The sequence below is a fragment of the Mobula birostris genome, chromosome 13 (genome assembly GCF_030028105.1).
Source record: "Mobula birostris isolate sMobBir1 chromosome 13, sMobBir1.hap1, whole genome shotgun sequence".
In the NCBI taxonomy this organism is placed as follows: domain Eukaryota; kingdom Metazoa; phylum Chordata; class Chondrichthyes; order Myliobatiformes; family Myliobatidae; genus Mobula; species Mobula birostris.
In genome coordinates this window covers 107,535,026-107,679,204 of record NC_092382.1, presented here as the reverse complement: position 1 = coordinate 107,679,204, position 144,179 = coordinate 107,535,026, and the positions used below count along the sequence as shown (strand labels likewise).

Below are 144,179 nucleotides of genomic sequence, written 5' to 3'. Positions count from 1 at the left end.
AAATTTCCCTAAAAGTGGCGTCACAGGTAGATAGGGTCGTAAAGAGAGCTTTTGGTGCATTGGCCTTTACTAATCAAAGTATTGAGTGTAAGAGCTGGAATGTTATGCTGAGGTTGTATAAGGTATTGGTGAGGCCGAATCTTGAGTATTATGTTCAGTTTTGGTCACCAAATTACAGGAAGGATATAAATAATGTTAAAAGAGTGCAGAGAAGGTTTACAAGGATGTTGCCGGCACTTGAGAAACTCAGTTACAGAGAAAGGTTGAATAGGTTAGGACTTTATTCCCTGGAGCGTAGAAGAATGAGGGGAGATTTGATAGAGGTATATAAAATTATGATGGGTATAGATAGAGTGAATGCAAGCCGGCTTTTTCCACTGAGGCAGGGGGAGAAAAAAAACAGAGGACATGGGTTAAGGGTGAGGGGGGAAAAGTTTAAAGGGAGCATTGGTGGGGCTTCTTCACACAGAGAGTGGTGGGAGTATCGAATGACCTGCCAGACGAGGTGGTATATGTGGGTTCTTTTTAACATTAAGAATAAATTGGACGGATACATGAATGGGGGTTATATGGAGGGATATATCCCGTGTGCAGCTCAGTGGGACTAGACAGAAAATGGTTCGGCACAGCCAAGAAGGGTCAAAAGGCCTGTTACTGTGCTGTCGTTTTTCTATGGTTTCTGTGGTTTCTTTGTAAGATAAGGAAAGGAGGAACTGCCGAGAAAATTCTAAACACCGGTGAGCGCTGTAGGTAAGCTTTTGGGGGAAGTAAGTGAGTGCGCGGCGTAACAGTGTTAAACCCAGCAGTGAGCGATCATTGTGTATCGAGTGTGTGTACAAAGAAACTTTGTGTTGTCTTAACTGAAATTTAAATCCTAAACAGGTAAAACAGGAAGTGCGAGCAGTCGATAGCGCTGATCCTGCGAAGAAACCGAAGAGTTCAGGAGGTAACAGGAAGCCTTTGAACACTCAACTACAGGTAGGTAAAGAAAAAGACCGACAAAAAAAAAGATGAGAAAGATAAAACGGCACCGCCAGCAAATAGGAGACTCCTTTGTCCCGCCGGGATCTCCGGTGGATATGGTAATCAGAGAGACCGGAGATGATAGCTAGACGGTGACATACAGCAGTGATTTGTATGAGTGGTCACATGGGGATTGGCTGCCTGGGGGATGTTTCAATTTGAGACCAATCCAGTACTGGGAGGACGCCACCCTAAGTGGGGACGGCGACCCAAATTAGGATCCTAATTACATGCTAAGTCGTTTTAAACGACGGAAGTTGGTGGCTAAAAGACACCAACCTCCAACGAGAAATGAGATACAGCAGCCTGAAACAGAGAAGACTGAGGCTGGAGCGAAAGCTGTCACGGGACTTAATCCCCAACTCTCCATACCGGCAAGTGACCCATTGGCACCCAGCACTGAAATAGACTATTAAATAATGACTCTGACTGCCTTCGGAAGACCCGCACCACTCCTTACAAACCCCCATACCAAATGTTCAGGCATCTGACACCCCCAGCGGAGCAGACATCACTGTAACGAGAGAAGGGTCTCAGGAAAGTGTCCACAATCAGTATCCAGGTCCTGCCTTATCCCCATAAACTTTGATTCCGCTATCTTTAAGAGCTCTATCCATCTCTTTCTTGAGAGCATCCAGAGACTTGGCCTCCAAAGCCTTCTGGGGCAGAGCATTCCATATATCCACCACTCTCTGGGTGAAAATGTTTTCCTCAACTCCGTTCTAAATGGCCTACCCCTTATTCTGAAACTGTGGCCTCTGGTTCTGGACTCACCCATCAGCGGGAAAATGCTTCCTGCCTCCAGCGTGTCCAATCCCTGAATAATCTTTTATGTTTCAATGAGATCCGCTCTCATCATTCTAAATTCCAGTGTATACTCGCCCAGTCGTTCTAATCTTTCACATAGAGGGATAGTTTAAGTGAAGCGGCCAGTGCGTGAGTGGGCCAGTGAAGGAGTGGAACTTTGAGGCTTTGACTCGAGAGATTCTGGCAGATTTGGCAGTTGGTCTGTGCAATCAAGTCAATCAAGATTTGAATAGATCAGCAGAAAGCCGTTGATTAGTCAATCAAGATTTGAATAACTCAGACTCAGCAGAAAGCAGCTGATTGGGCAGTCGAATGCAGGTGACCAAACATTTTGAAAAGCTAAAACAGATAAATAGAGGGTTAGCTCACGTGAAGCGGTCAGTGGAAAGCGGCCAGTGCGTGAGTAGGCCAGTGAAGGAGTGGAGCTATGAGGCTTTGACTCGAGAGGCTTCGACGAGAAGAGACGGAAGACGAGCTTGTTCCCAGTTAGTTTTTACAATGTCTCCTGAGACAGTGATGTGCCGCTCATGTGAGATGTGGCAGTCTTGGGGGAACTCCTCTCTCCCGCAGAGTCACATCTGCCAGAAGTGCATACGGCTGGGCGATCTGGAAGACCGTATAAGGAATCTGGAGCAGCAGCTGGATAACCCTCGACTCATAAGGGAGAATGAGGCAGTCATAGATGAGATCTACCAGGAGGTAGTCACACCTAGGCTGTCGGAAGCAGGTCGTTGGGTGACATTCAGAGGGGGGAAAGCGAAGGTGAGCAGACAAGTAGTGCAGAACACCCATGTAGCCATTCCCCTGAATAATAAGTTTACCGTCCTGGATACTGTTGGCGGGGACGACCGATCAGGTGTCAGCCACGGTTGCAGGGCCTCCGGCACTGAGTCTGACCCTGTGGTGCAGAAAGGTGGGACGGAGAAGAGGAGAGCTGTCGTCATTGGAGACTCTTTTGTCAGGGGAGCAGACAGGAGATTTTGTGGACGTGAGAAGGACATCCGCATGGTTTGTTGCCTCCCGGGTGCCAGGGTCCGGGATGTCTCTGATCGGGTGCACGACATCCTGGTACAAGAGAGAAAGCAACCAGAAGTCGTGATACATGTTGGGACCAACGACATAGGCAGGAAGAAGGATGAGGTTCTGAAGTGTGAGTTTCGGGAACTAGGCAGAAGGCTGAAGAACAGGACCTCAAGGGTGGCCTTCTCAGGATTGTTACAAGCGCTACGTGACAGTGATGGTAAGAATTGGAGGAGGTGGCAGTTGAATGCGTGGCTGAGGAGTTGGTACAGGGAGCAGGATTTTAGATTTTTGGATCATTGGGATCTCTTCTGGGGAAGGTGGGACCTGTACAGATTGGATGGGTTGCACCTGAACTCGAAGGGGAGCAATATCCTTGCAGGTAGGTTTGCTAGCATGGTTCGGGAGGATTTAAACTAATTTGCGAGGGGGATAGGACCCAGAGCGATAGAGCAGTGAAAAAAGTGCATGGAGTAAAGCCAGATCTAACATATAGAGAGGCTTTGAGGAAAGAAGCAGAATAAACGGTGTAAAGACAGTAAGGTAGAAGGGCTGAAATGTGTGTACCTCAATGCAAGAAGCATCAGGAACAAAGGTGATGAACTGAGGGCTTGGATACATACATGGAATTATGATGTAGTGGCCATTACAGAGACATGTCTGGCACCATGGCAGGAATGGATTCGCAATATTCCTGGATTTCAGTGTTTTAAAATGGATAGGGAGGGCGGAAAAAGGGGAGGAGGGGTGGCATTACTGGTCAGGGATACTATTACAGTTACAGAAAGTGTGGGTATTGTAGGAGGATCCTCTTTTGAGTCAATATGGGTGGAAGTCAGGGACAAGAAAGGAGTAGTTACTCTGTTGGGGGTGTTCTACAGGCCCGCTGGTAGCAGCAGAGATACAGAGGAGCAGATTGGGAGGCAGATTTTGGAAAGGTGCAAAAATAACAGGGTTGTTATCATGGGTGACTTTAACTGCCCTAATCTTGATTGGCACCTGATTAGTTCGAACGGTTTTGATGGGGCAGAGTTTGTTAAGGGTGCCCAGGACGGATTCCTGTCACAGTATGTGGACAGGCCGACCAGGGGGAATGCCATACTAGATGTAATATTAAGTAATGAACTGGGTCAGGTCACAGATGTCTCACTGGTTGAGCATCTGGGGAACAGTGACCACCGCTCCCTGGCCTTCAGCGTCATCATGGAAAAGGATAGAATTAAAGAGGACAGGAACATTTTTAATTGGGAAAAGGCACATTATGAGGCTATAAGGATAGAACTTGGGGGTGTGAATTGGGATGATGTTTTTGCAGGGAAATGTATTATGGACATGTGGTCGATGTTTAGAGATCTCTTGCGGGATGTTAAGGATAAATTTGTCCCGGTCAGGAAGATAAATAATGGTAGGGTGAAGGAACCATGGGTGACAAGTGAGGTGGAAAATCTAGTCAGGTGGAAGAAGGCAGCATACATGAGGTTTAGGAAGGAAGGATCAGATGGGTCTATTGAGGAATATAGGGAAGCAAGAAAGGAGCTTAAGAAGGGGCTGAGAAGAGCAAGAAGGGGGCAAGAGAAGGCCTTGGCAAGTAGGGTAAAGGAAAACCCCAAGGCATTCTTCCATTATGTGTAGAAAAAAAGGATGACAGGAGTGAAGGTAGGACTGATTAGAGATAAAGGTGGGAAGATGTGCCTGGAGGCTGTGGAAGTGAGCGAGGTCCTCAATGAATACTTCTCTTCGGTATTCACCAATGAGAGGGAACTTGATGATAGTGAGGACAATATGAGTGAAGTTGTTGTTCTGGAGGATGTTGATATTAAGGGAGAGGAGGTGTTGGAGTTGTTAAAATACATTAGGACAGGTAAGTCCCCGGAGCCTGACGGAATATTGCCCAGGCTGCTCCACAAGGGGAGAGAAGAGATTGCTGAGGTCTGGCAAGGATCTTTATGTCCTCGTTGTCCACGGGAATGGTACCGGAGGATTGGAGGGAGGCGAATGTTGTCCCCTTGCTCAAAAAAGGTACTAGGGATAGTCCGGGTAATTATAGACCAGTGAGTCTTACGTCTGTGGTGGGAAAACTGTTGGAAAAGATTCTTAGAGATAGGATCTATAAGCATTTACAGAATCATGGTCTGATCAGGGACAATCAGCATGGCTTTCTGAAGGGCAGATCGTGTCTAACAAGCCTGATAGAGTCCCTTGAGGAGGTGACCAGGCATATGGATGATGGTAGTGCAGTCGATGTGATCCATATGTATTTTACTGAGGCATTTGACAAGGTTCCACACGGTAGGCTTATTCAGAAAGTCAGAAGGCATGGGATCCAGGGAAGTTTGGCCAGGTGGATTCAGAATTGGCTTGCCTGTAGAAGACAGAGGGAGGTGTGGCTAGTGGTGTCCCACAAGGATCTGTTGTGGGATATCTACTTTTCGTGATTTTTATTAACGACCTGGATGTGCGGGTAAAACGGTGGGGTAGCAAGTTTGCAGACGACACAAAGGTTGGTGGTGTTGTAGATAGTGTAGAGGATTGTCAAAGATTGCAGAGAGACATTGATAGGACGCAAAAGTTGCAGATGGACTTCAACCCAGAGAAGTGTGAGGTGGTACAATTTGGAAGGGCAAACTCCAAGGCAGAGTGCAAAGTAAATGACAAGATACTTGGTAGTGTGGAGGAGCAGAGGGATCTCGGGGTACATGTCCACAGATTCCTGAAAGTTGCCTCACAGGTGGATACGGTAGTTAAGAAAGCTTATGGGGTGTTAGCTTTCCTAAGTCGAGGGATAGAGTTTAAGAGTCGCGATGTAATGATGCAGCTGTATAAAACTCTGGTTAGGCCACACTTGGAGTACTGTGTCCAGTTCTGGTTACCTCTCTATAGGAAGGATGTGGAAGCATTGGAAAGGGTGCAGAGGAAATTTACCAGGATGCTGCCTGGTTTAGAATGTATGCATTATGATCCGAGATTAACGGAGCTAGGGCTTTACTCTTTGGAGAGGAGGAGGATGAGAGGAGACATGATAGAGGTGTAAAATATAATAAGAGGAATAGATAGAGTGGATAGCCAGCGCCTCTTCCCTAGGGCACCACTGCTCAATACTAGAGGACATGGCTTTGAGGTAAGGAGTGGGAAGTTCAAGGGGGATATTAAAAGAAGTTTTTTACTCAGAGAATGGTTCGTGCGTGGAATGCATTGGCTGAGTCAGTGGTGGAGGCAGAGACACGAGTGAAGTTGAAGAGACTACTGGACAGGTATATGGAGGAAATTAAGGTGGGGGCTTATATGGCAGGCAGGGTTTGAGGGTCGGCACAACATTGTGGGCCGAAGGGCCTGTACTGTGTTGTACTATTCTATGTTCTATGTTCTATATGCCAGTCCCGCCATCTCGAGAATTAACCTTGTGAACCTACGCTGCATTCCTTCAATAGCAAGAATGTACTTCCTCAAATTTGGAGACCAGAACTGAACACAATACTCCAAGTGTGGTCTCACCAGGGCCGTGTACAGCTGCAGAAGGACATCTTTGCTCCTATACTCAATTTCCCTTGTTATGAAGGCCATCATGCCCTTAGCTTTCTTCACTGCCTGTTGTGCCTGCATGCTTACTTTCAGTGACTGATGTACAAGAACACCTAGATCTCGTTGTACTTCCCTTTTTCAGAACGTCACTCTATTTAGAGAATAGTCTGGTGGTTCTTACCACCAAAGTGGATAACCCCACATTTATCTACATTAAACTGCATCTGCTATGCATCCGCCCGCTGACTCAGTCTGTTCAAGTCACCCTGCATTCCCATAACAACCTCCTCACATTTCACACAGCCACACAGCTTTGTGCCACTTGAAAATTTGGTAATGTTACTTTTAATCCCTTCATCTAAATTATTAATGTATATTGTAAGCAGCTGCGGTACCAGCACTGGACCCCGCAGTACCCAACTGTTCACGGTCTGCCATTCCAAACGAGACCCGTTATCGCTGCTCTTTGTTTCCTGTCAACAAGTCAATTGTCAGTCCATCTCAGTATTCTGCCCCAAATACCATGTGCCCTAATTTTGCCCACTAATCTCCTATGTGGGACTATATGAAAGGATTTCTGAAAGTCCAGGTGCACTATATCCACTGGCTGTCCCTTGTCCATTTTCATAGTGTATACTCAAAAAATTACCCGATTCAAGCACGATTTCCCCTTCGTAAATCCATTAGTACAGGGACTGAAGGAAATCTTGGCGTTCCAGTAGAAATTGCATATCCCCTAACAATCTCAGTATTCTGGTATAGTGGAAAGAGCAAACGGGAAAATAAAAGCGGCTTTGACAAATATTTGTCAGCAAAACGGTCTCGGGCGGCCAGAAGCAATGCCCTCAATAATGTACACGATGTGAAATTGGAAGGATAGAAATACAGGGCTTACTCCTCATTAAATATTGATGGGGCGGCCGATGACAGCAGGAACTAAGCCTCCCATGACCACAGAAAAAGTAGTACCAATATGCAATGATAAGAAAGTACTGAAATACGCACAAGCATTGCGTCAGGGGGCAGGGAAATTGTATGAGAGGGTCCGGCAAGCCCAGGCACCTTTAGCTGAAGGTAACAGGCATCTGTTAACAGGGCAGACAGAATAAATGTGAGATAGGTGGATAAAGACTCTTTCTCTCCCGGGCCGATGACGACCCATACAGTGTTAAGGTGACCGAGAAACCTGACTGAACACATGCCAGCAGGCGCAGATTGCACCACGACAAGGACGATATGAAACACCGAACAGGTCACATCTTCCCCGAGAGAGAGGGGAACGGCTCTGAGAACGAAGAGCAAAGTGTAACTGAGAGACCGGGACATAAATTTATTTTAACCTGCACCTCATGTTACATACATGGTGACTGATTATTAACAAAATATATGCTCAATAGAGGACTCACATGCAAGGAGTAGTGGTGATAGTCATATTGGGGTTGGGACTGATTGATTACCTAACAGCGTCGGCGGGCAAATACAAAGAAAGAGGAAAGTGGAGAAGAAGTATTAGCCTAAGAAGGAGGGATCTGTCCGTTAGTAGGGAAAGAATGTTGCACCTGTATCCCCGATGACTCTGAAAATATAACTGATCAGCACATAAAAGTGAAGATAGAGGAGATTAGAAAGATAGGGAAACAGTTCAAGAATTTTGGTCCGGTGAAAAAGCAGTGGGAGATAATAAAGGGTTGGTTTTCTGGCTGGGGAAGCTGGGTAACGCATTGGAATCGTTATAGTGGCGATGATATGTGTTTTGGGGTGCTGTGTATGCTCAGCACTGCAATTCAGCTGTTACCAATAAATGAAAAAGAGCCTTGTCTGGCCCTCAAGGTGTCCCTATGGTACCCCGAATGATGAAAGCCAGCAAGGAACATTGGTGGGGAGAAGAGCTGTTCCCAGGCAAGGAGAGACCCTTCTCCTTATGAGGAGGAGGAGAAATTACCCCAGTAAAAAGTGTTAATCTAGAAGATTAACAAGGAGGGAACTGTGGAAGAAAATATCGAGGCCTTGCATTGCAATGGGCATTGGGGGCTAATGATTTGTCTTAAAATGTGCATTCGATGACCACAATCATTTGTCTGTAACTAATGTACTATGTGTGACTGAAATGTGCCTCGCAACTGAGATATAAATATAACTGCATCTGTACCTCTTTGTTCTGAGAATTTCTAAGTGTCTACGTTCGAGCCAGCTGGCCTAATATGTGTTTTGAGAAGTAACACTTAAGTAAAATGTGTTTCAGCTGAATAACATATTTTTGCTACTTCCCTATTCTGTAGCATTCTCTGAAAATGCTCGACAAATGTTCAAATAAGGAATTATCTGGTCATACAATGTCCTGAGTCCCGTGACCTTTACTTCAGTAAAAAAAAAAAATCCAACTAAGTGTCTCTTGTCACGTACAATTGATGTATAAATATGACTGAGTTTTCTTGTTTGAGGGAGCTCCAGGATCCCGCTTTTTGGTTCTAGGCTCCCCATGATGTCATGTGACAAATAAAGAAATTTCCACGGAACTATCCCTCCAGGTCCGAGTATTCCTTTTCCGCGACAATTTCTCAACATAGTATTTCATCTGCCATTTGTTTGCCCACTCTCCAGAACTGACCATGTCCCTCTGTACCTTTTCCGTTTCTTCAACACTTCCTGCTCCTCCAACTATCTTGGTGTCATCCGTAAAATAGGCACAACTCCGAGATTATTACCAGCACACACATATAGCCATATAACCATATATCAAATACAGCACGGAAAGAGGCCATATCGGCCCTTCTAGTCCGTATCGAACGCTTATTCTCACCTAGTCCCACCAACATGCACTCAGCCCATAACACTCCATACCTTTCCTGTCCATATATCTATCCATTTTAATCTTTAAATGACAATACCGAACCTGCCTCTACCACTTGTACTGGAAGCTCGTTCCACACAGCCACAACTCTCTGAGTAAAGAAGTTTCCCCTCGTGCTAGCCCTAAACCTTTGCCCCATAAATCTCAACTCATGTTCTCCTGTTTGATTCCCCCCTGCTCCCTTACACAACCCTTCTATTGTGACATTACATGAACTTTTAACATCATTTAATTCCCCGCTCCACTATCTGGTCTGGCACTCTGTTTTCCATCCCCCTGCAAATCTAGTTTAAACCATCCCCAATAGCAGTAACAAACCACCCTGCAAGGATATTGGGTCCCATTGTAGTTTCGGTGTAACCCGTCTTCTTGTACAGGTCCCACCTGCCCCAGAAGAGGTCCCAATGATACTGAACTCTGAAACTCCGCCCCCTACGCTAGTACCTCAGCCACGTGTTAATCCGCCACAGCATCCTATTCTTTCCTTCACTGTCACGTGGCACATGTAGCAATCCTGAGATTAACACCCTTCAGGTCCCGCATTTTAACTTCCTACCAAGCTCTCTATACTCACTCTTCAGGACCTCCTCTCTCTTTCTTCCTACGTCATTGTGTACTATGACATCTGACTGTTCACCCTCCTACTTTAGAATACTCTGCAAGCGATCAGAGACATCCCTGACCCTGGCACCCCGGAGGCAGCAAACCATCCGGGAGTTTCTGTCACGACCACAGAACCTCCTGTCTGTACCTATATCTATCGTGTGCTCTATCACTACCGCTCCCCTCTTTTTCCACCCTCCCTTCTGTACTGCGGAACCAGACTCGGTGCCAGAGATCCGGTACCCACAGCTTGTCTCAGGTAAGTCTTCCCCCGCAACAGTATTGAACTCGGTATACATGTTGTATGAATTTCATCCAATTCTGCTCTACCGTCCCTCCATCTAGATTAATTTTCCATTCGACTTGGGCCGTTCCTCTCTCATACCACTGTAATTTCCTTTGTTCCACTGAAATATTCATACACCTGGCAGCAGCTTCTCCTTTTCAAATTTGAAACTGAACTCAATCGCCTCAGGTTCATTACACAGTACCCAATCCAAAACAGCTGATCCCCTGGTGGGCGTATGGACAATTTGCTCCAAAAATCCATCCCTTGGGCATTCTATAAGCTCCCTATCCTGAGATCCAGTACCTTCCTGACTTTCCCAATCCACTTTCATATTAAAATCCCCCATACTTATCTTGACAATTTCCTTCTGACACGCCTTTCGTATTTTCAGCTGTAACTGGTAGTCCACATCCCTGCTGTATTTTGAAGGCCTGTGTATAACTGCTATTAGTGTCTTTTTACCCTTTCCATTTCTTAACTTCACAAAGAAGTTGATAAGCAGGACCTCAAAGGTAGTAATCTGGGGATTACTGTCTGTGCCACCTGACAGTCAGCATAGGAATAGAATGACGTGGAGGATAAATGAGTGGCTGAGGGATTGGAGCAGGCGGCAGGGAGTTAGACTTCTGGATCACTGGAAGCTCTTGTGCAACAGGTTGGACATGTACAAAAACGAGGGGTTGCACTTGAATCCGAGAGGACCAACCTCCTGTCGGAAAGGTTTGCTAAGGTATTGGGGAGAGTTTAAACTAGAATTGCGGGAGGTTGAGAACCAAACTGAATTGACGGAGGATAGAGAGATTGGCTCACAAACAGAGAAAGCTTAGAGACAGTGCGAAAGGGAGGATAGGCAGATGATAGAGAAAGAACTCGCTCTGGTCGATGGCTTGAGATGTATCTAAATTAACGCGAGGAGCGCAGGAGTGTAGAGCATGGATCAGCACTTGGAACTACAATATTGTGGCAATGACAGAGACTTGGATGGTGCAGGGGCATAAACTGCTACTTCAGGTGCCAGGCTGTAGATGTTTCAGGAAGGACATGGAACGGGGTGGGTGGTGGCACTGTTCATCAGAGATAGTGTAATGGCTGCAGAAAAGGAGGAAGTCATTGAAGGGTTTTCTACGGAATCTCTGTGAGTGGAAGTTAGGAATAGGAAGGGATCAATAACTATAAAGGGTGTGTTTATATACCACCCACTATTAACAGGGACATCGAGGAGCAGATACGGAGACAGATTCTGGAAAAGAGTAATAATAGCAGGGTTGTTGTGGTGGAAGATTTTAGTAACCCAAAATAATGATTGGCATATCCCTGGAGTGAGGGGTTTACATGGGGCAGAGTTTGTTAGGTGTGTTCAGGAGGGTTTGTTGACATTATATGTACATAGGCCCACAATAGCAGAGGCTGTACTTTATCTGATATTGGGAAATGAACCTGGCCAGTTGTCAGGTCTCTCAGTGGGAGAGCATTTCCGAGATAGTGATCACAATTCTATCTCCTTTACCACAACATTGGAGAGGGATAGGAGCAGACAAATTTGGGAAATGTTTAAATAGAGTAAGGGGAATTGTGAGGCTTTCGGGCAGGAATTTGGAAGACAAATTGGAAACAGGTGTTCTCGGGGATACGTACGGAATAAATGTGGCAAATGTTCAGGAGATGGCTGTTTCGGGCTCTGAATGGGTAAATTCCAATGAGACATGGAAAGAATGGTAAGGTACAAGTTCCGTGGTGTACAAAGGCTGCTGTAAATCTAGTCAAGAAGAAAAGAGGAGCTGATGAAAGGTTCAAAAAACTTTGCATTTTTTTTAATGATCTCTATGAGGATGTGAAGGGATGAGTTAGCAAATTTGCTGATGACACAATGGTTAGGGGGGTTATGGATAGCGTAAAGGTCTGACAGAGGTTACTGAGGGATATTGATCGAATGCAAATCTGGACTGAGAAATGGCAGATGGAGATCAAACCAGATAAGTGTGAGCTGGCTCATTTTGGTAGGTCAAATATGATGGCAGACTGTATCAGTAATGGCAAGACTCTTGGCAGTGCGGAGGATCAGAGGGATCTTGAGGTCCGAGTCTATAGGACACTCGAAGCTGCCTGGCAGGTGGACTCTGTGGTTAAGAAGGCATACGGTGCATTGGCCTTCATCATTAGTGGCATTGGGTTTAGGAGCCAAGAGATAATATTGCAGCTGTTTAGGGCCTCGGTCTATCGTACTTTGAGTACTGTTCTCAGTTCTCGTTGCCTCACTACAGGAAGGACGTGGAAACCATAGAAAGGGTGCATAGATTTACAAGGCTGTTGTCTGGACTGGGTAGAATACCTTATGAGAATAGGTTGAGTGAACTTGGCCTTTTCTCCTTGGAGCGACGGAGGACGAGTGTTGACCAGATAGAAGAACTCAGGACAATGAGAGGCATTGATCGTGTGGATAGTCAGATGCTTTTCCACAAGGCTGAAATGGCTGGCTCGACAGGCCACAATTTAGAGGTGTTTGGAAACAGGTACAGAGGAGATGTCAGAGGTAAGTTTGTTTTTAATGCAGAGTGTGGTGAGTGCGTGGAATCGTCTCCCGCCGGTGGTAGTGGAGGCGGAAACGATAGTTATTTTTTTGTTTTGTTTTGTTTTTTAAGTGAGTTCTGGATGGCTACATGAGACTTTGAAAACTGATGTACAACGGCTGTAATAAATCTAGTCAAGAAGAAAATAAATCCTTATGAATGGTTTCGAGAACTAGACAATGTTTGACATCTAGAAAATTATAAGGCTAAACTTAAACATGGACAAGGATAGATCTGGTCCTAGGGTTGATTTTCTTAACTGGAAGAAGGCCAAATTTGAAGAAATGAGAAAGGATCTAAAAAGCATGGATTGGGACAGATTGTTCTCTGGCAAGGATGTGATCAGTAGGTGGGAAGCCTTCAAAGGAGGCATTTTGAGAGTGCAGAATTTGTATGTTCCTTTCAGGATTAAAGGAAAAGTGAATAGGAATAAGGAACCTTGGTTCTCAAGGGATATTGCAACTCTGATAAAGAAGAAGAGGGAGTTGTATGACATGTATAAGAAGCAGGGAGTAAACAAGGTGCTTGAGGAGTATAAGAAGTGCAGGAAAATACTTAAGAAAGAAATCAGGAGGGCTAAAAGAAGACATGAGGTTGCCTTGGCAGTAAAAACTGAAGGATAATCCAAAGAGCTTTTACAGGTATATTAAGAGCAAAGGGATTGTAAGGGATAAAATTGGTCCTCTTGAACATCAGAATGGTCGGCTATGTGCGGAACCAAAAGAAATGGGGGAGACCTTAAATAGTTTTATTTTATTTATTTATTTATTTATTTGCGTCTGTATTTACTAAGGAAACTGGCATTAAGTCTATAGAATTAAAGGAAACAAATAGTGAGATCATGGAAACTGTACAGATCGAAAAGGAGCAGGTCCTTGCTGTCTTGAGGAATATTAAAGTTGGTAAATCCCCGGGACCTGACAGAGTGTTCCCTTGGACCCTGAAGGAGACCAGTGTTGAAATTGCAGGGGCCCTGGCAGAAATATTTAAAATGTCGCTGTCTACAGGTGAAGTGCCGGAGGATTGGAGAGTGGCTCATGTTGCTCCGTTGTTTATAAAAGGACCGAAAAGTAATCTGGGAAATTATAGGCCGGTAAATTTGACGGTGGTAGTGTGTAAGTTACTGGAGGGAGTACCAAGAGACAGAATCTACAAGCATTTGGATAAACAGGGAGTGATTAGGGAGAGTCAACATGGCTTTGTGCGTGGTAGGTCATGTTTGACCAATCTATTGGAGTTTTTTCGAGGAGGTTACCAGGAAAGTGGATGAAGGGAAGGCAGTGGATATTGTCTACATGGACTTCAGTAAGGCCTTTGACAAGGTCTCGCATGGGAGGTTAGTTAGGACAATTCAGTCGCTGGGTATACATGGAGAGTTGGTAAATTGGATTAGACATTGACTCAATGGAAGAAGCCACAGAGTGGTAGTAGAGAATTGCTTCTTCGAGTGGAGGCTTGTGACTAGTGGTGTGCCACAGGGATCAGTGCTGAGTCCATTGTTATTTGTCATCTATCTCAATAATCTGGATGATAATGTGGTAAATTGGATCAGCAAGTTTGCTGACGATACAAAGATTGGAGGTGTAGTAGACTGTGAGGAAGGTTTTCAGAGCCTGCAAAGGGACTTCGACAGACTGTAAAAATGGGCTGAAAATAGCAGATGGAGTTTAATACAGACAAGTGTGAGGTATTGCATGTTGGAAGGACAAACCAAGGTAGATCATATAGGGTTAATGGTAAGGCACGGAGGAGTGCAGTGGAACAGAGGGATCTGGGAATACAGATACAAAATTCCCTAAAAGTGGCGTCACAGGTAGATGGGGTCGTAAAGAGAGCTGTTGGTACATTGGCCTTTATTAGTCAAGGTATTGAGTATAAAAGCTGGAATGTTATCATGAGGCTGTATAAGGCACTGGTGAGGCCGAATCTGGAGTATTGTAAACAACAGGAATTCTGCAGATGATGGAAATTCAAGCAACGCACATCAAAGTTGCTGGTCAACGCAGCAGGCCAGGCAGCATCTCTAGGAAGAGGTGCAGTCAACGTTTCAGGCCGAGACCATGTGCAGGTCAGTGGGTACTACTGCAGTTTTACAAGGCCTTGGGGAGGCAACACCTGGAGTATTGTGTGAAGTTTTGGTCCCCTAGTCTGAGGAAATACATCCTTACCATAGAGAGAGTACAAAGAAGGTTGACCAGATTGATTCCTGGGATGACAGGACTTTCAGATGATGAAAGACTGTATCGAGTGGTCTAATACTGACTGGAATTTAGAAGATTGAGGCGGGGGGTCTTATTGAAACGTATAAAATTCTAAAGGGATTGGACAGGCTAGATGCAGGAAGATTGTTCCCGATGTTGAGCAAGTCCAGAACAAGGCGTCGCAGTTTAAGGATAAAGGGGAATCCTTTTCGGACCGATATGAGGGAAAATTTCTTCACAGGGAGAGTGGTGAATCTGCTGATTCCTCTGTTACAAGAAACAGTTGAGGCCAGTTGTTTAGCTATATTTAAGAGGGAATTAGATATGGCCATTCTGGGTAAAGGGATCACGGGGTATGGAGAAAAGCCAGGGACAGGGTTCTGAGTTCGATGATCAACCATGATTGTACTGAATGGCGGTGCAGGCTCGATGGGCCGAATGGCCTACTCCTGCACCTATTTTCTATGTTTCCATGTTTCTAGCGCTCGGTAATGTTAGAGATCCAGATGATTATAAGGCTAATAGGAAGGAGCTTAAGAAGGAAAATAGGAGAGCCAGAAAGGGCCGTGCGAAGGCCTTGGCGGGCAGGATTAAGAAAAGCCCCAAGACATTCTACAAATATGTGAAGAGCAGGAGTATAAGAAGTGAAAATAGGGCCTGTCAATTGTGACAGTCGGAAAGTATGTATGGAACCGGAGGAAATAGCAGAGGTACTTAATAAATACTTTTCTTCAGTATTCACTGTGGGAACGGATCTTGGTGATTGTAGTGATGACTTGAAGCAGACTGAAAAGCTTGAGCATGGAGGTATTAAGAAAGAGGATGTGCTGGAGCTTTTGGAAAACATTAATTTGGATAAATCGCCGGGACCGGATGAGATAGGAGCTTAGAAACAGAAAACCAACAGCACAATACAGGTCCCTAAAGTTTTGCCGAACATGTCCCCACCGTAGAAATTGCCAGGCTTACCCACACTAGACAGCCCATTCCACGCACTCACCACTCCCTGAGTAGAAAACATGCCCCTGACATTTCCTCTGTAGCTACTCCCCAGCACCCTAAACCTGTGTCCTCTTGTGGCAACCATTTCAGCCCTGGGTAAAAGCCTCTGACTATCCAGACGATCAATGCTTCTCATCACCTTATACATCTCTGTCCAGGCACCTGTCATCCTCCGTCGCTCCAAGGAGAAAAGACCGAGTTCACTCAACCTATTCTCATAAGGCATGCTCCCCAATCCAGGCAACATCCTTGTAAATCTCTGCACCCCTTCTGTGGTTTCTATATCCTTCCTGTAGAGAGATGACCAGAAATGAGCCCAGTACTCCAAGTGGGGTCTGACCAGAGTCCTATATAGCTAGAACATTATCTCTCGGCTCCTATATTCAATTCCACGATTGTTGAAGGCCAATCCACCGTACGCCTCCTTAACCACAGAGTCAACCTGAGCAGCTGCTTTGAATGTCCGACGGACTCGGACCCCAAGATCTCTTTGATCCTCCACACAACCAAGACTCTTACAAACAATGCTATATCCTGCCGTGATGTTTGACCTGCCAAAATAAACCATCACACACTTATGTGGGGTAAACTCCATCTGCCACTTTTCAGCACAGTTTGGCATCCTATCAATGTCCGGTTGTAACCTCTGACAGCAATCTACAGTATCCTCAACACCTCCAAACTTTGTGTCATCAACAAACTTACTAACTCACCCATCCACTCCCTCATCCAGGTCATTTATAAAAATAACGAAGAGTAAGACAATAGACAATAGACAATAGAAAATAGGTGCAGGAGTCCGCCATTCATCCCTTCGTGCTAGCACCTACATTCACTCTGATCATGGCTAATCGGTCAGGATCTGTAAGGATCCCAGAACAGATCCATGAGGCACTTCACTGGTTACCGACCTCCATGCAGAATATGATACAACCACTCTTTGCCTCCTGTGGGCAAGCCCGTTCTGGATCCACAAAGCGATGTCCCCTTGGATCCATCGCTGATCAGATTGAACACCCTTATTTAAACGGCCCTGCAAATTGACTTTGTACATATGCCTGCTAAACGGAGGTTTAGGTATATATTGGTAATAGTGGACATGTTTTTCAGATGGGAGAAGGGCTATCCAACTAGGAGGAATGATGTAAGAACTGTGGTGAACATATTTATGAAAGACATTATACCTAGGTTTGGAATTCCCCTAGGGTAAATAGCGACAGGGGAACCCGTTTTACAAATAAATTAGCCCTGGGACTGAAGGAAGACTTGGGGTTCCATTAGAAATTGCAAATCCCCTACCAGCCTCAGCCCTCAGGTATGGTGGAAAGAGGAAACGGGGAAATAAAAGCGACTTTGACAAATTATTGTCAGCAAAACGGTCTCGGACGGCAAGAGGCAATGCCCTTAGTAATGTACACGATGTGAAATCAGAAGGATAGAAATACAGGACTTACCCCTCATTAAATATTGATGGGGCTGCCTATGACAGCAGGAAATGAGCCTCCCATGACAACAGAAAAAAGTAGTGCTAATATACAATGATAGGAAAACACTGAAATACGCACAAGCATTGCGTCAGGGGGCAGGGAAATTGTATCAGAGGGTCCAGTTAACCCAGGCACCTTTAACTGAAGGTAACATGCATCCATTAAGCCGGTAGACGGAATAAATGAGAGATCGGTAAATAAAGACTCTTTCTCACCCAGGCGGATGAAGACCCATACAGCCGTTAAGGTGAAGGAGAGACCTGACTGAACACATGTCAGCAGGCGCAGGTTGCACTACGACAGGGAGGAAATAAAATACCGAACAGGTCAAATCTTCCCAGAGAGAGAGAGAGGAACGGCTCTGAGAACCAAGAACAAAGTGTTAGTGAGAGACCGGGACATAAATTTATTTTAACCTGCACCTCATGTTATATACATGGTGACAGATTATTAACAAAATATACGCTCAATAGAGGACTCATATGAAGGAAGTAGTGGCGATAATCATATTGGGGGTGGGATTGATTGATTACCTAACAGCGTGGGAAGCAAATACAAAGAAACAGGAAAGTGGAGAAGAAGTATTAGCCTAAGAAGGAGGGGTCTGTGCGTTAGTAGGGAACTAATGTTGCACCTGTATCCCCGATGCCTCTGAAAATATAACTGATCAGCACATAAAGGTGAAGATAGAGGACATTAGGAAGATAAAGAAACTGTTCAAGAATTTTGGTCCGGGGAAAAATTGGTGGGAGATAATAAAGGGTTGGTTTTCTGGCTGGCGAGGCTGGGTAACGCATGGAATAGTTGCAGTCGCGATGATATGTGTTTAGGGTGTTGTGTATGTGCAGCATTGCAATTCTGCTGTTATCATTTAATGAAGGTAGCCTTGTCTGGCCCTCAGAAGGTCTCTATGGTACCCCAAAGGATGAAAGGACAGCAAGGAACATTGGTGGGGTGCAGAGCTGTACCCAGGGAAGGAGAGTCTCTTCCCCTTCTGAGCTCCCTGATGAGGAGGAGGATGCAGTACCCCAGTAAGGAGTGTTAATCTAGAAGATTAACAAGGAGGGAACAGTGGAAGAAAATATCAAGACCTTGCATTGTATTGGGCATTGGGGGCTAATGATTTGTTTTAAAATGTGCATTCAAAGTCCACAATAGTTTAACTGTAACTAATGTACTCTGTGTAACTGAACTGTGCCCTGCAACCGAGTTATAAAAATAACTGCATCTGTACTTTTTTTTCTGAGAATTTTCATATGTCTGCGGTTGAGTCAGCTGGGCTCATATGTTTTTTGAGAACTAACACTTAAGGAAAATGTGTTGCTGCTCAAGAACATATTTTTGTTACTTCCCTGTTCTGTAGCATTCTCTGGAAATGCTCGACGAAGGTTCAAATAAGGAATTATCTGGTCGTACAATGTCCTGAGGCACGTGACCTTTACTTCAGTAAACAAAAATCCAACTATGTGTCTCTCGTCACGTCCCACTGATGTATGAATATGACTGAGTTTCCTTGTTTGAGGGAGCTCCAGGATCCCGCTTTTCGGTTCTAGGCTCCCCATGATATCATGTGACGAATAAAGAATATTCTACGGCCCTCTCCCTCCGGGTCCGAGTATTCCTTTTCCGCGACAATGTCTCAACATACTATCTCATCTGCCATTTCTTTGCCCACTCTCCAGAACTGACCATGTCCCTCTATAACTTTTCCGTTTCTTCAACACTTCCTGCTCCTCCACCTATCTTGGTGTCATCCGTAAAAGAGACACACCTCCGAAGATTATTACCACCACACACATGTAGCCATATAACCATATATCAATTACAGCAAGGAAAGAGGCCATATCGGTCCTTCTAGTCCGTATCGAACGCTTACTCTCACCTAGTCCCACCAACATGCACTCAGCCCATAACACTCCATACGTTTCCTGTCCATATACCTGTCCAATTGTTCTTTAAATGACAATATCGAACTTGCCTAGACCACTTCTACTGGAAGCTCGTTCCACAGAGCCACCACCCTCTGAGTAAAGAAGTCCCCCCACCCCCGTGTTTGCCGTGAACTTTTGCACCCTAACTCTCAAGTCATGTCCGCTTGTTTGAATCTCCCCTACAATCCTACTGAAACCTTCTATTTGTGACTTTGTACGAACTTTTAACATCATTTATTTTCACCCCCGCTCCACTATCCGCTCTGGCACTCTGGTTCCCATACCTCTGCAAATCAGGTTTAAACCCTCCCCAACAGCACTAACAAACCTCCCTGCAAGGATATTGGTCCCCTTGCAGTTCAGGTGTAACCCATCTCTCTTGTACAGGTCCCTCCTGCCCGAGAAGATGTCCCACTGTTACTGAAATCTGAAACTCTGCCCCTTACACCAGTTCCTCAGCCACGTGTTAATCCGCCAGAGCATCCGTTACCACCCCTGAGGTCCTGCTTTTTAACTTCCTACCAAGCTCTCTATACTCACTCTTCAGGACCTTCTGACTCTTTCTTCCTACGTCATTGGTACCGATGTGCACCATGACTTCTGGCTGTTCACCCTCCCACTTTAGAATGCTGTGCAAGCGATCAGAGACATCCCTGACCCTGGCACCCAGGAGGCAGCAAATTATCCGGGAATTTCTGTCACGACAACAGAATCTCTTTTCTGTACGGCTATCTATCGTGTGCCCTATCACTACCGCTCTCATCTTTTTCCACCCTCCCTTCTGCACTGCAGAACCAGACTCAGTGCCAGAGATCCGGCTGCCTCAGCGTGTCCCAGGTCAGTCAAACACCGCAACAGTATCCAAATCGGTATAGAACATAGAACATAGAATAGTACAGCACAGTACAGGCCCTTCGGCCCACAATGTTGTGCCTACCCTCAAACCCTGCCTCCCATGTAAGCCCCCACCTTAGATTCCTCCATATACCTGTCTAGTAGTCTCTTAAACTTCACTAGTGTATCTGCCTCCACCACTGACTCAGGCAGTGGATTCCACGCACCAACCACTCTCTGAGTAAAAAACCTTCCTCTAATATCCCCCTTCAACTTCCCACCCCTTACCTTAATGCCATGTCCTCTTGTATTGAGCAGCGGTGCCCTGGGGAAGAGGCGCTGGCTATCCACTCTATCTATTCCTCTTAATATCTTGTACACCTCTATCAGGTCACCTCTCATCCTCCTTCTCTCCAAAGAGTAAAGCCCTAGCTCCCTTAATCTCTGATCATAATGCATACTCTCTAAACCAGGCAGCATCCTAGTAAATCTCCTCTGTACCCTATCCAATGCTTCCACATCCTTCCTATAGTGAGGTGACCAGAACTGGACACAGTACTCCAAGTGTGGCCTAACCAGAGTTTTATAGAGCTGCATCATTACATCGCGACTTTTAAACTCTATCCCTCGACTTATGAAAGTTAACACCCCATAAGCTTTCTTAACTGCCCTATCCAACTGTAAGGCAACTTTCAGGGATCTGTGGACATGTACCCCGAGATCCCTCTGCTCCTCCACACTACCAAGTATACTTGTTGTGGGAATTTCATCCATTCTGCTCTACCGTCCATCCATCTAGTTTACTTTTCAAATCGACTTCGGACAGTTCCTCTCTCATGCCACTGTAATTTCCTCTGTTCCTCTGAAATATTGACACACCTGACACCAAATTCTGCTTTTCAAATTTGAAACTGAACTTAATCGCCTCAGGTTCATTAGACAGCAGCCAATCTAAAACAGCTGATCCTCTGATGGGATTATGGACAAGTTGATCCAAAAAGCCATCCCGTGGGCATTCTATAAACTGCCTCTCCTGTGATCCAGTACCTTCCTGACTTTCCCAATCCACTTTCATATTGAAATCCCTCATAAATACCCTGACAATTCCGTTCCACACGCTTTCTTTCTATTCCTAGCTGTAACGTGGAGTCCACATCCCGGCTGCTGTTTGGAGGCCCGTATATAACTTCTATTAGTGTCTTTTTACCCTTGCCATTTCTTAACTTCACAAAGAAGTTGAGAAACAGGACCTCAAAGCTAGTAATGTCGGGATTACTCCCTGCACCACGTGACAGTGAGTATAGGAATAAAATGAGGTGGAGAATAACTGAGTGGCTGAGGGATTGGAGCTGGGGGCAGTGATTTATACTTCCGGATCACTGGAACTTCTTCTGGGGCAGGTGTTAACTGCACAAAAATGAAGGGTTGCACTTGAATCCGAGGGGGCCCAATATTCTGCGGAAAGGTTTGCTAAGACTATTGGGGAGAGTTTAAACTAGAATTGCTGGAGGTTGAGAACCAAACTGAAGTGATTCAGGAAACAAATGTTTGCTCACAAACAGAGAAAACATGGGGAAAATGCTAAATGGAGGATAGGCAGATGATAGAGAAGGGACGCACTCTGACCAATGGGTTGAGATGTGTCAAAATTAATGCGAGGTGCATTGTGAATAAAGCGGAGGAGATTAGAGCAAGGATCAGAACTCGTAACTACAATGTTGTGGCCATTGCAGAGAGTTGGATGGTGCAGGAGCAGGAATGGCTACTTCAGGTGCCAGGTTGTATATGTTTCAGGAAGGACAGGGAGCGAGGCAAAATAGTTCAGTGCGTGGCACTGTTGATCAGAGATAGGGTAACGGCTGCAGATTAGGAGGAAGTCATGGAGGGATTGTCTACGGAATCTGTGTGAGTGGAAGTTATGAATAGGAAGGGATCAATAACTCTAATGGGTGTTTTTTTTTTTATCTACCACCCAATATTAACAGGGACATCGAGGAGAAGATACGGAGATGGATTCTGGAAAGGAGCAATAATAGCAGGGTTGTTGTGGTAGGAGATTTGAATTGCCCAAAACGATGATTGACATATCCCTGGAGTGAGGGGTTTAGATGGGGTACGGTTTGTTAGGTGTGTTCAGTAGTGTTTCTTGACATAATATGTACATAGGCCTACAATAGGAGAGGCTGTACTTTATCTGATATTGGGAAATTAACCTGGCCAGGTGTCAGGTCTCTCAGTGGGACAGCATTTCCGAGATAGTGATCACAATTCTATCTCCTTTACCACAGCATTGGAGAGGGATAGGAACAGACAAATTTGGGAAATGTTTAATTAGAGTAAGAGAAATATGAGGCTTTCAGGCAGGAATTTTGAAGATAAGTTGGAAACAGGTGATCTCGGGGAAACGTACGGAAGAAAGTTGGCAAATGTTCAGGGCATATTTGCGTGGGGTTCTGAGTACGTACGTTCCAATGAGACATGGAAAGAATGGTGAGGTACTAGTTCCGTGGTGTACAAAGGCTGTTGTAAATCTAGTCAAGAAGAAAAGAGGAGCTTACGAAAGGTTCAAAAAACTTTGTAATATTTTTATAAATGACCACTATGTGGAAGTGGAGGGATGAGTTAGCAAATTTGCTGATGACACAAAGGTTGGAGGTGTTCTGGATAGCGTGGAGGTCTGTCGGAGGTTACTGTGGGATATTGATCGGATGCAAAACTGGACTGAGAAATGGCAGATGGAGTTCAAAGCAGGTAAGTGTGAGGTGGCTAATTTCGGTCGGTCAAATATGATGGCAGAATATATCACTAATGGCAAGACTCTTGGCAGTGTGGAGGATCAGAGGGATCTGGGGTCCGAGTCCAAAGGACACTCAAAGCTGCTACGCAGGTTGACTCTGTGGTTAAGAAGGCATACGGTGCATTGGCCTTCATTATTAGTGGCACTGAGTTTAGGAGCCGAAGGTAATGTTGCAACTATGTAGGGCCTTGGTCAACCGTACTTGGAATACTGTGCTCAGTTCTCGTCACCTTACGACAGGAAGGACGTGGAAACCACAGAAAGGGTGCAGAGATTAACAAGGATGTTGTCTGGACTTTTCTTCATGGAGCGACGGAGGACGAGGGTTGACCTGATAGAGGAACTCAGGTTAATGAGAGGCATTGATCGTGTGGATAATCAGAAGCTTTTCCACAGGGATGAAATGGCTAGCACGACAGGGCACAGTTTAGAGGTGTTTGGAAACAGGAACAGAGGAGATTTTAGAGGTAAGTTTGTTTTTAATGCAGAGTGTGGTGAGTGCGTGGAATGGTCTCCCGGTGGCGATAGTGGAAGCGGAAACGATAGGGTTTTACTTAAGTGAGTTCTGGATAGCTACATGGGACTTTGAAAACTGGTGTACAAAGGCTGTAATAAATCTAGTCAAGAAGAAAATAAATGCTTATAAATGTTTTCGCGAGCTAGATAATGTTAGACATCGAGAAAATTATAAGGCTAAAAGGAAGAAGCTTAAGAAGGAAATTAGGAGAGCCAGAAAGGAAGATGAGAAGGCCTTGGCGGGCAGGATTAAAGAAGCGGTCCCAACACAGAACCTTTGTGGAACACCACTAGTCGCCGGCCGCTGACCAGGAAACCCCTCCCTTTATTCCCACTCTTTTCCTCCTGCCAGTCAGCCAATCTGCTCTCTTACCAGTAACACCATGGGTCCCTGTCTTGTTAAGCGGCCTCATGTGCGGCACACTATCAGAAGACTCTTTAGATTCTGGACTAGTTCCTGACGATTGGAGGGTGACTAATGTAACCCCCTCTTTTTAAAAAAAGGAGGGAGAGAGAAACCGGGGAATTTTAGAACGGTTACCCTAACATCGGTGGTGGGGAAAATGCTAGAGTCATTTATCAAAGATGTGATAACAGCATATTTGGAAAGTGGAGAAATCATCGGACAAAGTCAGCATGGATTTGTAAAAGGAAAATCATGTCTGAAGAATTTGATAGAATTTTTTGAGGATGTAATTAGTAGAGTAGATAGAGGAGAACTAGTGACTGTGGCGTATTTGGATTTGCGCATGCTTTTGACAAGGTCCCACACAGGAGATTAGTGGGTAAACTTAAGCACACGGTATTGGGCGTATGGTATTGATGGAGATAGAGTATTGGTTGGCAGACAGGAAGCAAAGACTGGGAATAAACGGGACTTTTCAGAATGGCGGGCACTGAGTAGTGGGGAACCGCAAGGCTCAGTGCTGGGACCCCAGTTGCTTACAGTATGTATTAATGACTTAGACGAGAGAATTAAATGCAGAATCTCCAAGTTTGCGGATGACACGAAGCTGGGCGGCAGTGTTTGCTGTGAGGAGAATGCTAACGGGATGCAAGGTGACTTGGACAGGTTACATGAGTGGGAAAATGCATGGCAGCTGTGATTTAATGTGGATAAATGTGAAGTTATCCAATTTGGTGGCAAAAACAGGAAAGCCGTTTATTAAATGAATGGTGACCGATTAGGAAAAGGGGAGGTGCAACGAGACCTGGTGTCATTATACACCAGTCATTGAAAGTGGGCATGCAGGTACCGCAGGCGGTGAAAAAGGCGAATGGTATGCTGGCATTCATAGCAAGACAATTCGAGTACAGGAGCAGGGAGGTACTACTGCAGTTGTACAAGGCCTTGGTGAGACCACACCTGGAGTATTGTGTGAAGTTTTGGTCCCCTAATCTGAGGAAAGACATTCTTGCCATAGAGGGAGTACAAAGAAAGTTCACCAGATTGATTCCTGGGAGGGCAGAACTTTCATATGATGAAAGACTGGATCGACTGGTCTAATACTCTTGAAATTTAGAAGATTGAGGGGGGATCTTATTGAAACGTATAAAATTCTAAAGGGTTTGGACAGGCTGGACGCAGGAAGATTGTTCCCGATGTTCAGCAAGTCCAGGACGAGGCGTTGCAGTTTAAGGATAAAGGAGAATCCTTTTATGACCGATATGAGGGAAAATTTCTTCACAGAGAGAGTGGTGAATCTGTGGAATTCTCTGTCACAGGAAACATTTGAGGCCAGTTGATTGTCCATATTTAAGAGGGAGTTAGCTATGGTTCTTGTGGCTAAAGTGATCAGGGGGTATGGAAAGAAGGCAGGTACAGGGTTCTGAGTTGGATGATCAGCCATGATCATACTGAATGGCGGTGCAGGCTCTAAGGGACGAATGGCCTACTCCTGCACCTATTTTCTATGTTTCTATGTTTCTAGAGCTAGGTAATGTTAGAGATCAAGATGATTATAAGGCTAATAGGAAGGAGCTTAAGAAGGAAATTAGGAGAGCCAGAAAGGGCCATGCGAAGGCCTTGGCGGGCAGGAGTAAGAAAAGCCCCAAGACATTCTACAAATATGTGAAGAGCTAGAGGATAAGAAGTGAAAGAATAGGGCCTGTCAATTGTGACAGTCGGAAAGTATGTATGGAACCGGAGGAAATAGCAGAGGTACTTAATGAATACTTTACCTCAGTATTCACTATGGAAAAGTATCTTGGTGATTGTAGTGATGACTTGCAGCACACTGAAAAGCTTGAGCAGGGAGATATTAAGAAAGAGGATGTGCTGGAGCTTTTGGAAAGCATCAAGTTGGATAAATCGCCGGGACCGGATGAGATAGGAGCATAGAAACAGAAAACCTACAGCACAATACAGGCCCCCAGAGTTTTGCCGATCATGTCCTTTCCATAGAAATTACTAGGCTTCCCACACTCGGCAGCCCATTCCACGCACTCACCACTCTCTGAGTAAAAAAAAACATGCCCCTGACATCTCCTCTGCACTTACTCCACAGCACCCTAAACCTGTGTCCTCTTGTAGCAACTATTTCAGCCCTGGAGAAAAGCCTCTGACTATCCACACGATCAATGCCTCTAATCACCTTGTACATCTCTGTCCGGTCACCTGTCATCCTCCGTCGCTTCAAGGAGAAAAGACCGAGTTCACTCAACCTATTCTCATAAGTCATGCTCCCCAATCCAGTCAATCTCCCTTGTAAATCTCCTCTGCACCCCTGCTGTGGCGTCCATATCCTTCCTGTAGTGAGGTGACCAGAAATGAGCCCAGTACTCCAAGTGGGGTCTGACCAGAGTCCTATATAGCTACAACATTATCTATCGGCTCCTAAATTCAGTTCCACTCTTTGCCTTCTTCGGGCAATACAGTTCTGGATCCACAAAGCGATGTCCCGTAGGATCCCATGCCTCTTTACTTTCTAAATAAGCCTTGCATGGGGTACTTTATCAAATGCCTTGCTGAAACCCATATAGACTACATCGGCTGCTCTTCCTTCAACAGTGTGTTTAGTCACATCCTCAAAAAATTTAATCAGACTCGTAAGGCAAGACCTGGCCTTGACCGAGCCATGCTGACTATTCCTAATCATATTATACCTCCTCAAATATTCATAAATGCTGCCTCAGGATCTTCTCCATCAGCTTACAAACCACTGAGGTAAGACTCAGTAGTCTATAATTTCCTGGGCTATGTCGGCTCCCCTTACTGAATAAAGGAACAACATCCTCAACCCTCCGATCCTCTAGGACCTCTCCCGTCCACATTGATGATGCAAAGATGACAACTGTGTACAGTTATGTACCATACACTTGGAGAATCGAGGATCGGACCACACAGGTCTAATGTGAGTGGAGAAAAGGATTTAATTGGGGTGCCGAGTGACAACGTTTTGTTACCCAGATGGTGGTCAGTATGTACAACTAGCTGATAGAGGAAGCGGTCGAAGCAGATGCATCAGAAACTTGGTCACTCTGGTGCATGACACGTGACCCCGTTAAATGACGTCATTTCTACGAACCCTGACCTGGACTTGCAGTGGGTGACAGCCCGCCGGGTTCCGAGGCAATTGGAGGATCTTCGTCCTCATCGATGCGGGGTTCCTCTTTCCGAAAGTTCAGCTCTGAGTAGGTCGAGTTCAGACCGGCTGGGAGAGAGAGTCAGACAGTCAGATAAGGGACAGAGTGAGAGCGGTAGAGAAGGGGGGAGGGAGTTGGGGAGAGACAGAAGAGAGCGGGTGCGAGAAAAGAGAGAGAGAGGGTTAAGTGAGGGGAGAGAAGGAGTTAGAAAGTGAGAGAGATGGTGAGGGAGAAGGGGAATGACAGGACAGAGACATGGATACAGAGAAAAGGCAAATACGATGGACAGAGAGGAGAGCGCGATGTGGGCATTGGGGAGGAAATACGAAAGAGAAAGAATGGGGAAAGAGAAAGGAGAGGGGTACAGGGGGAGAGTGTGTTGGGTGAGAGCGGAGTGAGACGTGTGAGAGATGAAAGCAAGGGGTAGGAGAAGGGAAAGGGATGGAGAAAAGAGAAGAGGACATTTTCAGAGAGCGGGGACAGAGCAGTGGGAAGAGCGTCGAGGAGCAGAGAGAGGGGTGGATATAGAGGAGAACAGGGCGTGGAGGAGAGATGAGCGGTAAACTTAGCGACAGAGCGAGGTGGGAGGAACGGGAGGGGTGGACGGGGGAGGGTTGAGAGTGAGCGGAGAGAGAGGGATAGATTGCGGGGGGGTCGAGAGTGGTGGAGACGACGACTGTGATAAAGGAAAGACGGAAAAGAGATGGGGTAATGGGAGAATGCGAAGAGAACAGGACAGTGGGAGACAATAGGGGAAATTGTGTGGGAAAAGGGTAGGGGAGACAGGCAGAGAGGAGATGAGGTGAGAGAAGGTGGGGGAGGTGAGAGAAGGGGAAAGAACGTAAAGAGAGCGGGGTTAGAAGACGGAGCTTGGAGTGGTTAAGGCTTTTATAACACTCCTTCCTCACCGGCGCTCCCACTGTGTCCCCACTCAACACCCCTACGCGGCGCTATCTCATCTCCACCACCCCTGCCACACAGCGCTCGCTCCTCATTGCCCCTTCCTCCACACGGCACATCCCATGCTATCTCTCCCCACCGACCCTTCCCACAGCAATCGCTCCTCAAAGCATCCCACAACGCTCCCTCTATTCCGCCCCTCCCAGGGCGCAACACTCCTCACCGACCATCAAAGAGAGATCCCTCCTGCTCGCATTTCGCGCGCGTTCCCCCCGTCTTTTTTTTTTTTTTCGGGTCAACTATGCGCTGCCCTGAGATCTCTCGACAGCATTGGACAAATCAGCTAAACACAGTCAAACCAACCAAGAAAAAACTGACCTCCATCTGTCCGGACCAGGGGCTCAGAAACGGTCTTGAAATTAATTTCTACGCACGATACATCAGGTTCAGATAGGACCAGAACATCTAGGGTCAGACACAGTGTGAAGTCCCCCACACAGTCCGATCGCACACTCCCGGGGTCAGACACAAAGTGAGACACCCTCCACACCGTCCCGTCACACACTCCCGGGGTCAGACACAAAGTGAATCTCCCTCCACACAGTCCCATCGTAAACTCCCGGGGTCAGACACCGAGTGAATCTCCCTCCGCACCGTCGTATCACACTCTCCCGGGGTCAGACAGAGAGTGAATCTCCCTCCACACAGTCCCATCACATACTCCCGGGGTTAGACAAAGAGTGAATCTCCCCCCGCACGGTTGTATCACACACTCCCAGTGCCAGACAGTGAATGAATGTCCCTCCGCACCGTCCCATCACACACTCCCGGGGTCAGGCACAGAGTGAATCTCCCTCCACACCGTCCCATCACACACTCCCGGGGTCAGACACAGAGTGAATCTCCTTCCGCTCCGTCCCATCACACAATCCCGGGGTCAGGCACAGAGTGAATCTCCCTCCACACCGTTGTATCACACACTCCCGGGGTCCAGACAGAGAGTGAATCTCCCTCCACACAGTCCCATCACATACTCCCGGGGTTGGACAAAGAGTGAATCTCCCTCCGCACGGTTGTATCACACACTCCCAGTGTCAGACAGAGAATGAATGTCCCTCCGCACCGTCCCATCACACACTCCCGGGGTCAGACGCAGAGTGAATCTCCCTCCACACCGTCACATCACACACTCCCGGGGTCAGGCACAGAGTGAATCTCCCTCCACACCGTCCCATCACACACTCCCAGGGTCAGGCACAGAGTGAATCTCCCTCCCTCCGCCCCTCTGCTCCACTCACATCGTGAAGGAGACCGTGACTCCGTTTTTGTGAACTTCACGTTCATGTAAGTCTCTTTGTCGTCCATCTTGTCGAGGATTCTCTGCGCTCTCAGCTCAGAAAGGGGAACAAAATGTTTTCAGAGGAAGCCGTGTCGACACCGGGTCAGACCGGCGCCAGCAAACAGCGGAGGAAGGGCTGATAAAGAGACAGGCCGAGAGCAGTGGGGCGGAGATTGAGGGTGTGAGAGCTTGTGTTCTCCAGAGGGGAGAGTGGCGGTGGAAGGAGCTGTGATTGTGAGGTTGGGAAGGGGGTTCGGAGAGAAAAAAATGGGTGACTGCGAACAGAAAGGGGGGAGCCGAGAGAAAGTGGTGGGGGGGCGGGTGGAGGGTCAGGTGCAGGAGAGAATCGGTATAGAGAGGGGGGAAATAGTTGGGGATATTTGAAGAGAAATTAGGGGAGAAAGGAGTAAAGCAGAGGGCGACCTGACGGGGAAAAGAAAGAGAGAGAGAGAGAGAGGGACATGGAGGGAGCGATAATTATGAGAGGGAGCAGAGAGAGTGCTGCAGAGAGGGCGGAGGGATAAAGGAGAGGGACGTTGGAGGAAGATAGAGAGAGAAGGGATGGAGAAAAGAGTGGAAGAAGAGGATTGGAGAGAGATGTAATGAATGAAGAAGGACTGAAAGACTTTCAAGTGATGAAAGACTGGATCGACGAGGCTTACACTCGTTGGAATTTAGAAGATTGAGGCGGGATCTTATTGAAATGTGTAAAATCCTAAAGGGACTGGACAGGCTAGATGCAGGAAGATTGCTCCCGCGGTTGGGGAAGTCCAGAACGAGGGATAATAGTTTTAGGATAACGAGGAAGCCTTTTAGGACCGCGATGTGGAAAAACTGCTTCACACAGAGAGTGGTCAATCTGTGGAATTCTCTGCCACAAGAAGCAGTTCAGCCCAGTTCATTGCTGATATTTAAGAGCGAGTTAGATATATGCTTTGTGGCTAAAAGGATCAGGGGGTATGGAGAGAAGGCAGGTACGGGATTCTGAGTTGGATGATCAGCTATGAACATTCTGAATGGTGGTGCAGGTTCGAAGGGCCGAATGACCTACTCCTGCACCTATTTTCTATGTTTCTATGTTTCTATGTGTCTCTCATGCAGATCACCTATTGTCTGGTAGAATTTTATCCCAAGGTACAAACACACATGGAGAACAAGCGAGCCCCCACCATCCGAGGGAAATGAAGAACTCCCCACGGTCTCTCGCTCTCTCTCTCTCCTCTCTCTCTCTCTCTCTCTCTCTCTCTCTCTCTCTCTCTCTCTCTCTCTCTCTCTCTCTCTCTCTCTCTCTCTACTAATGGGTATGTGGACATTGATGTTTACAGGAAACCAACGCGCGCTGATCGGCATCTACGGTTTGACTCTCATCTCCAATTAGAGCATAAGTTGGGGGTTATCAGTATTTCAGAGAAGTCCAGAAAGCGGGCGGCGACACTGACTGGTTCTTCATCGAAGCAGCAAAAAAAAAAGCTGGGAAGTCAGCCCAACAGAGGGAGTTCAGGAGCTCTTTCAAACACCCTCCATTACTTCTTGTCCATCCCTTTCGCTCTCTGCATAAGTCACTGTCCCCCTATCTATCCCCACGAATGTAACTATCCTGCTTCAGGTTCGCAACTCTCTCCCGCTCCCTCTCTCTCTCTGGACACCCACTCGCCGTGTGCCTTTCCATCTCACTTCCCTCCTCACTAAGCCTATCTTTCTATCCCCACACCTTCAAAACACCACCTTCACTCTGCCCATTCCCTCCCGCGCACACTGAGCTTCCACTCACGGAAATTTAACTGGGTCGTTTCCAGGAAAGTTGCCGCCGGCTGAACAGCTGGGATCGGTTACATTCTCCACAGTCAGTAAGGGCGGAGGCGACAGGACAAGTGGGGTTTGGAAACGAGGGCTGGAGTTGGCGAAGAGGGTGGTGGTAGCGCGGCGATGTGCTGGAGCGGCTGTGTGTCTGTGTGCATGTGTGTGTCTGTCTGTGTGTGTGCGTGAGAGAGAGAGAGAGAGAGAGAGAGAGAGAGAGGGAGAGCCTCGGCATCCTCAGAACAAACACTCCCCGAGTCAGACACAGAGAACAGCACGTTCCAGACCGTCGCATCACACACTCTCGGTGTCAGACATCGACTAAAACTCCCTCCACGCCTTCCCATGACACACTCACGGAGTCGGACACGAAGGAAATGTACCTCTCCGCCATCCCATCACACATTCCCGGGGTCAGACAAAGAGTGAAACAGAGTGGGTCAGTGGGACTAGTTTAAACACTGACACATGGCCAAGGAGAGAGTTGGACATTGTGATTAGTATGGAGACTGTCACCAGGCTGTGGAGAGAGAGCGGTGCAATTTGGACAGTTCGGGGACAGACGTGGAACTCTGGACAGTTCCAATGCACTGAATGCAAATCGTCCAGTAAGCGTTCCCATTGCAATAATGATAAGCACCATTTCATTTGCGAGACGGCTGCATCTGTGTGCCTGGATATTCCTGAGGTGATCCACGATCTCTTGAAACAGCCAGTACAGGAGATATGAATCACGTGACAACCTCCTCTTTCTCCTTTGTCTTTCAAATTCACTGTCAGCCCCCACCTGCCCTTCTCCCCTGCTTTAAACGCCTCTCGCTCTATCACTCTCTTTCCCCCAATCTTGCCCACTCTTCCCGCGTCCCTCCAACGTCTCACTCCCCAATCTCATCTAATCAATCTCTCTGCTCTCTCTCACGTATCAGCAGAAACCTGTGCCCTCTTATTCTCGATTCCCCGAACCTGGGGACTGTGCGTACCCAACCTATCTGTGCACCTTGTGGTTTTATGCACCCACCCCTACGCTCCAAGGAATAACGTCTGTTCATACCGCGAGCCCTGGAAACATCCTCGTAAATCTCCCTCTGCACTCTGTCCAGAAACACAACAAAAAGGCAGGCATATCTGCGATCCATACGTGTGCCCATGGCTGCACCTTTAGATTGGAGGTAGTGGGAGGAGCCAAAGGAGATATTCTGAAGAGTAAGGACGCTAGACAGAGCAGAGTGTTAGTAGAGGGGAACTGGTTAGGTCTAGAATCCAAAAAGAAGCGGAGAGCTTTGAGACCTTCCTGGTGGGGGATGGAAGTATACAGGGACTGGACATCCATGGTGAAAATAAAGGGGTGGGGGCCAAGGAATTTATCGTGAGACTTTATTGCAGTTTGAACAGTACAGTTTGCATCAGCTGTGAACGAGACACACTACCCTCACTGTCACACAGAGATGTTCTTCAAAGGGACACTGAAAGAGTTTCGGCGTCACCGACACGAACCACAGATGACACGAACACGCCCTTATCGTGACAGTGACACACTGACAGGCTCTGCACCGTAGCAGAAACTCACCACTCAGCGATACCAACACAGAGTCGCGCCCTGCACTGTAGCTGTGAAACACCCTTACCCGTATGGATAACACCCACCCTCTCCAAAACCCTTCCCCCACTCGGACAAACTCTCCCTCTCCGACAGTACTCGCCGTCACCGTCACAGTCTCCACTACACCAGTCGCGTCTCCGTCACCCATCCCTCACCGATAAGCAACCCCGTCTCTGTGACACACCCTCCCCTGCACACTTCGCCGGTTCTATCATCCCGTACGTACCCATGCACCCCTCCCCGTCTCCGTGATACACTGAACCCGCTAAACTCTCCCCATCTACGTGTCCCTCCACTCTCCTCCCTCTGTGTCACAGGCAATTGTGGGAAGTATGAGGGGGAGATGACATCTGGTGTTGCACCTCCCCCATTCCACCGGACATCTATCACCAGGTTCTGAGACTGTCCACAGCTCTGAATGCACAGTAGTTCCACACCACTTGCATCAGTGTCTGCAGTCTCAGCACCCTTTCCCTGGCCTCCTCTCTCCTCCCCTTCCTTCCTCTTCCAGCAGCACACCATCCGCTCTCTCACACACACACACCATCTCCGAGAGACACACACTCAATTTGAGATTACTGGAAAGCGGAAGGACTGGATATTGGTGAGTGGGGAGACTGGAGGAGGGGGAGCGTTGCGCAGTTTTTTCTGACTCCAGTGGAGTTTGCTGCAGTGGGGCGGGAGGTACTTCACATATCTGACCCGGGAATGTGATAGGATAATATATAGGCAGCTGCGCTGTTTGTCTGATCCTGGAAGTGTGTGATGGGACGGTGTGGATGGAGTTCCACTCTCTGTATGACCCCGGAGTGTCTGTCGGGACAGGGTTGAGGGAGTTGCCCGCTGTACCGGATTGAGGGTGTGTGTGATGGACCGTTGTGAGGGAGCGTCACTCAGTATCTGTTTCCAGAAGTGTGTGATTGGATTATATGGAAGGATTCTCGCTTGTTTGTGACTCCTACTCATTGGCCAGTGCATTTCGGCCATTAAACAGTCTCCAATCAGAGACAGAGAGCAAGAAAATGGTGACTCGCAAGTTCTGCTCCAAAGGCTCGATCAGAACACCCGTTCTGTGGCCTCCACTCTCCTCCCCTTCCTTCCTCTTCTCTCAGCACACAATTCCTTCCTTATGATTCTGAAGTGGGTGAGTGAGCAGCCGTAGCTCCTGGTCCATATAGGTACCAATAACATCGGTATGAATGGGGAGGTGGTTCTGCAAAGTGAGGTCAGGGATTTAGCTACTAAATTAAAGGACAGGACCACTACCCGTCGCGGCGTGTCCAGACACAGGCAGACCATACAGTTTACCACGTTACTCAAATGTGGTGTCGGTGGGAGGGCTTCAGAATTTGGGAAAATTGTGTTTTTTTTTTCCAAGGAAGGTGGGATCTATACAGAAGAGATAGACGACGGCTTACACCTCAACTGGAGGGAAACTGACATCCCAGAGGGATGTTTTTTTCCGGTACCGTGCATGGGAGTTTTTGGGAGAATTGTTGAACTCGAGTTGCAGGGGGATGGGATTCAGGGTTCCAGAGCAGATAGCGAAGTCGATATGGATACAGATGCTGTTAAGACCTCAAAAAAAAAAAAAAGCAGGAATCAAAAGGTTGTGCATGATCTGTCTGCTGCCCTGGGCTCCGTATATTTTAATGCAGGAAGCTTTAAAAAAAGGGCAGTGAGATCAGGGCATGAATAGACACAGTGAATTATGATTTTGCAGCAATTATTGAGAATTGGTTGTAGGGGGAGCAAGCAGGACAGCACAATATTTCGGGTTTCCCTATTTTCAGACGTGAGAAAGCGGAAGGACTTACAGGAGGAGGTGTGGCATTACTGAACAGAGAACATGTCGCCGCAATGCACAGTCAGGACAGACAAGAGAACTCGTCTAAGTGAGGCATTATGGGTGCAAATGAGGAATACGGGTTGTATGACCATGTTCATGGGGCTACATTATAGACCAGACAACAGTCCACTCGATTAGGAGAAACAAAACTGCATGAGATTACCGACTGTTGCTGAAATACAAGACTGATATAGCAGGCAATTTTAGCTTTTCAACTGAGTCCCATTCTGCAAGAGGACCAGTGCGAGAGATTTTGTCAAAAATATTCAGGGACGATTACTTCCACGGTACGGAGAAATCCCAGCGAGAGGGAAGGCAATACTTGATCTCCTACTGCAAAATGAGAGAAGCCAAGTGTCAGAGGTTTGTGCAGGGGAACACCTTTAATCTGGTGATCAAAACACCATCAGTTTCAAGGTAGTTATGAAAAAGGAGAGGTCCGGCCCTCGGGTTTGGATTCTAAATTGGAGCACGTCCAATTTTACCTTGGATCAAAATGAATTTGGATAAAGTGAATTTGGACAAGTTGTTTTCTTGCAAATGTGTACCTGGTAACTGGGATCCAAATCGCAGTCTAATCTCAGTGTGGAATGCAATGACCTATACTGTGAATAGTGGGAAGCGTTGAAGGAGGGAGGGACATAGGTGTACAAGTCCGGGGTATAAACACTGTGAATAGTGAGGTGTGCCAAGGGACTGACACACGCGTCACCTCGACACCGACACACCCCTTACCGTGACAACGACGCGTCCTTCATTGCGTCACCGATACACCGCCACAGCCTGCATTGTAATGCTGACACACTCCTCCCCGTCTCCATCGCCTGTCTCCTCGCTAACAAACCTCCATATCTGCGTGCCGAATTCCACCCCCTTATCCTTCCACGCATGCGTCACACAGACCTCTCCTGCACCCCGGCCTGTTTCTGTAATCCCACACCTCCCCTACACCCCTACATCCCTCTGTGATCCACTCCACTCCACCCCTCCCTCTTTGTGTTCAGAGCGAAGTGCGATGAGGGAGTGGAAGAGTTAACGTCTGTGGCCACACCTCCCTCTTTCCAACCGAATATCGATCTCTCGGTTCTCAAACTCTCCAATGCTCGGTGTGGTTGAACCGATTGTGTGGGTTCACCCCAACTTACTCCAGTGGCTTGCACGCCTTCACAGCAAAGCCCGCTCCACACATTCCGTCACAGAAACATACAAAAACTGCAGCACAATACAGGACCTTCGGCCCACAGAGTTGTGCCGGACACGCCCCTACCTTAGAAAATACTAGTCTTACCAACAGCCTTCCATTTTACCGAGCTCCATGTACCTATCTAAAGGTCTCTTAAAATAGTGTATCGTTTCCGCCAACACCACTGTAGCGGGCAGGCCATTCCACGCACTCACCACTCTCTGAGTAAAACATTTACACCTGACATCTCCGCTATACCTGCTCCCCAGCAGCTTAAACCTGTGTCCTCTTGTGGCAACCATTTCAGCCCTGGGAAAAAGCCTTTGACTATCCACACGATCAATGTCTCTCATCATCTTATAGGCCTCTATCAGGTCACCTCTCATTCTCCGGCGCTCCAAGGGGAAAAAGCCGAGTCCACTCAACCTATTCTCATAAGGCATGCTTCCCAATCCAGGCAACATCCTTGTAAATCTCCTCTGTTTCTTTTATATGGCTTCCACATCTTCCTGTATTGAGGCGACCAGAACTGAGCAGAGTTATCCATGTGTGGTCTGATCAGAGTCCTATGTAGCTGCAGTATTACTTCTCGGGCCTACGTTCAATTCCAAGAGTCTTGCCATTAATACTACATTCTGCCACATATTTGACCTACCAAAATTAACCACTTCACACTTATCTGGGTTGAACTCCATCTGCCACATCTCAGTCCGGGTTTGCATCCTATCAGTGTCCCGCTGTAACTCCTGACAGCCCTCCACACTATCCCCAACACCTCCAACCTACCTGAGGCCCTGCGACAATGGAATTTACCATAATGTTCAATCGACCGCAGCAGATCTTGACTTCTGCCTTGTGAACACTAGGGGGCAGCACAGACTGCAGGCCGCGCCACACCGCCCTCACGTTGTGCAGCTCCTTCATTTCCTCTGCCAGAGAACAACATTTGTGTCATCAGGAAACCTACTAATATATTACTCCACTTTCTCATCAACGACATTTATAAAAATCACGAAGACTGAGGGTCACAGAACAGATCCCTGACGTACTCCACTGGTGACCGACCTCCATGCAGAATATGACTCGAGTACAACCACTCTTTGCCTTCTGTGCGCAAGCCAGTTCTGTAGACACAAAGCAATGACCCCTTGCATCTCATGCCTCCTTACATTCTCAATATGCCTTGCATGGTGTACCTTATCAAATGCCTTTCCGAAATCCAGATACACTAAATCTACTGTTCTTCCTTCATCAATGTGTTTAGTCACATCTTCATAATATTCAATCAGGCTCGTAAGGTATGACCTGCCCTTGATAAAGCCATGCTGACTACTCCTAATCACATTATTCCACTCCAAATATTCATAAAACCTGCCTCTCAGGATCTTCTCCATTAACTTACCAACTACTTAGATAAGACTCACTGGTCTATAATTTCCTGAACTATCTATACTCCCTTTCTGAATAAAGGAACAACATCTGTAACACTCCAATCCTCTGGAAACTCTCGCGTGCCCATTGCTAATGCAAAGATCATCGCCACAGACTCAGAAATCTCCCCCCTCGCTTCCCACAGTAGCCTGGGGTACATCCCATCCGGTCCCGGCGACTTAACCAACTTAATGCTTTCAAAACGCGCTAGCACACGCTCTTTCTTAACATATAAATGCACAAGCTTTTCGGTTTGCTGTAAGTTATCAAGAAAATCACCAAAATCTTAAGCACAGTGAATACTGAATACAGTATTCATTAAGTACCTATGCTATTTCCTCCGGTTTCATACACACTTTCCCACTGTCATACTTGATAGGTCCCATTCTCCCACGTCTTACCCTCTTGCTCTTCACCTACTTGTAGAATTGCCCTGGGGTTTTCCTGAGTCGTGAAGGCCAAGACCTTCTCATGGCCCCTTCTGGCTCTCCTAATTTCCTTCTTAAGCTGCTTCCTATTAGAACATAGAACATGGAACACTACAGCACATTATAGGCACTTCGGAACACAATGTTGTGCCGACCCTCAAACCCTGCCTCCAGTATAAGCCCCCACCTTAAATTCCTACATATACCTGAGGAGTAGTCTCTTAAACTTCACTAGTGTATCTGCCTCCACCACTGACTCAGACAGTGCATTCCACGCACCAACCACCACTGAGTAAAAAACGTTCGTGTTATATCCCCCTTGAACTTCCCACACCTTCCCTTAAAACCATGTCCTCTTGTATTGAGCAGTGGTGCCCTGGGGTAGAGGCTCTGGCTATCCACTCTATTCATTCCTTTTATTATCTTGTACACCTCTATCAAGTCTCCTCTCATCCTGCTCTCCAAAAAGTAAAGCCCCAGCTCCCTTAATCTCTGATCACAATGCATACTCTCTACACCAGGCAGCATCCTAGTAAATCTCTTCTGTACCCTTTCCAATGCTTCCACATCCTTCCTCTAGTGAGGTAACCAGAACTGGACGCAGTGCTCCAAGTGTGGCCTCATCAGAGTTTTATAGAGCTGCATCATTACATCGCGACTCTTAAACTCTATCCCTCGACTTATGAAAGCTAACACTCCATAAGCTTCCTTAACTATCTTATCCACCTGTGAGGCAACTTTCAGGGATCTGTGGACATGTAGCCCCAGATCCCTCCGCTCTTCCACACTAACAAGTATTCTGCCATTTAATTTCTACTCTGCCTTGTAGTTTGTCTTTCCAAAGTGTAGCACCTCACACTTCTCCGGTTTGAACTCCATCTGGCACTTCTCGGCTCACTTGTGCATCCTATCAATGTCTCTCTGCAATCTTCGACAATCCTCTACACTCTCTACACTCTCTACAACACCACCAACGTTTGTGCCGTCTGCAAACTTGCCAACCCACCCTTCTACCCCTACATCCAGGTCGTTAATAAACATCATGAAAGGTAGAGGTCCGAGAACAGATCCTTGTGAGACATCACTGGTCACAATCCTCCAAGCTGAATGTACTCCCTACACCCCGGCGCTCTGTCTTCTGCAGACATGGCAATTCTAAATCCTCCTGGCCAAACCTCCCTGGATCCTATGCCTTCTGATGTTCTGAATAAGCCTACCGTGTGGAACCTTGTCAAATGCCTTACTAAAATCCATATGGATCACATCCACTGCACTACCCTCATCTATATGCCTGGTCTCCTCCTCAAAGAATATTATCAGGCTTGTTAGACACGATCTGCCCTTCACAAAGCCATGCTGACTGTCCCTGATCAGACCATGATTCTCTAAATGCCCAAAGATCCCGTATCTAAGAATCTTTTCCACAGGTTTCCCACCACAGACGTAAGACTCACTGGTGTATAATTACTGGACTATCCCTTATGCCGTTTTTTCAACAAAAGGACAACATTCGCCTGCCTCCAATCTTCCGGTACCATTCCGGTGGACAACGAGGACATAAAGATTCTAGCCAGAGGCTCAGCAGTCTCTTCCCTCGTCTCGTGGAGCAGCCTGGGGAATATTCCGTCAGGCCCCGGGGACTTTTCCGACCTAATGTATTTTAGCAACTCCAACACCTCCTCTCCTTTGTTATCAACATGCTGCAGAACATCAAACTCACTCATATTCTCCTCACCATCAACAAGATCCCTCTCATTGGTGAATACCGAAGAGAAGTATTCATTGAGGACCTCGCTCACTTCCACACCCACCAGGCACGTTTTCCCACCTGTATCTCTAATTGGTCCTACCTTCACTCCTGTCATTCTTTTTTTCTTCACAGAATTGAAGAATGTCTTGGGGTTTTCCTTTACCCTGCGAGCCAAGGCCTTCCCATGCCCCCTTCTTGCTCTTCTCATCCCCTTCAGAAGCTCTTTTCCTGCTTCCCTATATTCCTCAATAAACCCATCTGATCCCTGCTTCCTAAACCTCATGTATGCTGCCTTCAAGATTACAAGATTAGCCTTGTAATCTTCTGGATCTCTAACATTTCCTACCTCAGTGAACCTTGAGAAACTTTTTTTTCTTCTTTCGAGAATTATTGCAGCCTTTGTACGCCACTGTTCCTGTACCCTACCATAATTTCACTGTTTCAATGCAACGTAGATATGCAGAACTCTAGACAAATATCACCTGGATATTTGTCACATTGCCTCCGACTTTTCCCTGAGAACATCTGTTTCCAATTTAAGCCTCCATTTTCCTGCATGATGGCCTCATAATTACCCGTACACTTTTTAAACGCTTTTCTAACTTGTCTGTTCCTATCTCTCTCCAATGCTATTGCAAAGGAGATGGAATTATGATAACTCTCTCCAAAAGACTCTCCCACTGAGATATCTGACACCTGACCAAGTGATTTCCCAATACCAAACAAGTACAGCCTCTCCTCTTGTAGGCTTATCTCCGTATTGTGTGAAGAAAACTTCCTAAAACACCTAACAAGCTCCACCCCTCTTCTAAACCGCTTGCTCTGAGGGGATGGCAATCGATATTTGGGAAATTAAAACTCCTTCACGACAAATTTATTATTACACCTTTCGAGGACCTATTTCCCGATCTGCTCCTCGATATCGCCGTTACTATAGTTCTCCACAGCCCATCCGTTCACACAGACAGACACATACACACACACACACCCAAAGACACACACACACACACACACACACACACACACACACACACTCACACAGAGCAGAGGGGAGGGAGGGAGCTTCGACTCTTTTTTTTTTTTTTTCTGAATCCGGTAGCGTGGGCCTCGATGGAGCAGGAGGAAGGGGGCGAATTCATAAAATATCTGAACCGAATAGTGCGTTATGAGACGCTGTGGATGCAGCTCCCCTCTGTGGCTGATCCCTGACAGTGCGTGTTGCGACTGTGTGGAGAGAACATTACTCAGTGTCTAACTCAGGGTGTGTGTGTTAGGACGTTGTGCAGTATTTTTGTCTGACCCCGGGGATGTATTAGGGACGGGAAAGAGGGAGATTCTCTTTGTGTCTATAGCCGGACGTGTGTGATAGAACAATGTGAATGAAGCTTAATTACTTGCCTAACCACGATCTTTTGCACTGGATCGTTGTGGCGGGTTGGGGGGAGTGGGGCTCACTCTGTGTCTGACTCCGTGAGGGAGATGGGACGGTATGGAGGGAGGCTCCCTCTGTGTCTGAGTCAGACAGATATCTGATTTCAGTGTCTCCAAGCAGAGATCAGGAGCCAAGTAAGTGTCACTCACACTGGTCGGCGAGTGGCCATTAAAAAGCAGCGATTAGAGGAAGTATCAGCGTTTGAAGAGCAAACAATCAGGGTCCGGAATTTATTAGAAAGGGCCGGTGCAAGCCGAGAGCCAATAACTGGAGTGGGCAGTGCTATCGTGGGGATTTGAGTTTTTAGCTCTTCGATGATTCAGCCAGGAGAGTCTCGGTTGAGAGAAAGCACATAGATGTATTTTCCGTTATTTTATTGTTTCCTTTTTTATAATTGCTCTTTTAGAACAGTAGGCATGCCTGGCTGCAGAATTGAATGTTCCTCTTGTAGGACTTGGGAATGCAGGGAGACCTCCAGTGTCTCTGACGTCTTCACCTGTGAGAAGTGCATCCGGATACAGCTTCCAACACTCCGCGTTAAGGAGTTGGAACTGGAACTGGATGAACACAGGATCATTCGGAAAGCTGAGGGGTGATCGGGAGAACATAGTGGGATGAAGTTAGATGCATCGTGTAGGAAAGGGGAAACAGTGTGAAAGTCAGGAAGCTGAAAGGAGTTGTGGAGCTAGAACAGAATATTCTTGTGGCCAATCTCCACGGCAAGAGGTAGACTGGGAGAATCTAACTGGATTGGAGGGATATGGAGATTGCGAAGGCAGAAAGGATTTCACTAGTATAGCACAGAATTGTGAGCGAAGGGCCTGTATTTTTCTGTGATTTATGTCCACTGCTCCTCAGGAGGGGAGAGACTGATTTGAACTCAGAGAGTGGGAAGATCAGGGGTGGAATATAGCAGGGAAAATGACAATTAACAATGTCGAGGAACGATTTTTCCACAGACGACATGGTGAGTGAACGACCCACAGGGAGAGACAGATCAGACTCAAGCATATGGCTAATCTGCGTTTTAACAGCGACCCTCATTATCACGGGTATCTGCTGGAGGGTTCATGGTGAGTTGAACACCGGTCGTAACGGCCAAACCGCAGAAAATGAAAATGGCCACTATAACAGCGATACACTCCGAACATTACCGGGAAACAGCCTTCACTGCGGTACCAACACACCCCTCACTGTGGTACTGACGGGCCCCTGACCATGACTACCACACATCCTTCACCGTGACCCTGACACGGTCCCACCAACACATCCGTCAACATAATACCACAAATCCCTCAACCTGATACCGACACACCCCCCCACTGTAATAACGATTCACTCTAACACCGACACGCACCTCGCCGTGGCACTCGCAAGCCCCGCACTGTGACACAGACACATCCCTCACTATGACAGAGTCACGTTTCTCATTTTCAAGCCGACTCGTCCCTTATCGTGACACCAACGCTCACCGCATCACCTGCATTAGGGTCGCCGTCAAAACAATACATCCCCCATCGTGACACCGACACGCCCCTCACAGCTCGCCTACTCACCCCTCATCGTGATAACAGCACACCACTCAATTTGACACGAGCCATCCACTGTGACGACACGTTCTTCGCCGTGACACAGAGCGACACACACTCACCGAGAACCTTCACTCCCCTCACACTGACAGGGACACGCCACGTGACGCCGCGCCCGCCCCGCACTCTGACACCGATGCTCTCAAAACCCTGGTAACGATCAGCCCCACACCGTGACACCGACATCGCCCTCAACTTGACACAAATCGTCCTGTCTCTATGACACCGATAAACCCCACAACGTAAAACAAAAATGGGATGTGAGAGAATTTAAACTGGGAACACATATAATATAGTGGGACGGGTAAGTAACAGTGGAAGATTTTCCAAGAGACTCATTAGAGTCCCCAACAATAGTATATTCTGGCTAAAAGCAAGGACAGAACGTATAGGAAGAAGCAGCCTTGTATAAGAAAGGAAATAAAATCTGAGCTGAACGTCCAAAGAAACACGGTGTGTTGGAAGTTTAGGAAGGTAGGCAGAAGGGGAGGCGTGTCTTTCTTGGTAAGGCATGATATTAAATCATTAGAAAGAGGTGACATAGGATCGAAAGGTGTAGAATTTTTTTGGGTTGAGCTAAGAAATTTCAGGGGTAAAAGGACCCTGATGGCAGTTATTTATAGGCCTCCAAACAGCTGTAGTGATGTGGACCACAAATTACAACTGGAAATAGAAAAGGCTTGTCAGAACGGCAGTGTTATGATAATTGTGGGGGATTTTAACATGCTGGTGGATTGGGAAAATCAGGTCGGCACTGGATCTCAAGAGAGAGAATTTGTAGAATGTCTGCGAGATGGCTTTTTAGAACAGCTTGTTGTTGAGCCCACTCGGGGATCGGCTGTACTGGATTGGGTATTGTGTAATGAACCAGAGGTGATTCGAGAGATTGAGGTGAGGGAACCCTTAGGAGGCAGTGATCATAACATGATTGAGTTCACTGTGAGATTTGAGAAAGAGAAGCCGAAATCCGATGTGTCAGTATTTCAGTGGAGTAAAGGAAATGACAGCGGCATGAGAGAGGAACGAGCCAAAGTTGACTGGAAAGAGACACTGGCGGAAAAGACGGCAGAGCAACAGTGGCTGGAGTTTATGCGAGAAGTGAGGAAGGGGTAAGACAGGGATATTCCAAAAAAGAAGAAATTTTCGAATGGAAAAAGAATGCAACCGTGGTTGACAAGAGAAGTCAAAGCCAAAGTTAAAACAAAGGAGACGGCATACAAGGAAGCAAAAAATAGTGGGAAGATAGAGGGTTGGGAAATGTTTAAAAGCTTCCAAAAGGAAACTAAGTAGGTCATTAAGAGGGAAACGATTAACTCTGAAAGGACACTAGGAAATAATATCAAAGAGTATACTAAAAGCTTTTTCAAGTATATAAAGAGCAAAATACGGGTGAGAGTAGACATAGGACCGATAGAAAATGATGCTGGTGAAATTGTAATGGGAGATAAGGAGATGGCGGAGGAGCTGAACGAGTATTTTGCATCAGTGTTCACTGAGGAAGACACCAGCAGTATAACGGACCCTCAAGGCTGGCAGGGAAGAGAAGTGTGCGCAGTCACAATTACGACAGAGAACATACTCAGGAAGCTGAATAGTCTAAAGGTAGATAAATCTCCCGGAGCAGATGGAATACACCCTTGTGTTCTGAAGGAAGCAGCTGTGGAGATTGCGGAGGCACTAGCGATGATCTTTCAAAACTCGATAGATTCTGGCATGCTTCCGGAGGACTGGAAGATAGCAAATGTCACCCCGCTATTCAAGGAGGAGGCAAGGAAGCAAAAAGGAAATTATAGACCTGTTAGCTTGACATCGGTGTTTGGGAAGTTGTTGGAGTCGATTGTCAAGGATGAGGTTACAGAGTGCCTGGAGGCATATGACAAGATAGGCAGAACTCAGCATGGATTCCTTCAAGGAAAATCCTGCCTGACAAACCTATTTCAAATATTTTGAGGAAATTACAGGTAGTGTAGACAAGGGAGATGCAGAGAAAGTTGTATATTTGGATTTTCAGAAGGCTTTTGACAAGGTGCCACACATGAGGCTACTTAACAAGATGAGCGCCCATGGAATTACGGGAAAGTTATATACGTGGATAGAGCGTTGGCTGATTGGCAGGAAACAGAGAGTGGGAGTAAAGGGATCCTATTCTGGTTGGCTGCCGGTTACGAGTGGTGTTCACAGGGGTCCGGGATGGGACCGCTTCTTTTTACATTGTACATCGACGATTTGGATTATGGAATATATGACTTTGTGGCTAAGTTTGCTGTCGAAACTAAAATAGGTGGAGGGGCCAGTAGTGCTGAGGAAATGGAGAGTCTGCAGAGAGACTTGGATAGATTGGAAAAATGGGCAAAGAAGTGGCGAATGAAATACAATGTTGGAAAGTGTATGGTTATGGACTTTGGCCGAAGAAATAAACAGGCAGAGTATTATATAAATGTGGAAAGAATTCAAAGTTCTGAGATGCAACGGGACTTGGGAATCCTCGTACAGGATACCCTTCAGGTTAACCTCCAGGTTGAGTCCGTGGTGAAAAAGGCGAATGTGATGTTGGCATTGATTTCTGGAGGAACAGTGTATAGGAGCAGGGATGTGATGTTGAGGCTCTATAAGGCGCTGGTGAGACATCAATCTGAGTACTGTGGGTAGTTTTGGGCTCCTTATTTGAGAAAGGATGTGCTGACGTTGGAGAAGGTGTAGAGAAGATTTGCTAGAATAACTCTGGGAATTAGAGGGTTAACATATGAGGAACGCTTGTCCGCTCTTGGACTGTATTCCTTGGAGTTTAGAAGAATGAGGGGAGACCTCATAGAAACATTTCGAATGTTCAAAGGCATGGACAAAGTGGATGTGGCAAAGTTGTGTTCCATGATGGGGGAGCCTAGTTCGAGAGGGCATGATTTAAGGATTGAAGGGCGCCCATTCAAACCAGAGATGCCTTACTCACTCTTCCTTCAGTTAGCCCTGACGAAGGGTCTCGGCCTGAAACGTCGACTGCACCTCTTCCTACAGATGCTGCTTGGCCTGCTGCGTTCACCAACAACTTTAATATGTGTTGCTTGGATTTCCAGCATCTGCAGAATTCCTGTTGTATGCAAAGATTTTTTTTTTTAGCCAGAGGGTGGTGAGTCTACGGAATTTGTTGCCACGGGCGGCAGTGGAGGTAGAGATTGATAGGTATCTGAGTAGCCACGGCATCAAAGGTTATGGTGAGAAGGCGGGGGAGAGGGACTAAATGGGAGAATGGTAAAGCTCATGATAAAATGGCGGAGCAGACTCGACGGGCCGAATGGCCGACTTCTGCTCCTTTGTCTTCTGGTCATATGGCTTATAACCATGATAAAGACATAGCCTTCACCGTAACACAATTAAGACTCACCCTGACACCGGCACGCCATTCACCAGAACGTGAACAATTCAGTCACCGTATCAGGGTCACGACCTTCAACGAGACACAGATACACTCCTAACCGCAACACGGACACGGAACATCGCCGTGACACACCCGTGGCAGTCACACTGACCGCAACGTACCCCTCACTGTAACATCGACATTCCCACTGACCGTGTTACTGATAAACTCCTCAAGGCGACAGCGAAACACACCTCAAAATGACCCCGACACGGTTTTCACTGTGACACTGAGGTACCGTACACTGTGACACATTCACGCTCCTCGACGTGATCCGCACCGCCTCGAGACAAAGACTCAGAAGTCACTGTAACACCCCTGACCGAGACAGTATCACCGCTCAACATAACGCCGATGCACCGCTCACAGAGGCAATTACCCACACCTCATTCTGACACAGGTAAACCTCTTAGCGTGATACCAAAACACCTCAGCCTGACACTGTCACACCCACCGTCGCAATGACATGTCTCTGACCGTGACACTGAAACATTCCTCTCTGTGAGACAAGCACACCCCATACCATGACACAGATACTCCACTCACCGTGACAGCACCAGGCACCTTACTCTGACATTTCCCTCGCCGTGACCTCGAGGTACACTTCATTGTGGCCCGGCACAACTCTCGCCGGGGCACGGTATCAGCTATCACGGTGACACCGTCACGTCCTTCACAACAACTCGAACATGACCCACGTGATTGATGCAGACCCCATTGTGACAACAACATAACCTTCACCGACACATTAATATACCCCTCAGTGTGACACGACAGGCCGACACCTCTCACTGTGACGACCTTCACCGTGACATTGACACAACACTCTCTGTGGCCCGCTCGGTAGCGTGTTGCTGAATCACGTGTCACTGTAAACGCTAATCATCCTTCATTATCTCTCTCAGTATCACATATTCGTCAGTCCGAGTTCACCCTCGACCGAAACTACCATGAGTTCAACTCAACCCTTCAATCCAAGATCAATGAGATGGAAGCGAAGTACAAATCTGTGAAGGAAACCAAGGCTCAAATCTGTGAATTGTTGACTAGCCGAAGAGGTGAGGCATCATCCTCTCCTTTAACCCGCTCCTCATCACAGGGCAGGCATTGAGAGCTGAAGGGTCACTCTGTGCTCGACATCGGGAGTGTGTGAAGAGACGGTATGGAGGGAGATTCCCTCTCTGTGTTTGACCGGTGAGTGTGTGATGGTGCTGCGAGGAGGAAGCTTCACTGTATCACTGAACCCACGAGAGTGTGACGGGACGTTGTGGAGGTGGATTCACTCTGCGCCTGCCCAGAGGATTGTGAGACGTATCTTTACAGCTTCACTCTATGTCTGACTCCGGAAATCTCTGATGGGACGGTATGGATCCATCGTCACTCTGTGTCTGACAGGCGGTTTGTGTGATCGGACAGGGCCCAGAGAGCTTCACCCAAGGTCTGACCCCTGAATGGTGTTATGGATTGGCGGAGAGAGAGTTTCACTCTGAACCCGGGAGTGTGTGACGGGGCGGTGCAGAGGGGGCTTCACCCTGTGTCTGAATCCGGGAGTGAGTGATGGGACGCTGCAGAGGGGGATTCACTCTGTGACTGTATCCGCGAGTGTGATGGGACGGTGTGGAGGGAGCATCACACTCTATCTGATTCCCGGAGTGTGTAATGGGATCGGAGGGAGAGAGAGCGTCTGTGTCTGACTCCGGGAGTGTGTGATGGGTCAGTGCAGAGGGGCGTTCACTCTATGTGACACCGGGTTGTGTGATTGGATGTTATGATGGTAGTCTGACCCCGTGAGTGTGCCATGGGAGGATGAGGGCGGAATTTCGCTTTGTGTGTGAACACGGGGGGGGGGGGGGGGGAGGGCGGTGATGGAACGGTTCAGAGAGAGCTTCACTCTGTGAGTCGCCAGGGACTGTGTGTGATGAACCGTAAGGAGGGAGATTCACACTTTGTTAGACTCGGTGGTGTGTGATGTGGCCGTGCGGAGGGAGATTCATTCTGTGTCTACGCACGGCAGTGTGTTATTGGACGAGAGGAAGGAGATTCGCACTGTGTTATTCTCGGGAGTGTGTGATTGGACGGTGAGGAGGCAGGTTCCCTCTGTGTCAGACAGTTTGCTCTGTGGTGTGTTGAGAAGACGTAGCGGGAGAATCGGTCTCCCTCTGTTATTTGTCGTGTGTGCTAAGGCAGTCTCTTTCCGTGTCTAACCGCTGGAGTGTGTGATGGGGTTGTGGAGAGAGAGATTCACAGTGTGTCTGATCAAGGCTGTGTGAGATTGGACTTTGGGAAAGGATCTAAATTCTGATCTCTTACTCAGGGCATGTATAAGGGGCGGTGTGGAGGTAGCTTCACTCTGTGTCTGACCCCGAGAGTGCGTAATGAAACGGTGTGGAAGGAGTAACATTCAGAATCTGACACGGGGAAGAGTGTATTTGGAAGGTGTGCAGGAAACATCACTCCACGTCTGACCGCTGAAATGTGTGATGAGCCCATGGAGAGAGAGAAAGATTCACTCTGTTTCTGACCCAGGCAGTACGTGGCGAGGGTTTGTAGAGGGAGCAAAACTCTCTGTCTGACTCCGGGAGTGTGTGATGGGACAATGCGGACGGGAGCTTCACTCCACGTCTAACGCCTGTAGCGTGTGATGGGACGGCGGAGAGAGAGATTCCATCTGCGCCTGACCATTTTAGTGTGTGATCTGACCGTGTGCAGGAAGTTTAAAGTGTCTCACCCCGTGTGTGTATCATTGGACTCTGTTCGTGACACAGTGTGCGTGTGATGGGACGGAATAGCGGAGGTGGGGGTGGGTGACTGCGTTTGGGAGGGCGGTTATGTGTGTGTCTGACACCGGGAACAGTGGCGCGTGCCTGGATGGTTTTCCGCTCTGTGTCTGATGCCAGGAGTGAGTGATAGAACGGTGCGGAGGGAGCTTCTCTCGTTTTCTGACCCCTGTGTTGTGTGATGTGACAGGGTAGAAGGAGCATCATACTGTGTCTGACCACGGGAGTATGCAGTGGGATGGTAGCGAGAGTGTTTCATTTCCTATCTGATCACGGGCGGGTGTAACGCGGTAGTGTTGGAGTAGGTTCACTCTGTGTTTGCCTGCAGTACTCTGTGTTAGGAGAGTTTGCAGGGAGCTTCACTCCATGTCTCACCCAAGGAGTGTGTGATAGTGAGGTGGAGAGAAAGCTTCAGTCTGAGGCTGAACCGGGACTGTGTGATGGACAGTGTGGAAGGAGCATCACTCTGTGTCTCACACCGGAAGAGTATAATGTGATCGTGAGACAAGAACTTCATTCTTCGTCTGCTCCCGAGAGTGCGTGACGGGACATTGTGGATGGAAGCCCAATTTGTGTCTGACCCATTAGGAGGTGTGTGATTGGATGACGTGCAGGCTGTTGCACTCTATAACCGAATCCGGTGTCTGTGATGCCGAGGTAGTTTCATTCCGTATCTGATCTCGGGATTGTGTGATGGGACGGTATGGATGGAGATGCACTCTATGTCTGACTTTGGCTGCGTGTCATGGGATGGTGCGAAGTGAACTTCACTCTATGTCTGACACCGGGAATCTTTGATGTGACAGTATGGATCCAGCTTCACCCTGTGTCTAACAGGCGGATTGTGTGATCGGACAGGGCCCAGAGAGCTTCACTCCATGACTGACCCAGAATAGTGTTATGGCACCGTGGAGAGAGAGAGTTTCACTCTGAATCCGGGAGTGTGTGACGGGGCGGTGTAGCGGGGTCTTCACTCCGTGTCTGAATCCGGGAGTGAGAGATGGGACGTTGCAGAGGTGGCTTGACTCTGGGACTAAATCCGCGAGTGTGTGATGGGATCCTGGAGAGACAGCTTTGTCTGTGTCTCACTCCGAGAGTGAGTGATGGGACGGTGCAGAGGGCGCTTCACTCTGTCTGAATCCGAGAGTGTCTGAAGGGACGGTGTGAATGTAGCTTCACTCTGTGTCTGACTCCCGAAGTGTGTAATGGGATCGTAGAGAGAGACAGAGCGTCTGTGTCTGACTCCGGGAGAAGAGGGAAGAGTGTAAATGGACGGTGTGCAGGAAACTTCACGCCACGTCTGACCGCTGGAATGTGTGATGAGGCACGGAGAGAGATTCATTCTGTGTCTGACCCAGGCAGTAGTGACTTGGCTTTGTAGAGGGAGCTAAACTCTGTGTCTGACTCCGGGAGTGTGTAATGGGACAACGTGGACGGGAGCTTCGCTCCACCTCTAAACCTTAGAGTGTCTGATGTGTCTGTGGGGACAGAATCAATCTGCGTCTGACCGTTTCAGTTTGGTACCGACGGGGTGCAGGTCGCTTAAATTTGTGTCTGACCCCGGTTGTGTATGCTCTGAATCTGGGAGTGCGTGACGGGACATTGTGGATGGAAGCCCAATTTGTGTCTGACCCATTAGGAGGTGTGTGATTGGATGGCGTGCAGGCTGTTGCACTCTGTAGCTGAATCCGGTGCCTGTGATGCCGAGGTAGTTTCATTCCGTATCTGATCTCGGGATTGTGTGATGGGATGGTATGGATGGAGATTCACTCTATGTCTGACCCTGGGTGCGTGTCATGGGATGGTGCGGAGTGAACTTCACTCTATGTCTGACACCAGGAGACCGTGATGGAAGGGTGCTGAGGGAGTTTCATTCCGTGTCTGTTACCGGGTGTGTTCTGAGACGGTGTTGATGGAGCTTCACTCTGTGTCTGACCGCGAGACCGTGTGATGTGACAGTGAGCAGCGTGCAGTCTGAACCAATGAGTGTTTGATGGGACCGTGGAGAGAGAGAGAGAGTTTCATTCTGTGTCTGACCCCGGGTGGGTATAATGTAACAGCGTAAGGGAATTTCACTCTGTGTTAGTCCCCTGGATTCTGTGATGGGACAGCGTTGAACGAGATTCCCTCATTGCCTGGCAATGAGTTGCATGATTTGAAGTTGCGGAGGGAGCGAAATCCTGTGTCCCACCCCGGGAATGTGTGACGGGACGGTGTGTATTGAAATTCTATTTGTCCCCGTCCCTCAGGAAGTCTGTGATAGGATGGTGGGAAGGAGCTTGTAACTGACTCCTGAAGTTTGTGATGGGACGGTGGTGAGAGAGCTACAATTTGTGGCGGGTCCCGAGAGTGTGTAATTAGGTGCTGTGGAGGGAGAATCAATTTGTGTCTGACACACGGAGAGTGTAATGGGACGGTGTGGAAGAGCTTCAGTTAGAGTCTGACCACGGAAATTCGTGATTGGTAGTTGTGGGGGGAGTTTGTATCTGACCGGGAACGTATCATAGGGCAGTTTAGAGGGAGCCTCAGACTGTGTGTGACCCCAGAAGTGTTGTGTGATGGGACAGTGTGGAGGAGGCTTCACTCTGATCTGACGCCGGGAGTGTGTGATGGGACAGTGTAGAGGAGGCTTCACTCTGCCCTGACCCCGGGAGTGTGTGATGGGACAGTGTGGAGGAAGTTTCACTCTGTGTGTGACCCCGGGAGTGTGTGATTGGACGGCGTGGAGGGAGATTGTTTTTTTCTTTATTCCTGCTTTTCAGAGGAAAAATGTTCGAAGTATTGGGTCAGAGATGAAGAACGGTGTTATTTCTTCTCCATGTTTGAAACATCTTACTATGGAGCTCGGCAAGAGTGTTCAAACTTTGATTCAAGGCTCCTCGAGATCAATTCACAAGATGAAGCGGTAAGTGTCACACCACGAGAGGAGATGTTCACACAGCTCCCAACGTTTACCAGGATGAGAAGAACAGTGGAAGTCCCTGTTCATAGTGAAGCTTCCTCCACTCCGTCTCATCGCACACTCCCGGGGTCAGAAACAGAGTGAACCTCCCTCCACACCGTTCCATCACACACTCCCGTGATCATACACAGAGTGAATCTCCCTCCACGCCGTCTCATCATACACTGCGCGGGGTCAGACATCGAGTGAAGCCGCCTGCGCACCTTCCCATCACACATTACCGGGGTCAGACACAGAGTAAAACTCCCTCCGCAGTCTCCCTTCACACACTCCTGTTGTAATAATCCGAGAGAGGCTCCGTAAATAGTTTCCCATTCCCGGCATTAATCAAATGAACTTAATTTCTCAGAGTTTTGTTTACCGTGCTGTTGACTCCCGTATCCCTGTATACTGGATTGGAAAATGCGAAGAAGGGTAAGATTTGGACTGATGTGTGGGGTGAGAGTTTGGGGATGACACGGTACTGACGGGAGAAAATTGGGTCAGTTTACGGACTGAAATAGGTTTGTGGGAAGAAGCGGTGCCACTGGGATTGTTTCAAGTCTGTCCGAGGTTGTCAGGTGAGGGAGGCACAATGGGAATATTTTGGGGAATGATTCGTGTCTGTCGAGGAAGGGTAGGGCAGTGGGGACATCTGGAGGGCTGGCAGGAACTCCAGGGAGAGATCAGTACTCTGGCATTATTTTGCTGACTGACGCAGCGCTGTGGGAATGCAAGATGCAGCGGAATTATTTTAGAGAGAGACACGAAGGTATGAGGAGATGGAGGAAACTTGGAACTGAACTGATTTGTGAGTAAGAAGTTGGGTAGCGGGATTACTTTAGGGACTGACAGAGATCTGAGGGGAGAGAGTGGGACAATTGAATTAGTTTGGAGACTGTGTGCAAAGAGTGGGTCAGTGGGGTTAGTTTGTGGACTGAAGCAGGGCTTTGGGAGAGAGTTTTTCAGTGGTACAAATTTTGCAACGGACCCGTGTCTGTGAGTTGAGGGCGGTGTAGTGGGATTAGTTTGGAGCCTGACACGAAGCTGTTGGGAGAGGAAGGGTCCATGGGATTAATTTGGGGAACGCCAAAGTTTTGCGGGAAGAAAGCAGGCCCTAGGGGTTCATTTCGGGACTGTCATAAGTCTGTGTGGAGAGGGTTGGGCAGGGGGATTTGTTTGGGGACGGAAATAGATTTGTGGACAAGGTAGAGTTCGTCTGTTGGATTCGTATGGGGACTGATACAGCACTGTGAAGAGAAAGTGCGTCAGTGGGATTAGTCTGGCGACGGAACGGAGACTGTGAGGAGTCCGCGGTGTTGTGACATTAGTTTAGAGACTGCCACAGGGCTGTCCGGACCGATTGGGTCGGTGTGATTAGTTTGGGGACGGTCTCAGGGCTGCGGGGAGAGCGCTGTTTAACGAGATTAGTTTCGCGAAGGTCTGCGGTTTACTGCTGCGCTGTTTTGTCAATGTTGCAATTTTTTAACCTTCATTGATAGAAAATTGGCCTCTGGTTTGCTGTACTACGTGTCCTCTGGAACATCCGTCTGCATTCGGTGCCAACCGAGAGGAAGTAACTACCCTTGCAATCGCGATCGTCGTTTCATCTGCGAGAAGTCTACACCTTTATACCCATCTATTCCTGAAAACATCCAGGGTCTCTGTCAACAACCAGTGGGGGCCTATGAATCACGGGACTACCCCCTGTTCTCCTACTTAACTCTCTTCCACTCTCCCTCCATCCATCACCCCAAATTCCCTCCCCACCCTCACTGCCGCTCCCTCCTACACGATGCTCCCACTCATTTCGCACTCCCATTCTTCAGACACTGACAAATATCTCTATCCATCTATCCCCTTATTTCTCGTCATTTCCCCACCACGCCCCGCTCTTTCCCAGTCACGCTTGCTCTCTCTCTCTCTCGCCACTCTCTCGTTCTTTCTCCGCCCGCTCTTTCGTCGCTTCCGCTGCCCAATTCTTTACCCTCTCTCCCTCTTTCTGCACCCCTCTACCCAATTCTCTCTCTCCCCTCCCCGTTCTCTCCACATTCTCCACCTCCCAGATCAGTTTTTCTTTCTCCTTTTCACCCACTCTCACTTCCACCCTGAGCCGTCTGGTTGTCGATACCTCGACCCAGGGTAAAAAATCTGTGCGCCTGCACTCTGTCTCTGTCTGTCTTGGGTTTATGCAACTCTGTAAGATTTCAACTACCCTCCCGGGAATAAAGTACCCACCTTCCCTCTCTCTCTCCATAACTCAGTCCCTCGAGTCCCTGCAATATTGCCATAAATCTCCCTCTGGAGTCTTTACTGATCACCTAACTCAGAACCCGGTATCTGCCTTCTCTCCATACCCCCTGATCCCTTTAGCCACAAGGGCCATATCTAACTCCCTATTAAATATAGGCAATGACCTGGCCTCAACTGTTTCCTGTGGCAGAAAATTCCACAGATTCACCACTCTCTGTATGAAAAAGTTTTTCCTCATCTCGGTCCTAAAAGGCTTTTCCTTTATCCTCAAGCTGTGACCGATCGTTCTGGACTTCCCCAACATCGGGAACAATCTTCCTGCATTAGTCTCTCCAATCCCTTTAGAATTTTATACGTTTCAGTCAGATCCCCCGTCAGTCTTCTAAATTCCAGGGAGTATACGCCTAGTCGGTCCAGTCCTTCAGCATATGAAAGTCCTGCCATCCCAGAAATGATTCGCATTCACCCCTCATTATTCTCAATTCCAGCGAGGTCAGGTCACAGTGCTTACAAAACCGCAAATATGGCATTATTTTTGTATTGTACAATTTAAGAGCGAAAAAATGGAAGGAGTTCCATGTAATATTTTGGCACACCAATACATTTGAGATCTGAGATAACTTTTACTAAGGCCTCAGACCTTAATAAGCTTTTTAGGGCTATGGTTTCCTCACAATCACCGTTAGGAAGGGCCAGGTTATGCAACTTTCAAAGCTGTATAAATACCCTGAATTCTGGAATCTTGTCCCAATAATCTGCAGCCATGGGCTCTTTCAGCAACTGTCCAGCACTCTGGAAATTAAAAGAATTGATGCCCACAAGGCAGGAGAGGCATAGAAGAAGATAGCAAAGTGTTTTGACGTAGCTGTTTCCTCATTTCGTTATGTAATTAAGAAATGGCAGTTAACAGTAACGGTGCAGGTCAAGTTGAGGTCTGGAAGACCAAGACATTTTTTCCGAGAGATCTACTCATATGATCGCTGGTGGGGTAAATCAAGATCCCCTTTTGAATGCAAAGGACCTTCAGGAAGATTTAGCTGACTCTGAAGTGGTGGTGCACTGTTCTACTCTGCAACGACACCTGCACAAATATGACCTTCATGGAAGAGTCATCAGAAGAAACATTTCCTGCGTCGTCACCACAAAATTTAGCGTCAGAGGTTTGCAAAGGAACATCTAAACAAGCCTGGTGCATTTTTGAAACAAGTTCTGTGGACTAATGAAGTTAAAATAGAAATTTTTGGCCGCAATGAACAACGATATGTTTTGAGAAAAAAAGGTGCAGAATTTCAAGAAGATAACACTTCTCCAACTGTTAAACACGGGGCTAGGTCGATCATGCTTTGGGATTGTATTATATCTAGTGCCACGGGGAACATTTCACTGGTAGAGGGAAGAATGAATTCACTTCCCCACACTGCACTCCATCTGCTACTGCTTTGCTCAGTTCCCTAATCTGTCTTCAACACCACCTGCAGATTGGAAATGCTACGAGCGACCTGCACTGACTGCGGTTTCCCGATGAGGAATTCAAACGTTCTGTTGCAGAGGGAGATAGCCTGTCCCAGGCTTTGCAGCCTGTTGGATAGAACTGAGGACGTGACTGTGCTGAGCGTTGAGCTGTTGTCAATAAACCGCAGCGTGACGTAGGTATTGCTATTTCCCAGTTGGTCCAAAGCCCGGTGGAGAGCGAGTGAGTTAGCAGCCGCTGTAGTCCTATTGTGGAGAGAGACAGAGCGCAGCGGGACAACGTGTTGCCCAGTATAAATCCTCAGAGATGTCATCACCCGGGAAATGTAAGAGACTGTATTAGAGAGGCTTACAGAATAATGGTGCTCAGAAGTAAGACACAGTTAGCAATAGAAAGGTTGATCATGTTCTCAATAGTGTGCTGAGCTGCATATGTTTCAATAAATGAAGTACCGTAGGAAAGGCGGATAAATGCGTTGAAGATGAGGCAACTGTTTACAAACAGAGGCATTGTGTCGTGAGGAGAGGCTATTGACGGTAAATTTGCAGTCAGTAGGATTAGTTGCATTGTAGGAGGTGGACACAATCGAGGATGATTTCAGGACTGAAGGTGTTATATTTGAATGCACACGGTACACGGAATAAGATGATGAATTTAGCGCAGTGACAGATTGGGAAATATGTCACGGATGCATTACTGAATGATAGCTGCAGGAGCGATTCCCATGGGTATCGGATTGCTTAACCAATAGACAACAGAGAATGGGATACATGGGCGTCACTCTGTTTCGCAATCAGTGATGAGCAGTGTGCGCAGGCGTCGGTGCTGGGTACGCGACTGTTCACGACATATATTAGTAGTCTGGAAGAGGGGATCCAGTGTCGTGAATCTGGGTTTGCTGATGATACTAAATTGATTGGAAAAGCAACGTGTGTAGAAGATACTGAATGTCTGCAGAGAGATATAGATAGGTTGACAATAGACAATAGACAATAGGTGCAGGAGTAGGCCATTCAGCCCTTCGATCCAACACCGCCATTCACTCTGATCATGGCTGATCATTCACAATCAGTATCCAATTCCTGCCCTATCCCCATATACTTCGTCTCCGCTATCTTTAAGAGCTCTCTCCATCTCTTTATTGAAAGCATCCAGAGACTTGGCCTCCACAGCCTTCTGGGGCAAAGCATTCCATACATCCACTGCTCTCTGGGTGAAAAAGGTTTTTCCTAAACTCTGTTCTAAATGGCCTACTCCTTAGTTTTAAACTGTAGCCTCGGATTCTGGACTCATTCATCAGCGGGAACATGCTTCCTGCCTCCAGCGTGCCAAATTCCTTAATGATCGTATATGTTTCAATAAGATCCACTCTCAGCCTTCTGAATTCCAGAGTATACAAGCCCAGACGCTCCAATCTTTCGACATATGACAGTCCCGCCATCCCGGGAATTAACCTTGTGAACCTACGCTGCACTCCCTCAATAGCAAGAATGTCCTTCCTCAAATATGGAGACCAAAACTGCACACAATATTCCAGGTGTGGTCTCAGCAGGGCCTTGTACAGCTGCAGAAGGACCTCTTTGCTCTTGTACTCAATTCCCAGTGCTATGAAGGCCAGTATGCCATTAGCTTTCTTCACTGCCTGCTGTACTTGCATGCTTGCTTTCAGTGACAAATGTACAAGAACACCTACATCTCGTTGTACTTGCCCTTTTCCTAACTTGACTCAATTTAGATAATAATCTGCCTTCTTGTTCTTACCACCAGAGTGGAAAACTACACATTTATCCACATTAAACTGCATCTGCTACGCATCTGCCCACTCACCCAGCCTGTCCAACTACCCTGCATTCTCAGAACATCCTCCTCATATTTCACACTGCCAACCAGCTTTGTGTCATCAGCAATTTTGCTAATGTTACTTTTAATCCCTTCATCTAAATCATTAGTATATATTGTAAACAGATGCATGCCCAGCACTGAACCCTGCAGTACCCGCTGGTAACCGCCTGCCATTCCGAAAGGGACCCATTAATCGCTAAGCTGCGTGGGTAAGGGTCTGGCAGATGGAGTACAACGTTGGTAAAAGGGATGTCACCCACTTTGGAAGGAAAAATGGAAGAGCAGTTTATTATTTAAATGGTAAAAATTGCAGCTTGCTACTCTGCAGAGGGGCTCACAAGCTCCTGTGCATGAATCACAAAGGGCTGGTTTGCAGGTGCAGCAGGCTGTCAGGAAGGCAGATAACCATATATAGTTATATGGTTATATGGAATGCTGGCATTCATAGCGAGAGCGGCTGAATTTAAGAGCAGGGACATTATGTCGCAACTGTTCACGGTACTACTGAGGACACACCTGTAGTATGCGTGCAGTACCAGTCGCCGTACTTGGGGAACAACGTAGCGGATTTGGAGGCGGTGCAGATGAGGCTCACCAGGTTAATTCCAGAGATGAGGGGATAAGACAAAAAGGGGAGACTGAGTCACCGGGACTGTATTCACTGGAATTCAGAAGAATTAGAGGAGATCTTAGAGAAACATTAAAAAAAAAATGAAATGAATATATAAGATAGAGGCAGGAAAAATGTTTCCACTGGGAGGTGAAACTAGACCTGAGGTTCGTTGCCTCCAGTTTCGGGCTAGTTGATTTAGGACAGAGATGAGGAGGTACTGATTTTCCCAGAGTGTGGTGAACTTACGGAATTCTCTGCCTAGTGAAGTAGTGGAGGTTACCTTAGTAAATAAGGAGATAAAAGGAAGTGGAAGAGAAGCGATGGAAAGAAGGAATGTGTGGTGGGAGAAAACGGGAAGTGACGGAGTGTGGATGGGAGGAAGAGATGAAGGGACGGAGGGAGATGGGCCGAAGTAGTTGGGGCTGACGTAAAGGGGCAATGGATGTGAGGAAGGGGAAGGAGAGAGGAAAAGTGAGAGACGGCTGGACATCCCAGGCCAAATGGCACCTCATCCAGAAACCCAACCCTCGACAGGTTTAATGTGCAGGGAGAATGCAGGGAACTCCGTGGTCTGGTTGCAAGTGTGGGTGGGTGAGGATATCTCCAGTTCAGGGCGCCAGGGCTGTTGGTGGTGGGACGGAGGAAGAGAGCGGGACTGATGGAGAGAGAGTGAAATAATACAATGGGGAGGAGGAGAAGTTTGAAGGAAAATAAATGTAGAGAGTGCGTACTGAGGGAGGGAGAATGTTTGAGGAGGGGAGAGAGGTAGGAGGGAAAGAGAGAGGGAGGAATACTGGGAGGGAAAGTGGAGGGTGAGGAGATGTTGGAGAAGAACAAGAGTGAGATACAGGAGAAGGAGAGAGAGGACAGAAAAAGAAGAGAGAGAGAGAGAGGGAGTGAGAGAGAGTGAGAGAGAGAGAGAGAGAGAGAGAGAGAGAGAGAGAGAGAGAGAGAGAGAGAGAGAGAGAGAGGGGAGAGAGAGAATGCCATGGTATAAAGTAGGAAAGAGAGAGTGCGCCATTGGACAAGGAGGCGGAGAAAGTCTGTGGAGGGAACTAGTTTCGAGGGGAGATGTTACCCCACTCGGAGGGGAGGGTTCATTCACCACGGTGGGGGTTTGTCCTGGGGCCGTGCTTTCTCGCAGACTGCAGATCTGAAGGTCCGGCGATTAGCAGGAGCAGTGGCTGCGTCGGACGCGTAAACCAGGAACCAACGGTGGATGCACATCTCCCCGAAAATACAGGCTCGATATCAGTGACACAAGTCTCTCCTTCATTTCCTACTGTCCTTATTATCTTCTCCCTCCTTTCCATTTCTTTTCTCCTTCCCTCTCCATTTTTTTTCCTCTCAACGTCCTTCGTCTACATTTCTCTCCTTCAACCCTCCCCACGCATCTCTCTGCCCTCTCTGTAGTGCTCCATTTGCCCCTCCCTCTACTCCTCCCCGCTCCCTCTCATTCCGTTTCTCTCTCTCCCTCTTGTTCTCCAGTTCACCGCCATCTTTTCTCTCTCTCTCTCACAATCTCTCCAAATCTCCTCACCCTCTATTTCTCTACCTCACTCCGTCCTCCTCCCGTTTACCATCTTCTACACACTTACTTTCCCTTCTTTCCCATCTCTCACTCCACAGTCTCCCTCCTCTCAGCTCCTGTAGCATCTGTACACTGCCGTCCACTTCTCTCTGTCTCTGCAGATTCCCAATCGGTCTCCTCCCTTCCCTCCCTTTACTCCACACTTTCAACACTCCCCACTCCCCCCCAGTCTAATATCTCTCGGCCTCCCTCTCCAACATCCTCTTTCTCTGTGCTCCCCGCACTTCCTCTCCCTGCTCTGCCTTCCTCTCTGTGTCAGCTGTCCATCTGGTGTTTGCTGGAGTCGGACCGCCTTATCGACACGGACTTCCTCTAATAACAGCTCCTTCCCCTTCGTGAGCTTGGAGACACAGAGAGTCCTGAACAAGATGGACGTGAATGTGGAGCTCGCCGAAATGGGCCCGCAGTCTCCTTCAAACGGTGAGTGGGGCAGCAAAACGGAGGCGGGGGGGATAGATCCATTCTGTATTCATAGAAACACAGAAACATAGAGAATAGGTGCAGAAGTAGGTCACTCGGCCCTTCGAGCCTGCATCGGCATTCAGTATGATCATGGCTGATCATCCAACTCAGAACCATGTACCAGCCTTCCCTCCATACCCCCTGATCCCTTTAGCCACAAGGGCCATATCTAACTCCCTCTTAAATATAGCCAATGAACTGGCCTCAACTGTTTCCTGTGGCAGAGAATTCCACAGATTCACCACTCTCTGTGTGAAGAGATTTTCCCTAATCTCGATCCTAAAAGGATTCCCCTTTATCCTCAAACTGTGAACCCTCGTTCTGGACACTCCCAACATCGGGAACAATCTTCTTGCATCTAGCCTGTCCAATCCCTCTAGGATTTTATACGTTTCGATAAGATCCCCCCTCAATCTTCCAAATTCCAACGAATATAAGCCTAGTCGATCCGGTCTTCCATCATATGAAAGTCCTAACATCCCAGGAATCAATCTGGTGAACCTTCTTTGCCCTCCCTCTATGACAAGGATGTGTTTCCTCAACTTAAGGGACTAAATCTGCACACAATACTCCACGTGTGGTCTCATCAAGGCCTTGTAGAACTGCAGTAGTACCTTCCTGCTCCTGTACTCGGATCCTCTTGTTATGAATGCCAGCATACCATTCGCCTATTTCACCGCCTGCTGTATCTGCATGCCCAATTTCAATGACTGGTGTATAATAAGACCCAGGTCTCGTTGCACCTCCCCTTTTCCTAATCGGCCACCATTCAAATAATAATCTGTTTTCCTGTTTTGCCCCCAAAGTGGATGAACTCACATTTATCCACGTTACATTTCATCTGCCATGAATTTGCCCACTCACCTAACCTATCCAAGTCACCCTGCATCCACTTCCTCTGAGCTAACACTGCCGCCCAGCTTCGTGTCATCCGGAAACTTGGAGATGCTGCATTTAATTCCCTCATCTAAGTCATTAATATACTGTAAACAACTGGGGTCCCAGCACTGAGCCTTGCTGTACCCCACTAGTCGCTGCCTGTCATTCAGAAAAGATCCCGTTTATTCCAGCTCTTTGTTTCCTGTCTGCCAAACAATTCTCTACCCACATCAATATCCTACACCCAGTACCGTGTGGTTGAAGTTTGCACACGAACCTCCTGTGTGGGACCTTGTCAAAAGCCTTTTGAAAATCCAAATATTCCACATCCACTTGTTCTCCCCTATCCACTCTACTAGTTACATCCTCAAAAAATTCTATGAGATTCGACAGACACGATTTTCCTTTCACAAATCCATGCTGACTTTGTCCGATGATTTCACCGCTTTCCAAATGTGCTGTTTTCACATCTTTGATAACTGACTCTAGCATTTTCCCCAACGGCGATGTTAGGCGAACCAGTCTGGAATTCCCCGGTGTCGAGGATCCTCCCACCGCCCCGGGGCCCGGCGAACTGTCAATCACTGCACAGACAGGTCAGAGGTCGCAGTAATGACGTCATTCTGGAGCGTTTCACGAGTCATGCACCCAAGTCTCCCATTACCTAATGCTTCTGAACAGAGCACTCGTTCCATAGACGGACCACCATCTGGGTAACAAAAGGTTGTCACTCGGCTGCCCAAGTAAATCTCTTTCCCCTCTCATCTTTGCCCTGTGCGCTGTGGTGCTCGATTCTCCAGGCCTGGAGAATGTGATTGTGCTCATTCACCCGATCTGTGGCCCTCGTGGTTTGTACACCTCAGTAAGGTCATCCTTGCGCTCAACATAAAGACCCAACCTGCCCGACTTCTCTCAGTAATTCAGTCCCTCGCGTCCAGTCAATATCTGCAGCTCTTTCCAGCTCAAAGTGTTGCAAGACTCAGCTAATAATGATCAGGGAGGCACAGGGCGATCTGTATTTGCCGTCAAGTAGCCGTATTGTCTAATCTGACAAATAGATTAAGTACGAAATATTGCCTCCGCACCAGCTTATTTTTTTCAGTTAGCCATTCTTGTTTGTCAGTCAGCCATTCCTGTTTGGCGTGGTGTCAGGATCGGTCTCCTTTCAGATTAACCGGGCCTCGACCCTTTATTTTTTTTTTTACCCTCAACCCGGCACGGATGGAAAGCGTGTCCGGGGGGTGGGGTGCTTGTGAATGTGGCCCGTCTTGGATTCGAACTCGGGAACTTTCGCTCCGGATCCGGCGCTGATGCTATTGCGTCACTAGCCGGCCGCCGTACCAGCTAAGTTATCCTGACCTTTCATGCTCGGTCACAGTACAGAAAGGTTGTTACTAGGTACAAAAGAGTTTTTGCTGCTGGCCACATGCTCCTCGTAAGCGTTTTGAGTTTCCACATGTCCAAGATTTAGTTGTTCTGTTTCTGCGTGACCTCCAGCAACACACTTGAAACGTCTTTTTTTTCCAAAATCATGAATTGCATTCCAGTGTCATTGTCTAGTGGTCACGATTCTGACCTTTAAAACATTTTCATTGGGTCTGCTCCATTTATTGTCCTCTTAGGAGCAAATCACAATCTGTAATTTGTGGCTCGCAGACAAACATTCACAATTCCGCATGTTATACCCGATCAAAGAACACCTCGCAAATGACGTCTTATTTGGAAATGATCCCCAGTTGGCAGATTGCCCGAGACATCACTGTGTCTAATTTAAATCACGGATCAACCAAGCGACTAACACACAAAATGGAGAACAGAATCTTTTCATGAAATGACTGCCTCCCTCTGCTCCCTCGCGGCAGGAGCAAAGCCATCTGCATCTATTGTCCCTGATTCATTTGATATCAGCATTCTTCAGACTGCGTTTCTTTCTGGCCAACAAATAATATCCTTCCTGCAGCAAGGCGACCAAAACTGGACCCGTACTCAAGGTGTGGCATCGCCGAAACCATGTTCGTCTGCAACGGGTCCTCCCCACTACTCTACTCGGTGTAGTTACTGAGGAAGAACGGCGTGTCAGACGTCCCATTCACCGCCCTGTGTACCTGTGACTCCACTTTCAGGGATCCATATACCTGCAGACCCGTGTCTCTTTGCTCCACAACTCTCTCCAGGGACCCTCCAGTTCACTGTGAAAGTTTACCCTTATTTGTCTTCCTGGAATATGAAAGCAAATTCGTCAGTCAAATCTCCCTGGGCTCCACACCATTATATAGAGTAGCCTATGAAGCGGAGGAATTAATTAGAATTACTGGAGTCCCTATACTTTATATCCACTGCTCTGCAATCGTCAGCCTTCTTAGCTCCCCAGTCAGCTGGGTACGTTCCTGTAGTTCCTCGCCCATCTTTTCTGATGCACCACCGAAAGCATCCAATCACAATGCAGCTCGACTTGAGGGAAACTGCTCCGTTCGTGACCGGAAATAAAATGCAGAGAGTCGTGGACACAGCTCAGCAGATCAGGGGAACCAGTCTCACCTCCACCGACTCTCTCTGCACTTCCCGCTGCGTCGCTAAAGCGGACAGCCGAATAAAGATCCCCGTCCACCCTGGATAATTGTATTACCCTCTATCACCACCTATCGGTGGAAGATAGTAAAGCACGTTTCACCAGCCTCAAAGACAGTTTCTAACCTGCTTCATCAGACAAATTAATAGACCACTATTCTGATAAGTTGTATTCTTTACTTCAAAGATTACCTCGCCGTCGTCCTTGCGCCTTATTGTCTTTCTGAACTGGTCTTCTTCTGTAACTGTGACACTTTAGTCTGCATTCTGTTACTCTTTTACCCTGTTCTACTCCAATGAAGGGATCTGTATCTGTGGCATTCCACTGGGACGTCTTCTGTCTGTGATGTATATGCCGGGGGGGTGAGGAGTGAGGACAGTGGGAGAGTCGGTGAGGAGGGAGCACAGTGTAAACTTAAAACACTCTCTCCCTTTTCTAACCTCATTCTCTTTCTCTCCTTCGCTTCTCTCCGTCCTTTTCTCTCACCCTTCACCTCTCTCTCTCTACCCTCTCTCCCCTCCTTTATTACCCCGTCCCTCTCTCAAACTCTTTCCCCTACTGTCTCACACTGTTCCCTTGTCTTCACCCTCTCCGCTCACTGTCATCCCTTCCTGAACCACATCCGTTCTTCCCAGTTCTCTGTGTGCCTGTATTCCGCTCATCTCCCCTCCACGCTTTCCGCTCCTCTCTATCCAGCTCTATCTCCCTCTCCCCGATGGTTTCTCCTCTCGCTCTTTCCCCTTTCTAAAATAATCTTCTTTCTCTTCTCCATCCTTCTCTCACAGTTCTCCGCACACTCTCCCTTCTCAATCACCCATTCTTTCAGGCGCCATGCGCCTCGCTTACCCCTCTCTCTCTTCTGATGTCTCTTCTCTCTCTCCGCGACTCTCTCCCCCATTCTCTACCCCTGTCTCAATCTCTCCCTAATATTCCTGTCTGACTTTCTCCCCCAGACGGCCTGACCGCCACCAGCCCAGAGTTGAACATTGGGGAAGACATCGATGAGCGCGAGGATCCTCCCATTGCCTCGGGATCTGGAGGGATGTCAACCACTGCACAAACAGGTCAGAGTTCACAGTAGTGACGCCATTTTGGAAACGCCAGGTGTCATTCGCTCAAGATATTCAAATTTCTAATTAGAAACATAGATACATAGAGCACCTACAGCGCAATACAGAGCCTTCGGCCTACAGAGTAGTGCTGAACATGTCTCTACCTTAGAAATTACTACGCTTACCTATACCCCTCTAACTGACTAAGCTCCATGTACCTATCCAAAAGTCTCTAAAAATACCCTGTCGTATACTCCTCCACCACCGTTGCCGGCAGCCCAATCCACGCACTCACCACTCTCTGAGTAAAGAAGTTACCCCTGGCATCTCCTCTGTACCTACTCCCCGGCACCTTGAACATGTGTCCTCTTGTGGCAACGATTTCAGCCCTGGGAAAAAGCCTCTGACTATCCACACGTTCAATGCCTCTCATCATCCTGTACACCTCTCTCAGATCACCTCTCATCCTCCGTCACTCCAAGGAGAAAAGTTCGTGTTCACTCAACCTATTCTCATACGGCATGCTTCCCAATCCCGGCCACATCCTTGTAAATTTCGTCCGCACCCTCTTAGGGCTTCCACATCCTTCCTGTAGTGAGGCGACCAGAACTGAGCACAGTACTCCAAGTTTGACCGGGGTCCAATACATGCTTCAACAACTCCTCGCAGCTACTAAATTAAATTTCACTATTGATGAAGACCGATACACCATACGCCTTCTTAACGACAGGGTCAACCCGCGCAGCTCATTTGAGTTTGTTATGGACCCGGACCCCAAAATCCCTCCGATCCTCCACACTGCCAAGCGTCATAACATTAATATTACATTCTGCCATCATATTTGACCTACCACAATGAACCACATCACACTTACCTGGGTTGAACTCAATCTGCCACTTCTAAGCCCAGTTTTGCAGCATATCAATCTTTCGCAGTAACTTCTGACAGCCGTCCACACTATCCACAACACCTCCAACCTTTGTGTCATCAGCAAACTTTCTAACCCTTCCCTCCATTTCCTGATCCAGGTCATTTATAAAATTCACCAATAGCAGGAGACCCAAAACAGATCCCTGAGGCACACCACTGGTGACCGACCTCCATGCAAAATATGACCCGTTACAACCACACTTCTCCTTCTCTGGGCAAGCCAGTTCTGGATCCACAAAACAATGTCCCCTTGGATACAATGCCTCCTTACTATCTCAATAACCCTTGCATGCGGTACCTTATCCAATGCCTTGCTGAAATCTATTTCCACTGCACCTACGGCTGTTCCTTCATCAATGTGTTTAGTCTTATCCTCAAAAAGTTCAATCAGGCTCGTAAGGTATGACCTGCCCATGACAAATCCATGCTGACTACTCCTATTCATGTTGTACGTTTCCAAATGTTCATAAATCGTGACTCTCAAGATCTTCTCCATCAACTTACCAACTACTGAGGTCAAACTCGGTGGTCTATATTTTTTTTGAGCTATCTCTACTCACTTTCTTGAATAAATGAACAATATACGCAACGCTCCAGTCCTCCGGAATCTCTCCCTCACCATTGATGATGCAAAGATCATCGGCAGAGGCTCAGCAATCTTCTCCCCCGCCTCACAGTAGCCTGGGATACATCTCATCTGGTCCCGGCGATTTATCCAATTTAGTGTTACCCAAAAGCTCCAACACATCCTCTTTCTTAATGCCTACATTCTGAAGCTTTTCAGCCTGTTGCAAGTCATCACTACAATGACCGAGATCCTTTTCCGTAGTGAATATTGAAATAAAGTTTTCATTAACTTCCTTTGCTACTTCCTCCGGTTCCATGTACACTTTCCCACTGTCACATTTGATAGGTCCTTTTCTTTCGCGTCTTACCCCTTGCTCTTCACATGCTTGGACAATGCCTTAGGTGTTTCCTTAATCCTGACCGCCAGCCCCTGCTCATGCCCCCTTCTGGGTCTCCTAATTTCCTTCTTAAGCTCCTTCCTATCAGACTTATAATCTTCTCGAGCTCTAACATTACCGAGCTCTCTGAACCTTTTGTAATCGTTTCCTTTATTATCTTGTATATAAGATGACGAGAGGCATTGATGGTGTGGACAGTCAGTGGCTTTTCCCCCCAGGGCTGAAATGGTTGCCACAAGAGAACACAGTTTTAAGGTGCTGGGGAGTAAGTACGAGGGGAGATGTCAGGGCTATGTTTTTCACTCAGAGAGTGGTGAGTGCGTGGAATGGGCTGCGGCGACAGTGGTGGAGGCGGATACGATAGGGTCTTTTAAGAGACCTTTGGATTGCTACATGGAGCTCAGTAAAATAGAGGGGTATAGGTAAGCCCAGAAATTTCTAAGGGAGGACATGTACGTCACAACTTGTAGGCCGAAGCGCCTGTATTGTGCTGTAGGTTTTCTATTCTATTCTGTTCTATTCTTTTCCATTTGACTGGAATAATTCATCTGCCTCGACCACTTTCCTGGGAGCTCATTGCACCTCCAGACTGTGCTGTTTATAAATAATCGGGATGAATTTGTAGATGGGTGCGTTGCTGAGTTTCATAAGTTGCACGATGCGAAGATTCAGTGATATGGAGAAGAACAGGATGACAGGACCGATTAGAGATAAAGTTGGGAAGATGTTCCTGGAGGCTGTGGAAGTGAGCGAGGTCCTCAATGAATACTTCTCGACGGTATTCACCTATGAGAGGGAACTTGATGACGGTGCGGACATGAGAGAGGTTGATGCTCTGGAGCATGTTGATATCAAGGCAGAGGAGGTGTTGGAGTTGTTAAAATCCATCAGGACGGATAAGTCCCTGGGCCTGACAGAATATTCTCCAGGCTGCTTAACGAGGCGAGGGAAGGGATTGCTGAGCCTCTAGCGAGGAACATTATGTCCTCGTTGTCTAAGGGAATGGCACCGGAGGATTGGAGGGAATGAGGTTTGTCCCCTTGTTCTAAAAAGGTTGTCTGGATAGTCCGGGTAACTGTAGACCAGTGAGCCTTACGTCTGTGGTGGGAAAACTGTTGGAAAGAATTCTTAGAGAAAGGATCTATGGGCATTTAGAGAATCATGGAACAGTCAGCATGGCTTTGTGAAGGACAGATTGTGTCTAACAAGCCTGATAGAGTTCTTTGAAGAGGTGACCAGGCATATAGATGAGGGTAGTGCAGTGGATGTGATCTATATGGGTTTTAGTAAGGCACTTAACAAGGATCCACACAGTAGGCTTATTCAGAAAGTCAGAAGGCATGGGATCCAAGGAAGTTTTACCAGGTGGATTCAGAATTGGTTTGCCTGCAGAAGGCACAGTGTCATAATGGAAGGAATACATCCGGATTGGAGGGTTGTGACTAGTGGTGTCCCACAAGGATCTGTTCTGCGATCTCTACTTTTCGTGATAACGATATGGATGTTGGGGCAGAAGGGTGTGTTGGCAAATTTGCAAACGAGACAAAGTTTGGAGGTGCTGTAGATAGTGTAGAGGATTGTGGAAGATTGCAGAGAGATATTGATGGGATGCAGAAGTCGGCTGGGAAGTGGCAGATGGAGTTCAGATGGAGTTCAGCCCGGAGAAGTGTGAGGTGATACACTTTGGAAGGACAAACAGCAAGGCAGAGTGCAAAGTAAATGGCAGGAAACTTGACAGTGTGGAGGAGCAGAGGGATCTGGGGGTGCATGTCCACACATCCCTGACAGGTAGATAGGGTAGTTAAGAAAGCTTATGAGGTGTTAGATTTCATCACTCGAGGAATAGAGTTTTAAGAGTCGTGAGGTAACCATGCAGCTCTATAAAACTTTGGCTAGGCCACACTTGGAGTACTGTGTCCAGTTCTGGTCGCCCTACTATTGCAAGGATGTGGAAGCATTGGGAACGGTATGGGGAAGATTTACCAGGGTGATGCCTGGTTTAGAGAGTATGGATTATGATCAGATATTAAGGGAGCTCAGGATTTAGTCTTTGGAGAGAAGGAATATTAGAGGAGATATGAGAGATGTATACAAGATGTTAAGAAGAATAGGTGGAGAGCCTCTTCCCCAGGGCAGCACTGCTCAATTCTGGAGGACATGGATTTAAGGTAAAGGGTGGGAAGTTCAAGGGGGGTATTAGAGGAAGTATTTTTACTCAGAGAGTGGTTGGTGCATGGAATACACTGCCTGAGTCAATGGTGGAGGCAGATACACTAGTGAAATTTAAGGGACTAGTGGACAGGTATATGGCGGAATTTAATGTTTAACGTTATATGGAAGGCAGGCTTTGAGAGTCGCACAACATTGCGGGCCGAAGGGCCTGTGCTGTGCTGTACTATTCTATGTTCTATGGGTGTTATTGTGGATCGTGTTGAAAACTGGCAAAAATATTGAATGGGACATAAATCAGTCACAGATACGGTTGGAGAAATGACAGAGTTAAGTCCGTCATGTATCCAAAGTGTGAAAAAAGAACAAAGCGGGTAAACAGTAATAAAACTGTGAACAAATAATAATCTCTGAATCCAGACGGCCAATAGTCCGTAGATCGCATGTATCATAATCTTGTGGTCTCCTGGACCTGATGGAATACACCCTCGGGCTGTGAAGGAATTGGGCGGAGAGATTGCCGAGGCATCAGGAGTTCCACAGGGGTCGGTGTTGGGACGGCTGATCTTTACGATGTTTGTCAATGATTTAGGCGATAGGATTCATGGATTTCTTGTATAAATTTCCGATGATAAAAAGATATGTGGATGAGCAGCTGGTGTTGAGGAAACAGAGAGACTTAGACAGTTTAGGGGAATGGACAAAGACGTGCCAAATGAAATGCGATGCCGGAAACTGTATGATCATGCACTATTGTGGATGAAATAAGCACGCAGATTGCTATTTGAATGATAAGAGAATTCAAAATGCCGAAATGCAAAGGGACTTGGAAGTACTGGTGCAAGGTACCCTAAAGGGTAATCTCCAGGTTCACTGGGTGGTGAAAAAAGCGAAAGAAATGTTGACATTCATTTCTAAAGGTCTAGAATATAAGAACTGCAATGTGATGTTCAGGTATCAAAAAGCACCCCCGAGACCATAATTAGAGTATTGTGTGCAGTTTTGGGCTCCTGATATACATTGATATAAGACATGGTTCAGAGATGATTCACGAGAATGATTCCTGAAGTGTAAGGCTTGCTCGATGAGGAACATCTGGCAGCTCTTGGGCTGCCTTCCCTGGAGCTGAGTAGAATGAGGGGGGACCTCATTGAAACTTTTCCAATGTTGAAAGGCCTGAACAGATTGGATATGGAAATGTTATTTCCCATGGTAGCGGGGTCTAGGACAAGAGGGCACGACTTCAGGATTGAAGGGCGTCCTTTTAGAACTTCGATGCGGTGAAATTCTTTCCTCAGAGGGTGGTAAATCTGTGGATTTTCTTTACCACAAGCAGCTGTGGAAATCAAGTCATTGGGTGCATTTAAGGTAGAGATAGATACGTTCTTGATTAGGTAGCGTTTCAAAGGGTATGGGGAGAAGGCAGGCGAGTGGGGATGACTAGTAGAATGAGATCAGTCCATGATTCAACAACCGAGAGGACTCGAAGGCCCGAATGGCCTACGTCTGCTCCCATATTATATGGTCCTATGGCCGTATGGTCTCTCCACAGGTGCGCATGAACAGGAGTCGAAACTGAAGATCGGAAATAGACCGTTCCGCCTGATCTGCCTACTCTGCCTAGTCACGTCCGCCCTCATCTTGATAGTGATCGGACCCTCGATCCATGGTGAGTTGAACGGTCTCCGGGTGGAGTCAGACCATAAATAAAGAGAGTGGAATAAATTGTTATTGTAAAACACCACAGCGACACCGACACGCCCCTTACTGTAACACGGATTAAAACCGACCACCATATCACGGACACATCCCTAACCGTGATAAAGACACGGTCTTCACCTGAACACAATCAAAACACATCCTGACACCGACACGCCATTCACTATAACATGAACAATGTTGTCACCGTAGCACTGTCACGATCATCCACGAGACACAGATACACTGCTGACCGCAGCACGGATGCGGAACATCGCCGTGACAACACGTGGCAGTCACACTGACCGTAACGTAACACTCACTCGAACATCGACATGCCCCTGACCGTATCACTGATAAACTCCTCAAGGCGACACCGAAACGCACCTCACAATGACACCGAAACGTTCTTCACTCTGACACTGAGGTAATGTACACCGTGACACCTTCACATTCCTCAACGTGATCCTCTCAGCACCGCCTCATGACAAAGACCCACACGTCACTGTAACACCCCTTACTGAGACAGTATCACCGCTCAACATAACACCGATGCACCGCTCACTGAGGCAATTACACAGAACATAGAACATAGAACACAGACTAGTACAGCGCAGTACAGGCTCTTCGGCCCACAATGTTGTGCCGAACCTCAAACCCTGCCTCTCATATAAGCCCCCACTTTAAATTTCCTCCAGATACCTGTCTAGTAGTCTCTTAAACTTCACTAGTGTATCTGCTTCCACCACTGACTCAGGCAGTGCATTCCACGCACCAACCACTCTCTGAGTGAAAAACCTTCCTCTAATATCCCCCTTGAACTTCCCACCCCTTACCTTAAAGCCATGTCCTCTTGTACTGAGCAGTGGTGCCCTGGGGAAGAGGCGCTGGCTATCCACTCTATCAATTCCTCTTATTATCTTGTATACCTCTATCATGTCTCCTCTCATCCTCCTTCTCTCCAAAGAGTAAAGCCCTAGCTCCCTTAATCTCTGATCATAATGCATACTTTCTAAACCAGGCAGCATCCTGGTAAATTCCTCTGTACCCTTTCCAATGCTTCCACATCCTTCCTATAGTGAGGTGACCAGAACTGGACACAGTTCCCACACCTCATTCTGACACGGTCACACGCACCGTGGAAATGACATGCCTCTCACCGTGACACAGACACACCCCTCTCTGTGAGACTAGCACACCCCACACCATGACACAGTTACTCCACTCACCGTGACGTCACAAGGTCCCTCACTCTGACATTTCCCTCGCCGTGCCATCGGGATTCACTTCATTGTGACCCGGCACAACTCTCGCCGGGGCTCAGAAACACCTATCACAGTGACACCGACACGTCCCTCATTGCAACTCGAATATGCACCTCACGATACTGCCGCAGACACCCAATATAACAACAAAACCTTCACTGGGACATTGATAAACCCCTCAGCGTGACACGACACGCCGACGCCTCTCACTGTGACACCATTCACCGTGACACTGGCATAACACTCTCTGTGACCCGCTCGGTAGCATGATGCTGACTCACGTGTCACTGTAAACGCTAAACATCCTTCACCATCTCTCTCAGTATCACAGATTCGTCAGTCTCAGACCACCCTCGACCAAAACTGCCATGAGTTAAACTCAACCCTTCAAACCAAGGTCTCTGAGATATCCCACCTGAATCACTCCGAGAAAACCTGTCTCAAGAATCTTACTACGCTCAAAACCAATCTGTCCGTTCTTGTACGAATGCACAATGATCTCCGGCACCAGTTCACTGAGATAAAAACGAAGCTCAGATCGGTCAAGAACAGCATAGCTCAAATCTGTGAATTCTTGATCAGTAGAAGAGGTGAGGCGTCATCCCCCTTATTAACCCGCTCTTCATCACAGACCAGGCATAGAGAGAGGAAGCGTCACTCTGTGCTTGACATCGGGAGTGCGTGAAGAGATGTTATGGAAGGGGATTCACTCTGTGTTTGACCGGTGAGTGTGTGATGGTGTTGCGTGGAGGAAGTTTCACTTTATTACTGAACCCAGGAGAGTGTGATTGGACGTTGTGGAGGTGGTGTCACTCTGTGTCTCCCCACGGGATTGTGAGACGTAACATTACTGCTTCACGCTATGTCTGACTCCGGGAATCACTGATGTGACGGTATGGATCCAGCTTCACACTGTTTCTGATATGCGGGTTGTATGATATGACAGGATCCAGAGAGCTTCACCCCATGTCTGACCAATGAATGATGTTGTGACACCGTGGAGAGAGAGTTTTACTCTGAATCCGGGAGTGTGCGACGGGACGGTGCAGAGGGGGCTTCACTCTGTGTCTGACCCCAGGAGTGTGTGATGGGACGGTGGAGAGGGAGATTCACTCTGTGTCTGACCCCGGGAGTGTGTGATGGGACGGTGTGGAGGGAGATTCACTCTGTGTCTGACCCCGGGAGTGTGTGATGGGACGGCGTGGAAGGAGCTTCACTCTGTGTCTGACTCCAGGAGTGTGTGATGTGACGGTATGGGGGGAGATTCATTCTGTGTCTGACCCCGAGTGAGGCGGGGGGGGCGGTGTGGTATAATGTAACAGTGTAAGAGAGTTTCACTCTGAGTTTGTTCTCTGGATTCATGATGGGACAGTGTGGAGGGAGATTCACTCCGTGTCGACACTTGACTGTGTGACAGGGCGGTGTGGATGGAGATTCACTCCCGGGAGTGCGTGATGCGATGGTGTGAATGAAGCTTCACTCTGTGTCTGACCCCGGGATTGTGTGATGGGACGATGTGGAGGGAGCTTCATTCTGTGTCTGACACCGGGAGTGTGTGATGGGACGGTGTGGAGGGAGTTTCTCTCCATGTCTGATCCCGGAAGTGTGTGATAGGAAGGTGTGGATGGATCTTAATCTATGTCTGACCACGGTGGTGAGTGATGGGACAGTGTGGAGGGAGCTTCAGTCTGTGTCTGACCCTGGCTGGGTATGATGTAACAGTGTAAGGGAGTTCTACTCTGTGTTTCTCCACTGGATTCTGTGATGGGACAGTGCTGAAGGAGACTCCTTCGGTGTCTGGCAACGAGTTGCATGATTGGAAGTTGCGGAGGGAGCTAAAGTCTGCTCTCACTCCGGGAGTGTGTGACCGGACGCTACGGATTCAAATTCGATTTGTGTCTATCCCTCAGGAAATCTGTGACAGCATGGCGGGAAGGAGCACGTAACTGACTCCTGAAGTTTGTGATGGGACGCAGTTGAGGGACCGACACCCTGTGACGGGTTCCGAGAGTGTGTAATTGGGTGTCGTGTAGGGAGATTTAATTTGAGTCTGACACCAGGAGAGTGTAATGGGACATTGCGCATGAGCTTCAATTTCAGTCCGACCACGGGAATGCGTGATAGGAGGCTGTGGGGGGAGTTTGTATCAGACCCCGGGGACGTGTACTGGGGCAGTTCACAGGCAGCCTCATTCTGTGTGTGATCTTGGGAGTCTGTAATGGACGGTGTGGAGGAAGCTTCACTCCACCTCTGACGCCGGGAGTGTGTGATGGGACTGTATGGATGGAGCTTCACTCTGTGTCTAAACTTGGGTATGCAAGACGGGACAGTGTGGAGTGAACTTTACTCTGTGAATGATACAGTGAGTTTACGGTGGGATGCTATGTTGGGAGCATCACTCTGTTTCTGACCCCAGTAATTTGTCTTGGGAGAGTGCGGAGGGAAATCACTCTGTATTATACCGGGAGTGTCTGATGGAACAGTGCAATGCGATGCTCACACTGTACTCAACACCTGGGAGTGTGATGGGACTGTACGGAGGGAGTGTCAATCTGCGTCTCACCTCTGTGGGCTGTGAAATGATGCTGTGGAAGGAGCTTCACTCTGTGACTGACACAGTGTGAGTGAGATGGAATGCCACGGAGTGAGCATCACCCTAAAGCTGATCCTTGGAGTCTGTGATGGGAAGGTGTGGAAGTGTTCCACTCTGTCTGAGAACGTGTTGTGTGTCTGGATGTTGTGGACGGAGCATAATTTTGTGTCTGTCCACCATATTGTTAGATGGGATGGAGTGGAGGGAGTTTCACTTTGTGTCTGACCCCGGGATTGTGTGAGGTGACGGTGTGGAAGGAGCTTTACTCTGCGTTTGACCCTGAGAGTGTGTGATGGGACGGTGTGGAGGGAGAATCACTCTGTGTCCAACCCCCAGAGTATGTGATGGGGAGAGTGGAGGAAGATTCATTCTGTGTCTGATCCCGGCATTGTGTGATGGGACAGTTTGGAAGGATCTTCATGTTTGTCTGACGACGATGGTGAGTGATGGGTCGGTGTGAAGGGAGCTTTACTATGTTGCTGGTCCTAGTAGGTGTGAATGGAAGGTGTGGAGCTGTGTGCCTGACCCCGGGAGTGTGTGATGTGACAATGTGGAGGTAGATTCACTCTATGTCTGACCCCGGAAGTTTGTGATGGGACGGAGTGTAGGGGGCTTCTCACTTTGTTTGACCCTGAGGGTGCGTGATGGGACGGTGTGGAGGGAGCTTCACTCTGTGTCAAACCCCGAGAGTGTGTGATGGGGCGGAGTGGAGGAAGCTTCACTCTATGCCAGGGTATGTGACGGGACGGAGTGAAAACAGCGACACCTGCTGTCTGAATCCGGGATGGGACGTTGTGGAGGGAGGCTGACTTTTTCTCATTCCAGTCGGTGCGATGGGAGCAATGGAGGGAGATTCACTGTTCTTCGTTCCTGATTTGCAGAGGAAAGGTGTCCTGAGAACTGGACCGAAAACGCAGATCGGTGTTATTTCATATCCACCTTGGAGAAATCTTATGATGCAGCGAAGAATCATTGTTCAAACGTCGATGCAAGTCTCCTCGAAATCAATTCAAACAAGGAAAAGGTATGTGTCACACCGTGAGAAGCGATATGGAGAACAATCATACACTCCCGGGGTTTAACAAAGATTCAATCATTGCACACCGTCACTCACACATCCCGGGGATAGACAAGGAGTGGGACTCCCTCCAGAACCAGAATCAGAATCAGGTTTATTGTCACCGGCATGTGACGTGAAACTTGTTAACTTAGCAGCAGCAGTTCAATGCAACACATAATCCAGCAGAGAGAGAGAGAGAGAATAATAAAAATATAAAACATAATGAAAAAAACAACAACAAATCAATCACGTATATTAATTATTTAAATTGTGTAGAAACAATGTTGTAAAAAGTGAAGTAATGTCCAAATCCTCACAGTCCATTCAGGAATCGGATCGTGGAGGGGAAGAAGTTGCTCCTGAATTATTGAGTGTGTGCCTTCAGGCCTCTGTACCTCCTACCTGATGGTAACAGTGAGAAAAGCCATGCACAGGGTGGTAGAGGTCCTTAATAATGGACGCTGCCTTTCTGAGACAGTGCTCCCTGAAGATGTCCTGGGTACTTTGCAGGTTAATTCCCAAGATGGAGCTGACTAGAATTACGGACTTCTGCAGCTTCTCTTGGTCCTGTGCAGTAGCCCCTCCATACCAGACAGTGATACAGCCTGTCAGAATGCTCTGCACGGTACAAATATAGAGCTTTTTGAGTCTGACAGAATTAAGTCCCTCCACACCGCCCCATCACACAGTACCGGGGTCAGACACAGAGTGAATCTCCCTCCACAAAGTCCCATCACGCAGTCCAAGGATCAGACGCTGGGTCATTCCATCTCTGTCTCATCTCTACACTTTTCTCTACACTTTTTCCTGCCGTCAGGCATGGAGAGAGGGTAATTGTTACCCTCAGGTTCGACCAGCATGCGTTTGTCTGGGGGTCGGGGGGAACACTGCCTCCGGCCCGGCCAAACTGAGAAAGCTCGTTTGTGTGGATGTACCGTGATGTGTTGCCCGGTTACAAATCAATCCCACGAAATAACGAGCAGTGCACCGTATGCAATTAAACGATAGAGCTTCAGGGTTCTTAATTTAACTGTAGGGTTAGCATCGAAAACAAAGAGAAAAAGCGCCCATTTTAACGAAACAGTCTAAAGCGCTCGCTGTAGCTCACTCTTTTCCCGTCTGTTCGTTCTCCATCGATTTCCCACGGGGGTCGTCACCTCTCGACGCCATTCCAAGTCCACTCAAGCCTGCAGTCTCCGCCTTCCTCGTTCTGGCATCGTCTCTCGGTATCTTTTCTCGAACAAAAGCCATCGAACCCAGGCTCCCGGACACACAAGAAATTAAACCATCCCCATCGTGGGAGGCCACACAGTCCCAAGGGCCCATTATCTCTGGTCAGAACAGCTCGAGAGAATCTATCTGTCAGCAGCTTCCAGCACAGACGACAGCCTGCTGCAGCTACTGTGTTATACGAAATGCAGACCAGCCACAGCCCTGCAGAACCTCGCGTCATGCTGTCTTCAGCTTCTGAGAGACGGCGCACCGCACGATCTAGTTTATCTGTGCATGTTCATGCTCTTTCTATGCCTGATGCGAGACACTGGATAGAAGCTTCCTTCACTGTGCGATCAGAATGTGGAACAGCCTTCCAGATGCTGTGGTTGGAAACAACTGCGACGATGGTCCAAGCCTTCAAGAGCCGGGTGCACAAACTCCTATCCTCTCTGGGAGGGAAGTCACATGCTTCTTCATAAGCGATCATGAAGGGGACCCGGATGGCAATGCTTGGTTTTTCGCAGGTAGGGTTAATACCTGACTTTCAAGAGCGCTTGTGAGTTATGTTCCGGCTGGACTTAATCCTTGAACTGCTGGAGAAAAGTGCGGGAAAAAAAGCAGGTGCTATTTTCTCCCAATAGGGATTAGTTGTAAGTTCCAAGTGCTCCCGTCACGTTTTGTCGCCCTAAAAACTTATCCTTCAATTTCTTTGTATTATGGAGGTGTCGGGTTTCGGTGGGACTCAAGTGCAGAACAAGGAATACTTTTTCAGCAGGATTTATTAGGGAGCAAAAAGGCAAAAGTCTTTCAAAAACAGAAGGCAGGCACGAATCCGAAACGCAGGCGAGGTCTTAACCAGAAAAGGCAGTCAGGCGACAGCAGACAAATCCAGAGCGCACAGGGAAAAATCAGGTACAGGAACGGGCAACACCCAAAACACTGAATCAGGCGAAATCAGTTGGCAGAAATCGCAATGACATGGGGAAAGACACAGGTCAGAACTGGGACGAACTGGCAGAGAATGCTAGTCAAGGCGGGGTTGAAATGGGCGGGGTAATGAGTGAAAATTAGAAACAGGTGGGCGCAAATGAGGAGACGAGCAGGTAATTGGAGGAATTCCAAAAAAAGGAAAGGGGCTGGGCCAGAACCCACATGGCCAGGTGAAAGATAACAGAAGTTAAAGACTGTCGTGATCCAGAGCTACCAGCAGAGGCCCTTCAACCCAGTGTCCAGGCCGGATCCTTAACAGGAGAACAACATAATTCCCTCTGTCCAGCGGAGGCGATCATAATCATCATGACTCCAGTATTTCTACTACTTTTTAATGCTTCTTAAGAGTATATATGATATTTTTATGTTGTATCGCTGAGCAGCAGTGAACCACCTGTTTGGCCTTTCCGAGTTCTCTCTGGGAACTAGTTGACTTGAGCAGCATTTCTGATCTGGCTATTGTTCACGATCGCACTAAACAACAATAAAACCCCAAAACACTGCTGCTGCAGAGAAACCATTACATCAGCAGTAACATTTCCCAGGGCGTTACATGCACAGTAATCGAAGGGATTTTATTTCACAGGATTTTGTTTCCAATTCTACCGGCAGTGAACACGGAACCTACTGGATTGGAAAATGCGCAGACGGGTGAGGTTTGGAATGTTACGGGTCGTTGGTGTGGGAGTGACACGAGGCCGTAGGGAAAGAGTCGGACGGTGGGGTTAGTTTTCAGACTGACACGAGGCCGTGGGGAGAGAGTGGGTCAGTGGGATAAGTTTCGAGACTGACACAGGTCCGTGGGGAGAGAGTCGGGCACTGATATTAGTTTGAGTACTGACACAGATCTGTGGGGAGAGAGTGGGTCAGTGGGAGAAGGTTGGACACTCATACAGGGTTTTAGGGAGAGTGCGACAGTGGGATTAGTCTGTTGACTGATGCAAGGTTGGCGGGAGAGGGTGGTAGAGTGGGATTAGTTTGGAAACTGACTCGGTACTGTCGGAGAGAGTGATGCAGTGGGATTCGCACGGCGATGTAGTCGGGGCTGTGGGGAGAGCGCGGTGTTATGGAATTAGTTTAGAGACTGACATGGGGCAGTGGGGATAGCGCAAATTAGTGGGATTAGTTTGGCGACGGTCTCCGGTTGTCTGCTAGATCTGTTTTGTCTCTGTTGAAACTGTCTAACCCTCTTTGATAGGAATGTGACCTCTTATCTTCTCTACGAGATGTCCCATGGATCGCCCAACTGCAGTAAGTCCCACTCGTACCAACAGAGTATCATTTTCGAAAGGAAACACAGATTCATCTGCGAGAAGTCTGCACTTTTATACCCGGATATTCCTGAAGAGATCCAACGTCTCTGTCCAGAACCTGACTGGCCGACTTCAACCATGTGACGACACTCCACGTCTCCGCATTCAATCTACCCCATTCTCACTCCCCCATAATTTCATCCATTCCCTCCCTCTCTACCCTCCCTCCTATCCTATTCTCCTCCTCTACTCGCATCGCCATTCTCCCCCACTACTCACACTCTCCCCATCTACTCCACACTTCTCCCCTCCCTGTGCCGCTCTCCCCCGCTCCCGCCCAGTTACACCCCCTTTCTACTCCTCTTCTCTTCTTCCCCTTCTTCTCTCTAACTCATTCCCTTTCTCCCTCTTCCTCTCCTCCTCGGACCCCATTCTCCGCCTCTCCTCTCTCGGTTCCCTCCACCCACTCTCGCCTCAATTCTGTGCGCACTGGCCCTCAGTTCACCAACCCGGGGGAAAAAGACTGTGCACATTCACCCTGTATGTGCCTCTCCTGGCTTCATACCTACGCTTCAAGGAACGAAGTCCCATCCTTCTTGCTCTCTCCCCATAACTCAGACCCTCGAGTCCCGGCACCATCCTCGTAAATCTCCCTCTGCACTCTTTCCAGCTCAGTGACATCTTTCCTACAGCAGCGCGACCAGAACTGAACACCAAACTCCCAGCGCGGCCTCACCGACCTTTTGTACAACCACAACGTGGCTTCAGCGCGGTACAAAGATATAAAATTCAAGACAATTGGGAAAATTAATAAATACTGCAAAAAGGTGAATACCGAGGGAGTGTTTAAGTGTTCAGGGAGCGTTCGCAATCTGATGTCGGAGAGGAAGCAACTGTTTGTAAATTGTTGAGTTTCCCGGCTCCTGTACCCCTCCCCGGTGGTACCGATCAGCACAGGGCATTTCCCGGCGGGAGATGGTCCTCGCTGATGGATGCGGTCTTCCCAAGTCATTCCTTCTTCAACATGTCCACGATGGAGGAGAGGGTTGCGTCCGTGATGGAGCTGGCTGAGTCTAGAACCTTCTATGGTCCATGGCGACCCTCTGCGTTACAGCGTCCACACCAGGCGGCCATGCGACAAGACAAAATGCTCGACACCGTACATCCCGAAAAATGTGCGAGCCTGGTTTTGATGTTAAAACCACTATCTTTATTAGTAGCTACCTATAATATAGTAACTTTAACAAGATGAACAAAAGTTAACGATGTTATGTGTAGGTGTGTGTGTAAATATAACTATTGAGCTTGGAAGGGGCGGGGGGCGTGGGAAGGCTTAATGTCTTGAGGTGGTAAAGTAGGAATGTTCAGTAATCTACGAAATAAATTATGGGAGAGAGACATTTGTAATCCAAGGTAAAACGTATAGAAAAGTTAAGTACAAAATATTCCACAGGCTTCACGCTGGTAAAACGAGATGACAGTCGCCGTAGGTCTTGTCTGACATGACGTTCCAAATGCACATACGAATTATCACCGAAAGTGACCTGTCACGGGAATATCGTCTTCCAGAGGTTACCACACAGCATACCCAGGCAACCTAAAATCCACTCCTATGGATCCGACAAAGTGACCGTCACACATTCGTTGTGCACCGTGTTCCGATGTTTAAACCCCTCTTGTGGGCAGAGGAAAGTTCGAAGTCTTAGCTGCGACAAGCTGAGGTATCGGCTTCCAGTGTTTCCGTCTCTCTCTTTCTGTCTCTCTCTCTCTATCTCTCTCCCTCTCTCTCTCCCCCCTCTCTCTCTCTCTCTCTCGCTCTCCCTCTCTCTCTCTCCCTCTCTCTCTCACTGTGTTTAATCTTCACAAACCACGGCAGCCAGTGACTGACGTCATTGTCCCGCCTCCTTCTGGCGCTCTTAAAGCGACAGTCCACAGTAAACGAAACCCGCGCGTTCGGAACAACACCGACCCACCACACACTCCCGTGGTCAGACACAGAGTGAAACTCCCTCCACACCGTCCCATCACACACTGTCGGAGTCAGACACAGAGCGAATTTTCCACAACACGGTTTGGCCACACAGTCCTGGGGTGAGAAACCGTGTCAACCTCCCTCCACAGCGTCCCATCACACAATCCCAGGGTCAGACACAGAGTGAATCTCCGCCCACAACGTCCCAGCACACACTCCCGGGGTCAGACATCGAGTGAAGCGGCCTCCGCACCTTCCCATCAAACACTACCGGAGTCAGACACAGAGTGAAGCTTCCTCCACCCCGTCTCAACACACAGTCCCGCCGTCAGACACAGAATGAAGCCCTCTCCAGACCGTCCTATCACAGAATTTGGTAGACAGACAGAGAGTGAAGCTCTCTCCGCACTCTGCCTTCACACATTCCTGTTGTAATAGTCCAAGAGAGGCTCCGTAGATTGTTTTCCATTTTAGGCATTTAACAAAGGAATTTAATTTCACAGAATTTTGTTTCCCACGCTCATGTCACGCATATCCCTGCATACTGGATATCTTGCGGACTGGCAGGATCAGTGCCCAGGGATTATTTTACTGATGACACAGGCTGTGGGGAGAGAGCTGTTTGATGGGATTATTTTTGCGGATTGACTGCTAGAGCTGTTTTGTCTCTGTTGAAATTAGTTAACGCTCTTTGACAGGAAAGTGGCCTCTGGTCTCCTGTACGTGGTGTATGATCGAATGTACGCCTGCAGTGACTGCGGCTCGCACGTAGAGAATGACATTTGCAATCGATATCACGGTTTCATCTGCGAGAAGTCGGTATCTTTGTTCCCGAATGCTCCTGGAAAGATCCAGGGTCTCTGTCAACAGACAGTGGGGCCGATTTGAAACAAGAGACCACCCCTCTTTCTCCCCATTCTCCCTTCGTCCACTCTCACTCCTCCATCCTCTCAAATTCCATCCTCACCCTCTCTGACCCTCCCCCTACTCCATACCTCTCCTCCTGTTCACCCCAATACTCCCCACTACACATCTGCAGAGCTCTCCCCAGCTATCCAATTCTTTCTCATCATTCCACCGACCCGGTCCCGCTCCTCTCCTCTCCCTCTACCTCTCTCTCCACACCTCTCCCACTGTTTCCTCGCATTTTTAATCCCGCTGTCTTTCTCCGTTCCCTCTGTCTAACCCTCACCCCTCTCTCTCCCTCTTTCTCCTCACTCTCTACCCCACTCTCTTACTCCGCTCTCCGTTTTCCCTCACCCCTCCGTCTCCCTGATTTCCCTCTCTTTACGCAAATCTGTGAGGTTACAAATACGCTCCAGGTGTCGTTCTCGATCGGAGCCGATGCAACAGCAATTGTACCACAAATACACTGACACACGTAATTCTTTTCAAACCTTCATTCTCTACTCATAACATGCCATAGAGCAAGTTACAGACTGATCTCCCAAAAGAACCAGTCCAGACACTGCCCCCGAATTACACAATTCCCCACAATTTATAACACTGATCAGGTAGAAGAAAATCTTACGATTGCAAGATTAGACAATATTAGAATCATTTCAATCACATGCTAAGATACAACTAGATGTAAAATAATCATTGGTCAGTTAGTTATAATTATTCTAAGCCAAAGCTAGCTCATCAGTTCCTCATTCGGACCCTTCCCCTGTTCTCCAGAACATTCCAGCCCTTACAGTATACTTCCCATATTTAGCTACACCGTGAGCTGCTTCTGAAGAGAGGATAGTTCCTTATTTGAGCCCTTGCCGAGCTTTAGACAATAATGACTGGTACGTCACCCGTTGCAGAGTGAAGCTTCTTTCTGACTTGTCCAAACTTGTCCAAAGCAGTAAGCTAAGGCGCTTACAAGTTGATCGATTATAAGTTAATTGTTGTCCTCTGTTTTCCCCCCTATTTACCTATCCCTTCATTCCATCACAGGGGGTTCAGTCCCAAACTTCCTTCCCGCTCTTTATACCTCAGTCCCCGGAGTCCCGGCAACATCCTCGTAAATCTCCCTCTGCACTCTTTCCAGCTCAGTGGCCTCTTTCACACAGCAGGGCGACCAAAACTGAACGTACTCCAAAGTGTGGCCGCACCGACGTCTCGTACAACTGCAACGTGACCTCCGGACTCCCGTGCTCAGTGTCCTGACTGATGCAGGCCAGCGAGTCGATGTACGATCCCCCTTGTCGCATGTTTTCTACCGGAATCACGATCCGATTTATTATCCTTGATTTATACGGCCTGAAATGCGTTCTTTTACAGCATCTGTGTGGCGCAAATATGTAAAATTAAGGTGCTTTACTAAAAATAATAAATAGCTAGAAATGTGTTGAAAGATGTGATATCCCAGGATTTGGAGTTGGTGATTAGGACTGAGAGCATGTGTGTGCTGAGTAATCACATCCAGTCCACGCACACAAAATATTGAGACAAAAATCGTGCTGAGGATTGGTGAGAGCGGAGAGCCGGGGAGGGAGAGGGTTTTGCTCTGATTTTGACGAGGGTAGCCTGTCATGCTCTTGGGCCTCGTGGTGGAGGGGGACGGGGTGTGGAGAATACAGATAATAAAGGTGTGCAGGGAGGTTCACTCTGTGTCTGACCGCAGGAGTGTGTAATGAGACGGTGTTGAAGGAAGATTCACTCTGCGTCTGACCCCAAAGTGTGTGATGGGACGGTGTGCAGGGTGATTCACTCAGTGTCTGACCCTGGGGGTGTGTGATGGGACTTTGGGGAGGGAAATTCACTCTGTTTGACTGCGGGATTTTGTAATGGGACGGTTTGAAGGGAGCTTCACTTTGTGTCTGATCGCGGTATTGTGTGATGGGAAGATGTATTGGGAGCTTCAATCTCTATCTGACCGCGATAGCATGTGATGGGGCAGTCTGAAGGGAGTTTCAGTCAGTGTCTTACTCCCGAAATGCGTACCTAACACCTTCTGCGAAACTTACTGTGTGGGATGAGAGCGCGGAGGGAACTTCACACCTTTTCTTTCCCCGACTTTGCATGATTATCGTTGCTTAGGAAGTGTCACTCAGTGTCTCACTCCAGGAGCGTGCGATGGGATGGTTTGTGTGTTGCCTCACTGTGTGGCTGACTGACGGAGTCATAGATCCACATAATTAAGGTTTTGGCACAACTTCCAATCAGAGATCGGGAGCGACATCCAATCAGCAAGGCTGGTTCATCAGCAAGGGAAAATTAAGATAAGACAGGGGTTACTGCTGGTGGATTTGTTTTCAGTTTATGTGTTGTTTTCTTCTTTACAATTGCACAGTTAGAGCAGTAGACATGCCTGGAAGGAGAGTTGAATGCTCCTCTTGGAGGACGTGGGACGGGAGGGAGTCCTCCAGAGTCTCTGACAACCTCACCTGTGAGAAGGTCATCCGGCTGCAGCTCCTAACACTGGGTATTAAGTAGTTGGAGCTGGAATTGGATCATTCGGGAAGCTGAGGGGTGATAGGGAAGACATATCGGGAGGAAGTTAGACCCAATGTGCAGTCTACAGCAAACTTGGTGACAGTCAGGGGGATCAAAGGGGTTAAACAGCCCAGCTCAGTGCAGAGTGCCCCCTGTGGCCAACCCCCTCAATAACAGGTACAACACTTTGCGTACGTCTGGGTGGGGTGGGGGAGGGTTTTAATGACCAAGAGGAGGACAATCTCCCAGGTCAGGTCTCTGGCAATGATTTCGGCTCTGTGGTTTCAGAAGGGGAGTGGAGGGCCAGCTGAGGCGAGCTGTGGTGATAGACGATTATTTATTCGGGGAACAGAAAAGAGTTTCTGTGAGCGAGAGATTCCAGGATGGTATTTTGCCTTCCGGGTGTCAGGGACTCTACCACTCGGATCGGGTCCTCAGCAATCTTAAGTGGGAGGGTCAACAGGCAAAGTGTGACACGTGCTGGTGTGGCCAGAAATAGGAAGACAGCACCCATTAAGAGGTGGTTAAGTGTTCGAGGTAGGATTGAGGGCTTCTGATAGTTAGAGCAGTAGACATGCCTGGCAGGAGAGTTGAGTGCTCCTCTTGCAGGACTTGGGACGGGAGGGAGTCCTCCAGAGTGTCTGACAACTTCACCTGTAAGTATGTCATCCGGCTGTAGCGTCTAACACCGGGCGTTCAGGAGTTGGAGCTGGAATTGGATCATTCGGTAAACTGAGGGGTGATAGGGAGGACATATTGGGAGGAGGCCTGGAGGCCGCGCCACACCGACCCACATTGCGCCGCCCTTTCATTTACTCCGTCACCGAGCAAATCCCACAGTTTCCACCTGAACTGGACTGGAACTAACATCCCAGCGGGTGGTTTTGGCATTAAAAAAGGAGAAGGGGTGGGGTTTGAACTAGAGATGGAGGGGGATGAAAAACAGAATGCCAAACAGACAGTGGAGCGGTTGTTGGGACAGATGTTGGTAAGACCAGAGACAAAGTCAGGAAGCAAAAGTTTGAGTCTGCTGGGACTTGTGTTCTGAGATGCCTACATTTCAATGCAGGAAGTATTGTACGAAAGACAGATGAGCTCAGAGCAGGGATCAAGGCTGGAATTATGATATTGTAGATATCAGTGAGACGTCGGCACAGGGCGAGCATGACCGTCAGCTCAACATTCCCGGTTTTGCGTTTATTCGTCGTGATGCAGCGGGAAGAATTCAAAGTTTAGAAGCGGCTCTGTTAGTCACTTTCGATTCATTGACAGACTCATAGAGAGAGAGATGCAAGTGGCTCTTTGCCAGGGATGTTAATGTGCAGGGAATACAGGGAGATGATTGCTGCGCAGTCAAAAGCGATTTAGCTCAATTGGTATATCACAACATTGTGGACCGAAGGGTCTGTTCGGTTTGGTGATTTACGTTCACTACTCTGCAGTAGGTTCAAAAACACAGATTTCAACTCATCAGGTGGGAAGAGTAGGGATTGAGTAGATGAAGGAATGTAACGACGTTTTGTGAAACACAGGGAACGACACTGCAGACTGCATAGGCAGTGTGCGATCCACACAGCCCTCACCGTGACACCGACACACCACTCACCGTGACACCGACACACCACTCACCATGACACCGACACAACTCTCACCGTGACACCGACACAACCCTCACCATGACAACGACACACCACTCACCGTGACACCGACACACCACTCACCGTGACACCGACACACCACTCACCATGACACCGACACACCACTCACCATGACACCGACACAACCCTCACCGTGACACCGACGCATTGTCACCATGACAACGACACACCACTCACCGTGACACCGACACAACCCTCACCGTGACAACGACACACCCCTCACCATGACAACGGCACATCCCTCACCGTGACACCGACACAACTCTCACCGTGACAACGACACACCCCTCACCGTGACAACGACACACCACTAACCGTGACAACGACGCATTGTCACCATGACACTGACACAAACCTCACCATTACACGACGTAACTCTCGAACGGACACTGATCAACCAAGTACCGTGACACCGACAGGCATCTCACCGTGACCCCGACACATCGTCCGCCGTGACAAGAACGCGCCGTGTTCATCGTGGCGTCTGTACACGGACAGGAGCTGCACTGTAACAAAACCACACAGCTCAACAATAACAACATACCGGTACGGCCTGCACAGTAACACGGACTCGCACCTCAACGATACCGACATAACGACACGCCTTGCTCTTTAATACGGACACGCTCCTCCTTGTCTCCATAACTTACCCCCACTCTAAAACACGTCCCCGTTTCCGCCAACCCGTCACTCTCCTGCAATCCGCCTTCTCTCTCCACTTCACCACTCCCGTCTCCGTCACCCCGTTCCCTTACAAGCTACCCCGTGTCCGTGACGCACTCCCTCTTCTACCCACTTCTCATCTCCGTCATCTCCACCTCCACCGCCCCTCTCTATTTCCGGGACCCTTTCGCTCCCATGCACACCTCACCGTATCTGTCATCTCCTGAACCCCCGAAGCCCCTCCGGGCTCCGTAAGCCTCTCGATCCCCGACGCACCTCCACCCCCACCCCCAACTTCTCCGTCGCTTCCCCGCACCCGTCAAATCTCTCTTCCGGTGTTCTGAGGGAATTGTGCAGAGAATGAGGTAGTGTTTACAACTGCCCCTTTCCACAAGTTATCCATCTTTCGCTTCAAAGCCTCTCCACAGCCGTGAGTTCTCAGGCCGGTTGTGTGAGGCCACAGCAGTTGCTCCCAATGGCTGCAACCGCCCCACCCGTTCCCTGGCCACGACTTTCCTCTTCTTCCTTCCTCTTCCCTCAGCACACCATCGGGTCACACACACACCATCTCCGGGAGAAGCGCACGACCTGAGATTCCTGGACACCGAAGTGCTCGGTATTGGTGAGAAGGGGGCGTGGGGGGACGGAAGGAGCTTCACACTCAGGTGGGGTGTCGTTCAATACTGCGGGGCTGGGGATACTTTAGGTAACAAACCCCGGGAATGTGTGATGGGATAACCTATAGTGAGCATCCTTGGTTTACTGACTAAGCGTGTGTGTTTTGGGGAGGTCTGGAGGTTGTTTCGCCCAGGGTTTGCCTCAGCGAGTGTGTGACGGGACGGTGTAGAAGGAACTTCAATTAGTGTAACTCCGTGTGGGTGTGATGCGACTGTGTGGAGGGAGCTTGCTTCTGTGTCTGTTCCCAGGAGTGTGTGATGGGACAGTGTGGGGGAGCGTCACTCTGTGTCCGACCCAGGGTGTGTGTGATGGGACGGCGTGTGTCTGACCCCGGGAGTGTGTGAATTGACGGTGTGGAGGGAGATTCCCTCTGTGTGTCCGAGCCAGGGACTGTGTGTTGGGACGGTGTGGAGGGAGATTCACTCTGTGTCTGACCCCGGGAGTGTGTGATGGGACGGTGTGGAGGGAAACTCACTCTGTGTCTGACCCCAGGAGTGTGTGATGGGACGGTGTGGAGGGAAACTCACTCTGTGTCTGACCCCGGGAGTGTGTGATGGGACGGTGTGGAGGGAGATTCACTCTGTGTCTGACCCTGGGAGTGTGTGAAGGGACGGTGTGGAGGGAGATTCACTCTGTGTCTGACCCCAGGAGTGTGTGATGGGACGGTGTGGAGGGAGATTCACTCTGTGTCTGACCCCGGGAGTGTGTGATGGGACGGTGCGGAGGGAGATTCACTCTGTGTCTGACCCCAGGAGTGTGTGATGCGACTGTGCGGAGGGAGTCTCAGTCTGGTTCCGACCCCGCGAGTTTGTGATGGGACGGTGACGAGGGAGTTTCACTGTGTATTGCCCTTATGGAGTGCATTATTCGATGATGTGTACGGAACATCACTGATTGCGTGACCCTAGGTGTTTGTTTTTGTTGCTGTTGTGTGTATTTCACTCCTGATCTCACACTGGAGTGATCGATGTGCAGGAAGCTTCTGTCTTATCGAAACCTTAAATTATGTGATGGATTGTTGTGGAGGGAGCGTCACTCAGTGTCTGTTTCCAGTAGTGCGAGATCGGATTACATGGAGCAAGCCTTGCTCTGTCTCACTCGCAGTCAGTGGTCAGATGATTTCGGGTTTTGAAAAGACTCCAATCAGAGGTCGGGAGAGAGAAAATGGTATTTCACACGTTTGGCGACTGTGCATTAAAATGCAATACTTCACTAAAGTTTCGGCGTTTGATCAGCAACCAATCACGGAGCCGGAATCATTAGCATGTTCAAAAAAACAAAGTAGTAGCAAGCGGAGCGGCCATTGTTGGACTGGGCACTGCCTGACTGGTCATTCGATGATTTATCGATTCCATACGTTAGCGAGGAGAGGTTTGACTAAGGGAAAACGCATAACTGCAAAGAGATTTCTTGCCGTTTACTTATTGCTTCCTTCTCGATTATTCTTCAGTGGGTGATTGAGCAACCTGAGGCTATGGTCCAGATAGGTACCAATGACATCGGTATGAATAGGGAGGAGGTCTGTAAAGTGAGGTCAGGGATTTAGATATTAAATTAAATTCTAGACCACCACCCGGCCCAGTGAGGCCACAATTTCAAAGATCATACAGTTTAACACGTGGTCAAGTAGTTATTGTGAGTGGGAGGGCTTCAGAATTTGGGATGATTGCGCGTTTTCCAAGGAAGTTGGGACCTGAGAACAGTTCATTGGCTATATTTAAGAGGGAGTTAGATATGGCCCTAGTGGCTAAAGGGATCGGCGGTATGGAGAGAAGTCAGGTATAGGGTTCTGAGTTGGATGATCAGCCATGATCATACTGAATGGCGTTGTAGGCTCAATGGGCCGAATGGCCTACTCCTGCACCTATTTTCTATGTTTCTATGTTTCTATGTACAGAAGAGGAGGTTTACACCTAAGATGGTGGCGAACTAATATCCCCAGCGGGAAGGTTTGCAAGGACAGTGCATGACGGTTTTTTGGGAGAGTTGTTAAACTCGAGTTGCAGGGGGAGGGGATTCAGAGTTCCAGAACAGAAAGCGGAGTCGATGTGGGGGCAGATGTAAAAACCTCAGACAAAGGCAGGAATCAAAACTCTCAGCTTGTTGCGACTGGTGTCCTGAAACTGCGGATATTTCAGGACTGAAAGTTTTAAATAAAGACTCTCCCATTTTCCTTTTAGGGTCACAAAGCCACTCATAATATCCGGCCAAAGCACACAAAAAGTGCTGGTGAACGCAGCAGGCCAGGCAGCATCTATACAGTCCACGAACCACTTCCCATAGATGCTGCCTGGCTTGCTGCGTTCACCAGTATTGTTTTGTGTCAGTTGCTTGAATTTCCAGCATCTGCAGATTTCCTCGTGTCTGCATAATATCCCGATTAGGCCTCACCATTGTCTTTTAAACTCTTAAAATTAAATCCTTGCATTTATATTCTCGCCCTCTGGGAATGAATGTTGATATTCGATTTGCCTTCACCACCACCGACTCCACCTGTTATTTAACGACCCGGGAATCGCGCACGACGATCCCCCATTGCGCCGCAGCGGGAGATTTTTCTCCCAATTTAGAAAATCATCTATACTTTCATTTCCTCAACGAAAGTAGATAAAAATACACTTCCCCACACCTTACCGTATCCGTTCATTTCTGAGGCAGACAATAATTGAGATTCGGAATCTAAAAGGGGAAGAGACAGCTAACCACTCACCGGGTAGTGAGACTGCCGAGACCTGGAAACCTGTGTCTGGTCAGTCGGAAACATGACACCTATGTGTCTGCCTGAATGTGTTGGGTCCAGTGTATATCCTCAGAGATGTTGAAATCCAGATTCCTAGAAACTTCAAATCAGAGGATGGTGGCACAATTAAGCCATTTGGCCCATTGGGTCTGCTCCAGCATGTTATCTTGGCTGATCCACTTCAGTCTGAGTCTCAATCAAACTCTGACTTAAATATGCCAGTAACCCCTCCTCCACGGCCGCCTGTGGTAGCGAATTACACAGATTCACCCCTCTCTGGCAAAATAAATTCCTCCCAATGCCATTAGTGGGTGCGCTGAGAGACGGATCCAAAGGCAATGCACAGACACTGAGGTACTGGGAACTGGACTGAATTGGAGTTAGGGACGTGACTGGATGCAAACTAGGAGCCTGGACAAGAACGCGGACTTGGGCTACGACATTGGCTGGCAGAGCGGGACCAGGACCAGGAGCTGGGAACTAGGAGCCTGGCTCCGGCGATAGAACATGACAGCGATACAGGTGAGGACGCAAGCGAGGTTTAAGGAAAGTCTTCATATCAAGGCTTCAGGCAAAGGCTGCAGGCAAGACGTCAGGCAAAGCTTCAGAAGGAAGGGAAGGGAACAGCCCAGCAAATGAAGCTGAACCCAGGAGCTATTCATGTTCCCAGCCCAAATGAGAACCAGGTGCCTCAATGAGAGCACCCAATGGAACAAGGGAAAACCAGAAAACCTGGAATAAGCAACTATGGACCGGACTGTGAACTGGAATGCGGACTTCACGGACCGGACCATGACACCCAATCTCCTTTGCAGTCATAGTCACAGTCATACTTTATTGATCCCGGGGGAAATTGGTTTTCTTTACGGTTGGACCATAAATAATTGAATAGTATTGAAACCATAAATAGTTAAATAGTAATATGTAGATTATGCCAGGAAATAAGTCCAGGACCAGCCTATTGACTTCTCCATTGACATTCCTCCATTCTGAGGCCGTGTTCACTAGTTTCAGTATCGCCTCCTCCCACAACCTAGGAAGCCTTATCCCCACAGCAATTCTATCAAGGATCCTCAGTATTTGATAGGTTTCAATGAGGTAATTCCTCATTTTTCTGAATTCTATTGAGTACAGATCCAGATCAAATGCACCTCCTGTGATACGCATTTCAATCCCCGAACAGAAAGTGTACAGAAGAGATTTACAAGTATGTTGCCTGGACTGGGGAGCATGCCTAATGAGAATAGGTTGAGTGAATTCGGCCTTTTCTCCTTGGAACGACAGAGATGAGAGGTGACCTGTTAGAGGTGTATAAGATGATGAGAAGCAATGATCACGTGGATAGTCGGAAACCTTTTCCCAGGGCTGAAATGGTTGCCACAAGAGGACACCGGTTTAAGGTGCTAGTGAGTAGGTACAGAGGTGTTGTCAGGGGTACATTTTTTTTTACTAAGAGAGTGGTGAGTGCGTGGAATCTGCTGCGGGCAACGGTGGTGGAGGCATTTAAAATAGGGTCCTTTAAAAATACTTTCGGATAGGTACATGGAGCATAGAAAAATAGAGGGCCTAATAATTTTTAAGGTAGGGACATGTTCGACACAACATTGTGGGCGAATGGACTGTATTGTTCTATAGGTTTTATATGTTTCTATGTTTCCAATCTTTCTCGTTCACCTCCATGGAACACAGTCGAAAGTTAGCACACCCTTTTTATCTAAGGGGCACAAATCGACTCACTATATAACCCAAATTAGGCCTCACCAGTGTCTTTTAAACCTTTACAATCAAACCTTTGCATTTATATTCTCGCCCACTGGAAAGGAATGCGAACATTCGCTTTGCCTTTCTCTCCACCGACTCCACCTGTAAGTGAACCAGCAGGGAATCGTGCAACAGGATCCACAAATCCCTTTGCGCCTCAGCTGTTTTATGTTTCTCTCCATATAGAAAACAAAAACGTTTATACTTTATCCTTACCATGAAAGTACGTGACGATATACTTCCCCACATTGCACTCCATCTGCTACTGCTTTGCTCAGTTCCCTAATCTGTCTTCAACACCACCTGCAGATTGGAAATGCTACGAGCGACCTGCACTGACTGTGGTTTCCCGATGAGGAAGTCAAACGTTCTGTTGCAGAGGGAGATAGCCTGTCCCAGGCTTTGCAGCCTGTTGGATAGAACTGAGGACGTGACTGTGCTGAGCGCTGAGCTGTTGTCAATAAACCGCAGCGTGACGTAGGTATTGCTTTTTCCCAGTTGGTCCAAAGCCCGGTGGAGAGCGAGTGAGTTTGCAGCCGCTGTAGTCCTATTGTGGAGAGAGACAGAGCGCAGCGGGCAATGTGTTGCCCAGTATAAATCCTCAGAGATGTCATCACCCGGGAAATGTAAGAGACTGTATTAGAGAGGCTTACAGAATAATGGTGCTCAGAACTAAGACACAGTTAGCAATAGAAAGGTTGAACATGTTCTCAATAGTGTGCTGAGCTGCATATGTTTCAATAAATGAAGTACCGTAGGAAAGGCGGATAATTGTGTCGAAGATGAGGCAACTGGTTTACAAACAGAGGCTTTGTGTCGTGAGGACAGGCTATTGACGGCAAATTTGCAGTCAGTAGGATGAGTTGCAATGTAGAAGGTGGACACAATCGAGGATGATTTCAGGACTGAATGTGTTATATTTGAATGCACACGGTACACGGAATAAGAAGATGAATTTAGCGCAGTTGCAGACTGGGAAATATGATGTTGCATGCATTACTGAATGATGGCTGCAGGAGAGATTCCCATGGTTATCGGATTGATTAACCAATAGAAAACAGAGAATGGGATACATGGGCGTCACTCTGTTTCGCAATCAGTGATGAGCCGTGTGCGCGAGGGTCGGTGCTGGGTACGCGACTGTTCACGATATACATCAATAGTCTGGAAGAGGGGATCCAGTGTCGTGAATCTGGATTTGCTGATGATACTAAATTGATTGGAAAAGCAACGTGTGCAGAAGATACTGAGAGTCTGCAGAGAGATACAGATAGGTTGACAATAGACAATAGACAATAGGTGCAGGAGTAGGCCATTCGGCCCTTCGAGCCAACACCGCCATTCACTGTGATCATGGCTGATCAATCACAATCAGTATCCAGTTCCTGCCCTATCCCCATATACTTCGTCTCCGCTATCTTTAAGAGCTCTCTCCATCTCTTTCTTGAAAGCATCCAGAGACTTGGCCTCCACAGCCTTCTGGGGCAGAGCATTCCATACATCCACCACTCTCTGGGTGAAAAAGTTTTTCCTCAACTCCGTTCTAAATGGCCTATCCCTAATTCTTAAACTGTGGCCTTGGGTTCTGGACTGACCCATCAGCGGGAACATGCTTCCTGCCTCCAGCCTGTCCCATCCCTTAATGAGCTTATATGTTTCAATAAGATCCCCTCTCAGCCTTCTAAATTCCAGAGTATACAAGCCCAGTAGCTCCAATCTTTCGGCATATGACAGTCCCGCCATCCCGGGAATTAACATTGTGAACCTACGCTGCACTCTCTCAATAGCAAGAATGTCCTTCCTCAAATTTGGAGACCAAAACTGCACAGAGTACTCCAGGTGTGGTCTCAGCAGGGCCCTGTACAGCTGCAGAAGGACCTCTTTGCTCTTGTACTCAATTCCCCTTGCTATGAAGGCCAGCATGCCATTAGCTGTCTTCACTGCCTGCTGTACTTGCATGCTTGCTTTCAGTGACTAATGTACAAGAACACCTACATCTCGTTGTACTTGCCCTTTTCCTAGCTTGACTCCATTTAGATAATAATCTGCCTTCTTGTTCTTACCACCAAAGTGAATAACCGCACATTTATCCACATTAAACTGCATGTGCCATACATCTGCCCACTCACCCAACCTGTCCAACTCACCCTGCATTCTCAGAACATCCTCCTCACATTTCACACTGCCACCCAACTTTGTGTCATCGCCAAATTTGCTAACTTTACTTTTAATTCCCTCATCAAAATCATTAATATATATTGTAAACAGCTGCAGTCCCAGCACTGAGCCCTTAGGTACCCCGCTGGTCACCGCCTGCCATTCCGAAAGGGAACCATTAATCACCAAGCTGCGTGGATGAGGGTCTGGCAGATGGATTACAACGTTGGTAAAAGGGATGTCACCCACTTTGGAAGGATAAATGGAAAAGCAGATTATTATTTAACTGGTAAAAATTGCAGCTTGCTACTGTGCAGAGGGACTCACAAGCTCCTGTGCATGAATCACAAAGGGCTGATTTGCAGGCGCAGCAGGCTGTCAGGAAGGCAGATTACCATGGTTATATGGAATACTGGCCTTCATAGGGAGAGCGGCTGAATTTAAGAGCAGGGACGTTACGCCGCAGCTGTACACGGTACTACCGAGGACACAGCTGGAGTTTGCGTGCAGTACCAGTCGCCGTACTTGGGGAACAATGTAGCGGATTTGGAGGCGGTGCAGATGAGGCTCACCAGGTTAATTCCAGAGATGAGGGGATACGACAATAAGTAGAGATTGAGTCACCTGGGACTGTATTCACTGGAATTCAGAAGAATTAGAGGAGATCTTAGAGAAGCATTAAAAAAAAATGAAATGAATATATAAGATAGAGGCAGGAAAAAATGTTTCCACTGGGAGGTGAAACTAGACCTGAGGGTCGTTGCCTCCAGTTTCGGGCTAGTTGATTTAGGACGGAGATGAGGAGTTACTGATTTTCCCAGAGTGTGCTGAACCTACGGAATTCTCTACCCAGTGAAGCAGTGGAGACTACCTTAGTAAATAAGGAGATAAAAGGAAGTGGAAGAGAGGCGATGGAAAGACGGAATGTGTGGTGGGACAGAACGAGATGTGACGGAGTGTGGATGGGAGGAAGAGGTGAAGGGACGGAGGGAGATGGGTCGAAATAGTTGGGGCTGGCGTAAGGGAGCAATGGTTGTGAGGAAGGGGAAGGAGAGAGGAAAATTGAGAGACGGCTGGACATCCCAGGCCAAAAGGCACCTCATCCCCAAACCCAACCCTCGACAGGTTTAATGTGCGGAGAGAATGCAGGGAACTCCGTGGTCTGGTTGCAAGTGTGGGTGGGTGAGGATATCTCCTGTTCAGGGCGCCAGGGCTGTTGGTGGTGGGACGGTGGAAGAGAGCGGGACTGATGGAAAGAGGGTGACATAAGGGAATGGGGAAGGGCAGAAGTCTGGAGGAAAATAAATGTAGACAGTGCATGCTGAGGGAGGGAGAATGTTTGAGGAAGGGAGCGAGGTAGGAGGGAAAGGGAGAAAGAGGAATGCTGGGAGGGAAAGGGGAGAGTGAGCAGATGTTGGAGAAGAACAAGAGTGAGATACAGGAGAAGGAGGGAGAGGAGAGAAGAAGAAGAGAAAGAAAGAGAAAGATAGAGAGAGAGAGATAGAGAGGGGGGAGAGAGAGGAGAGAGAGAGAGAGGAGAGAGAGATTGCCATGGTATAAAGTAGGAAAGAGAGAGTGCGCCACTGGACAAGGAAGGCGGAGAAAGTCTGTGGAGGGAACTAGTTTCGAGGGGAGATGTTACCCCACTCGGAGGGGAGGGTTCATTCACCACGGTGGGGGTTTGTCCTGGGGCCTTGCTTTCTCGCAGACTGCAGATCTGACGGTCCGGCGATTAGCAGGAGCAGTGGCTGCGTCGGACGCGTAAACCAGGAACCAACGGTGGATGCACATCTCCCCGAAAATACAGGTTCGATATGAGTGACACAAGTCTCCTTCATTTCCTTCTGCCCTTATTATCTTCTCCCTCCTTTCCATTCCTTTTCTCCTTCCCTCTCCATTTTTTTTCCTCTCAACGTCCTTCGTCTACATTCCTCTCCTTCAACCCTTCCCACGCATCTCTCTGCCCTCTCTGTAGTGCTCCATTTGCCCCTCCCTCTGCTCCTCCCCGCTCCCTCTCATTCCGTTTCTCTCTCTGCCTCTCGTTCTCCAGTTCACCGCCATCTTTTCTCCCTCTCTCCCAATCTCTCTCCAAATCTCCTCACCCTCTATTTCTCTACCTCACTCCGTTCTCCTCTCGTTTACCATCTTCTACACACTTACTTTCCCTTCTTTCCCATCTCTCTCCCCACAGTCTCCCTCCTCTCAGCTCCTGTAGCATCTGTACACTGCCGCCCACTTCTCTCTGTCTCTGCAGATTCCCAATCGGTCTCCTCCCTTCCCTTCCCTTACTCCACACTTTCAACACTCCCCACTCCCCCCCAGTCTAATATCTCTCGGCCTCCCTCTCCAACATCCTCTTTCTCTGTGCTCCCCGCACTTCCTCTCCCTGCTCTGCCTTCCTCTCTGTGTCAGCTGTCCATCTGGTGTTTGCTGGAGTCGGACCGCCTTATCGACACGGACTTCCTCTAATAACGGCTCCTTCCCCTTCGTGAGCTCAGAGACACAGAGAGTCCTGAACAAGATGGACGTGAATGTGGAGCTCGCCGAAATGGGCCCGCAGTCTCCTTCAAACGGTGAGTGGGGCAGAAAAACGGAGGCGGGGGGGGGGTGTGGAGAGATAGATCCATTCTGTATTCATAGAAACACAGAAACATAGAGAATAGGTGCAGAAGTAGGTCACTCGGCCCTTCGAGCCTGCATCGGCATTCAGTATGATCATGGCTGATCATCCAACTCAGAACCATGTACCAGCCTTCCCTCCATACCCCCTGATCCCTTTAGCCACAAGGGCCATCTCTAACTCCCTCTTAAATATAGCCAATAAACTGGCCTCAACTATTTCCTGTGGCAGAGAATTCCACAGATTCACCACTCTCTGTATGAAGAGATTTTTCCTAATCTCGATCCTAAAAGGATTCCCCTTTATCCTCAAACTGTGAACCCTCGTTCTGGACACTCCCAACATCGGGAACAATCCTCTTGCATCTAGCCTGTCCAATCCCTCTAGGATTTTATACGTTTCGATAAGATCCCCCCTCAATCTTCCAAATTCCAACGAATATAAGCCTAGTCGATCTGGTCTTCCATCATATGAAAGTCCTAACATCCCAGGAATCAATCTGGTGAACCTTCTTTGCCCTCCCTCTATGACAAGGATGTGTTTCCTCAACTTAAGGGACTAAATCTGCACACAATACTCCACGTGTGGTCTCATCAAGGCCTTGTACAACTGCAGTAGTACCTTCCTGCTCCTGTACTCGGATCCTCTTGTTATGAATGCCAGCATACCATTCGCCTATTTCACCGCCTGCTGTATCTGCATGCCCAATTTCAATGACTGGTGTATAATAAGACCCAGGTCTCGTTGCACCTCCCCTTTTCCTAATCGGCCACCATTCAAATAATAATCTGTTTCCCTGTTTTGCCCCCAAAGTGGATGAACTCACATTTATCCACGTTACATTTCATCTGCCATGAATTTGCCCACTCACCTAACCTATCCAAGTCACCCTGCATCCACTTCCTCTGAGCTAACACTGCCGCCCAGCTTCGTGTCATCCGGAAACTTGGAGATGCTGCATTTAATTCCCTCATCTAAGTCATTAATATACTGTAAACAACTGGGGTCCCAGCACTGAGCCTTGCTGTACCCCACTAGTCGCTGCCTGTCATTCAGAAAAGATCCCGTTTATTCCAGCTCTTTGTTTCCTGTCTGCCAAACAATTCTCTACCCACATCAATATCCTACACCCAGTACCGTGTGGTTGAAGTTTGCACACTAACCTCCTGTGTGGGACCTTGTCAAAAGCCTTTTGAAAATCCAAATATTCCACATCCACTTGTTCTCCCCTATCCACTCTACTAGTTACATCCTCAAAAAATTCTATGAGATTCGACAGACACGATTTTCCTTTCACAAATCCATGCTGACTTTGTCCGATGATTTCACCGCTTTCCAAATGTGCTGTTTTCACATCTTTGATAACTGACTCTAGCATTTTCCCCAACGGCGATGTTAAGCGAACCGGTCTAGAATTCCCCGGTGTCGAGGATCCTCCCACCGCCCCGGGGCCCGGCGAACTGTCAACCACTGCACAGACAGGTCAGAGGTCGCAGTAATAACGTCATTCTGGAGCGTTTCACGAGTCATGCACCCAAGTCTCCCATTACCTAATGCTTCTGAACAGAGCACTCGTTCCACAGACGGACCACCATCTGGGTAACAAAAGGTTGTCACTCGGCTGCCCAAGTAAATCTCTTTCCCCTCTCATCTTTGCCCTGGGCGCTCTGGTACTCGATTCTCCAGGCCGAGACAATGGGATTGTGCTCATTCACCCGATCTATGGCCCTCGTGGTTTGTACACCTCAGTAAGGTCATCCTTGCCCTCAACATAAAGACCCAACCTGCCCGACTTCTCTCAGTAATTCAGTCCCTCACGTCCAGTCAATATCTGCAATTCTTTCCAGCTCAAAGTGTTGCAAGACTCAGCTAATAATGATCAGGGAGGCACAGGGCGATCTGTATTTGCCGTCAAGTAGCCGTATTGTCTAATCTGACAAATAGATGAAGCACGGAATATTGCCTCCGCACCAGTTTATTTTTCAGCCAGCCATTCTTGTTTGTCAGTCAGCCATTCCTGTTTGGCGTGGTGTCAGGATCGGTCTCCTTTCAGATTAACCGGGCCTCGACCCTTTATTTTTTTTTTTACCCTCAACCCGGCACGGATGGAAAACGTGTCCGGGGGGTGGGGTGCTTGTGAATGTGGCCCGTCTTGGATTCGAACTCGGGAACTTTCGCTCCGGATCCGGCGCTGATGCTATTGCGTCACTAGCCGGCCGCCGTACCAGCTAAGTTATCCTGACCTTTCATGCTCGGTCACAGTACAGAAAGGTTGTTACTAGGTACAAAAGAGTTTTTGCTGCTGGCCACATGCTCCTCGTAAGCGTTTTGAGTTTCCACATGTCCAAGATTTAGTTGTTCTGTTTCTGCGTGACCTCCAGCAACACACTTGAAACGTCTTTTTTTTCCAAAATCATGAATTGCATTCCAGTGTCATTGTCTAGTGGTCACGATTCTGACCTTTAAAACATTTTCATTGGGTCTGCTCCATTTATTGTCCTCTTAGGAGCAAATCACAATCTGTAATTTGTGGCTCGCAGACAAACATTCACAATTCCGCATGTTATACCCGATCAAAGAACACCTCGCAAATGACGTCTTATTTGGAAATGATCCCCAGTTGGCAGATTGCCCGAGACATCACTGTGTCTAATTTAAATCACGGATCAACCAAGCGACTAACACACAAAATGGAGAACAGAATCTTTTCATGAAATGACTGCCTCCCTCTGCTCCCTCGCGGCAGGAGCAAAGCCATCTGCATCTATTGTCCCTGATTCATTTGATATCACCATTCTTCAGACTGCGTTTCTTTCTGGCCAACAAATAATATCCTTCCTGCAGCAAGGCGACCAAAACTGGACCCGTACTCAAGGTGTGGCATCGCCGAAACCATGTTCGTCTGCAACGGGTCCTCCCCACTACTCTACTCGGTGTAGTTACTGAGGAAGAACGGCGTGTCAGACGCCCCATTCACCGCCCTGTGTACCTGTGACTCCACTTTCAGGGATCCATATACCTGCAGACCCGTGTCTCTTTGCTCCACAACTCTCTCCAGGGACCCTCCAGTTCACTGTGAAAGTTTACCCTTATTTGTCTTCCTGGAATATGAAAGCAAATTAGTCAGTCAAATCTCCCTGGGCTCCACACCATTATATAGAGTAGCCTATGAAGTGGAGGAATTAATTAGAATTACTGGAGTCCCTATACTTTATATCCACTGCTCTGCAATCGTCAGCCTTCTTAGCTCCCCAGTCAGCTGGGTACGTTCCTGTAGTTCCTCGCCCATCTTTTCTGATGCACCACCGAAAGCATCCAATCACAATGCAGCTCGACTTGAGGGAAACCACTCCGTCCGTGACCGGAAATAAAATGCAGAGAGTCGTGGACACAGCTCAGCAGATCAGGGGAACCAGTCTCACCTCCACCGACTCTCTCTGCACTTGCCGCTGCGTCGCTAAAGCAGACAGCCTAATAAAGATCCCCGTCCACCCTGGATAATTGTATTACCCTCTATCACCACCTATCGGTGGAAGATAGTAAAGCACGTTTCACCAGCCTCAAAGACAGTTTCTAACCTGCTTCATCAGACAAATTAATAGACCAGTATTCTGATAAGTTGTATTCTTTACTTCAAAGTTTACCTCGCCGTCGTCCTTGCGCCTTATTGTCTTTCTGAACTGGTCTTCTTCTGTAACTGTGACACTTTAGTTTGCATTCTGTTACTCTTTTACCCTGTTCTACTCCAATGAAGGGATCTGTATCTGTGGCATTCCACTGGGACCTCTTCTGTCTGTGATGTATATGCCGGGGGGGTGAGGAGTGAGGACAGTCGGAGAGTCGGTGAGGAAGGAGCACAGTGTAAACTTAAAACACTCTCTCCCTTTTCTAACCTCATTCTCTTTCTCTCCTTCGCTTCTCCCCGTCCCTTTCTCTCACCCTTCACCTCTCTCTCTCTACCCTCTCTCCCCTCCTTTATTACCCCGTCCCTCTCTCAAACTCTTTCCCCTACTGTCTCACACTGTTCCCTTGTCTTCACCCTCTCCGCTCAGTGTTATCCCTTCCTGAACCACATTCATTCTTCCCAGTTCTCTGTGTGCCTGTATTCCGCTCATCTCCCCTCCACGCTTTCCGCTCCTCTCTATCCAGCTCTATCTCCCTCTCCCCGATGGTTTCTCCTCTCGCTCTTTCCCCTTTCTAAAATAATCTTCTTTCTCTTCTCCATCCTTCTCTCACAGTTCTCCGCACACTCTCCCTTCTCAATCACCCATTCTTTCAGGCGCCATGCGCCTCGCTTACCCCTCTCTCTCTTCTGATGTCTCTTCTCTCTCTCCGCGACTCTCTCCCCCATTCTCTATTCTCTACCCCTGTCTCAATCTCTCCCTAATCTGCCTGTCTGACTTTCTCTCCCAGACGGCCTGACCGCCACCAGCTCAGAGTTGAACATTGGGAAAGACATCGATGAGCGCGAGGATCCTCCCATTGCCTCGGGATCCGGAGGGATGCCAACCACTGCACAAACAGGTCAGAGTTCACAGTAGTGACGCCATTTTGGAAACGCCAGGTGTCATTCGCTCAAGATATTCAAATTTCTAATTAGAAACATAGATACATAGAGCACCTACAGCGCAATACAGAGCCTTCGGCCTACAGAGTAGTGCCGAACATGTCTCTACCTTAGAAATTACTACGCTTACCTATACCCCTCTAATTGACTAAGCTCCATGTACCTATCCAAAAGTCTCTAAAAATACCCTGTCGTATACTCCTCCACCACCGTTGCCGGCAGCCCAATCCACGCACTCACCACTCTCTGAGTAAAGAAGTTACCCCTGGCATCTCCTCTGTACCTACTCCCCAGCACCTTGAACATGTGTCCTCTTGTGGCAACGATTTCAGCCCTGGGAAAAAGCCTCTGACTATCCACACGTTCAATGCCTCTCATCATCCTGTACACCTCTCTCAGATCACCTCTCATCCTCCGTCACTCCAAGGAGAAAAGGTCGTGTTCACTCAACCTATTCTCATACGGCATGCTTCCCAATCCCGGCCACATCCTTGTAAATTTCGTCCGCACCCTCTTAGGGCTTCCACATCCTTCCTGTAGTGAGGCGACCAGAACTGAGCACAGTACTCCAAGTTTGACCGGGGTCCAATACATGCTTCAACAACTCCTCGTAGCTACTAAATTAAATTTCACTATTGATGAAGACCGATACACCATACACCTTCTTAACGACAGGGTCAACCCGCGCAGCTTATTTGAGTTTGTTATGGACCCGGACCCCAAAATCCCTCCGATCCTCCACACTGCCAAGCGTCATAACATTAATATTATATTCTGCCATCATATTTGACCTACCACAATGAACCACATCACACTTACCTGGGTTGAACTCAATCTGCCACTTCTAAGCCCAGTTTTGCAGTATATCAATGCTTCGCAGTAACTTCTGACAGCCGTCCACACTATCCACAACACCTCCAACCTTTGTGTCATCAGCAAACTTTCTAACCCTTCCCTCCATTTCCTGATCCAGGTCATTTATAAAATTCACCAATAGCAGGAGACCCAAAACAGATCCCTGAGGCACACCACTGGTGACCGACCTCCATGCAAAATGTGACCCGTCTACAACCTGACTTCTCCTTCTGTGGGCAAGCCAGTTCTGGATCCACAAAACAATGCCCCCTTGGATACAATGCCTCCATACTATCTCAATAAGCCTTGCATGCGGTACCTTATCAAAGGCCTTGCTGAAATCCATTTCCACTGCACCTACTGCTGTTCCTTCATCAATGTGTTTAGTCTCATCCTCAAAAATTTCAATCAGGCTCGTAAGGTATGAACTGCCTATGACAAATCCATGCTGACTACACCTAATCATGTTGTACGTTTCCAAATGTTCATAATTCCTGACTCTCAAGATCTTATCCATCAACTTACCAACTACTGAGGTCAAACTCTGTGGTCTATAATTTTTTTGAGCTATCTCAACTCAATTTCTTGAATAAATGAGCAATATACGCAACGCTCCAGTCCTCCGGAATCTCTCCCTCACCATTGATGATGCAAAGATCATCGGCAGAGGCTCAGCAATCTTCTCCCCCGCCTCACAGTAGCCTGGGGTACACCTCATCTGGTCCCGGCGATTTATCCAACTTAGTGTTTTCCAAAAGCTCCAACACATCCTCTTTCTTAATGCCTACATTCTCAAGCCTTTCAGCCTGTTGCAAGTCATCACTACAATCACCGAGGTCATTTTCCGTAGTGAATATTGAAATAAAGTTTTCAGTAACTTCCTTTGCTACTTCCTCCGGTTCCATATTCACTTTCCCACTGTCACATTTTATAGGTCCTTTTCTTTCGCGTCTTACCCCTTGCTCTTCACATGCTTGGACAATGCCTTTGGCGTTTCCTTGATCCTGCCCGCCAGCGCCTTCTCATGCCCCCTTCTGGGTCTCCTAATTTCCTTCTTAAGATTCTTCCTATCAGACTTATAATCTTCTCGAGCTCTAACATTACCGAGCTCTCTGAACCTTTTGTAATCGTTCCCTTTATTATCTTGTATATAAGATGACGAGAGGCATTGATGGTGTGGACAGTCAGTGGCTTTTTCCCCCAGGGCTGAAATGGTCGCCACAAGAGGACACAGTTTTAAGGTGCTGGGGAGTAAGTACGGGGGAGATGTCAGGGCTATGTTTTTCACTCAGAGAGTGGTGAGTGCGTGGAATGGGCTGCCGGCAACAGTGGTGGAGGCGGATACGATAGAGTCTTTTAAGAGACCTTTGGATTGCGACATGGAGCTCAGTAACATAGAGGGGTATAGGTAAGCCCAGAAATTTCTAAGGGAGGACATGTACGTCACAACTTGTAGGCCGAAGGGCCTGTATTGTGCTGTAGGTTTTCTATTCTATTCTGTTCTATTCTTTTCCCTTTGACTGGAATAATTCATCTGCCTCGACCACTTTCCTGGGAGCTCATTGCACCTCCAGACTGTGCTGTTTATAAATAATCGGGATGAATTTGTAGATGGGTGCGTTGCTCAGTTTCATGAGTTGCACGATGCGACGATTCAGTGATATGAAGAACAACAGGATGACAGGACCGTTTAGAGATAAAGTTGGGAAGATGTTCCTGGAGTCTGTGGAAGCGAGAGAGGTCCTCAATGAATGTTTCTCGACGGTATTCGCCAATGAGAGGGAACTTGATGACGGTGCGGACAACATGAGGGAGGTTGATGCTCTGAAGTATGTAGATATCAAGGCATAGGAGGTGTTGGAGTTGTTAAAATCCATTAGGACGGATAAGTCCCTGGGGCCTGACAGAATATTCCCCAGGCTGCTTAACGAGGCGAGGGAAGGGATTGCTGAGCCTTTAGCGAGGAACATTATGTCCTCGTTGTCTAAGGGAATGGCACCGGAGGATTGGAGGCAATGAGGTTTGTCCCCTTGTACAAAAAAGGTTGTATGGATAGTCCGGTTAATTGTAGACCAGTGAGCCTCACGTTGGTGGTGGGAAAACGATTGGAAATGATTCTTAGAGAAAGGATCTATGGGCATTTAGAGAATCATGGAAGAGTCAGCATGGCTTTGTGAAGGATAGATTGTGTCTAACAATCCTGATAGAGTTCTTTGAAGAGGTGACCAGGCATATAGATGAGGGTAGTGCAGTGGACGTGATCTATATGGATTTTAGTAAGGCACTTAACAAGGATCCACACGGTAGGCTTATTCAGAAAGTCAGAAGACATGGGATCCAAGGACGTTTTACCAGGTGGATTCAGAATTGGTTTGCCTGCAGAAGGCACAGTGTCATAATGGAAGGAATACATTCTGATTGGAGGGTTGTGACTAGTGGTGTCCCACAAGGATCGGTTCTGGGATCTCTACTTTTCGTGATAACGATATGGATGTTGGGGTAGAAGGGTGTGTTGGCAAGTTTGCAAACGAGACAAAGGTTGGAGGTGCTGTAGATAGTGTAGAGGATTGTCGAAGATTGCAGAGAGACATTTATGGGATGCAGAAGTCGGCTGAGAAGAGGCAGATGGAGTTCAGCCCGCAGAAGTGTGAGGTGATACACTTTGGAAGGACAAACAGCAAGGCAGAGTGCAAAGTAAATGGCAGGAAACTTGATAGTGTGGAGGAGCAGAGGGCTCTGGGGTGCATGTCCAGACATCCCTGAAAGTTGCTTCACAGGTAGATAGGGTAGTTAGGAAAGCGTATGAGGTGTTAGCTTTCATCAGTCGAGGAATAGAGTTTTAAGAGTCGTAAGGTAACCATGCAGTTCTATAAAACTTTGGCTAAGCCACACTTGGGGTACTGTGTCCAATTTTGGTCGTCTCACTACTGCAAGGACGTGGAAGCATTGGAAAGGGTACGGGCAAGATTTACCAGGATGCTGCCTGGTTCAGAGAGTATGGATTATGATCAGATATGAATGGAGCTAAGGCTTTACTCTTTGGAGAGAAGGACTATTAGAGGAGATATGAAAGGCGTATACAAGATATCAAGAAGAATAGATGGAGTGCCTCTTCCCCAGGGCCTCACTGCTCAATTGTAGAGGTCATGGATTTAATGTAAGGGGTGGGAAGTTCAAGGGGGATATTAGAGGAAGTATTTTTACTCAGAGAGTGGTTGGTGCGTGGAATACACTGCCTGAGTCAATGGTGGAGGCAGACAGTAGTGAAATTTAAGAGACTAGTGGACATGTATATGGCGGAATTTAATGTTTAGCGTTATGTGGAAGGCAGGGTTTGAGAGTCGCACAACATTGTGGGCCGAAGGGCCTGTACTGTGCTGTATTATTCTATGTTCTATGGGTGTCATTGTGGATCGTGTTGAAAACTGGCAAAAATATTCAATGGGACATAAATCAGTCACAGATACGGTTGGAGAAATGACAGAGTTAAGTCCGTCATGTATCCAAAGTGTGAAAAAAAGAACAAAGCGGGCAAACAGTAATAGAACTGTGAACAAATAATAATCTCTGAATCCAGACGGCCAATAGTCAGTAGATCGCATGTATCATAATCTTGTGGTCTCCTGGACCTGATGGAATACACCCTCGGGCTCTGAAGGAATTGGGCGGAGAGATTGCCGAGGCATCAGGAGTTCCACAGGGGTCGGTGTTGGGACGGCTGATCTTTACGATGTTTGTCAATGATTTAGGCGATAGGATTCATGGATTTCTTGTATAAATTTCCGATGATAAAAAGATATGTGGATGAGCAGCTGGTGTTGAGGAAACAGAGAGACTTAGACAGTTTAAGGGAATGGAAAAAGACGTGCCAAATGAAATGCGATGCTGGAAACTGTATGATCATGCACTATTGTGGATGAAATAAGCACGCAGATTACTATTTGAATGATGAGAGAATTCAAAATGCCGAAATGCAAAGGGACTTGGAAGTACTGGTGCAAGGTACCCTAAAGGGTAATCTCCAGGTTCATTGGGTGGTGGAAAAAGCGAAAGAAATGTTGACATTCATTTCTAAAGGTCTAGAATGTAAGAACTGCAATGTGATGTTGAGGCATCAAAAAGCACCCCTGAGACCACAGTTAGAGTATTGTGTGCAGTTTTCGGCTCCTGATATATACTGACATAAGACATGGTTCAGAGAAGATCTCGATGACGAACATCTGGCAGCTCTTGGGCTGCCTTCCCTGGAGCTGAATAGAATGAGGGGGGACCTCATTGAAACTTTTCCAATGTTGAAAGGCCTGAACAGATTAGATATGGAAATGTTATTTCCCATGGTAGCGGGGTCTAGGACAAGAGGGCACGACTTCAGGATTGAAGGGCGTCCTTTTAGAACTTAGATGCGGCGAAATTCGTTTCGTCAGAGGGTGTTAAATCCGTGGATTTTCTTTACCACAAGCAGCTGTGGAAGCCAAGTCATTGGGTGCATTTAAGGTAGAGATAGATACGTTCTTGATTAGCTAACGTTTCAAAGGGTATGGGGAGAAGGCAGGCGAGTGGGGATGACTGGTAGAATTAGATCAGCCCATGATTCAATATCCGAGAAGACTCGAAGGTCCGAATGTCCTACGTCTGCTCCCATATCATATGGTCCTATGACCGTATGGTCTCTCCACAGGTGCGCATGAACAGGAGTCGAAACTGAAGATCGGAAATAGACCGTTCCGTCTGATCTGCCTACTCTGTCTAGTCACGTCCGCCCTCATCTTGATAGTGATCGGACTCTCGATCCATGGTGAGTGGAACGATCTCCGTGTGGAGTCAGACCATAAATAAAGAGAGTGGAATAAATTGTTATTGTAAAACACCACAGCGACACCGACACGTCCCTTACTGTAACAAGGATTAAAACCGACCACCATATCACGGACACATCCCTAACCGTGATAAAGACACGGTCTTCACCTGAACACAATGAAGACACACCCTGACACCGTCACGCCATTCACCATAACATGAACAATACTGTCACTGTAGCACTGTCACGATCATCCACGAGACACAGATACACTGCTGACCGCAGCACGGATGCGGAACATCGCCGTGACAACACGTGGCAGTCACACTGACCGCAACGTAACACTCACTGTAACATCGACATGCCCCTGACCGTATCACTGATAAACTCCTCAAGGCAACACCGAAACGCACCTCACAATGACACCGAAACCCTCTTCACTCTGACACTGAGGTACCGTACACCGTGGCACCTTCACATTCCTCAACGTGATCCTCTCAGCACCGCCTCATGACAAAGACCCACACGTCACTGTAACACCCCTTACCGAGACAGTATCACCGCTCAACATAACACCGATGCACCGCTCACTGAGGCAATTACACAGAACATAGAACATAGAACACAGACTAGTACAGCACAGTACAGGCTCTTCGGCCCACAATGTTGTGCCGAACCTCAAACCCTGCCTCCCATATAAGCCCCCACTTTAAATTTCCTCCAGATGCCTGTCTAGTAGTCTCTTAAACTTCACTAGTGTATCTGCTTCCACCACTGACTCAGGCAGTGCATTCCACGCACCAACCACTCTCTGAGTAAAAAACCTTCCTCTAATATCCCCCTTGAACTTCCCACCCCTTACCTTAAAGCCATGTTCTCTTGTATTGAGCAGTGGTGCCCTGGGGAAGAGGCGCTGGCTATCCACTCTATCTATTCCTCTTATTATCTTGTACACCTCTATCATGTCTCCTCTCATCCTCCTTCTCTCCAAAAAGTAAAGCCCTAGCTCCCTTAATCTCTTATCATAATGCATACTCTCTAAACCAGGCAGCATCCTGGTAAATGTCCTCTGTACCCTTTCCAATGTTTCCACATCCTTCCTATAGTGAGGTGACCAGAACTGGACACAGTTCCCACACCTCATTCTGACACTGTCACACGCACCGTGGCCATGACATGCCTCTCACCGTGACACAGACACACCCCTCTCTGTGAGACTAGCATACCCCACACCATGACACAGTTACTCCACTCACCGTGACGTCACAAGGTCCCTCACTCTGACATTTCCCTCGCGGTGCCATCGAGATTCACTTCATTGTGACCCGGCACAACTCTCGCCGGGGCTCAGAAACACCTATCACAGTGACACCGACACGTCCCTCACTGCAACTCGAATATGCACCTCACGATACTGCCGCAGACACCCAATATAACAACAAAACCTTCACTGGGGCATTGATAAACCCCTCAGCGTGAAACGACACGCCGACGCCTCTCACTGTGACACCATTCACCGTGACACTGGCATAACGCTCTCTGTGACCCGCTCGGTAGCATGATGCTGACTCACGTGTCACTGTAAACGCTAAACATCCTTCACCATCTCTCTCAGTATCACAGATTCGTCAGTCTCAGACCGCCCTCGACCAAAACTGCCATGAGTTAAACTCAACCCTTCAAGCCAAGGTCTCTGAGATATCCCACCTGAATCACTCCGAGAAAACCTGTCTCAAGAATCTTACTGCGCTCAAAACCAATCTGTCCGTTCTTGTACGAATGCACAACGATCTCCGGCACCAGATCACTGAGATAAAAACGAAGCTCAGATCCGTCAAGAACAGCATGGCTCAAATCTGTGAATTCTTGATCAGCAGAAGAGGTGAGGCGTCATCCCCCTCATTAACCCGCTCTTCACCACAGACCAGGCATAGAGAGAGGAAGCGTCACTCTGTGCTTGACATCGGGAGTGAGTGAAGAGATGTTATGGAAGGGGATTCACTCTGTGTTTGACCGGTGAGTGTGTGATGGTGTTGCGTGGAGGAAGTTTCACTTTATTACTGAACCCAGGAGAGTGTGATTGGACGTTGTGGAGGTGGTGTCACTCTGTGTCTCCCCACGGGATTGTGAGACGTAACATTACTGCTTCACGCTATGTCTGGCTCCGGGAATCACTGATGTGACGGTATGGATCCAGCTTCACCCTGTTTCTGACAGGCGGGTTGTATGATATGACAGGATCCAGAGAGCTTCACCCCATGTCTGATCAATGAATGGTGTTGTGACACCGTGGAGAGAGAGTTTTACTCTGAATCCGGGAGTGTGCGACGGGACGGTGCAGAGGGGGCTTCACTCTGTGTCTGACTCCAGGAGTGTGTGATGGGACGGTGCAGAGGGAGATTCACTCTGTGTCTGACCACGGGAGTGTGTGATGGGACGGTGCAGAGGGAGCATCACTCTGTGTCAGACACCGGGAGTGTGTGATGGGACGGTGTGGAGGGAGCTTCTCTCCATGTCTGATCCCGGAAGTGTGTGATAGAAAGGTGTGGAGGGATCTTAATCTATGTCTGACCACGGTGGTGAGTGATGGGACGGAGTGGAGGGAGCTTCACTCTGTGCCTGACCCTGGCTGGGTATGATGTAACAGCGTAAGGGAGTTCTACTCTGTGTTTGTCCACTGGATTCTGTGATGGGACAGTGCTGAAGGAGACTCCTTCGGTGTCTGGCAACGAGTTGCATGATTAGAAGTTGCGGAGGGAGCTAAAATCTGCTCTCACTCCGAGAGTGTGTGACCGGACGCTGTGGATTCAAATTCGATTTGTGTCTATCCCTCAGGAAATCTGTGACAGCATGGCGGGAAGGAGCACGTAACTGACTCCTGAAGTTTGTGATGGGAAGCAGTTGAGGGACCGACACCCTGTGACGGGTTCCGAGAGTGTGTAATTGGGTGTCGTGTAGGGAGATTTAATTTGAGTCTGACACCAGGAGAGTGTAATGGGACATTGCGCATGAGCTTCAATTTCAGTCCGAACACGGGAATGCGTGATAGGAGGCTGTGCGGGGAGTTTGTATCAGACCCCGGGCACGTGTACTGGGGCAGTTCACTGGGAGCCTCAATCTGTGTGTGATCCTGGGAGTCTGTAATGGACGGTGTGGAGGAAGCTTCACTCCACCTCTGACTCCGGGAGTGTGCGATGGGAGCAATGGAGGGAGATTCACTGTTCTTCGTTCCTGATTTGCAGAGGAAAGGTGTCCTAGGAACTGGACCGAAAGCGCAGATCGGTGTTATTTCATATCCACCTTGGAGAAATCTTATGATGCAGCGAGGAATCATTGTTCAAACGTTGATGCAAGTCTCCTCGAAATCAATTCAAACAAGGAAAAGGTATGTGTCACACCGTGAGAAGCGATATGGAGAACAATCATACACTCCCGGGGTTTAACAAAGATTCAATCATTGCACACCGTCACCCACACATCCCGGGGATAGACACGGAGTGGAACTCCCTCCAGAATCAGAATCAGAATCAGGTTTATTTTCACCGGCATGTGACGTGAAACTTAACTTAGCAGCAGCAGTTCAATGCAACACATAATCCAGCAGAGAGAGAGAGAGAGAATAATAAAAATATAAAACATAATGAAAAAAACAACAACAAATCAATCACGTATATTAATTATTTAAATTGTGTAGAAAAAATGTTGTAAAAAGTGAAGTAATGTCCCAATCCTCAAAGTCCATTCAGGAATCGGATCGTGGAGGGGAAGAAGTTGCTCCTGAATTATTGAGTGTGTGCCTTCCGGCCTCTGTACCTCCTACCTGATGGTAACAGTGAGAAAAGGCCATGCCCAGGGTGGTAGAGGTCCTTAATAATGGACGCTGCCTTTCTGAGACAGTGCTCCCTGAAGATGTCCTGGGTACTTTGTAGGCTAATTCCCAAGATGGAGCTGACTAGAATTACGGACTTCTGTAGCTCCTCTTGGTCCTGTGCAGTAGCCCCTCCATACCAGACAGTGATACAGCCTGTCAGAATGCTCTCCATGGTACAAATATAGAGCTTTTTGAGTCTGACAGAATTAAGTCCCTCCACACCGCCCCATCACACAGTACCGGGGTCAGACACAGAGTGAATCTCCCTCCACAAAGTCCCATCACACAGTCCAAGGATCAGACGCTGGGTCATTCCATCTCTGTCCCATCTCTTCACTTTTTCCTGCCGTCAGGCATGGAGAGAGGGTAATTGTTACCCTCAGGTTCGACCAGCATGCGTTTGTCTGGGGGTCGGGGGCAACACTGCCTCCGGCCCGGCCAAACTGAGAAATCTCGTTTGTGTGGATGTACCGTGATGTGTTGCCCGGTTACAAATCAATCCCACGAAATAACGAGCAGTGCACCGTATGCAATTAAACGATAGAGCTTCAGGGTTCTTAATTTAACTGTAGGGTCAGCATCGAAAACGAAGAGAAAAAGGGCCCATTTTAACGAAACAGTCTAAAGCGCTCGCTGTAGCTCACTCTTTTCCCGTCCGTTCGTTCTCCATCAATTTCCCACGGGCGTCGTCACCTCTCGACTCCATTCTAAGTCCGCTCAAGCCTGCAGTCTCCGACTTCCCCGTTCTGGCATCGTCTCTCGGAATCTTTTCTCGAACAAAAGCCATGGAACCCAGGCTCCCGGACACACAAGAAATTAAACCATCCCCATCGTGGGAGGCCACACAGTCCCAAGGGCCCATTATCTCTAGTCAGAACAGCTCGAGAGAATCTATCTGTCAGCACCTTCCAGCACAGACGACAGCCTGCTGCAGCTGCTGTGTTATACAAAATGCAGACCAGCCACAGCCCTGCAGAACCTCGCGTCATGCTGTCTTCAGCTTCTGAGAGACGGCGCACCGCACGATCTAGTTTATCTGTGCATGCTCATGCTCTTTCTATGCCTGATGCGAGACACTGGATAGAAGCTTCCTTCACTGTGCGATCAGAATGTGGAACAGCCTTCCAGATGCTGTGGTTGGAAACAACTGCGACGATGGGTCCAAGCCTTCAAGAGCCGGGTGCACAAACTCCTATCCTCTCTGGGAGGGAAGTCACATGCTTCTTCATAAGCGATCATGAAGGGGACCCGGATGGCAATGCTTGGTTTTTCGCAGGTAGGGTTAATACCTGACTTTCAAGAGCGCTTGTGAGTTATGTTCCGGCTGGACTTAATCCTTAAACTGCCGGAAAAAAGTGCGGGGAAAAAAAAAAAAAAACAGGTGCTGTTTTATCCCGATAGGGATTAGTTGTTAGTTCCAAGTGCTCCCGTCACGTTTTGTCGCCCTAAAAACTTATCCTTCAATTTCTTTGAATTATGGACGTGTCGGGTTTCGGTGGGACTCAAGTGCAGACCAATGAATACTTTTTCACCAGGATTTATTAGCGACCACAAAGGCAACAGACCTTCAAAAACAGAATGCAGACACGAATCCGAAATGGCAGGCAGAGGTCTTAACCAGAAAAGGCAGTCAGGCGAGAGCAGACAAATCCAGAGCGCACAGGCAAAAATCAGGTCCAAGAACGGGCAAAATCCAAGACTCAGAATCAGGCAAAATCGGTTGGCAGAAGCCGTGATGACAGACTCGAACGACACAGGTCAGAACTGGGACGAACTGGCAGAGAATGCTCGTCAAGGCGGGGTTGAAATGAGCGGGGTAATGAGTGAAAATTAGAAACAGGTGGGCGCAAATGAGGAGACGAGCAGGTAATTGGAGGAATTCCAAAAAAAGGAAAGGGGCTGGGCCAGAACCCACATGGCCAGGTGAAAGATAACAGAAGTTAAAGACTGTCGTGATCCAGAGCTACCAGCAGAGGCCCTTCAACCCAGTGTCCAGGCCGGATCCTTAACAGGAGGACAACAGAATTCTCTCTGTCCAGCGGAGGCGATCATAATCATCATGGCTCCAGTATTTCTACTACTTTTTAATGTTTCTTAAGAGTATATATGATATTTTTATGTTTTATCGCTGTGCAGCAGTGAACCACCAGTTTGGCCTTTCCGAGTTCTCTCTGGGAACTAGTTGACTTGAGCAGCATTTCTGATCTGGCTATTGTTCACGATCGCACTAAACAACAATAAAACCCCAAAACACTGCTGCTGCAGAGAAACCATTACATCAGCAGTAACATTTCCCAGGGCGTTACATGCACAGTAATCGAAGGGATTTTATTTCACAGGATTTTGTTTCCAATTCTATCGACAATGAGCACGGAACCTACTGGATTGGAAAATGCGCAGACGGGTGAGGTTTGGACTGTTACGGGTCGTTGGTGTGGGAGTGACACGAGGCCGTAGGGGAAGAGTCGGACGGTGGGGTTAGTTTTCAGACTGACACGAGGCCGTGGGGAGAGAGTGGGTCAGTGGGATAAGTTTCGAGACTGACACAGGTCCGTGGGGAGAGAGTCGGGCACTGATATTAGTTTGAGTACTGACACAGGTCTGTGGGGAGAGAGTGGGTCAGTGGGAGAAGGTTGGAGACTCATACAGGGTTTTAGGGAGAGTGCGACAGTGGGATTAGTCTGTTGACTGATGCAAGGTGGGCGGGAGAGGGTGGTAGAGTGGGATTAGTTTGGAAACTGACTCGGTGCTGTCGGAGAGAGTGATGCAGTGGGATTCGCACGGCGATGTAGTCGGGGCTGTGGGGAGAGCGCGGTGTTATGGGATTAGTTAGAGACTGACATGGGACTGTGGGGATAGCGCAAATTAGTGGGATTAGTTTGGCGACGGTCTCCGGTTGTCTGCTAGATCTGTTTTGTCTCTGTTGAAACTGTCTAACCCTCTTTGATAGGAATGTGACCTTTTATCTTCTCTACGAGATGTCCCATGGATCGCCCAACTGCAGTAAGTCCCACTCGTACCAACAGAGTATCATTTTCGAAAGGAAACACAGATTCATCTGCGAGAAGTCTGCACTTTTATACCCTGATATTCCTGAAGAGATCCAACGTCTCTGTCCAGAACCTGACTGGCCGACTTCAATCATGTGACGACACCCCACGTCTCCGCATTCAATCTACCCCATTCTCACTACCCCATAATTCCATCCATTCCCTCCCTCTCTACCCTCCCTCCTATCCTATTCTCCTCCTCTACTCGCATCGCCATTCTCCCCCACTACTCACACTCTCCCCATCTATCCACACTTCTCCCCTCCCTGTGCCGCTCTCCCCCGCTCCCGCCCAGTTACACCCCCTTTCTACTCCTCTTCTCTTTTTCCCCTTCTTCTCTCTAACTCATTCCCTTTCTCCCTCTTCCTCTCCTCCTCGGACCCCATTCTCCGCCTCTCCTCTCTCGGTTCCCTCCACCCGCTCTCGCCTCAATTCTGTGCGCACTGGCCCTCAGTTCACCAACCCGGGGGAAAAAGACTGTGCACATTCACCCTGTATGTGCCTCTCCTGGCTTCATACCTACGCTCCAAGCAACGAAGTCCCATCCTTCTTGCTCTCTCTCCATAACTCAGACCCTCGAGTCCCGGCACCATCCTCGTAAATCTCCCTCTGCACTCTTTCCAGCTCAGTGACATCTTTCCTACAGCAGGGCGACCAGAACTGAACACCAAACTCCCAGCGCGGCCTCACCGATCTTTTGTACAACCACAACGTGGCTTCAGCGCGGTACAAAGATATAAAATTCACGACAATTGGGAAAATTAATAAATACTGCAAAAAGGTGAATACCGAGGGAGTGTTTAAGTGCTCAGGGAGCGTTCGCAATCTGATGGCGGAAGGGAAGCAACTGCTTGTAAATTGTTGAGTTTCCCGGCTCCTGTACCCCTCCCCGGTGGTACCGATCAGCACAGGGCATTTCCCGGCGGGAGATGGTCCTCGCTGATGGATGCGGTCTTCCCAAGTCATTCCTTCTTCAACATGTCCTCGATGGAGGAGAGGGTTGCGTCCGTGATGGAGCTGGCTGAGTCTAGAACCTTCTATGGTCCATGGCGACCCTCTGCGTTGCAGCCTCCACGCCAGGCGACCATGCGACAAGACAAAATGCTCGACACCGTACATCCCTAGAAATGTGCGAGTCCGGTTTTGATGTTAAAACCACTATCTTTATTAGTAGATACCTATAATATAGTAACTTTAACAAGATGAACAAAAGTTAACGGTGTTATGTGTAGGTGTGTGTGTAAATATAACTATTGAGCTTGGAAGGGGCGTGGGGCGTGGGAAGTCTTAATGTCTTCAGGTGGTAAAGTAGGAATGTTCAGTAATCTACGAAATAAATTATGGGAGAGAGACATTTGTAATCCAAGGTAAAACGTATAGAAAAGTTAAGTACAAAATATTCCACAGCGTTTACGCTGGTAAAACGAGATGACAGTCGCCGTAGGTCTTGTCTGACATGAGGTTCCAAATGCACATACGAATTATCACCGAAAGTGACCTGTCACGGGAATATCGTCTTCCAGAGGTTACCACACAGCATACCCAGGCAACCTAAAATCCACTCCTATGGATCCGACAAAGTGACGGTCACACATTCGTTGTGCACCGTGTTCCGATGTTTAACCCCCTCTTGTGGGCAGAGAAAAGTTCGAAGTCTTAGCTGCGACAAGCTGAGGTATCGGCTTCCAGTGTTTCCGTCTCTCTCTCTCTCGCGCGCTCTCTCTCTCTCTCTCTCTCTTTCTCCCTCTCTCTCTCACTGTGTTTAATCTTCACAAACCACGGCAGCCAGTGACTGACATCATTGTCCCGCCTCCCTCTGGCGCTCTTAGCGACAGTCCACAGTAAACGAAACCTGCGAGTTCGGAACAACACCGACCCACCACACATTCCCGTGGTCAGACACAGAGTGAAGCTCCCTCCACACCGTCCCATCACACACTCCCGGAGTCAGACACAGAGCGAATTTTCCAGAAGACGGATTGGCCACACAGTCCCGGGGTGAGAAACAGTGTCAACCTCCCTCCACAGCGTCCCATCACACAATCCCAGGGTCAGACACAGAGTGAATCTCCGCCCACAACGTCCCAGCACACACTCCCGGGGTCAGACATCGAGTGAAGCGGCCTCCGCACCTTCCCATCAAACACTACCGGAGTCAGACACAGAGTGAAGCTTCCTCCACCCCGTCTCAACACACAGTCCCGCGGTCAGACACAGAATGAAGCCCTCTCCAGACCGTCCTATCACAGAATTTGGTGGTCAGACAGAGAGTGCAGCTCTCTCCGCACTCTGCCTTCACACATTCCTGTTGTAATAGTCCAAGAGAGGCTCCGTAGATTGTTTTCCATTTTAGTCATTTAACAAAGGAATTTAATTTCACAGAATTTTGTTTACCACGCTCATGTCACGCATATCCCTGCATACTGGATATCTTGCGGACTGGCAGGATCAGTGCCCAGGGATTATTTTACTGATGACACAGGCTGTGGGGAGAGAGCTGTTTGATGGGATTATTTTTGCGGATTGACTGCTAGAGCTGTTTTGTCTCTGTTGAAATTAGTTAACGCTCTTTGACAGGAAAGTGGCCTCTGGTCTCCCGGACGTGGTGTATGATCGAATGTACGCCTGCAGTGACTGCGGCTCGCACGTAGAGAATGACATTTGCACTCGATATCACGGTTTCATCTGCGAAAAGTCGGTATCTTTGTTCCCGAATGTTCCTGGAAAGATCCAGGGTCTCTGTCAACAGACAGTGGGGCCGATTTGAAACAAGAGACCACCCCTCTTTCTCCCCATTCTCCCTTCGTCCACTCTCACTCCTCCATCCTCTCAAATTCCATCCTCACCCACTCTGACCCTCCCCCTACTCCATACCTCTCCTCCTGTTCACCCCAATACTCCCCACTACACACCTGCAGAGCTCTCCCCAGCTATTCCATTCTTTCTCGTCATTCCACCGCCCCGGTCCCGCTCCTCTCCTCTCCCTCTACCTCTCTCTCCACACCTCTCCCACTGTTTCCTCGCCCTTTTTAATCCCGCTGTCTTTCTCCGTTCCCTCTGTCTAGCCCTTTCCCCTCTCTCCCCCTTTCTCCCCACTCTCTACCCCACTCTCTTACTCCGCTCTCCGTTTTCCCTCACCCCTCCGTCTCCCTGAATTCCCTATCTTTACGCAAATCTGTGAGGTTACAGATACGCTCCAGGTGTCGTTCTCGATCGGAGCGATGCAATAGCATTTGTACCACAAATACACTGACACACCTAATTCTTTTCAAACCTTCATTCTCTACTCATAACATGCCATAGGGCAAGTTACAGACTGATCTCCCAAAAGAACCAGTCCAGACACTGCCCCCGAATTACACAATTTCCCACAATTTATAACACTGATCAAGTAGAAGAAAATCTTACGATTGCAAGATTAGACAATATTAGAATCATTTCAATCACATGCTAAGATACAACTAGATGTAAAATAATCATTGGTCAGTTAGTTATAAGTATTCTAAGCCAAAGCTAGCTCATCAGTTCCTCATTCGGACCCTTCCCCTTTTCTCCAGAACATTCCAGCCCTTACAGTATACTTCCCATATTTAGCTACACCGTCAGCTGCTTCTGAAGAGAGGATAGTTCCTTATTTGAGCCCTTGCCGAGCTTTAGACAATAATGACTGGTACGTCACCCGTTGCAGAGTGAAGCTTCTTTCTGACTTGTCCAAACTTGTCCAAAGCAGTAAGCTAAGACGCTTACAAGTTGATCGATTATAAGTTAATAGTTGTCCTCTGTTTTTTCCCCCTATTTACTTATCCCTTCATTCCATCACAGGGGGTTCAGTCCCAAACTTCCTTCCCTCTCTTTATACCTCAGTCCCCGGAGTCCCGGCAACATCCTCGTAAATCTCCCTCTGCACTCTTTCCAGCTCAGTGGCCTCTTTCACACAGCAGGGCGACCAAAACTGAACACCGTACTCCAAAGTGTGGCCGCACCGACGTCTCGTACAACTGCAACGTGACCTCCCGACTCCCGTGCTCAGTGTCCTGACTGATGTAGGCCAGCGAGTCGATGTACGATCCCCCTTGGGGTGGGGGAGGGGTCTAATGACCAAGTGGAGGAAAGTCTCCCAGGTCAGGTCTCTGGCACTGATTTCGGCTCTGTGGTTTCAGAAGGGGAGCGGAGGGCCAGCTGAGGCGAGCTGTGATGACAGAAGATTATTTATTCGGGGAACAGAAAAGAGGTTCTGTGAGCGAGAGATTCCAGGATGGTATTTTGCCTCCCGGGTGTCAGGGACGCTACCACTCGGATCGGGTCCTCAGCCATCTTAAGTGGGAGTGTCAGCAGGAAAAGTGTGACACGTGCTGGTGTGGCCAGAAATAGATAGGCAGCACCCATTAAGAGGTGGTTAAGTGTTCGAGGTAGGATTGAGGGCTTCGGATAGTTAGAGCAGTAGACATGCCTGGCAGGAGAGTTGAGTGCTCCTCTTGCAGGACTTGGACGGGAGGGAGTCCTCCAGAGTGTCTGACAACTTCACCTGTAAGTATGTCATCCGGCTGTAGCGTTTAACACTGGGCGTTCGGGAGTTGGAGCTGGAATTGGATCATTCGGTAAACTGAGGGGTGATAGGGAGGACATATTGGGAGGAGGCCTGGAGGCCGCGCCCCACCGACCCACGTTGCGCCGCCCTTTCATTTACTCCGTCACCGAGCAAATCTCAGAGTTTCCACCTGAACTGGACTGGAACTAACATCCCAGCGGGTGGTTTTGGCATTAAAAAAGGAGGAGGGGTGGGGTTTGAACTAGAGATAGAGGGGGATGAAAAACAGAATGCCAAACAGATAGTGGAGCGGTTGTTGGGACAGATGCTGGGAAGACCAGAGACAAAGTCAGGAAGCAAAAGTTTGAGCCTGCTGGGACTTGTGTTCTGAGATGCCTACATTTCAATGCAGGAAGTATTGTACGAAAGACAGATGAGCTCAGAGCAGGGATCAAGGCTGGAATTATGATATTGTAGATATCAGTGAGACGTCGGCACAGGGCGAGCATGACCGTCAGCTCAACATTCCCGGCTTTGGGTTTATTCGTCGTGATGCAGCGGGAAGAATTCAAAGTTGAGAAGCTGCTCTGTTGGTCACTTTCGATTCATTGACAGACTCATGGAGAGAGAGATGCAAGTGGCTCTTTGCCAGGGATGTTAATGTGCAGGGAATACAGGGAGATGATTGCTGCGCAGTCAGAAGCGATTTAGCTCAATTGGTATATCACAACATTGTGGACCGAAGGGTCTGTTTGGTTTGGTGATTTACGTTCACTACTCTGCAGTAGGTTCAAAAACACAGACTTCAACTCATCAGGTGGGAAGAGTAGGGATTGAGTAGATGAAGGAATGTAACGACGTTTTGTGAAACACAGGGAACGACACTACAGACTGCATAGGCAGTGAGCGATCCACACAGCCCTCACCGTGACACGGACACACCACTCACCGTGACACCGACACACCACTCACCGTGACACCGACACAACTCTCACCGTGACAACGACACACCCCTCACCGTGACACCGACACACCCCTCACCATGACACCGACACAACCCTCACCGTGACAACGACGCATTGTCACCATGACACTGACACAAACCTCACCGTGACAACGACACACCCCTCACCGTGACACCGACACATTGTCACCATGACACTGACATAAGCCTCACCATTACACGACGTAACTCTCGAACGGACACTGATCAACCAAGTACCGTGACACCGACAGGCATCTCACCGTGACCCCGACACATCGTCCGCCGTGACAAGACGCCGTGTTCATCGTGGCGTCTGTACACCGACAGGAGCTGCACTGTAACAAAACCACACAGCTCAACAATAACAACATACCGACACGGCCTGCACAGTAACACGGACTCACACCTCAACGATACCGACATAACGACACGCCTTGCTCTTTAATACGGACACGCTCCTCCTTGTCTTCATAACTTACCCCCACTCTAAAACACGTCCCCGTTTCCGCCAACCCGTCACTCTCCTGCAATCCGCCTTCTCTCTCCACTTCACCACTCCCGTCTCCGTCACCCCGTTCCCTTACAAGCTACCCCGTGTCCGTGACGCACTCCCTCTTCTACGCACTTCTCATCTCCGTCATCTCCACCTCCACCGCCCCTCTCCATTTCCGTGACACTTTCGCTCCCATGCACACCTCACCGTATCTGTCATCTCCTGAACCCCCGAAGCCCCTCCCGGCTCCGTAGGCCTCTCAATCCCCGACGCACCTCCACCCCCACCCCCAACTTCTCCGTCGCTTCCCCGCACCCGTCAAATCTCTCTTCCGGTGTTCTGAGGGAATTGTGCAGAGAATGAGGTAGTGTTTACAACTGCCCCTTTCCACAAGTTATCCATCTTTCGCTTCAAAGCCTCTCCACAGCCGTGAGTTCTCAGGCCGGTTGTGTGAGGCCACAGCAGTTGCTCCCAATGGCTGCAACCGCCCCACCCGTTCCCTGACCACGACTTTCCTCTTCTTCCTTCCTCTTCCCTCAGCACACCATCCGGTTGCACACACACCATCTCCGGGAGAAGCGCACGACCTGAGACTCCTGGGCACCGAAGTGCTCGGTATTGGTGAGAATGGGGAGTGGGGGACGGAAGGAGCTTCACACTCAGGTGGAGTGTCGTTCAGTACTGCGGGGCTGGGGATAATTCAGATAACAAACTCCGGGAATGAGTGATGGGATAACCTATAGTGAGCATCCTTGGTTGACTGACTAAGCGTGTGTGTTTTGAGGAGGTCTGGAGGTTGTTTCGCCCAGGGTTTCCCTCAGCGAGTGTGTGACGGGACGGTGTGGAAGGAGCTTCAATTAGTGTCTGACTCCGTGTAGGTATGATGCGACTGTGTGGAGGGAACTTGCTTCTGTGTCTGTTACCGGGAGTGTGTGATGGGACAGTGTGGGGGAGCGTTACTCTGTGTCCGACCCAGGGTGTTTGTGTGATGGGACGGCGTGGAGGGTGATTCACTCTGTGTGTGACCCCAGGTGTGTGTGATGGGACGGTGTGGAGGGAGATTCACTCTGTGTCTGACCCCGGGAGTCTGTGATGGTACGGTGTGGAGGGAGTTTCACTCTGTGCCTGACCCCGGGAGTGTGTGATGGATGGTGTGGAGGAAAACCCACTCTGTGTCTGACCCCGAGTGTGTGTAATAGGACGGTGTGGAGGGAGATTCACTCTGTGTCTGACCCCGAGTGTGTGTGATAGGACGGTGAGGAGGGAGATTCACTCTGTGTGTGACCCCGGGTGTGTGTGATGGGACGGTGTGGAGGGAGATTCACTCTGTGTGTGACCCCGGGTGTGTGTGATGGGACGGTGTGGAGGGAGATTCACTCTGTGTCTGACCCCGGGAGTGTGTGATGGGACGGTGTGGAGGGAGTTTCACTCTGTGCCTGACCCCGGGAGTGTGTAATAGGACGGTGAGGAGGGACGTTCACTATGTGACTGACCCCGGGTGTGTGTGATGGGAAGGTGGGGAGGGAGCTTCACTCTGTGTCTGACCCCAGGAACGTGTGATGCGACTGTGCGGAGGGAGTTCAGTCTGCGTCCGACCCCGCGAGTTTGTGATGGGACGGTGACGAGGGAGTTTCACTGTGTATTGCCCTTATGGAGTGCATTATTCGATGATGTGTACGGAGCATCACTGATTGCGTGACCCTAGGTGTTTATTTTTGTTGCTGTTGTGTGTGTTTCACTCCTGATCTCACACTGGAGTGATCGATATGCAGGAAGCTTCTCTCTTATCGAAACCTTAAATTATGTTTTGGATTGTTGTGGAGGGAGCGTCACTCAGTGTCTGTTTCCAGTAGTGCGAGATCGGATTACATGGAGCAAGCCTTGCTCTGTCTCTGACTCGCAGTCAGTGGTCAGATGATTTCGGGTTTTGAAAAGACTCCAATCAGAGGTCGGGAGAGAGAAAATGGTATTTCACACGTTTGGCGACTGTGCATTAAAATGCAATACTTCACTAAAGTTTCGGCGTTTGATCAGCAACCAATCACGGAGCCGGAATCATTAGCATGTTCAAAAAAACAAAGTAGTAGCAAGCGGAGCGGCCATTGTTGGACTGGGCACTGCCTGACTGGTCATTCGATGATTTATCGATTCCATACGTTAGCGAGGAGAGGTTTGAGTGTTTGTGCAGGGGACCGCGTTGCATCTAGTGATGGTAATACCATTGGATACGAGGTTATTACAGAAAAGCATAGGTATTACCTTGGGTTTAGTTTCTTACTGAGGTTTACATCACAATCGGATGCAAATAGACCAGAAGGCGTGTATCTCTTAACTCTAGGGTGGAAATGTCTAATGCCAGAGGGCCCGGGCTAAGGCGAGAGAGGGTATGCTCAATGGAGATGAGTTTGATATTTTTTTTTTTTTTCGGAGAGATGGGTTGGTGATTGGAAAGTACTCCCAGCCCTGGTGGTGGAGGGAGATTCATAGAGGCGTTTAATTGGCTCTTTAACGGTCACGTTGGTATGCAGGGATTGGAGGGAGACGGACGTTGTGTCAACAGAAGGAATTCAGTTAAATTGGTATATCACAATCTTTGGGCCTAAGGTTCTGTTCTGTACTGCGATTAAGGTTTTCTGCTCTGCATAAAAGATCAGACAGAGATTTGCGCTCACCTGACGGGAAAAGCAGGCGGTTGGGGAGATCAGGGAAATTGACGATGCATTGCCAAGCAGAGGGAAGTACCACTTCACAGACGGCAAAGGCTGTGAATGAGACACACGGACCTCACTGTGGCACGGTCACCGACTTCAGGGTGATGCTGAAAGACCCCTCACAGTGTTTCGTTTTCATAGAACATAGAACATGGAATAGTGTAGCACAGTACAGGCCCTTCGGACCACAATGTCGTGCCGACCCTTGAACCTTGCTTCCCATATACCCCGCCTCATCTTGAATTCCTCCATATACCGGTCTAATAGTCTCTTAATTTTCACTAGTGTATCTGCCTCCACCACTGACTCAGGCAGTGCATTCCACGCACCAACCACTCTCTGAGTAAAAAAACCTTCCTCTAATATACCTCTTGAACTTCCCAGCCCTCACCTTAAAGCCATGTCCTCCTGTATTGAGCAGTGGTGCCCTGGGGAAGAGGCGCTGGCTATCCACTCTATCTATTCCTCTTAACAGCTTGTATACATCGATCATATCTCCTGTCATCCTCCTTCTCTCCAAAGAGTAAAGCCCTCGCTCGCTTAATCTCTGATCATAATGCATATTGTCTAAACCAGGCAGCATCCTGGTAAATCTCCTCTGTTCCTTTTCCGATGCTTCCACATCCTTCCGATAGTGAGGCGACCAGAACTGGACACAGTACTCCAAGTGTGGCCTTACCTGAGCTTTATAGAGCTGCATCATTACATCGCAACTCTTAAACTCTATCCCTCCACTTATGAAAGCTAACACGCCATAAGCTTTCTTAACTACCCTTTCCACCTGTGAGGCAACTTTCAGGGATCTGTGGACATGTACCCCGAGATCCCTCTGCTCCTCCACACTACCAAGTATCCTGTCATTTACTTTGTACTCTGCCTTGGAGTTTGTCCTTCCAAAGTGTACCACCTCACACTTCTCCGGGTTGAACTCCATCTGTCACTTCTCAGCCAAATTCTGCATTGTATTAATGTCGTTTGCAATGTTAGACAATCCTCTGCACTATCCACAGCACCACCAAACTTTGTGTAGTCTGTAAGCTTGCCAACCCACCTTCTACCGAGACATCCAGGTCATTAATAAAAATCACGAAAAGTAGAGGTCCCAAAAACTATCCTTGTGGGACAACACTAGTCATAATCCTCCAATCCAAATGCGCTTCCTCCACCATGACTCTCTGCTTTCTGCAGCTGAGCCAAATCTGAATTCATCTGGCCAAACAGCCCTGGAGCCCATGCCTTCTGACTTTCTGAATAAGCCTACTGTGTGGAAACCTGTCAAATGCTTTCCTAAAATCCATATATATCACATCCACAGCACTACGCTCATCTACATGCCTGGTCACCTCCTCAAAGAAGTCTATCAGGCTTGTTAGACACGATCTGCCCTTCAGAAAGCCATGCTGACTGTCTCTGATCAGACCATGATTCTCTAAATGCCTATTGATCCTATTTCTAAGAATATTTTCCAACAGCTTTCCCACCACAGACGTAAGGCTCACTGGTCTATAATTACCCGTACTCTCCCTACTACCTTTTTTGAACAAGGGGACCATATTCGCCTCCCTCCAATCCTCCGGTATCATTCCCGTGGACAACGAGGACATGAAGATCCTAGGCTCAGCAATCTCCTCTCTCACCTCCTGGAGCAGCCTGGGGAATATTCCGTCAGGCCCCGGGGACTTAGCTGTCCTAATGTATTTTAACAACTCCAACACCTCCTCTCCCTTAATATCAGCATGTTCCAGAACATAAACCTCAGTCATATTGTCCTCACCATCATCAACTTCCCTCTCGTTGGTGAATACCGAAGAGAAGTATTCATTGAGGACCTCGCTCACTTCCACAGCCTCCAGGCATATCTTCCCACTTTTATCTCTAATCGGTCCTGTCTGCACTGCTGTCATCCTATTGTTCTTCACATAATGGAAGAATGGCTTGGAGTTTTCCTTTACCTTACTCGCCAAGGCCTTTTCATGCCCCCTTCTTGCTCTCCTCAGCCCCTTCTGAAGCTCCGTTCTTGCTATCCCTGTATTCCTCAATAGACCCATCTGCTCTTTGCTTCCTAAACCTCATGTATGCTGCCTTCTTCCACCTGACTAGATTCTCCATCTCACTTGTCACCCATGGTTCCTTCACCCTACCATTCTTTATCTTCCTCACCGGGACAAATTTGTCGCTAACATCCTGAAAGGTATCCCTAATCATCGACCAAATGTCCATAGTACATTTCCCAATTCACATCCACATCTCTAGCCTTATAGCCTCATATTTTGCCCTTCCCCAATTAAAAACATTTTTGTCCTCTCTGATTCTATCCCTTTCCACGATAACTTTAAAGGCCTCGGACCGATGGTCGCTGTCCGCCAGATGCACACCCACTGAGAGATCTGTGAGCAAATCCGGTTCGTCACTTACTTCTACATCTAATATGTCATTCACCCTCGTCGGCCGGTCGACATACTGTTACAGGAATCCGTCCTGGACACACTTAACAGACTCTGTCCCGTCTGAACCATTGCAACTTACCAGGTGCCAAACAATATTCGCGAATTTAAAGTCTCCCAAGGTAACAGCCTTATTATTTTTGCACCTTTCCAAAATATGCCTCCCAATCTGCTCCTCGGTATCTCTGCTGCGAGCAGAGGTGCTATAGAATTAACCAAATGGAGTAACTGCTCCCTTCCTGTTCCTGAATTCGTCCCATACTGACTCAAATGCTGATTCTGCTACATCACCAACCCTTTCTGTAGCTGTAATAGTATCCACAACCAGTAAAGCTACCCCTCTCCATCTTTTCCCACCCCCATTCTTTTTTGAGCACTGAAATCCTGGAATATTGAGAATCCATTCCTGCCCTGGTGCCAGCCAAGTCTCGGTAATAGCCTCTAAATCACAATTCCATCTATGTATCCAAGCTCTGAGATCACTGACACAACCCCGGTCGTGACAGGAACACGCCCCGCATCGTGACACCGATACAACGAGACGTTGTTCCGTAGCAGAACCTCACCACCAAAAGATAGCGACGCAGAGTCAGGCCTTTCACAGTAACACGGAAACACCCCTTCCTGTATGCACTGTACCCTCCCTCGCTAAAATCCCTCCCCGAATCCGTCAAACTTTCCCTCTCCTGCACTACTCCTCGTCCCCGTCACATACTCCCTCCACTACACCTCTTTCGTCTCCGTCACGCCTCCCTTCCTTTCACCCTACCATTCTTCGTGACCCATTGCCTCACCTGCACACATTCCCTAACTTCCTTACCGCCCAGCCCTTCACCGTGACAAGCTCCATCCAGTAAAACTCTTCAAATCTCGGCCACCGCCCCTCGTGCCTGCCTCTCTGTGTTCAGCGGCAATTGTGGGAAGTCTGAGGGAGAAATGATGTGTGTTGCTGCACCAACCCCTTCCACCGAATATCTATCGCCAGGCTCTGAGCCTCTCCAAGCTCTGCATGCACAGGCCGGTCAGGTGGTTCCACACCATTTGCATCAGTATCTGCAATCTCACAACCCCTTCCCTGGCCTCCTCTCTCCTCCCCTTCCTTCCCCTTCCCCTTCACGCAGCACACCATCCGGTCCCACACACACAGACACCATCTCTGAGAGGCACACACAGTTCGAGACTACTGGAACGCCGAAGTGCTGGGTATTGGTGAGTGAGGAGAGCGGCAGAGGGTGGGGACTGTGCACATTTTCTGACTTCAGTAGAGTTTGCCGCGATGGTGCGGGTGTACTTCAAATATCTGACCGCGGGTGAAGGATGGGATAATATGTTGTGAGTTTCACAGTTTGTCTAAACAAGGGAGTGGGTTTTGGGACGGTGAGGAGGGAGCTGCATTTTGTGTCCGACCACTGGGAGTGTGTGATGGTACACTGTGGAGGGAGCTTCACACTGTGTCTGACCCCGGGAGTGTGTGATGGGACGGTGTGGAGGGAGCTTAATTCTGTGCCTTACCCCGGGTGTGTGCAATGGGTCGGTGTGGAGGGAGATATACTCTGTGTCTGATTCAAAGTCATAAGTTAGGGGATTTTGGTGTTTAAACAGTTTCCAGTCAGAAATAGGGTGGAAGAAAATGGCGACTCACACGTTCTGCTCCAACGGCTGCAAGCTGAACAGCCGTTCTGTCGCCTCCACTCTCCTCCCCTTCCTTCCTCTTCTCTCAGCACACCATTCCTTCTCAATGATTCTTAAGTGGGTGAGTGAGCAGCCGGAGGTCCTGATGCATATACAGCGGCATGCAAAAGTTTGGGCACCCCTGCTCAAAATTCCTGTTACTGTGAATAGATAAGCGAGTAAAAGATGACCTGATTTCCAAAAGGCATCATGTTAAAGATGCCACATTTCTTTAATATTTTAAGCAAGATTACTTTTTTAATTCCATATTTTAATGTTTCAAAATAACAGAAAGGAAGAGGGCCCGAACCAAACGTTTGGGCACCCTGTATGGTCAGTACTTTGTAACAGGCGCTTTAGCGAGTGCGGTAGCGTGTAAATGTATTCTGCAGGCAGCTAAAAGTCTTTCAATTCTTGTTTGGGGGATTTTCGCACATTCTAACTGCAAAATGTTTCTAGTTCTGTGACATCCTTGGGCCGTCTTGCATGCATTGCTCTTTTGAGGTATTTCCACAGATTTTGGATGATGTTTAGTTCGGTGGACTGTGAAAGCCATGGTAAATCCTTCATCGTGCGCTTCTTGAAGTAGTCCGTTCCGGATTTTGAGGTGTGTTTAGAATCATCCTCCTGTTGTAGAAACCATTCTTTTTTCATCTTCAGCATTTTTTGTATTTTTTTATAGAACTTCATCATCAAACATTTCCATAAGATGTATTTCAAATACTGTACATATGCAAACTCTATTTCCTGAAAAGATTGGATAATTCCAAAATGCAATAAAAACAAACATCTGTGATATGTTAATTCACGTGAACCTTTATTTAACTGACAAAAGTACAAAGGAAAGATTGTTAATCGTTTTACTGACCAACTTAATTGTATTTTGTAAATATACACACATTTAGAATTTGATGGTTGCAACACACTCAACAGAAGTTGGGACAGAGTCAAAATAAGATTGAAAAGTGCACAGACTATTCAAGTAACACCGGATTGGAGGATTCCGCATTAAGCAGGCTAATTGGTAGCAGGTCAGGTATCATGACTGGGTATAAAAGTAGCGTCCATCAAAGGCTCAGTCTTTGCAAGCAAGGATGGGTCGTGGCTCACCCCTTTGTGCCAAAATTCCTGAGAGACTTGTTAGTCAGTTCAAAAGGAACATTTCTCAACGCAATTTTGAAGAGAATTTTGGTCTTTCAACATCTACAGTACATAATATTGTGAAAAGATTCAGAATTCAGAGACATCTCAGTGCGTAAAGGGCAAGGTCGGAAACCACTGTTGAATGCGCGTGATCTTCGAGCCCTCAGGCGGCACTGCCTAAGAAACCGTCATGCTACTGTGACAATTATAGCCACCTGGGCTCCAGAGTACTTCAGAAAACAATTGTCACTCAACACAGTCCGCCGCTGCATCCAGAAATGCAACTTGAAACTGTATTACCCAAGGAGGAAGCCAAACATCAACTCTATGCAGAAACGCCGGCGAGTTCTCTGGGCCCGAGCTCATCTCAGATGGATCGAAAGACTGTGGAAATGTGTGCTCTGGTCAGATGAGTCCACATTCCAGCTAGTTTTCGGAAAAAAACGGGCGTCGAGTTCTCCGCGCCAAAGTTGAAAACGACCATCCAGATTATTATCAGCGAAATGCGCAAAAGCCAGCATCTGTGATGGTATGGGGGTGCATAAGTGCCCACGGATGGGTGAGTTGCATGTATGTGAAGGTACCATTGACTCTGAGGCGTATATTAGGATTTTAGGGACACATACGTTACCATCAAGGCGACGTATCTTCCCGGGACGTCCATGCTTATTTCACCAGGACAATGCCAGAGCACATTCGGCACGGGCTATAACAGCGTGGCTTTGTAGACACAGAGTGTGTGTGCTTGACCGGCCTGCTGCCAGTCCAGATCTATTTCCTATTGAAAATGTATGGCGCATCATGAAGAGGAGAATCAGACAACGGAGACCACGGACTGTTGAGCCGCTGAAGTCTTATATCAAGCAAGAATGGACAAAATTTCCAATTGCAAATCTACTACAATTAGTATACTCAGTTCCAAAACGATTAAAAAGTGTTATTCAAAGAAAAAAGTGTTGTAACACAATGGTAACCATGCCTCTGTCCCAACTTTTGTTGAGTTTGTTGCAGCCATTAAATTTTAAATTTGTGTAAGTTTACAAATTACAGGTAAGTTGGTCAGTAAAACTATTGAAAATCTTTTCGTTGTACTTTTTTCAGTTAAATAAAGGTTAGCGTGAATTAACATATCACAGATTTTTGTTTTTTTTATTGCATTTTGGAAAATATCCCAACTTTTCTGGAAATGGGGTTTGTATATCATGTAATCATATTTGTGGGGTGTATGGGGTGTCAGTGAGGGGTAGCACCTCTGGTGGGGAAACATGTCGCGTCTTTTTCAAGGCGGTTAGTCCACCTTTGCTCCCCACCTGGCACTCAGCTCTCACCTGTGGCTCCCCGTAGCTGTTTGCATGCGACAGAGGCCACGCCCCGGGCAACGGCTTCGAAAATTGGCTAAACCAAGTGAGGGTAACCGACGGGTCTCAAACCCTCGGTGAGATAGGGAGTTGTCTATCCCAGCATGTGAAGACAGACTCCGGTGGATTGAGCGGACGAGACCAATGGAAGGTCCAACGGTCAAGAAGGCGGTCTCTGCAAGGGTCGTGGAACGTGTAGAGCAGGACAAGACACAGAAGACGTCCTGGTCATCCACTGCGCCTAGTCCCATCTCCAGCCGTCTCGACTCTGTCTTGCCACTGGATCCAGATGGGAATTGGGAGGAGAGAGTCTGGCTGACGCTGCGCAACTCTCCCTCACTTAAATCAAAGTGACGAGCTAGTCTCGACATCATCAATAATGGTGTCAAGGTCCTCATCGACGTACGATGGACGAACAACAACAACAATCATATTTGTCATAAATCTCCAAATAATATTTATCTGAGGTATACACTTATCGAAAGGAAAGGAGAGAAAGAACAAGTGAAAGAAGAAAGCTAACTGCAAGTACGGAGTGATCATTTTTATTACAACATATTAATTCACTTCTGAGAATAAAATCAGGCCTATGAGGTGATATGTAGTTAAACCATTTTCCCCAGTATGTATCATACTGTTCCAACTTATGATTAACAGATGCTGCTATCTTCCCCATTTTGTAAATGTCCATTGTAATTTCCATCAATACATTTAAAGTTGGGCTTCCTGTGATAACCATTTCCTGTTAATGGTCTTTTTTTCCCCCCCCCAACCACCAGCAGTATATTCATTAAATATTTATCTATTTTCCCATTCTTGAGGTACACACCCAAAATACATGTTCTTACTTTCTAATTGTTTATTTATTTATTTATAAGTCTTTTGATTAATTATTATTTAAAATCAACATAAACACATTACAATAGTCAAATCAACATATCAATATATACAATAAGAGTTAAACTATCAGATAACTAATTAACCAAGCTAAACAGTACACCAATAATAAGAGGGAAAAAATGCTAATAATATATTTTTGGAACCCCTGCTAACTAAACCAAAAATAAAACAAAAAAACACTGACCGAAAAAAACATTAAAAAAAATCATTGGTTACACAGTCCCGGAGCTGTACGCCATACACACTTCCATAAAAGAAAACAAAAATCAATCCACCAACAGAATCCGATTACACAAGAAACAGAAGGGTATCATCTTAATTAACTCAAATCAAATGATAGTAACGGGCCCCACCTTTTCTTACAGTCAAATTGCGGGTCAAAAGTTCGAATTCTAATTTTCTCCTAACAAAGACAACCGGCAGTTGTCCATGCTGCAAGCCTCCCCTCTCCACGCCACCGATGTTGTCCAAGGGAAGGGCATTAGGGCCGATACAGCTTGGCACCGGTGTCGCCGCAGAGCACCGTGTGGTTAAGTGCTTTGCTCAAAGACACAACAGGCTGCCAGAGCTGAGGATCGAACCAGCCACCTTCAGTTCACTAGACCGACGCCTCAACCACTTGGCCACGCACTGACACATTAAGTAGTCTATTATTGTATATACAGAAAGTGGGAAAGAATAATGAATGTAATCCCTTTTGTCGGGGAAAGGTCCCACCATATATCTATTAAACCAACATTCTCAAAAAGTGTATTAACTCTCTTATGTAAGGATTTTGTTTCATGGGGTTTTCTATCGGAAGAATCTAAATTTGGGTGTACTTGTAGATTTCAGTCCCCTCCACATATCAGGAGACCCTCTGTCTCCGTTCCAATATATAAGTAATTTTATGAAAGAAACTAATTGCCACTTCCTGGGTGCGCTTTCATATTCAACGGGGTATCTGAATTTCCATCTATATTCCCCCTTACCAGAATATATCTGCCCTCCTTATATCCCATTTCGAATACTTTTTCAAATGTTAGCTTGCTTGAGATAAGAATAACAACACCTCTCTTATGTCCTGGTTTATATGAGGAGAAAAACAAATTAGTGAAGCCCATTCTCTTTAGTTTTCCATGCTCTTTATCACTGAGCTGAGCTTCTTGTAAATATACTGCATGGGCTTGTTCTTTTTTATTCATTTTAGATAGAATTTTGCAGCGTTTGATTGGATTTAACAGTCCAGTTACATTAAAAGAAATGAATTGTACTTTGTCATTAGCCATGTGTCAATATATCATTGAAATTAGCAGAATAAAGCTTAATCGATCTATTGCCTGAACAAATTAGAACCAAGAATCGCGAATAATAATACAAAATGCAACGAAGGTGTCATTCCAAGGCTGGGGTCTCTAGATGAACCTGGGCTTAGCTAGAGGAAACATCAGGCTGTGGAGGATAGCCCCTCCTCCCTGTGAGTTGCGGGCCCCCATTATAGTACCCATAAAAGTAAGTGAACATGTACCCCCAGATCCCTCTGCTCCGAAGCTAAGCACACTCAGGCCTGGTCAGTACTTGGATGGGTGACCGCCTGAGACTTCAGCCTTTTTTACCTCCTTCATGATGGTTCAGGGGTAGTAACCGTTAGGAAACCTCGATGCCTGAGTCCTGAGGCTCCTAGACACCCATCCTGATGGTTGAGTGGTAATAATTTTCCTGAACCTGGTGGTGTGGGTCCTGAGGCTCCTGTACATTCTCAATTTTTTGGTGGGTAATAACTGTTCCTGAACCTGGTGGTGCGAGTCCTGAGGCTCCTATACAGCCTTTCTGCTGGTTGAGGATTAATAACTGTCCCTGATCCCAGTGGTGTGGGTCCTGAGGCTCCTGTACCTCCTTCCTGCTGCTTGAGGGTTAATAACTGTCCCTAAACCTGGTGGTGTGAGCCCTGAGGCTCCTATACCTCCTTTCAGATCGATGAGGGGTAGTATCTCTTCTTGAACCTGGTTGTGAGACTCCTGAGGCTCCTGGACCTTCTTCCTGATGGTTGAGGGTAAATAGTTGTTCCATAACATTGAGTGTAAATCATGAGGCCAGTTATCTATAGTGAGCAAGTCTGCGACAAATGGATGATTGCAGGGTAATTTGCCTTCCCTGAGTATACGCGTAACTATTTATCTCGGATACGACATGAAGGCTCCCTGTGGGGGCACAGTTTCACTGTCAGCAAAACCCAATATCGTCACTCACTGTTCTCTGCTCCCCATTTACAGAACAGACGTGTTGCCAGGGGTGGGTCAGCAGGAGAGGCGCTTGTTATTTCATATCAACGGTGGCAAAATCTCACGCTGGAGCGAAGATAAATTGTTCGAAGGGTGGCTCAAAGCTGCTGGAAATTAGCTCAATCGAGGAAGAGGTATGTGACAGACCACGTGAGGATGGCCACAATCTGCCCGGGGCCTGACAGAGTGAAGTTCCCTCCAAAACGTCCCTTCACACGCTCCCGGGGCCAGACACTAGTGCAGCTCCCTCCACACCGTCCTATCACACGCTTCAGGGGTCACTCAGAGTGGAGCTCCCGCCACACCGTCCCATTGCATACACCCGGGGTCGGACACAGAGTAAAGCTCCCTCTACACCGTCCCATCACACCCTCCCAGGGTCAAACAGAGAGGGAAGCTCCCTCCACACTGTCCCATCGCACAATCACAGAGTTAAGGCCCCTCTACACCGACCCATTACACACTTCTGGGATCAGACACAGAGTGAAGCTCCCACTATTCCGTCCCAGCAGAGAATGCCGGGGTCAGACACAGAGTATATCTCCCCACACACTCACCCACCACACACTGCCAGGGACAGACACAGAGTGAAACTTTTTTTTTTTTCCACACAGTCCGATCGCACAATCACAGGATCAAAAACAGAGTGAAGCTGCCCCACACCAACGCATCGCACACTCCAGGGGTCAGACAAATTGTGAAGCTCCCTTCACACCGTCCCACCACAACATCCCGGGAAAAAAAAAAAAGACACAGAGTGGAAATCCCTCCACACTGTCCTATCGCACACCCCCGTGGTCAGACACAGAGTGAAGCTCCCTGAACACCGCTCCATCACACATTCCCGTGGTAATACAGACTGAAGCTCCCTCCACACCATCACATCACATACTCCCAGTGTCATAAAGAGTGAAATTCCGCCCACACCGTCCCATCACACACTCGCGGGGTCAGACACAGAGTGAATCTCCCTCCACACTATCCCATCACACACTCCCGGTGTTATAAAGAGTGAAACTCCGCCCACACCGTCCCATCACACATCCTGGGATCAGGCACAGAATGAAGCGACTGCACGTCGTCCCATCAAACACTGCCGGATCAGACAGTGAGTGAGTTCCCTCTACACCGTCCTGTAACATACTCCCGGGGACGGACAAGTAGTCAAGCTCCCTCCCCACCGTCCCATCACACCATCCCGGAAAAAGACACAGAGTGGAAATCCCTCCACACTGTCCCATCGCAATATTACGGGATCAGACACAGAGTGAAGCCCCCTCCACACCGTCCCATCACACACTCCCGGGGTGAAACGCAGAGTGAAGCTCCCTCTACACCGTCTCATCACACACTCCCGGGGTCAGACACAACGTGACGCTCCCTCCACACCGTCCCATCACACCCTCCCGGTGCCATACAGAGTGAAGCTTCCTCCACACCGTCCCCTCACACCCTCCCGGTGTCATACAGAGTGAAGCTTCCTCCACACCGTCCCATCACACACTCCCGTGGTCAGACACAACGTGACGCTCCCTCCACACCGTCCCATCACCCCCTCCCGGTGTCATACAGAGTGAAGCCCCCTCCACAACGTCCCATCACACCCTCCCGGTGTCATACAGAGTGAAGCCCCCTCCACAACGTCCCATCACACCCTTCCGGTGTCATACAGAGTGAAGCTCCCTCCCCACCGTCCCATTACACACTCACCGGGCCATACGCAGTGAAGCTCCCTCCACGCCGTCTCATGACACATCGCCGGACTCAGACGCAGAGTGAAGCTCCCTGCACACCATCACATCACCTTCTCAATTCGAGTCTCGGGCACCGTTATTTTTTGATTGACGGTGTCAAGCTGTGACTTGATATCATTGAGTTGCTCGTTTATATCTCTTTGTAATCCCCGTATCTCTTCCAGAGGTTTTATCATGTTCGCCGCTTCACCTGAACGAGGCCCATCGTCAGCCTGGCGAGCACGCGTTCGAGTAGTAGAGACACGTGTTGTACCTCTCCCGTCCATAGGCTCCGCACTGATTCCTTTTTTATCTCCATTTCTTTTCCCCATTCTTGCCCCCTTTATCAATTCAGATATTTTTGGAAGATCTTATATTTGATAAATGAACGCGGCAATATATGCGTTTTTTTTCCGGAGTAGCTGTTCATTCAAACTGCCATTTTGGGCGATGACGTCACCGGAAGATCCTCACTGTTGTCTTTAATTGACGGAACCCATCTTGAGTCTGAATATGTGTTTCTCTCTGTCTGTAACTGTCCTTGTAAAAAAGTAAACACACTGCAGAGAAAACATAACACGAGCTGGTCACCACAGCAACGAGGTAATTCTGCAGACAGTAGAAATTAACACAGAGCCAAACAGTCAGTCTCGGTTCCCTCTTTCTCCTTAAAGTGACAGTCCACAGACAATATGAACCCCAGGGGTAGATAGCACACCACAATCTGAAACGCCCGCCCCCACCAACACGGTGCCACTGACACGCCCCCTGACCGTCACTCTCAGTGCTACAGACTCGTCAGTCTATGATCATCTGTGAATGAAACATTGCGAGCAACGTCAGGAGGTGAACAGGACCCAGCGCCTATATCGTCAACAGATTCATGAGGTGAACTCAACCCTGGAATCCAGGACTTCCGAGAACTGCCTTCTGAATCTCCCCCAGTAACAGTTCCTGAGCATGGTGGTGTGAGTCCTGAGGCTCCTGACCTCCTTCCTGATGGTTGAGGGGTAAAAGCTGTTCCTGAACTTAGTCTGTAAATCATGAGGCCAGTTATCTATAGTGAGCGATTCTGCGAAAACTGGATGGCTGCAGGGTAATCTCCCTTTCGTGAGTGTACTCGCGACTATTTATATCAGAAACAACATGAAGACTCCCTCTGGGTTCAGAGTTTCTCGGTCAGCAAAACCCAATATCGCCACTCACTGTTCTCTGTTCCTCATTTACAGAACAGATGTGTTTCCAGGGGTGGGTCAACCGGAGAGGCGCTTGTTATTTCATATCGACGGTGGCAAAATCTCACGCTGGAGCGAAGCAAAGATATTCGAAGTGCGGTTGAAAGCTGCTGGAAATGAACTCAATCGAGGAAAAGGTATGTGCCATACCACGTGAGGATGTCCGCAAACTGCCCGGGGCCTGACAGAGCGATCCTCCCTCCACACCGTCCCATCACACACTCCCGGGGTGAGACAGAAAGTGACACTCGTTCCACACCGTCCCATCATAAACTTCATGGTTCATATAGAGTCACGTTCCCTCCATATCGTCCCATCGCACACCCACGAGGCGTGACAGAGAAACTCCCTCCACAATTTCCCATCACACACCTGCGCTGTCAAATAAATAGTAACGCTCCCTCCAAACGGTCCCATCACACACTCCCGGGATCAGACAAATAGTAAAGCTCCCTCCACAGCGTCCCATCACACACTCCCAGGGTCAGGCACAGAGTGAATCTCCCTCCACACCGTCTCATTACACACTCAACGGGTCATGCAGAGTGAAGCTTCCACACTCCATCCCATGACACAACCCTGGGCTCGGGCGCAGAGTGAATCGCCCTCTACACCGTCGCACTACAAGCTCCCGGGATGATACACAGAGTGATGCTCGCTACAGACCGCCTCATCGTACACTCCCGGGAGAGACAAAGATTGAAACTCCCTCCACACCGTCCCATCACACACTCCCGGCGTCAGAAACAGAGTGAATTTCCCTCCACACCGTCCCATCACACACCACCGGGTTCAGACACAGAGTGAAGCTCCCTCCACTCCGTCCCATCACACACTGCTGGGGTCAGACACAGAGTGAATCTTCCTCCACACCGTCCCATCACACACTCCCGGGGTCAGACACAGAGTGAATCTCCCTCCACACTACCCCATCACACACCACCGGGTAGAAGCAGTGTGAAGTTCCCTCCGCCCTATTGCATTATACACTTCCAGGGTCCAACGATAACGTCCCATGCAGAGTGGTAACGAAAGAAAATGTATTTACCAGGATCTTGTTTCCAAAACTTAGATGGAAGCTGACGTAAATGGATTGGAAAATGCCTTTGCATGTGAGGTTGTCAGTGACTGACGGCTGTGTGGAGAGGGGGGCAGTGGGTTCAGTTTGGAGTCTTACAAGGTGCTGTGGTGAGGGCGTGGGCAGTGCGAGTAGTTTGGGGACTGACTTGGGGCTCGACCGGGAGAGTGGGCAAGGTGATTAGTATGGGGACTGATTCAGGGTTCTGGGGAGAGAGCGGGAGGATGTCATTTCTTTTGGGACTGAGATGAGGCTGCGGAGAGATAGTGCAGCAGTGCGATTATTCTTCTGACTGATACAGGGTGTGAGGTGGAGAGTGGGACAGTGGGACTAGTATGGTGACCTACACTACGCTGCGGGAAAAGAATGGGAGACTGCGCTTAGTGTGGTGTCCGTCAGAGGCATAAGAGAGGAGCCTGCCCAGGCGGATTGGAGGAGGATACTGGCGGGGATGACGGCAGAGCAGAGATGGCTGAATTTCGGGAATATTTCATAAGGCGCAGGATAGATATGTCCCACAGAAGCAGTTGTTCTCAGATGGCTGGTGTAGGCAACCGTGGCTGACAAAGGAAATTAAGGACTGCATAAAAGCCAAGGAAAAGGCATAGAAGGTAGCATAAGTAAGTGGGAAGGTGGATGATTGTTGCACTTTTAAAATCCAACAAAAGGCAACTAAAAAACGATAAGAAGGAAAAAGATGGAATATGAGGGCAAACAAGCCAATAACATAAAGCAGGATACTAACACTTAAAACAAAATGTATGAAGAGTAATGGGGAGTTCCGAGTTAATATTGAACCTCTGGAAAATGAGAGTGGTGAGGTAGTAATGGGCGACAAAGAAATGACAGATGAACTTAATGGGTACTTTCCATCAGTCTTCACTGTGGAAGACACTAGCACTATACCAGTGGTCCGTGAGTGTCAGGGTGCAGGAGTGAGTGCCGTTGCGATTACAACGGAAAAAAGTACCTGGCAAACTCAAAGGTCTTCAGGTGGATAAGTCACCTGGGCCAGATGGACTGCATCCCAGAGTCCTGAGAGAGGTTGCTGAAGAGATAACGGATTCATTGGTCACGATCTTTCAAAAATCACTTGATTCTGGCATGGTCCCGGAGGACTGGAAGATTGCAAATGTCACTGCACACTTTAAGAAATGAGGAAGGCCAAAGAAAGGAAATTATTAGCCAGTTAGCCTGAAGTCAGTGTTTGAGGGAGTGTCGGAGTCTATTAATAAATTTGAGGTTGTGAGGCACTTGGTGACTAATGATCAAATAAGTCAAAGTCAGCTTGGTTTCTGTCATGGAAAATCTTGCCTGACAAATCTGTTAGAGTTATTTGAGGAAGTAACCAGCAGATTGGACAAAGCACAGGCAGCTGATATCATTGACTGGCAATCCAGAAGGCATTTGATAAAGTGCCATGCCTGAGGCTGCTTAACAAGCTAAAACCCGATGGCGTTACAGGAATGACACCGGCATGTCTAAAGGAATGTCTGGCAGGCAGGAGGCAGCCAGCGGGAATGTAAGGGGCGTTCTCTAGTTGGCTGCTGGTGACTAGTGGTGTTCGTCACGGAGTCAGTATTGGGACCGCAACTTATCACATTGCTTGTCAATGATTTTGTGGTACAGATGGCTGTGTGGAAAGTAGGAGTCGGGGTCAAGTCCATTAACAAAACCATAGAAAAAAGTTCCCATCTAAGAGTGTCTTAAAAGACCCCATTGATTCCGCATCGACCACCATCGATGGAAGTGTACTCTCGCTCTCTGGCAACCCACCACACTCTGTGCGAAAAACATACCTCCGACAACCCCTTGTACCATCTTCCAAGCACCTTAAAACTATGACCCTTCACCCCTAGAAAAGTATACTTTTCATTGACAAAGAAGGTGAAACAACAGGACGGTGTGGAGGGAGATTCACTCTGTGTCAAACTCCCGGGAGTGTGGGTCGGACGGTGTGGTGGCAGATTCACTCTGTGTCCGACCCCGGGAGTGTGTGATGGGACGGTGTGGAGGGAGATTCACTCTGTGTCTGAACCCGGGAGTGTGTGATCGGACGTTGTGGAGGGAGCTTCACTCTGTGTCTGACCCCTGGAGTGTGTGGGTCGGACGGTGTGGTGGGAAATTCACTCTGTTTCCGGCCCCGGGAGTGTGTGATGGGACGGTGTGGAGGGGGCTTCACTCTGTGTCTGATGCCAGGAGGGCGGGATAGGATGGAGGGAGGGAATTTCACTCGATGCCTGATCCCGGGTTTGTTTAAGGGGACGGTGTGGAGGGAGATTCACTCTGTGTCTGACCCTGGGAGTGTGAGATAGGACGGAAGGAGGGAGTTTCACTCTGTGTCTGACCCCGGGAGTGCGAGATGGGACGGTATGGACGGAGCTTTACTCTGTGTCTGACCCCGGGTGTGTGTGATTCAACGGTGTGGACGGAGCTTCACTCCATGTCTGACCCCGGGTGTGTGTGATTCAACGGTGTTGACGGAGCGTCACTCTGTGTCTGAGCCCGGGAGTGTGTGATGGGACGGTGTGGAGGGAGCTTCATTCTGTGTCTGATCCCGGGAGTGTGTGATGGGACAGTATGGAGGGATCTTCATTCTGTGTCTGACACCGGGAGTGTGTGATGGGACGGTAGCATAGAGAAGACCCTTATCATTATTATAACAGTACCGGCACACGGTGCACGACAGTAGACTCACCGTAAAACCGAAAAAACCCTCACCGTGACACCGACACAGCTCCCTGACACCGACACTTCCCTCTCCGTGACAACAACATTCTCCACACTGTGACACCGACACACCCTGCACCGTGACACCGTCCAGCCCACACCATTACACCAACACCCCCCTCACCGTGACACTTATACACCCCACACCGTTACACTGACACTCCTCTCACAGGCACATCGTCACGACCCTCACTGTGACACCCAGAGGCCCCACACCGTGACATCGTCACGCCTTTCACCGTGTCACGGACACCCTACATCACTGTGACACCGACACTCCCTCACTCTGTGACTTCGACGCTCTCTTCACCTTGACACTTACACACCCCACACCGAAACACTGACACTCCGTTCACTGTGACACCAACACTACCTTCTCCGTCACCCTGATACACCGCTCACTGTGACACCGACACAGTCCTCACTGTAACACTGACGCACCCCTCTGCGTGACACCGACAAACCCTCTCTGTGACAGCAACACACCCATCACTGTGACATCGACACAAACCTCTCCGTGACACTGATACACCCCTCTGCGTGACAGCGCCACTCTCCACACCGTGACACAGTCAAGCCCCTCACTGTGATACCGATAGACCACTCACCTTGACACCGACAGGACTCTCATTGTGACACCAACATTCAACAAACTGTGCCATAGAGAGACCTATCACTGTGACAGCCACACACCCCTCACTCTGACTCTGACACTCCCTATACCGTGTCACAGACAGGCCCTCACTGTGACACCGACAGGCCCCTCACTGTGACACCCACACACCGCTTACTGTAACACCCACACAGCCCTCACTGTGACACAGACACGCCCGTCACTATGACACCGACACGCACCTCAGTATGACCCCCACACCGTGAAAGCGACACTCCTCGGACCTTGTCACAGATACGCTTCTCACTGTGACACAAAATCTACCCTCATCTGACACAGACACACAATTCACTGTGACACCGACACACCTCACACCGTGTCACTGACACACCCCTTACTATCACTCTCAGTATCACAGACTCGTCAGTCTGTGATCACCTCCGACCGAAACTACCGGAGACTTTGGGAACAACACCAGGAGATGAACAGGACCCAACGCCAATATCAACAGCAAGTCCATGAGCTGAACTCAACCCTTAAATCCAGGACATCTGACAATTCCCACCTGGATCTCTCCCAGAGAAACTGTCTGAAGAGTATTTCCGCCCTCAACAACAACCTATCCAAACTCGAAAATAACATTACCGTCCTCAACTCCGATGTCTCAGAGCGGAATCAAACACACACCGATCTCCGCCATGAATGCAATCAGCTCGAAACGAAGTACAGAATCATCACCGAAACCAAAGATCAGATTTGCCAATACCTAAGTAGGAGAAGAGGTGAGACGACAGCCTTCCGTTCCTCTGTTCCTCTTCACAGGGGGGTGAGAGAAGGCGAGGGAGAAGGTGGTGAGCTTTATTCCATCTCTTGCCACGGGAGAGTGTGATGGGACGGTGCAGAGGGAGATTCACTCTGTGTCTGACCCCGGGAGTGTGTGATGGGACGGTGCGGAGGGAGATTCACTCTGTGTCTGACCCCGGGAGTGTGTGATGGGACGGTGCGGAGGGAGATTCACTCTGTGTCTGACCCCGGGAGTGTGTGATGGGACGGTGCGGAGGGAGATTCACTCTGTGTCTGACCCCGAGAGTGTGTGGTGGAACGGTGTGGAGGGAGACTCACTCTGTGTCTGACCCCGAGAGTGTGTGATGGGAAGGTGTGGAGGGAGACTCACTCTGTGCCTGACCGCGGGAGTGGGTGATGGAACGGTGTGGAGGGAAATTCACTCTGTGTCTGATCCCGGGAGTGTGTGATGGGACGATGCGCTGGGAGATTCATTCTGTGTTTGACCGGGGGAGTGTGCAATGGGACGGTGTGGAGGGAGATTGACTTTCTTCTGATCCCAGTCGGCGCAACGGGATCACTGGAGGAAGATTCACTGTTTCCTGTTCCTGAGTTTCAGAGCAAACGTGTCCCCCGTACTGGACCGAAGAGGAAGGCCGGTGTTATTTTATATCCACGTCCGTAAAATCTTATGATGGAGCGAGGGAACATTGTTCAAAATTTGATGCAAGGCTCCTCGAAATAAATTCAAACGCGGAAAAGGTATGTTTTACCGTGGGAAGAGATATCTACAGTAAAGAAATCCCGGGGTGTGACGCACAGTGGAGTTTCCTTCACACCATCTCACCATACACTGCTCGTATTAGACACATTGTGAAGCTCCTTCCACAACGTCCCGTCACAAACTTCCGGGGTCAGAGACCGTGAATCTCCCTCAACACTGTTGCATCAAACACTACTGGGATCAGAGACAAAGTGAAGCTCCCTACACACCGTCCCGTCCACACTCCCGTGGTCAGTCACCGTGCAGCTCACTCAACGCCGTTCCATCACACACTCCCGGGATTAGACACAGAGTGAAACTCACTCCACACCGTCCCATCACACACTCCCGGGATTAGACACAGAGTGTATCTCTCTCTGCACCGTCCCATCACATACTCCCGGGGTCAGACACAGAGTGAATCTCCCTGCACACTGTCCCATCACACACTCCCGGGGTCACACACAGAGTGAGGAACCCTCCGCACCGTCCCATCACAGACTCCCGGGGTCAGACACAGAGTGAGGCTCCCTGCACACTGTCCCATCGCACACTCCCAGGCTCAGGCACTGGGTGATTTCCTCTCTGTACCGTCCCTTCACTTCGACAGGCATTGAGAGAGTCTGGTTCTAAACATTAATGAAGGGATTTAATTTCACAGAAATTTGTTTTCAATGGTGTCTCTCGATACACAACGTACTGGATTGGAAAATGCGAAAACAGGTGAGTTTTGGGCTGTTGTTGGTCTGTGGTGTTGGAGTGGGTCAGTGGAATTAGTTGGTTGACTGACACAGCGTTGTCGGAGAAGGCGGTGCAGTGCGATTAATTTGGGAGCTGACTTGGGACTGTAGGGGAGAACGGTGTAGTGGAATTCATACGGTGACATACTCGGGACTATGGCGAGAGCGCGGTATCATGAGATTAGTTTAGAGACTGTGGAGAGAGCGCAGGTTAGTGGGATTAATTTTGCGACGGTCTCCGGTTGTCTGCTGGATCTGTTTTGTCTCTGTTGAAATAGTCTAACCCTCTTTGCTAGAACGTAGCTTCTAATCTTCTTTACAAGATGCTCTATGGAAGGGCCGTCTGCACTGAGTGCGACTCGAGTCACGGATCTACAATTGCAACAGTAGACACAGATTCATCTGCGAGAAGTCTGCACATTTATACCCGGATATATCTGAAGAGATCCAAGGTTTTTGTCAACACCACGTGGAGCCGGATTTAATCAAATGAGTGCTCCACAATTCTCCCCATTCAATCTACACCACTCTCACTCCCCCATCCTTTCATCCCCTCCCACCCTCTCCGCACCTCACTCCTACCCCATTTTCCTCCTCTACACGCATCCCTGTTCTGCCCCACTGATCTACCTGTCCCCATCTGGACTACTCTTCTCCCCTCCCGGCCCCGCTCTCCCCCTATTTACTCCCACTTTCCACCCCTCTTCTCTCTCTGCCCTTCTTCTCCCCAGCTCATTCCCCTTCTCCCTCTTCCTCTGCCCCTCGGACCCCATTCGCTGCCTCTCCTCTCTCGGTTCCCTCCACCCACTCTCGCCTCAATTCTGTGCGCACTGGCCCTCAGTTCACCAACCCGGGGGAAAAAGACTGTGCACATTCACCCTGTATGTGCCTCTCCTGGCTTCATACCTACGGTCCAAGGAACGAAGTCCCATCCTTCTTGCTCTCTCTCCATAACTCAGACCCTCGAGTCCCGGCACCATCCTCGTAAATCTCCCTCTGCACTCTTTCCAGCTCAGTGACATCTTTCCTACAGCAGCGCGACCAGAACTGAACACCAAACTCCCAGCGCGGCCTCACCGACCTTTTGTACAACCACAACGTGGCTTCAGCGCGGTACAAAGATATAAAATTCACGACAATTAGGAAAATTAATAAATACTGCAAAAAGGTGAATACCGAGGCAGTGTTTAAGTGTTCAGGGAGCGTTTGCAATCTGATGTCCGAGGGGAAGCAACTGCTTGTAAATTGCTGAGTTTCCCGGCTGCTGTACCCCCTCCTCAATGGTATCGATCAGCACAGGGCATTTCCCGAGGCATTCCTTCTTGAACATGTCCTCAATGGAGGAGAAGGTTGTGCCCGTGATGGAGCTGGCTGAGTCTAGAACCTTCTATGGTCCATGGCGACCCTCTGCGTTGCAGCCTCCACACCAGGCGACCATGCGACAAGCCAGAATGCTCGACACCGTACATCCCTAGAAATGTGCGAGTCTGGTTTTGATGTTAAACCCACTATCTTTATTAGTAACTACTTATAATATAGTAACTTAACCAAGATAAAGAGAAGTTACGGCGTTATGTGTAGATATGTGCGTGAATATAACCATTGAGTTTTGTGGGGGGTGGCGGGGAACAAGAGCTTAGAGTCTTGAGTGTCACGGGACTATCGTCTTGCAGAGGTTACCACACAGCATACACAGGCAGGGGTTACAAAGTGGTCCCAGAGGATAATCCAAAATCTCCTCCTATGTGTTGTACGAAGTGACAGTCACACATTCGTTGTGCACTGTTTGCCGATGTTTAAAACACACTTCTGGGCACAGGAGATTTCCAAGCCACAATTGCGACAAGCTGAAGATACCGGCTTCCGCAGTCTCTCCCTCTCTCTACTACGATTGAAGGTCTCTCTCTCTCTCACTGTGTTTAATCTGCCCACACCATAGCATCCTGTGACTGGCGTCATAGTCCCGCCTCCCTCAGGCGCTCTTAAAGCGACAGTCCACAGTAAACGAAACCTGCGGGTTCGGAACAGCACCTACCCACCACGCACTGATAGGGTTAGACACAGAGTGAAGCTCCCTCCACACCGTCCCATCACACTCTACCGTTGTGAGACACAAAGTCAGGCTCTGTCCACACCGTCCCATCAGACAATCCCGGGGTCATACCCAGAGTGAATTTCTCTCTACACCGTCCCATCATGCCCTCCCGGTGTCAGACATAGCGTGAAGCTCCCTCCACACTGTCCCATCACACACTCTCGGGGTCGTTCACAGAGTGAGTCTCCCTCCACACCATCCCATCACACACAGCCGGGGTCAGACAGAGAGTGAAACTTCCTCCACCCCGTCTCATCATAGAGTCCCGTGTTCAGACACAGAGTGAAGCCTCCTCCGCAGCGCCCTACCACACAATGTGATGGTCAGACACAGAGTGAAACTCCCTCCGCACTCTCCCTCCACACACTCTAGGTTAACGTTCCCTTATATTGGCTCGTATATGTCATGGGGAAATTCCGCCAAGCACCCGCCTCAACACTCCCCACTGGGTCATTCGCCTCCCAAATCAATCCCAAACATCAATCATCAGCCAATACACCCAGTAAATTTTAACAAATACACTTTATAGATATTACTAATTCTATGACATTAATATAAATTTGATACAGAGAGGAAAGTAATGAAAAAAAAAAGGCGCCACACTTATCAAAGTCCAAGTTCTTCGCGCGCTACTGTTGGAGCTCAATCGATTCCTGACGATCACCCAAATTCTGTCGACTCCCGGCTCGGGATCACCCGGAGTGATCAACCGGAGCCATTCCGCACATCCGCCGTCCTCCTCGTCTCTCCTCCGACTCCCCTTCTCTTC

At 48.3% G+C, this 144,179-nt stretch overlaps 3 protein-coding genes across 4 annotated transcripts; all 3 read left to right on the top strand.

The window, feature by feature from the left end:
- The first annotated feature begins 33,126 nt into the window (after positions 1–33,126).
- Positions 33,127–78,944, top strand: LOC140207298 (C-type lectin domain family 12 member B-like). Of its 2 annotated transcripts, XM_072275793.1 has the most exons (9): positions 33,127–33,272; positions 41,701–41,814; positions 46,648–46,800; positions 64,094–64,204; positions 69,809–69,925; positions 71,543–71,809; positions 74,694–74,836; positions 77,664–77,728; positions 78,276–78,944. In XM_072275793.1, exons 2-9 carry the CDS (start codon positions 41,706–41,708, stop codon positions 78,472–78,474), a joined length of 1,164 nt encoding a protein of 387 aa, XP_072131894.1. In that variant the 5' UTR covers positions 33,127–33,272; positions 41,701–41,705; the 3' UTR covers positions 78,475–78,944. The 2 variants fall into 2 exon arrangements, with proteins under 2 accessions (XP_072131894.1, XP_072131895.1); XM_072275794.1 differs by lacking the exons at positions 33,127–33,272; positions 41,701–41,814; positions 46,648–46,800 and adding an exon at positions 58,978–59,650.
- A 16,985-nt stretch (positions 78,945–95,929) lies between these two features.
- On the top strand, positions 95,930–111,453 carry LOC140207304 (oxidized low-density lipoprotein receptor 1-like). The gene is made up of 6 exons (XM_072275800.1): positions 95,930–95,958; positions 100,419–100,529; positions 106,106–106,222; positions 107,841–108,107; positions 109,468–109,610; positions 111,217–111,453. The coding sequence occupies exons 1-6, from the start codon at positions 95,934–95,936 to the stop codon at positions 111,325–111,327; spliced, it is 774 nt and encodes a 257-aa protein (XP_072131901.1). The 5' UTR covers positions 95,930–95,933; the 3' UTR covers positions 111,328–111,453.
- A 240-nt stretch (positions 111,454–111,693) lies between these two features.
- LOC140208148 (uncharacterized) lies at positions 111,694–142,467 on the top strand. The gene is made up of 7 exons (XM_072276630.1): positions 111,694–111,912; positions 115,707–115,840; positions 134,603–134,745; positions 139,440–139,811; positions 140,432–140,574; positions 141,237–141,298; positions 141,639–142,467. Exons 1-7 carry the CDS (start codon positions 111,694–111,696, stop codon positions 141,703–141,705), a joined length of 1,140 nt encoding a protein of 379 aa, XP_072132731.1. The 3' UTR covers positions 141,706–142,467.
- The last annotated feature ends 1,712 nt before the right edge of the window (positions 142,468–144,179 follow it).

Bases quoted from the DNA above. Each gene is read 5' to 3' on its own strand.
- LOC140207298 (XM_072275793.1), top strand. From the start codon at position 41,706: ATGGTGAGTGAACGACCCACAGGGAGAGACAGATCAGACTCAAGCATA. The intron at 69,926-71,542 runs GTGAGTTGAACG...CATCTCTCTCAG, and splicing joins GATCGGACCCTCGATCCATG to TATCACAGATTCGTCAGTCT. The intron at 74,837-77,663 runs GTATGTGTCACA...TTTATTTCACAG, and splicing joins TCAATTCAAACAAGGAAAAG to GATTTTGTTTCCAATTCTAC.
- LOC140208148 (XM_072276630.1), top strand. From the start codon at position 111,694: ATGGCAGGCAGAGGTCTTAACCAGAAAAGGCAGTCAGGCGAGAGCAGA. The intron at 134,746-139,439 runs GTATGTGCCATA...TATCACTCTCAG, and splicing joins TGAACTCAATCGAGGAAAAG to TATCACAGACTCGTCAGTCT. The intron at 140,575-141,236 runs GTATGTTTTACC...TTAATTTCACAG, and splicing joins TAAATTCAAACGCGGAAAAG to AAATTTGTTTTCAATGGTGT.
- LOC140207304 (XM_072275800.1), top strand. From the start codon at position 95,934: ATGGGCCCGCAGTCTCCTTCAAACG. The intron at 95,959-100,418 runs GTGAGTGGGGCA...TTTCTCTCCCAG, and splicing joins CCCGCAGTCTCCTTCAAACG to ACGGCCTGACCGCCACCAGC. The intron at 106,223-107,840 runs GTGAGTGGAACG...CATCTCTCTCAG, and splicing joins GATCGGACTCTCGATCCATG to TATCACAGATTCGTCAGTCT.